The sequence below is a fragment of the Medicago truncatula genome, chromosome 1 (assembly GCF_003473485.1).
Source record: "Medicago truncatula cultivar Jemalong A17 chromosome 1, MtrunA17r5.0-ANR, whole genome shotgun sequence".
NCBI lineage: Eukaryota > Viridiplantae > Streptophyta > Magnoliopsida > Fabales > Fabaceae > Medicago > Medicago truncatula.
Genome location: NC_053042.1, coordinates 48,656,856 through 48,797,070, shown reverse-complemented (window position 1 = coordinate 48,797,070; position 140,215 = coordinate 48,656,856). Strand labels below are relative to the sequence as shown.

At 33.7% G+C, this 140,215-nt stretch overlaps 19 protein-coding genes, 2 non-coding genes and 2 pseudogenes across 28 annotated transcripts; 15 read left to right on the top strand and 8 right to left on the bottom strand.

The window, feature by feature from the left end:
- Positions 1-1,036: 1,036 nt before the first annotated feature.
- On the bottom strand, positions 1,037-2,789 carry LOC11421135 (UPF0496 protein At3g49070). 2 transcript variants are annotated; one of them, XM_013614187.3, is made up of 2 exons: positions 2,442-2,789; positions 1,037-2,108 (listed from the first exon to the last, which is right to left on the bottom strand). In XM_013614187.3, exons 1-2 carry the CDS (start codon positions 2,500-2,502, stop codon positions 1,075-1,077), a joined length of 1,095 nt encoding a protein of 364 aa, XP_013469641.1. In that variant the 5' UTR covers positions 2,503-2,789; the 3' UTR covers positions 1,037-1,074. The 2 variants fall into 2 exon arrangements, with proteins under 2 accessions (XP_013469641.1, XP_013469640.1); XM_013614186.3 differs by having other exon boundaries at positions 1,037-2,101.
- A 2,164-nt stretch (positions 2,790-4,953) lies between these two features.
- On the bottom strand, positions 4,954-5,070 carry LOC112418843 (U5 spliceosomal RNA). The gene has a single exon (XR_003008920.1). It is a non-coding gene; the product is annotated as a U5 spliceosomal RNA (small nuclear RNA).
- Positions 5,071-8,822: 3,752 nt separating this feature from the next.
- LOC11418788 (protein DETOXIFICATION 35) lies at positions 8,823-12,642 on the bottom strand. The gene is made up of 7 exons (XM_003592167.4): positions 12,346-12,642; positions 10,853-11,478; positions 10,623-10,679; positions 10,155-10,393; positions 9,933-10,051; positions 9,329-9,415; positions 8,823-9,168 (listed from the first exon to the last, which is right to left on the bottom strand). Exons 1-7 carry the CDS (start codon positions 12,640-12,642, stop codon positions 9,088-9,090), a joined length of 1,506 nt encoding a protein of 501 aa, XP_003592215.2. The 3' UTR covers positions 8,823-9,087.
- Positions 12,643-22,413: 9,771 nt separating this feature from the next.
- On the top strand, positions 22,414-24,751 carry LOC112422864 (uncharacterized). The gene is made up of 5 exons (XM_024786593.2): positions 22,414-22,551; positions 23,253-23,345; positions 23,438-23,953; positions 24,047-24,102; positions 24,181-24,751. Exons 2-5 carry the CDS (start codon positions 23,288-23,290, stop codon positions 24,367-24,369), a joined length of 819 nt encoding a protein of 272 aa, XP_024642361.1. The 5' UTR covers positions 22,414-22,551; positions 23,253-23,287; the 3' UTR covers positions 24,370-24,751.
- Positions 24,752-25,621: 870 nt separating this feature from the next.
- Positions 25,622-31,452, bottom strand: LOC11419739 (ferric reduction oxidase 4). Its single transcript, XM_003592164.4, has 8 exons — positions 31,235-31,452; positions 31,017-31,125; positions 30,741-30,929; positions 30,165-30,399; positions 27,873-28,200; positions 27,360-27,600; positions 26,233-26,942; positions 25,622-26,075 (listed from the first exon to the last, which is right to left on the bottom strand). Exons 1-8 carry the CDS (start codon positions 31,389-31,391, stop codon positions 25,936-25,938), a joined length of 2,109 nt encoding a protein of 702 aa, XP_003592212.2. The 5' UTR covers positions 31,392-31,452; the 3' UTR covers positions 25,622-25,935.
- Positions 31,453-42,688: 11,236 nt separating this feature from the next.
- Positions 42,689-48,985, bottom strand: LOC11429188 (ferric reduction oxidase 4). Of its 4 annotated transcripts, XM_003592162.4 has the most exons (9): positions 48,565-48,984; positions 48,252-48,469; positions 48,041-48,149; positions 47,725-47,913; positions 47,360-47,594; positions 45,097-45,424; positions 44,575-44,815; positions 43,137-43,846; positions 42,689-42,976 (listed from the first exon to the last, which is right to left on the bottom strand). In XM_003592162.4, exons 2-9 carry the CDS (start codon positions 48,421-48,423, stop codon positions 42,837-42,839), a joined length of 2,124 nt encoding a protein of 707 aa, XP_003592210.2. In that variant the 5' UTR covers positions 48,424-48,469; positions 48,565-48,984; the 3' UTR covers positions 42,689-42,836. The 4 variants fall into 4 exon arrangements, with proteins under 4 accessions (XP_003592210.2, XP_039685854.1, XP_039685853.1 ...); XM_039829920.1 differs by having other exon boundaries at positions 47,725-47,910; positions 48,252-48,985; XM_039829919.1 differs by having other exon boundaries at positions 48,252-48,984.
- A 726-nt stretch (positions 48,986-49,711) lies between these two features.
- LOC11428143 (uncharacterized membrane protein YjcL) lies at positions 49,712-52,650 on the bottom strand. The gene is made up of 5 exons (XM_003592161.4): positions 52,081-52,650; positions 51,113-51,223; positions 50,847-51,002; positions 50,471-50,712; positions 49,712-50,160 (listed from the first exon to the last, which is right to left on the bottom strand). Exons 1-5 carry the CDS (start codon positions 52,589-52,591, stop codon positions 49,837-49,839), a joined length of 1,344 nt encoding a protein of 447 aa, XP_003592209.2. The 5' UTR covers positions 52,592-52,650; the 3' UTR covers positions 49,712-49,836.
- Positions 52,651-56,775: 4,125 nt separating this feature from the next.
- On the top strand, positions 56,776-60,017 carry LOC11428142 (probable receptor-like protein kinase At5g24010). Its single transcript, XM_024786561.2, has one exon. The coding sequence runs from the start codon at positions 57,019-57,021 to the stop codon at positions 59,515-59,517; it is 2,499 nt and encodes an 832-aa protein (XP_024642329.1). The 5' UTR covers positions 56,776-57,018; the 3' UTR covers positions 59,518-60,017.
- Positions 60,018-61,649: 1,632 nt separating this feature from the next.
- On the top strand, positions 61,650-62,923 carry LOC11428141 (deubiquitinase DESI2). The gene is made up of 3 exons (XM_024786567.2): positions 61,650-61,818; positions 62,069-62,330; positions 62,435-62,923. Exons 1-3 carry the CDS (start codon positions 61,687-61,689, stop codon positions 62,731-62,733), a joined length of 693 nt encoding a protein of 230 aa, XP_024642335.1. The 5' UTR covers positions 61,650-61,686; the 3' UTR covers positions 62,734-62,923.
- Positions 62,924-63,858: 935 nt separating this feature from the next.
- On the bottom strand, positions 63,859-66,299 carry LOC11424868 (uncharacterized). 2 transcript variants are annotated; one of them, XM_039829918.1, is made up of 2 exons: positions 66,098-66,299; positions 63,859-65,094 (listed from the first exon to the last, which is right to left on the bottom strand). In XM_039829918.1, exon 2 carries the CDS (start codon positions 64,756-64,758, stop codon positions 64,186-64,188), a length of 573 nt encoding a protein of 190 aa, XP_039685852.1. In that variant the 5' UTR covers positions 64,759-65,094; positions 66,098-66,299; the 3' UTR covers positions 63,859-64,185. The 2 variants fall into 2 exon arrangements, with proteins under 2 accessions (XP_039685852.1, XP_039685851.1); XM_039829917.1 differs by having other exon boundaries at positions 63,859-65,158; positions 66,098-66,298.
- A 2,166-nt stretch (positions 66,300-68,465) lies between these two features.
- LOC11424160 (beta-carotene hydroxylase 2, chloroplastic) lies at positions 68,466-70,553 on the bottom strand. Of its 2 annotated transcripts, none has more exons than XM_039829916.1 (7): positions 70,016-70,553; positions 69,878-69,940; positions 69,734-69,805; positions 69,519-69,653; positions 69,263-69,388; positions 69,059-69,126; positions 68,466-68,746 (listed from the first exon to the last, which is right to left on the bottom strand). In XM_039829916.1, the coding sequence occupies exons 1-6, from the start codon at positions 70,373-70,375 to the stop codon at positions 69,067-69,069; spliced, it is 816 nt and encodes a 271-aa protein (XP_039685850.1). In that variant the 5' UTR covers positions 70,376-70,553; the 3' UTR covers positions 68,466-68,746; positions 69,059-69,066. The 2 variants fall into 2 exon arrangements, with proteins under 2 accessions (XP_039685850.1, XP_003592203.1); XM_003592155.4 differs by having other exon boundaries at positions 69,059-69,115; positions 70,016-70,527.
- A 593-nt stretch (positions 70,554-71,146) lies between these two features.
- On the top strand, positions 71,147-75,123 carry LOC11421560 (probable polygalacturonase). Its single transcript, XM_039831290.1, has 6 exons — positions 71,147-71,200; positions 73,150-73,500; positions 73,575-73,695; positions 73,785-73,959; positions 74,062-74,132; positions 74,256-75,123. Exons 1-6 carry the CDS (start codon positions 71,147-71,149, stop codon positions 74,951-74,953), a joined length of 1,470 nt encoding a protein of 489 aa, XP_039687224.1. The 3' UTR covers positions 74,954-75,123.
- Positions 75,124-77,267: 2,144 nt separating this feature from the next.
- Positions 77,268-79,315, top strand: LOC11420475 (probable polygalacturonase). Its single transcript, XM_003592153.4, has 6 exons — positions 77,268-77,304; positions 77,465-77,791; positions 77,894-78,014; positions 78,110-78,284; positions 78,367-78,437; positions 78,552-79,315. Exons 1-6 carry the CDS (start codon positions 77,275-77,277, stop codon positions 79,247-79,249), a joined length of 1,422 nt encoding a protein of 473 aa, XP_003592201.2. The 5' UTR covers positions 77,268-77,274; the 3' UTR covers positions 79,250-79,315.
- A 1,048-nt stretch (positions 79,316-80,363) lies between these two features.
- On the top strand, positions 80,364-82,543 carry LOC11414847 (probable polygalacturonase). Its single transcript, XM_003592152.3, has 6 exons — positions 80,364-80,457; positions 80,589-80,915; positions 81,005-81,125; positions 81,215-81,389; positions 81,486-81,556; positions 81,782-82,543. The coding sequence occupies exons 1-6, from the start codon at positions 80,410-80,412 to the stop codon at positions 82,483-82,485; spliced, it is 1,446 nt and encodes a 481-aa protein (XP_003592200.1). The 5' UTR covers positions 80,364-80,409; the 3' UTR covers positions 82,486-82,543.
- A 23-nt stretch (positions 82,544-82,566) lies between these two features.
- On the top strand, positions 82,567-83,875 carry LOC11414846 (plastid-lipid-associated protein, chloroplastic-like; annotated as a pseudogene).
- A 1,304-nt stretch (positions 83,876-85,179) lies between these two features.
- LOC11418787 (SKP1-like protein 1) lies at positions 85,180-85,511 on the top strand. Its single transcript, XM_003592150.2, has one exon. It carries the CDS (start codon positions 85,180-85,182, stop codon positions 85,489-85,491), a length of 312 nt encoding a protein of 103 aa, XP_003592198.1. The 3' UTR covers positions 85,492-85,511.
- Positions 85,512-88,081: 2,570 nt separating this feature from the next.
- LOC11440780 (probable polygalacturonase) lies at positions 88,082-90,065 on the top strand. The gene is made up of 6 exons (XM_024773937.2): positions 88,082-88,118; positions 88,226-88,552; positions 88,630-88,750; positions 88,832-89,006; positions 89,084-89,154; positions 89,342-90,065. Exons 1-6 carry the CDS (start codon positions 88,089-88,091, stop codon positions 90,028-90,030), a joined length of 1,413 nt encoding a protein of 470 aa, XP_024629705.2. The 5' UTR covers positions 88,082-88,088; the 3' UTR covers positions 90,031-90,065.
- A 3,298-nt stretch (positions 90,066-93,363) lies between these two features.
- On the top strand, positions 93,364-93,435 carry TRNAC-GCA (transfer RNA cysteine (anticodon GCA)). Its single transcript has one exon. It is a non-coding gene; the product is annotated as a tRNA-Cys (tRNA).
- Positions 93,436-93,657: 222 nt separating this feature from the next.
- On the top strand, positions 93,658-96,917 carry LOC11424159 (heat shock protein 83-like; annotated as a pseudogene). Its single transcript, XR_005643857.1, has 5 exons — positions 93,658-93,839; positions 93,928-94,069; positions 94,199-94,479; positions 95,090-96,702; positions 96,784-96,917. The product of XR_005643857.1 is annotated as a heat shock protein 83-like (transcript).
- Positions 96,918-99,844: 2,927 nt separating this feature from the next.
- Positions 99,845-103,101, top strand: LOC25485054 (uncharacterized). Its single transcript, XM_024773772.2, has 6 exons — positions 99,845-100,421; positions 100,925-101,032; positions 101,122-101,171; positions 101,302-101,597; positions 101,845-102,691; positions 102,794-103,101. The coding sequence occupies exons 1-6, from the start codon at positions 100,357-100,359 to the stop codon at positions 102,892-102,894; spliced, it is 1,467 nt and encodes a 488-aa protein (XP_024629540.2). The 5' UTR covers positions 99,845-100,356; the 3' UTR covers positions 102,895-103,101.
- Positions 103,102-113,024: 9,923 nt separating this feature from the next.
- On the top strand, positions 113,025-114,329 carry LOC25485053 (heavy metal-associated isoprenylated plant protein 12). Its single transcript, XM_013614180.2, has 3 exons — positions 113,025-113,183; positions 113,385-113,460; positions 113,739-114,329. Exons 1-3 carry the CDS (start codon positions 113,178-113,180, stop codon positions 114,053-114,055), a joined length of 399 nt encoding a protein of 132 aa, XP_013469634.1. The 5' UTR covers positions 113,025-113,177; the 3' UTR covers positions 114,056-114,329.
- A 659-nt stretch (positions 114,330-114,988) lies between these two features.
- LOC11434293 (heavy metal-associated isoprenylated plant protein 39) lies at positions 114,989-116,295 on the top strand. Its single transcript, XM_003592144.4, has 3 exons — positions 114,989-115,153; positions 115,459-115,534; positions 115,797-116,295. The coding sequence occupies exons 1-3, from the start codon at positions 115,148-115,150 to the stop codon at positions 116,132-116,134; spliced, it is 420 nt and encodes a 139-aa protein (XP_003592192.1). The 5' UTR covers positions 114,989-115,147; the 3' UTR covers positions 116,135-116,295.
- A 4,110-nt stretch (positions 116,296-120,405) lies between these two features.
- On the top strand, positions 120,406-121,577 carry LOC120575727 (heavy metal-associated isoprenylated plant protein 39). The gene is made up of 3 exons (XM_003592143.4): positions 120,406-120,582; positions 120,745-120,820; positions 121,060-121,577. Exons 1-3 carry the CDS (start codon positions 120,577-120,579, stop codon positions 121,386-121,388), a joined length of 411 nt encoding a protein of 136 aa, XP_003592191.1. The 5' UTR covers positions 120,406-120,576; the 3' UTR covers positions 121,389-121,577.
- The last annotated feature ends 18,638 nt before the right edge of the window (positions 121,578-140,215 follow it).

Genomic DNA, 140,215 nt, shown 5'->3' with positions numbered 1-140,215 from the left:
AAAATAATTTTTTCCTTCCTCATCATTTTCTTCCTTCATTTCTCACGCTGCTACTCAAGAAAAAAACATACAAAACGTCGTCGTATGTAACATAATCATTAGCACCGTATTTCTAATTTCACCAGCATCGTCGGAGTCTGTTCTAGAAATTTCGAAACAACCAACCATCTTCCACCACCGTTGATATTTCCGCTCTCCGTTTCACCTTACGTCTCTCGCCGCAAATCTGATTATGCCGCCGTCGGAGACCGTTGTGAAAGACTTGTAACCTGAATTCTAACTCCAGGTCGTTGAAGAAGCGTTTGAGCAAGTTTTGGAAATTCTCAAATCTGTATAGGACTAGATCGGAGAAATTGGAATTGTGAAATATTATGATTGTTCCAATTTATTTATTTTTAAATCTTTCAATTTGAGCAATTTAAGGTGATTATGGTTTTGATGAATTTGTGCTCCTACCCTTCTCTTCTCTGCATCATTTCTTGTTAATATTTTTTTTTGGTTGGATTGGGATTGAGAGGAAAAGTGAAGATGAAGAAGAAATAAAAGATTGAGAGAAAGAAGCTATGTGCTTCAGCTGCTGTGTTGGTTGCGGCGGAGAGAGAAAAAAGTTCAGCAAAATGGAACAGGTGCAAGAGAGGTCGTGGCCTCATCAAGATCAATTGTTATGCATCCTTCGGAAAAAACAAGATCAATTGCTATGCACTTTTTTAAATTCAGTTTTGGTGGATTTTCAATGGAATTATAAAAGGTTTTTGTTAAAAAAAAATATTTTCAATATTTTCCTTAATTTTTTATTTAATTTTTCATTTATTTAATTAAAAAAATTATTATATGATTTTTTTAAATATTTTTTAATTTAATAATTACACATGTGGTAGACATTGACTGGTCAAAATTGACCAAAAAGACCAAAGATACAAAGAGGTTAAATCTTAGAGGGTTAAAATTGTAGTTTTTGTACATAGAAGGTCAAAATTGTAAGTTTTTGAAACTTAAGGGAGGAAAAGTGAACTTTAATCTAATTTAAATCAACATGAGCAATCAAATGTGAATAATTTATTAGTTAATGGTTAATCAAGCAGAAGCATCGATTTGGTTCAACACAAGATCTCTAGCCCTATTAATAGTCATAAAACACAAATACACATGTTCCTCCAACTCATCTAATAGATCACTAAAATTACACTGGTTCTTCTTTAATAGGCGCCCCACTTCCCCATCAACTTGAATTTTATCCTCTTTCCTTTCAAGCCAAAACTTTACCATTGTCCTTATATGCTCAAACTCATCATTTAACCGAGCCACAAGTCGACTAGTTGTCTCCAAATCTTTGTTCAATATATAAGTTCCCTTTGCGGCTGCATCAAGCTGAGCCGTTACCTTAGTCAGCTTCCTTTTTGAACCCAAATTCATCAAAGCTAGTCCTGGCATAGCCACAAGCAATGCAAATCCATGAGCCATAACAAGCACAACAAGTGAAGCTGTTATAACCACCACAACACAAGTTGAGCAATGTTCAAACATAGTAACCATTTTAAGCTTGGCTCGAGCGTTGTCACGGCTCGACTCAAGCTGCTTTTGTAATTCGGAGCATTGACATAAGGTGGACCGGACCCGACACGGAGATGGACCGGAAGTAGAAAATGGGTTTAAAGAGTTGGAAAATTCAATCAAATGAGCCACTACCTTAGGAGAAGGTATTTGATTAGTTGTAACACATTGAAGAATGGTATTAAGTGATCTATATTTTACACGCACACCATCAATGTCTTTTAACAAATGACTACAAAGTACAGATGCATTAGAAGTGTAGGCAAAGTAGTCTAATAGAAGAGATTGAATTTCGGGTTGAAGTTTGGTTTGGGTTAGGATCTGAGTAACCGTGGGTTGATCTGGATCCAAGAGATGCTCTGCAAATAAACGGTAAGAGGGAAGTCGGGTTGATGTGGTGGACTCTTCTCTTGATAAACAAGAACGACGTTGTGGACCATTGGAATATGAAACCACGCGTGTCCAAAACTCTACGTATGATTCAGTACGAAATGCATTGGCATATTCTTCACGTACGTCTACATGTGTTTGATGATTTGGAGAACTAGACCTGCACACTGTTGCATGTCACTCATTGCCATTAAATTATACAATGTCACTAAATCAAATTAATCTTAGTCACAATTATGAGTACATACATTAAACATAAGTAACGATTATGAATATATTTGAATCCTTGAAACGTAAGTTTATATGAATTATGCATATTTAAAGATTTAATCTAATATACAAGTTTTATTTTAAAATTATTTTTCTTTCGTGAAAATTACTCCAACTCCGTCGCTGATTTCTCTGATAGTTTTATCTTTTTGACAATCATAAAATCTATGCTTAAAAGCTCAACATGGAAAAAGCAAAAGAATACATGGAGAGGGAGAAAACGTGATTACCAGAACATGGAAGCATTTTCTTTATACGTCTAACCAATTTGTTCTTCATCTCCGTTTTCATAACCTAAACTTGATACTGTAAATCAGCAAATGAGAGAGAAAATACAGAAGATATGTAGTGACTAGTTGTCAAAAGGATTAACATGGATGAGAAAGACGCAACGATATGAGTTTTCCAATTGAAATTCAATATAGATGCCAACTTTTTTAATGAATGAAGCTTTTGCTCTTCAAAATTTTTGCAAATAAAGTTGTTAGCAGGTGTGGTTCTTTGTGCAAGAGATTTTTTCGATCTTTAATAATGGCATAGCCATTTTTTTTTGGCTCTTGCTTATAAGTAAGACTTTGTGAAATTAATGTGATCGATTGATATGTAGTGTGCGTGAAGGGTAATGATCTTGGTTAGGCGTGTTCGAAGAAAGTTCTAGAAACTATATTCAATACTACACCCTCCGGTCACTGATATAAGCAAAAAACTATATTTTAGGTTTATTCATTTAATGATGCACATGGTCTTTATTAAAGACCATGTGCATCATTAAATGAATGAACCTAAAATGTAGTTTTTTTACTTATATTAGTGCCGGAGGGTGTATGTTTTTTCAAGACAAAAGTAAAGAAAGAAAGAAAAAATTGCAAAATTACGATGGAAGGAAAATAAGGAGACTAAACTAGGATATGATATATTTTTTTGGCTGCCCTGCCATACAAATATAGTTTGAAACAAATAAAATAACGGAAATATTGAGTTGTGTCTTTAAAACATAAGTTAAAGAAATTATTGTAAAAACTTTTTCTTAGAAGTTGTTTTAAAAGTTATCCTTTCAATTAAAATTTATTTTTTAATTCTATTTTAAGGGCACAAGATAGCATGATCCATAAAATAAAATGAAACAATAGTGGTCGAATTTCATTGGTTAGGTTTAGACCAAAATACGAAAAAGAATCAAATAAATTTAATTGGTTTGAATTGAATATTCGAGTTTATAATATCAATGGTTAGATTCGTACACCTCTACCTTTTAAGTTCTTATGACTTAAAGATTGTCAATAGTACAGTATTTGAGTTATCAAACTCTATCATATAATAAACTCTATCACGCAGCCATTAGCACATGCGTGAGTTAACTCACGTCCAGTTTGTGCAGCAAGCCAGAACTGGCAGAACATCTATTTTTCCTAAATTTTTCATTCATACATTCATTCAGTCAATTGTATACATTTTCATCATTCATTCAAGCATTCACTCATAATTAAATTACAAAAAATAACGGAATAAAATAACAAAAAATTTCATAAAAACGTCAAAAAGCGCAAATGTAATAGGATTACAACAAAATGTCATAAAAAAAACTACAAAGTCATAATGCTCCATCCCGTGGACTCCTACTCCTCCTCCACGGAGCCGGCATCTGCTCTAACATGCTCCACTCAGACTGTAAGCCCTGCATCAAGTGAAGAACCTCCTCTGAATTACGAAACACACCAGGATGCCTCATTGCACAGTCCACTCTGGCTCTGATGTTGTTGATGATTTGATATGGGTCAGGAGGATGTCTGACTCATTGCTGCTCAACAATAACCTCCTCGTAGGGAGGGACGGGACGAGGATGGGCATTAGCTGTGTAGTCAGGAATGGCCGCAGGGGGTTCACAATAGGATGTGATACTCTAACAAACCATCTCATGTACCCCCTATAATGAGCCAACAGCTCGTTATCCGGAACCAGATCACCCATCTCCAGTTGGCTGAGAACATGTAGAGCAAACTCCATGAAGGCCATAGCCACATCCGCTGTCGCAAGAGGCCCAATGTCTGTAGGATGCCTAGGAACAGTCTGGACATACCCGAACTGCCTAAGAACCCGCTCTAGCAAGTAATGAACCCGCATGTCTTTGCCGGCCATGATCCATCTGGAGTACCAACATATGTCCTGAAAGGGCGTGATGTGTCATCGTCTCTCATACGACATCCAGATGACATGAAAATGGTCCAACGAATCAATGACATGTCTGTAGTGTCCGGGATCAGTAAAACCTCTGGTAGGTTTCCATTGACTCACAAGCGGGGTAAGAGCAGGGTCGTACTCATCATTATGAATCCTCGAAAGGAGGATCCTGAAGTGCGCAAAAACACATCCCTGCAACACACAAAGAAACAAATTTATATCAGCACAAGTATTATACAAACAACTATACATTTACCACAAGCAAGGCAACCACCACGGCCACAGGTGAGTCGGAGGTAAGAGATAGCTACTCTAAAGTTTAAACTAGCTAATTAAATTTAAGTAAATTCGTTTAAGACATAGGAGAACAAGTTAATTATAAATACATTAAACAAGTTAATTATAAATACATTAAAAGTAGTAAGAATATAGATATAATGGGTTTCTAAGATATGTCAAGAATAAATTAATATAATATATGCCAAGAATAAATCAATATAATTAATTAATTTGCTAATTAGTATTAACAATTAAAAAATAGCAAAATTTTAACTAATATTGCAGAGCCCTCCGTAAAGAGGACTCTTCCAAAAACTAGCGTATGCCGCTAAATGTGACACTGACACGGTATTCTTTAGTAAAAGGCGAAAGAATAGTTCGCTATGTCATTATCACACGGCTCCGTAATTAAGAAGTGGTGAGGTCCTTTCTTTTTATATGCGAGAAACTCAGCCTTGCTTTTGGATTAGACGATGTGGGACTTGAGTGACAATATAGACACCCACTCACTTAGCTAGTTTTTAGCACCCTCGACAATAGACAAACTGTCGTCAAAATTTTCTCCCTATTCACTCATCCACACACCTGATTGGAATGTTTAATATTTTCTCTTCACTTTCATATGTTTAAAATCACTTTAGCTTTCCTCATTATCTCAATTCTTGAAGATTAAACATGTAATTGAAGCTTTCCTTCTACAGAAAGAGACCAAGATAGGAGGAGTACTATATAACCGCATGATGCCTATGCTTCAAATATTGCTAACGGGTTGCTTCCCCTATGTGAAGTCACATTAAAATACTTCTTTCTTCTCAAGCTTCAGAAGCCTCCTACTTCCTTAGCATGATGTCTTTCATTTCTCTGGAATATTCTCTAATCATTTTTTTTGTCTGCAACAGTAGTACAAGAATACAAATGACTATTTCTATGCCTGAAAAACTAGAAGAATTAAGTATACTACGTACCACCAGTCAGTTTGTCATCCTTTCTTCCATTTTCATTTAATTTTTGGTTAATATGTCTTTACCTCTGTAATTTAGGCGAGTTTCAATTTACCCTTGTAAAAAAAAAAATTAGATTCCAACTCTTTAATTTAAGATTCTTTCGTTTTAGACCCTGAGGCCATCTGACTGGACAAAATGCTGATATGATGCACTGACTGTGCAAATCTAATTACGTGGCACGCTGACTATATAATTAATTTTGTTTATTATTTTTTTAAGGGCACACGTGGCATTTTGCATATTTTTTAAAATGAAAAATAATATAAATGAAATTATATTAATTTAAAAAATCTGAAAATTGATTTTCAAAAATAAAAAAATCGTAAAAAACAATATATTTTCGAAAAAAAATTAAAAATTCTGGATTTTAATTTAAAAAAAAACAAATATGAAATTTAAAAAAAGTTCAGATTAAAATATGAAATAAAATTTTGAAAATTAAATAATCTTAAAAAAAATCGATTTTATTTTAATTTTCAAAATCTTAATTTCATATTATATTTTTTTTAAAAAATAAACCTGAATTTGTTTCTGATTTTTTTAATTTAAAAAAAATCTTATTTTTTTTCTTCTGATCTTTCAATTTTTTTTTCTATTTTTAAAATTAATTTTCAGTTTTTTAATTATTTTAAAATTAATATAAATGAAAAGAAAAAAATTTAAAACAAAATTAATTATACAGTCAGTGCGCCACATCATCCAAAAATGCTGACTCAGCATGTCACGTCATCATGTTTGCACAGTCAGATGACCTCAGGGTCTAAAACGAAAGAATCTTCAAATTACAGGGTCTATTTCAAAAGAATCTTCAAATTATAGTGTTGGAATCTAATTTTTTTTTTTTACAAGGGTAAATCGAAACTCGTCCAAATTACAGGGGATAAACATGTGTTAACCCTTTAATTTTTTACCAAACTTTTAATATGGGTTTATTCATTTCATTTATATAGGTTGTTTGGCCTACATTAAGCGGCTAATATAAGTTTCAATAGTTGTTGGTCAATTAGTTGATGTGTTCAATTAGTTGATGTGTTTAGTTGTTGTATGTCAATGCCCTTACAAAACTCCTAATTATTATTAGGGTTAAATATGTTTTGGTCCCTATAAATTATATTAATTTTTCGTTTTAGTTCTTCTAAAATTTTCTTTCAACTTTTAGTCCCTAAATTTTTTTCCATATTCACTTTTGGTCCCTCTTTTAAAGTAAACTCATGTAGATTTCATATTTTTGAATAATATTCTACACTTTTTTGCACAATTTCATTAAAAAAAATACAAAAATTAACTTAAAAATGGGGACCAAAAGTAGTGATTGAAAATTTTAGGTTAAAGTGCACTTTTCCCCCCTAACTTTCAAAAACTTGCAATTTTGGCCCCTTAAGTACAAAAACAACAATTTTGCCCCCCCTAAGATTTAGCCCCTTTGCATCTTTGATCCTTTTGGCCAATTTTGACCGGTCAAAGCCTACGTGGAATGCCACGTGTGTAATTATTAAATTAAAAAAATCATATAATCATTTTTTAAATTAAAAATTAAATTAAAAAATCAAAAAAAATTAAAAATAAAATTCAAATCTCAATCTTTTGTTTCTTCTTCTTCATTTTTGCCTCTCAATCCCAATCCAACCAAGAAATCTGTGATTATGTGGATTGACCATATTCCATGCCCCTCTCAATCCCAATCCAACCAAGAGATCTGTGATTATGTGGATTGACCATATTTCATGCCCAACATCTCAGTTACTAAACTAACATACAATAGTTCCAAATCCTAAACTCATGAAAATTGAATAAAAACGCAAAGCAAGAATAGTTACATACTGCCTTTAGAAAAATATAGATTCACACTCACAGAGTTCAGAAATTTTAGTTTCAATTGTTATGGTTCGATTCACATTCACAGTCACCATTAACCTTGAAGGAACTTTCTTAGATTCGAATTTGGTTCCAAAATTTCTTCAAATTAGACCTGAATTTCTCTCTCTGTTTTAGATGTATCTCACAAACCCTTTTAGATTTTTTTTAGGGATCTTATTTAAGTGAACCTGCAAATTCATTCAATTATACAATCCAGAAAAAGAAGAAAATAAGCAGTGACTAGAAATTGATAAGCTGTTTATGTGTTCTTCTTTCTCAGCACACAATAACCTGCAACCCAAAACCATACCAAAAGCAAAATACTCCAGGTCGTAAGAAAACACAAACAGAAGGAAGGAAGAAGAATTGAAGATGAGACTTCTCCATGAATTGCACAAAACTGAGCATCAAACCTATTATTCCACTTTGAATCCAATCGATTTGAATGGCGATTCGAAGTGGCAGTGCTATTATCGGAATCGCGACGGTAGGTTTCGATAATGGATCTGAATTGTCGGAGAAAACGGATTTGAAGAAATTCATGAGAGAGAAAAGGAATAAGGAGAGATTAGAGAGTGATGATGGTGATAAGGTTGATCATGATGAAATTGAGAGTGGAGGATTAGAGTTGTTTATTTTTTTTTCTTCTGAATTGGATTTGGAATGATGATAAGATGAAGAATGAGATTTTAATTTCTTTTTAATTTTTTTTCTTCTGATTTTTTTGATTTTTTAATTTTATTTTTCATTTATTTAATTTAAAAAACAATTATATGGTTTTTTTAATTTAATAATTACACATGTGGCATGCCACGTAGGCTTTGACCGGTCAAAATTGGCCAAAAGGACCAAAGATGCAAAGGGGTTAAATCTTAGGGGGGCAAAATTGTAGTTTTTTACTTAGGGGGCCAAAATTGCAAGTTTTTGAAAGTTAAGCGGGAAAAAGTGCACTTTAGCCAAAATTTTAGAGACTAAAAGTTGAAGGAAAATTTTAGAGGGACTAAAACGAAAAGTTGATATATTTACATAGAACAAAAACATATTTAATCATTGTTATTACTACATTCTTTTCTTATCTACTTACTTTCACAAGTGCTAGTTGAAAAATTCATTAAAATTTACTCTTACTTTTCATACTTAATGTGATAAATCATTATATTATTATACAGCTCTCTATCATTTCACAACTAATCTGTCATGATGCATATTCCTCTCACCAGAGGTCGGTCTCTTGGCATCCCCCTCTCAATGGGTTCGCTAGGACGTGCAAGAGTAAACGAAAAACACTGATGGTTCGCTAAGATGCTATATAATTAAAAGATGGAACAGAAAAATTGGCAAATTTTTTAAAGCTTTTCTGTCCTCAACATTTCTCAGCAGCAACACAACACATAGACAGATTATGTCATGAACCTAATTGAAAGAAACAAACTACTACATTACAATGCAAAATGGTCAGAAAGGATTTTTGAGACCATTATCCCTAATTTTACAAGAGAACAGGTAGGAAGTGGGAGATACGTGCAACTTTATGCGGAATACAATGTCTCGTCAACTTCTATGGCTTGTCCACCCCATTGCTGTCAACTTCTACGGTTTGTCCACCCCATTGCTGCACCCGTGCAGATGTATTATCCACCTACAATTGAGAAGAGTCAAATGATTGAAAGCAGTGAGAATCTCTAAATTCATTCAAGCTAGTTATATCATAGGATAGAAAAAGGGTGATCAATACATTTTTCTGTTGTAGTCAAGCGAGAAAATCCAACATGAGTCTTAGAATGAGAAGTATTGCCTACCTCTTTGTTCCAATTGGTTTTGTAAAGTATCCCCGAGAGCAGCAAGGTCTGGAGGAGAATTCCACATATCATACCTCCCCAAAGTCCCTAAAAAAATTCAGAATCATTAGAAAGAGTTGTTCGCTTCTTTTCTTTTTTCCGTTTTTACTTTTTATCTTCTACCTATAAAACGGTCAATGAGTCTTTGGATAGAAATGTTTATCAAAAAGAGGCATTAAAGCAGGAACCATTCATGACATTAACATTTTTCACTCAACAGCAAACAAGTAAGGACACATTTACTTTCTAACAACATTTTCAGTGTACGTGGGTAGATAATATGACATATGATTATGAATTTTCTTTCTTAATTGTGATAGAGAAAAGATTCAAGCAAACTCGAGAAAATACATTTTCAGAATTTTCATTAAAATGCATTTTCAAAAAATTCCGTAATACTTTCTGTAGCGTTTATTTTATCACTAGAACAAAAAGGGCTCTAATATTTTCCTTTCTTCTCAATTTTGCAGATCAAAATGTAAAAGTTTATGTTTGACTAAATTTATGAAGTTCTTCAAGGTTAAGAAACGAACAGAAATAGAATAGTGAATAGCAAATACATTACCTTAACCCCCAATTCTGCAACATTACCAAGAATGTACCCTAGTGGAAGCCCAAACAAGTAATAACAACCTACATTGATGTAAGCCACCAAGGCCTGCCACCCACCTCCAACAGCAACACCTGTAAGAATAATTTCAAGTGGGTGAATAGAAGATAAACTAAGGCGATGATCTGTTAGTTACCCTTCATGAAGTAGACAAGGAAAATGCTAACAAACTCATACCCGAAATCACTGGTTGAACGCTGTTTAGAACCATTGTCACGGCAAGGAGGTTTCCCAGATCTGCAACCGCCACTTGCAAAGTCTTACTATTGGTAAAAACAATGGCAAAATAGTCTTTAGTTACCAAAATTACACCCATGAAGAATATTCCCATGAAAAGAGATTGAAAGACTGTCACATAGACAGAGTATTTGGCAGCTCTTGGATGTCGAAGTCCGAGTTCGTTGGAAACTCTGACACTGAAAACAAGGAAAATACAAAGGTGAAAATGAAACAAAATGACAATAGAAAAACCTATATCAATATGCTTCAAATGCTAATAATGCAAAGTTGTTATACATATTTAACAAGTGAAACATAACATGATCAGACTCATAACAAGGAACTTAGCATCTAGGTACCTTGGAATTTCATCAATCATAAATTGGAACAACTAACAACAGTAAGACATAACTTTCGGCTGCATACCTTATAGCTGCATTTACTCCAATGAAGATCATGCCTTCCCATCCATTGAAATTCATACTACAAAACATCATTGAATGTATTAGCAAAAGGTTACAAAACATCCATAATCTCAACAATTGATTACTAATATCAAACTACAATCTGCTTGATAGAAACTTTTGTCTTGGTTTATGTAATCATATCGTATTTCATTTAGAGCAACACGAGTGGAACTGCAACCATGAGCTTACCATATAGAGATGGAATCAACAGCAATCACTGCATTATCAAGGTGGCCAGCCAGAACTATGAGGCTCATCATATACCAAATTTCAAGGCAAAGCATAACAGCTGACGCAACCGATAGCCTAACAAAAGCCCATATATCCTTAAGAGCCAACCAGGACAATCCATTCCAGCAGTCCTTACACCAAATCACCACATAAACAAGTTGAGCCAATGTAATTCCCCAACTTGTGACATCGAATGCAATCGCTGCACCGGTTAAGCCTAAATCTAATACATAAATCAAGAGCCAGAGCAACCCAATATGCACAATTAGAGCCACTAACCCAATCCAAGCAATGACATTGACCTTACTTTGAGACTGAAGGAACTTTTGGGTCGGAAAGTTAAAGGAAAGTGAGAGAAATTGAGGAATTACTAGAAGAGCAAAACTTCCAGCAAGATCAGCCATATCTTCCTGTTGGCCAAGAAGTTTCAAAATTGGAGCAGCGAATATGTATATTGGCAATAGGATAATACTTGTCACAAATAAAATTATCCACGACCGTTGCATGTAAACACCAAGCATATGAACCTGTCCAGCTCCAAAAGCTTGACCGCAGAGCGTCTCGGTCGCACTCCCCATACCTAACTACAGGTTAATAGAGTACCATCAAAATTTGTCCTTAAAAAACAACATTCAGTTAACAAGACATACAGTATCTATACAACTTGGTTTCTGTTTTGAAGCCAAATTTTCATGCCAAAATAACAATCAATAAATACACAACACATAACAGAAGTCAAATAAATAAAAAATCAATCAGAACTTGCATTTGACACTGAAAAAATGTATTTTACCCACAAGATAACATGAAAACATTACAAATGCTCTGCATCTTCATAATAATAATAGGGGCTGTTTGGATTGAGCTTATCTACCTAAGTTTTGTGAAACTATTTGGGAGAATTGTGAAAAGCTTATGACAAAAGCTTTTTTCAACTTATTTTCATAAGCATATACAAAAACAATTTAATATTATTTTATCTTTTGCTATAAAAATAGCTTATACATAATAAGCTGCAAATAAGTAGTTTATCCAATCAGGCCCATATTAAAACCATTAAATGCTTAATTTTGTACTAAAAAACTCTTCTTCCTAGTTTCTTTTTCAGGAAGGTAAAACTCAACAAGGACAATGAGAGAATAAAGAAAATCAAACCCAACAAAAAAAAAAAAAAACTAAATTTTAGTTGCAATGAATTAAAGGAAAACGTTTTCTTAGTTTCAAAGACTAATAAAACAGTAAGAAAATAGAAATCAGCATAAAAAAAAAAAAAAATTAAAAAATTCAGCAATTCAGCAAAAATCCCTGATTTTCTTTCCCATTCATGAAACTAAGCAACCCAAAATAAAATAAAAATATAATCATCAAATACGAGGTTTAAAGAAAAACTCAAATGGGGTGGGTAGAAAGAAAAAAAAAAAAAAAAAAACTTTTGATTGAAAGAGACTAACCATGAAGCCAAAAGCGAAAGTGCCAATGACAGAGTTAATAAGAGAAATAGCAGAAAGTTGAATGTCGCCAAGATGACCAACGAAGATATTGGTGATAGAGTTAACACCATATTGACACAATATGTTGAAAACTATTGGCAATGCAATTTTCCATATTCTCAATGTTTCAATGGCGAATACTTTCCTTGCTTGTTTGAACCCTTTCACTTCCAAGTAGTCGCCACCGTCTAACTCCAATAACTCAGACGAAGATGACGTCGCCGCCGTGGTGTTGAGAAGAGGAGTGTGAGAGTCCATGTTGTCTGTCAATCACCGTACACGTGTATGGCGGTGATCGACGTGTTGTTGAATTTGAGGAGTGAGATTGTTTAGTTCAGTTGAGTTGCAGCATTTTTGTAGGAACAAAGACTTAACACTTCTTAAATTCGTGCCGAACTTGTTGGAGGAGTACTAGTAAGGGTAAAGATGCATTTATAGTGCACTTCATTCTAGGAAGGTGATGCTATTTATGATTATTTTCTGGTTAAATTATTCATTACATCCTCTTATATACTTTTCTAAAATAATTCAAGTTTCTCTAAAAAAAATATATTCAAGTTGATTTTTCTAATCTATTTTTTTCGGTTAAAATACTCAATAAATGCAACAACATATGTTTGTGATAAATACTTTCTTGGAGGAGAAGGAAAGCTTAATTGGTTTAGTCAAGTGATTTAAGAAGTTGATCAATTAAAAAGTTTTAGTCTCTATAAAATTTTCAATCACTACTTTTGATCTCTATTTTTAAGTTAATTTTTGTATTTTTTAACGAAATTGTGCGTAAATGTGTAGAATATTGTAAAAAATATTAACCCAAAAAATTAGAATTTTTTAACAAAACATAAATTAATTATGAATTTTTAACCGTCAAACATATAAAAATTCATATTAAATTCATGTTTTGTTAAAAAATTCTAATTTTTTTTTTTAGAGTTTCTTATAATAATATGCATTTTTATGCACAATTTTATTCAAAAATATGTATTCTACATATGAGTTTACTTTAAGAGAGGGACTAAAAGTGAAGATGGAAAATTTTTGAGGGACAAGGAAAATTTTAGAGGGACTAAAACAAAAAGTTGGTATATTTATAGGGACCAAAAACATATTTAACCCAAAAAAAAAATAGTGATTTTTTCGTTTTAATACAATATTGTTTTGTTCATTGTCTTGATGTAATATTATTTAATTCCTTATAATGCTTTTTTTTTCTTCAGTAAATTAATTTCTTATATTGTTGTGATGTTTATTTATTCAAATTGATAGATTAATTTCAATCCATTATAGATCACTCACTATTTGAACATCCATGTTACAAAACATAAGATATTAGTATTTCGGTCATTGTAATTTTATCACATTTATAAACATTTTGTCATTTTAATTAATCTTGATTTATGTGTTGTAAATTTATTCACGATATTCTATCGATTTAAATGATTCGGTCATTGTTATTTTATCACATTTATAGAAATTTTATCATTTTATACTAATCTCGATTTACGTGTTGTAAATTTATTCATGATATTCTATTGATTTAAATGATTGAATATTTTTTTACAATCATAAAAGCTTTTTTTTTTTTTTTTGGTGGTGAAAGCTTATTCATTGTTGTGGACTGTGGCCATGAAAAGTATTTATTGGAGGTTTTATTTGACTTTTAAGAAAATAGAAAAATTAGAGTTCCCTTCAAAAAAAAATATAAATAGAAAAATTAGAGTACGAGAGAGTATGCGCAATGAGAAAATGTTCAAAAGCTTGCCTTTTCATTCTGATAGTGATTTTAAAAGTGCACATGATTTTTGCTTTAATTGTGATTTTATTCAATTGCTATGCCAGGGTGTGCTATTTTTTTGTGTCGTTCTAAAATAAGGTGACAACTATTATTTTTTTATAAAGATGGGTGACAACTATATTGCCCATATTTTATCAATGAATGGATATAAATTTACCATTACATCGTATCTTTTTTTTTTTAGGGAACATTACATCATATCTATAATGGGGTGGTTTTTATTTTAAATATTTAGTATCTAACAAGTACTTCTATTCTATTCTTGAAGAAAAAAAAGGTATCTATTGGAGAGAGGTGTTTTTCCGTTAATTATCCCCCTGAAATTATAAGTTTCGTCAATTATCCTTCTGAAACTAACAAAACTTTAATTACCCCCTGAAATTGTACAACGTTAATCAATTTACCCTCTCCGTCAAATTTTTCTATTAGTCAACATGACGTTTTGCAAATACCCCCGAAGTTTTACAGTTATGTGCAAAATGCCCCCTAACTTGAAAATTCATTTTTTTTTCTTATCCTAAAATTCATATTTTTTTTTCTTATCCAAAACATGCAAATTTGAACTTAGTAATTGGCCAATGAAAATTGATATATTATCCAACAACCTGAGTGACTATAGAATGGTGAAAGCTGAACAAAAAAGGATCAAAAGGGTCTTGTGCAAAGCGTTAAAAATGTAATCAAATGTGTTAATTTAATAGTTGAAAGTGAACTTAACAAAAGAATGGTACACCATTCAAAATCATGCCAAAAAAACTAAAATTCAATCGTTGAAAGTTTAAAGCTAATGCAATCGAAGCTGCTCAAATAAAATGGTTCATTATGATTCACATTTAGGGATTCATAAACACATGTAGTCGATCATATAACAGAATAAAAAAGATGAGCAATAGTCACTCCTTTTCTAAACTAAGACAAGACAATAATACAATATGTCACCACTTATAACCATATATGGAGTAATTGCCTATTTAATCCATATATATCCTAAAATTTATATTTACTCCATATATATCCTAAAATTTATATGGAGTAACGCAGCCATATATTTTGACATCTTGGTTATGCCATTTATGTGTTTCACCATGTATGTCATGCATTAGTTTGATCGTTTCAGGGAACATATATGGTTGTATACCGACAAAACTTAGCTAATATGCTTTACAATCAGTGACAATGCAGTCACTTTTAAGGATAAGAAAAAAAATATAAATTTTCCAAGTTCAGGGGGCATTTTGCACATAAGTGCAAAACTCCAGGGGGTATTTGCAAAACGTCATGTTGACTAACAGAAAAATTTGACGGAGGGGGTAAATTGATTAATGTTGTGCAATTTCAGGGGGGGTAATTGAAGTTTTGTTAATTTTATGGGGATAATTGACGAAACTTACAATTTCACGGGGGTAATTGCCTATTTACTCGTTTTATGTAACACTCTCTCTTTCGGTGAGACCCGCGTCTTTTTAATATTAAAATATTAAAATGTAATTATGTAAAGTTATTGATTGATGATTAATGAGGTAGGTTACGAAATTTGTGTGAGATTCTAAATTTGAGGTAAAATGAAACGTAAATTCTGAGTTCAAGATCATAAAGTGGTATTTTAATTTTAACAAGGTAAAATGAAATATAGTAAACCAACCAAACATTCTCCTTAGGACAAGACGTGCCAAAAAGATGCTGAAAATACACAAAACATGTTGACAACTTTTGCCTTTAGCCACCGATAAAAAGGCATCTTTACTTTGTCGAGAAGTTGAAGGATTGATTTTTCCTTATTATTAAAAATTATATCATTCATTTCCTTCCAAATAACTCAAACATACGTGAACCAAAATAAGTGCATAAAAGAGTGTTGTACTTTCGAACCACCTGTAAAGTAAGCAAACTGAACAAAACAATTTGTGATCCCGAGGGGGTCAGCAAAAGAAAACCCCAGTCAATCACAAAGCATACACCACAAAGAAAAAAAATGGAACAATGAAAAAACAAATCGTTTGTCGTTTCTACTTTCCCACGCCCACTCACACAATGTTGAGCATCATGAGAGATCACACCATGCTGAAACAAGTTATCTCTAGTAGGTAACTTATTGCGCATAAGACGTCAAGTAAAAACTGAAACTCTCAGAGGAACATATGTATGTCAAACCAAGTCTGAAATCGCGTTATGATGATGTGCTTGCAGACCAATGAGATTATGCCAAATCAAGTATGAAATCGCGTTATGCTGATGTGCACGCGGACCAATGAAAAAATGATACACGCCTCGGACTAGAATAACCATCGTCCTGATCTAACTGTCACCTCCATTGGTCCTCATAATCAACCTGCAAATGCACATATGAAAGTAAATCCTCTAGTATTTTTTTAACTTAACAATTTTTGTTTGAAGATCCCTTAAAAAAAATCGTTTTTAAGGCATAGTTAATATTTGTGATTCTTTGAGACACAAGTTAATATGTCACTTTCTTTTAAAAATCTTGCTAACGTATTCTAAAGACATTGATTAAGAATTTCATAAAAGAAATATTTATTGAACATACAAGTTGTTACTTTGTCATGGTAAAAAATAAATTACTTTTTCATATAGACTTACTTTGTGTTAACTTTCTCTAATTAAACATTTGGATTCAAGTGACTAATAAACTTAACTAATGATGAATTGTTTAAAGACTTTGAGTTTAATTTATGGGTGAAACAATTCTTTTCGGTTACACGCTTTCCCGAACGATTCAGCCTTTAATAGTGCTGGTTATTGATTTGAATTTTATTATTTGATTCATATAAGCTTATTTTAACTAGTGTATTGATTGTCCCCGTGAGCTTAGCTCAGTTGGTATGGACAATGCATAATATATGCAAGGTCCAGAGTTTAAACCCCGGCCACCACAAAAAAAACCAGTATATTGATTCCACTTATTAGCATTTCCTATTTTTAATTCCTAAACTCGTCATTTGATTATTTTGCACATCTCATTTTTTAGGAGATTTTGCTCATCTCTTCTTTGTTTTTTTTTGAAACAATTTGCACATCTCATTTAATGATAATATATACACACACTTAGATAAATCGTGTATAAGTATCAAACAAACAAAGTAATTTTAGATTTATAGATATTTATTGAAAATATATATAAATATTTTTTATTTGTAAAAAAAAAAAAAAGATATAAATATTTTTACAGAATATACTTTCGTGCGAGTTTGGTAAAATATATGGTGCAAGATCAACCACATATCTCTTATATTTACTGCAAAGTCTGAAATGATCAAATGGAAAGGTGGGTGTAGACTTTCTAATTTTTGGGGGGTTGCATTGTGCTGTTGTGTGTGTTGTCTCAAAAAGAAAAAATCGATAACAATGCTTTATTTCTTTGGTGCCACCCTGACGTAGGATGCTAGCAAGGTTAAACCAACTCCCGACCCCCAAATCGTCTCCCTCACGTAGGCTAATGAGATTGTTCCACCAAATCGATCCCACCATTCTTCTATGTAAAACATGGCCCCCTTCCTCCCCATATGCACCCTCAACACCTTATACCATAACCTTCTGCATTCCTCATTCTCCTTCCAATACCATTTACCAAGTAATGCCACATTAAACTCCCTTATCCTTCTAACCCCAAACCCTTCTTATCATTCTTCAAAGAAATAGATTCTGTTAACATGGGCCGCCCTAAGAGAACTACACAACAGCCCATATGGATGAGTGACTACCAGCCCAAGTAATAGGACCCATCAGCATCACTAGAGGACACTGTCCTTAGGACTTAGTGGAATTAATCTGCAGTAATAATGCACTGGCAGTACCTCTACCAGCTAGCAGATAAATCCAAATATTGTTATTGCTGTCTTTTTTATCCTTGAATTCAGGAGTGCCGTTGATGGCCTATATGAGCTCCTTGTATTCCCCTATAAAAGGGTCTTGAATCATCAATAAACAACAAGAAAATTTTCAATATTTGTTTTCTTTTCTTAGATAGCTTAGTGATAATAGTAGTAACCTAACATATTCAATAGAATAATAAATGATACATGTATGAGTCTTGAAGAATGAAAGAAAGTAGATCGGTAGAGAAAATACACACTTCAGAAGGTAATACTCTCATTATTCCAACCTGAGAATCTTGTTTCAATGCGACCAATCATGGACACCAAAATTTCAATTTTCACAAGTCTCCTCCAATAGACAATCGCAAATATATCTACATAGTACTGATTATTGAATTAAAATAATAATTTTGATGCATTAAAAAATGGTTCATTGGACGGCCGTCCCTCCCGCCATGACCAGTACACCCATTGACATGTTCCATCATCCAATCAAATTGTCATATCATAATTAGATATTAATTTGCTTTAACATAAATAAATTTAAATATAAACAAATCTTGCTATACGTCCAACCAAACTCCAAGGTAATTAAAACTTTACCAAAAAATAATATAAAAATATGATAAAACTTGATTACAAATATGTATCTATTGTTGTTATTTTAGGGAATACCAATGGTTCTTACAAATATGTATCTATAGTTATTTTAGGGAATTATCGGTTTGTCATGATAAAACTTGGTCCAAATATAAACCCTAAATTTCACCCGCTATAAGAGGTTAGATGCATGGGTTTACTGTTTACGTATTTTAGAGACTCGTGTACACCTCTAGTGTCTAGTCCCCACATCAATGATTTCTTCTTCTTTTTCTTTGGGAGATCGAGTAGGTCAAATGGAAGGTTTGATATGACGATGCCACGATTTTGTTTTGATTTTGAAGTTGGTAATTTTACCCTCTTCCCTTCTTAAATTCAACTGTCGTTTGAGAAGCTAAACAAAAGTGTTGAGAAGTGAGTGAGATCACACACTGCTTTATTGACTAGTAGCAACAACTACAAAGAGATCACATTTATTGCACTTGTCAATTGGCAATTTTGCATGTCACTTCTCCACACGGAAAGTACACCAACCACCATTCCCATGGTTCGTTCAAAGATCTCCAAGAATGAAAATGAATAACCAAACCAAACATAGGTACGTAGACTTTAATTTGGATGCAGGTACTAACTAGTACTAGGACAATTTAACACGTAGAGTTGTACACCAACAATCGAAAATTATCTATAACAGAGATACGCCAATAAGAAAAATCAACTACAAACCGTGTAATTGGTTTTGTTTTGATCATATGATTCCGACGTGCTGATTATGTGTAGTCGAATTGCCCCAATCCAAATCTCATCTATAATTGTTTGAGTTTAAGTGGAAGTGATTAGTTTCACATTAACTATGAATAGATAAAATATTGAATATATAAAGATGTGACTTAATTATATATCTAACGACTTAAATATAATTGTTGTTTCTGGCATCGGGGGCGGAGCCAGCCATGTGTGAGGGTGTGCACCTGCATACCTTGGATTTTGAAATTATCTCTATGTAATCATAGTTTATATGTATTTTGCATACCCTGACACTTTAATTTTGCACCTTGTTTACTAGTAAGTAGTATAGTTGAATGATTAATTTGATATTACATTAGATAAAAATTATCAGAAAGACCAAATCACTCAATATAATTCAAAATCAAGGATTTTCCTTCCGTACTCACATATTTAAAGGGTATAGATACCCGATCCCTACAATTTCAAGGGGTGAATTGCTAATTTACTCTCAAACAATACTAATTTTTTTAATAAACTCTCAAATAATATTGATTGACAAAAATATAACTTTATTACATAGTGACATCTACCAACATCTATCATTGTTGGTATTTTTACATCAGAAAATTAAAAACTTTCTAAACTACCAAGTCCTCAAAACGCCAAAAAGACTAGAGATGTTGTGGTGAAAAAAAAAATCAAACAAACTATATATATTTATACTAATTTTTTACTTCTTTTTTCTTTTCACTACTCGATGTATGACTTAAATGTATATCAATTTTACAAACCCTATCTTACTTAGTTAGTTCCCTATATATAGCATGGTTAGTAAGGGGAAGGTATTATAAACACGGTTTTTTTTACACTATCCCTCGATGAATTGAGGAAAATTTACCCCTATCAAAGAAAAATCTCATTTTCTTCATCTTTATTCTTACAATCAGTTATTATTTTCATCGCAAGAAGTATTAAGGATATCACCAATTGAAAACAAGAAACATGAAGATGTCGCACCGTCTGACAAAACATTAGATGAAACTCCAACCAACAAAAATATAAATGTTGAGAAAAGGAAGAAGAGAAAGAGTATGATGAAGGGGGAGCTTTTGTTCGTGAGGGATCAAACTAAGTTCTAAACAACAAAGGTCAAGCAAGAGACCTTAAACAAGCACTTTACTAGAGACAACCCACACATCTCATTTACTAATAAATTTACTTTGCAGTGTTTTATTTGAAGTTTGAGGAAGGTAATAACGAAAGTAAGCAAAAAGGAAGAAGGGCAACCCACCAAAACATCAAGAAAACAAAACAACCAAAAAGATCCTCTCTGACTTGGACAAACTCCAAAAAATTTCGATCATGCAAAGATCCATCATGCACCAAACGAAAATGAAAGACAAGTTATGAGCAAATCATGACGAATTTAAAAATAGAGGCACCAAAAGCACCTTTAAACAAGGAATAATTTTAAAAATAATATATATAGTCTGGATTAGATTGATAGATCTCCCTCAAGAATATTGGAGACATACAACTTTGTTTGAAATTGCCAATGGGGTTGGAACCCCTATAGCTTTAGATAATGCGACTAAGAATCGCACTTTTGGCCATTATGCGAGGATCTTGATTGATCTTGACCTTTCCAAAAGAATTTTTAATGAGATTATGGTTGAACGTGAAGGGTTTTCCTTTTATGTTGAAGTTCAATACGAACAACTTCCTGAATACTGTAACAATTGTGCTACAATCGGTCATTCTATTGGTCAATGTAAGTGGTTGCATAACAATTATATCGCCTCGAAGGAGGTTGCTAAGAAACAAAAAGAGAATGCTCACAAGGGTGAGGTATCTGAAACTGTGAAGCACCCCATGGCTAGACAACATGAGGTTGAAAAAACTGATGTTATTGCGCAACACTCAGGATGTAACAAAATCGTTGTAGATGAGGACCCACTTATTATTGATATTATAAGGTCTAGAGAGATGACAACCACAATGAACGTAGGAGATGCTATTAAGTTAGTGGAAGAGGCATCTTCTACTATTGAAACTCTTCCTGTGCAAGTGGAAGACACCTTAGCTCAGGTTGAGATTCATAATGGGAATCAACAGAGCAATTCTTTTGCTGATATGCTTATCACTGGCCCTTGGTGTGATGCGGTGACTGATATGGATTACGGTAATGATCATACTCTGAATGACTTTGAGCAGGAATTAGGAATGAATGATTCCATAGTTGGGACCGACCCTAACTTGTCTAATTTTAGTGCCAATGTTATTCACGATATGCAAGTTTTAGGACTCGTCCCTTCTGTGGCCCAGCAAACTATGGATTTTTTGAGTGATTCTTGGGCTAACATGGGTCAAAAAAATGAAACTACTGATTTAGCAAGAGATACTGGCCAACCATTTCAACTTGTGGTCCCAAGAAAGAAGAAAAGCAAGAAGCAACAGTCCGAAGCATGCAAAGGTTTCAAGGTGGGTACCTCTAGCCGTTCGCCTCACTATCTCTTTTGCGGGTCTTTTCTCTCTTGTTTTTGTTTTGGGTTTTTATTTTTTCTGTTACCTATTAATTTTCTCGAGGGTTTTGGTTTTGTCCCCCTCACTTTTTGTACTTCTTTCTTATTATATATAATTAGGGTTCTGCAGCAGGAGATCCCTCTGCATCCCTTCTTTTGCTTAAAAAAAAAAAAGGAAATGGAGTAAACCTAAATCTGTTGACCAAAATATTATTTTACATCATACAATTATTATTTTTAAGAATAGAAGTGCATTATTTTATCATAAATTTCATTTCTTTTATATACAAATATGAAATTTCTGGTAAAATAAGATGATAATTTTTTTTATTCGATAATTTAGACAAATGAATAAATAAATAAATAAATTTTTTTTTTTTTTTTTACGGTCATATTTTGGTTTCCTTTTTTCTCAAAAAAAAGAAAATCTTTAGTTTTCTAAATCCCCAAAACACTTTTTATTTGCAACGGTAAGAAACAATACTATTCAATAGGTCATAAATGTAATTTGAATTATTGAAAAGGGACACAAATGTAAATGGAAGTGAAAGCAAGTTACCGTTGAACTCTCGTTACGTTGCATAAAAGGTTTTCTCTCCGCCAAAACACACTTCAAAAAAACAAATTAAGAGGAAAAGAAAGTGATAAACGCGATTTTCAGAAATTAACAAGAGAGAAGCGATTATTTGTAAGTTTTCGATTACATTCTGAATTCTTTTTCAATTCAATTCTTTCTTTAATGTTGATTGGTAGGATAATCTTGATTGCATGAATTTTTTCTTCTTCCACTGTTTGTTAATTGCCGGAAAGTTTTCAGAAAAAAATTCGATTATGATTGCATGAATCAAAGAAATGTATTGATTGTTGGGTTCGATTATGGTTGTTATGTTTCGAATTTGAAAGAAATGTATGATTTTTGTGTTTACATTGGAATTTGATGAAGGAAAATCGAAACCCTAAGTTTTCATTTGGGGCTTCACAATTGGGATTTTGGGGTTTCTTTTGAGAGCGGAAAATTAACCCTTTTACAATGTATGACTTTTGTGTTTACATTCAAGTTAGATGAGGAAAAATTGAAACCGTAAGTTTTCTTTTGGGGTTTCAAAATTGAGATTTTGGGTTTCTTTTGAAGGTCAGGAAGTTTAAATGAAAAATTAAGCATGTTTATTATTCTTTCCCAAGAATCAGGAGAAATTTCTCCTTCCTGCATTGTAAGTCCATAAACATTGTTATTCAATTTATTAAGATGAAGTAATTGGTGAAAGATGACAAATGATGATTTAGCCGTCATTGATATTTTTCTTTTTAAATGAATGAAGATGACATTATGACACTGGATTGTATGTGATAGATTTCTAAGATGGCTTAACCCTTTTACAATATTTGCAGGGTGTTCATTTGAGATTAGCTACTTTAACCACAAAATGGCTGCACGAACTGTTCGTTTGTTTCAAGACCAAAATGTCATTGACCATGTTAATGGTATTAATCTAGTTCATTATGTTTAAACATGTTTTTGCCATTAATTGTTTATGTGTGTAGAATGGCTAGGCTGATTCTTAATGCTGGTGCAGATGCAGGAACTATGTCTATAAAGACAGATTTTGCAGGAAAGTTGAAATCTAGGGCTGGAGGAAGAAAACCACTTGGTGATCTATCCAATGCAGTGAAGCCTATTGACATAGCAGATGGAAAGAAGACCTTCAATGGCAGCACAGTTAAACCCTCTGTTAATCAAACACCAAACCTACTCAAGTCCAAGAACAACCCCACTATTGTACTACATAAAGATAAGGAAGTTGTTTCTGCCAAGGGAAAAAATCTTGAGATCAACAAAAGAACTGGCAGCAAAGCTTCTAAGAAGTCAAATACTGGCAGCAGGAGAGCACTTACTGACATCTCAAACTCGCTGCATGTTCCTGATATGAAAAATAAGGACAGCCTGGAGACTAGTTCTTTTAAAGGGAAATATCTTCATCCTGATGCAATTGCCGAAGAGCGGATGTTTCATAATCATGAAGAATGTATAAAATCACAAAGTCATGCATTGGATATGCATCATTTTTTCAAGACTGCTATACTTGGGGATGGTAATTAGTTATTTACTGATTCTAGATTTTCTGTTGTGGTAATTTTGGCTGATCACTTTTACTTATTAATTGATTTATACATAACTTGATCAGATTTGGATGATGACATGAAAATTTCACTTGAACAGCCTGCTTTTAGCAAACTGAAGGTTTGTCTAAAACTACTTTCGTTTCTCATGTGTGTTTCTCATGTTTTGATTTTTTAACAATTTGGCCCTGCTTTTCAGTCTGATGATGCATTCCTGGAATTGAAGGAGATGCCTGAAGAGTTGCCTGATATGCCGTCTCCATCTGCTAAGCACGGTTCCCCAGTATACTGCAAGAGTCCAGAATTTTCAAGGATTTCAATGTGGGATGACCCAGCTTTCGATTTCAATTTCACTCTGATAGAATCACCAAAATCGTCTAAAAACTGATTCTCTCCTGCAACAGTATGAAGTACACAATACAGTAGATATTGTGCCACTCTTGTGATGGCAATTATTACTGTATTCTTTTGGAGATGTCGTTAATGGTTGTTTAGCTATTATCTTAGATTGATGATCTATTATCAATCTTAGATTGATAATATTGCTTAGAATATTGGTGTAGTAGATAGATATTTTGTGCCACTCTTGTGTTGGCATCTATTGCTGTAGTTTTTTTGGAGATGACCTTGTTTAGCCATTACCTTAAACTGATAATATTGTTGAGAAGGTTTGTTTGTTTTGCCCAAATTATGTGAATGAGTGCTTAGCCTTTTCTTGATAGTATTTCGTGCCACTCTTGTGATTGCAATTATTGCTGGATTCTTGTGAAGATGACCTTACTGTTTGTTTTAGATATTATCTTAGATTGACAATATTGCTTAGAATCTTTGGTTTATTTTACCAAATTGTTTCAATGAATAGTGCTTATCCTTTTCCATGCTGGTTTTAGAGTTAGGAGAAGCACATTAAGGATGTGACAAATTTTATCTCTCGTGATGGTTTTTTTCCCTCTCTTTTTGCTCCCAAGAAATATTGATCTGAATAGTGGTGGGGAGATCAATTGACTCCATTAATGTTATATTTGGTTTAGTTTGGTTGTTTTCCCTTGAGGTAAAGTTGAACGTACTTTAGACTGGAATGCTCGGAAAGGCATTTGTTATTCTGTCCACCAAATGTTATTCAATTAAAAAATCAAACATAATTTTCTACAGTTTTGATCTAAACTTAATTTTGCATTCATCGTAACCTCACACATAATATGAACATGTAAATGAATCACTAGTATATGTTGTAAGTAGAACTAATAAATGGTGTATATACGGAGTCCATGCTAGTTGACTTCAAGTTTTGTTTGGAAACAATCCGTGTTGTTTGAAAAAACTGGCAACCCTTATGGGTTGGGTACTACTAATGGGATGCATATACTGAAGTGAGGCACAACCCTTATTTAAGTATTTTTAAACAGATAATTGTTTAACCTTTCTTGAAACTTGTTATAAATATTATATTTCAAATGAATCATACTGTAGGATGATAATATTATAAATGTTTAACCTTTCTTTAATCTCAACACCATTTTCTGTCAAAGTTAAAATCCATAGTTCCTGTACCAATTTGTGTCGTTTTACGGACTAAATATAATATAAAAAGAAAACTTGTTCCCATAGAATAGAAAGCTAGCTTGTCCTTCCAAAAAAAATGAGGCAGAATGTATAAGAGTTTTGTCCACTCTCCTTTTATTATTAAATGTAGTAATGTACTCTTTCTTTGGTCATCACAGTTAATTCATGCAAAACATAGAGGAAAGAAAGACATTAATTCATGCACACATGTGCAATTGCACTTCTTCACAATGGCCTAATAATGAAAAAGACATTAATTCATGTACAAGCACACATGTGCAATTGCACTTCTTCACATTGCCTAATTATAATATAGAAGAATCAACACGTACATTTTAGAGATGGTAGAAGGCATATATATACGACATGTACATTGATGCAACATTGTAGGTCACCAATTAAAACTGATGGACTCAAAGTGAAGATTATCAGCCAAACCAGAAGCACAAATTTTAGCAACTTCATGTCTCAATTTTCTTGGACCACAAACCATAACTCCAACATCTTTGTCTTTACACTCAAACAGAATTTCTGCAAAATTAACAAATTTTATATATCATTGTCCCGTTGATACAATCGACATGGTAAAAGATATTAGTCTCTGCAGCTGCGTATGGAGGATACCCAATTTACACACAACAATAAAAAAAACTCAATAATATATATAAAATTACCCCGCCTCACTTACTCTTGAGATCAGGTCTTGCACCAAAATGTACATTGGTAGCTTGCAGCAAAGATTGATGAGGAAGGCTTTCAAGCTCTCTTTCTGAACCATAAATCCATGACCCTGGTGATCTTGTTGGTGTTGGAACTTCTACATTCATTATTTGCTTATTTTCTATAGTGTTCTGTCTCTTACACCAAAGAAATACAACACTAGAACATATACATACACACGCACATAGTAGAAACATGTACCACATAACCTTGGAAGTCCAGTTATACACTTCACCTGTGTTATTTTCAATTGGATAAATATAGTAACGAGTAACAATTCCTAAAAGGAGGAGAAACATGATGAACGATGATGTGATTATAGCACCAAGCCATAACCAGTTATTTGGGCCTAATACAGCTGAGATAGGAGAATCTGAGAGGTTTGTTTTAAACCATATAGTTTGGATTTGTTTTTGAGTATCTCTTGAAGGCTCTTCTTTTTCTCTTGTGATGTAAGCTTCAATTTGTAACGGAAGCTGTGAAATTTGAGTTGTTGAACCAGAAACAGGAAGCATAAGATCTAACATGGCTAGATCAACATAGTTTTTGAAAATACAAACAAGTAGGAGTTTTGGAGGTTGAAATTCTTGTTGTTGGCTTTGAAATATGAGATCACGGATTATAGATATAAATGGAGTTATGCCACTTCCACCACTCACCATTGCAATCTGCTCATGCCTGTTTTAGAGATATAATGATGATAAATTATCTTTCAATTGAAAACTGATTTGTTGCAAAAATAGAAACCGAAATCTAAAGAAAGACAGTAAAATGTAAAACAAAAACAGCCTAGATTTATGAACAATGTGACTACATTCCTAGGAGCAGAGCGGCTAGGTTTTACTTTTCACTACTCCGCCTGCTCCAGTAGTTTTAAATTGCAATCCGCAACCATAATTTTCCCTTATTTTACCATGTATAAATGTTTGCAGCATAAACACAACCAGCGTTTTAACTATGAACGTCTATCCGGATTTCACAGATATGACTATGAGCCATGCACTCAACACAACATGATTCATAAGATAGAACTATAAAACAATAGACTCAAACCCTTCATATACACAGTATATATACGAGTACTGCCAAATTTACCTTAGAAACTGAGCAGAATGTGGTCCATAGGGTCCTTCAACTGAGACATTAAGATGATCCAAAGATGAAGAAGAAAGTTCTTGATAAAGCTTGTTTGACCAGCTGCCCACATTTTTAATTGTAACACTAAGGCAGTTCGTCTCCAAATTACAACTAGAAGACACCGTAAAAGGGTGCCATTGCAGCTTGGAAACCTTTGGAACATTTATGAACACCAAACTTGTGGGGTTATAGTATAAACCTGAAGTTAGGAAAAGTAAACAAAAAATGATAACTTTGTTAGCAAACTTGGTTAAGTTAATGAAATAGAAGTTGTGTTTTATATGTGAAACACTGACACATACACAATATTGACATTGACACGCTGATAATAATTTAAAAAATGGAAGTGGTTGAATGTGACGACATGTGTTAGAGTCGTGTCAATGTCCGGATACTAGACATGCCTCAATCCAAAGTGTCGGTGTTGCATATAACAATTATATATTAGAAATAAATTTTGTATTGTCTTACTAGGATCCTTGGAGAAGTTGAGCTCAAGGGCATCACAAGGTAAAAGGCGAGCTGATAGTAACCGAGCATGTTGGCGAGATTGTAAGAATCTAAGGTGTCTATCAATGAGGAATAGGAAAATCCCAGGAGCAATCATACACATGTATTCAACTCCAACATGGATGGCATAGAATAAGATATAGAGAATGTAGAGATGGTGAGTGTAGAAGAATACTTCATACATCTTGCGCCTTATTTGTGGAATGCTTGTTATCCACATAGCTAATGCTATTAAACTTGCAATCTCTCCAGCTACATTGGATACATATGTCTTGCTCCACTCTAACGCCTGGGAAATCAAATTATATTTTTAGATATATATATGCATGATTGGAACTAACACATTAATTCATATGTTTAATTTTCGTGTAATGTAAAAAGTTTTACACTATCAACGCATTACAATCAATCATATGTGTGACTTTAGAGATGGTTAAGATAAAAAAACTAGAATGTTTATGATGATTTAACATTTGGCGGTTATGGTTAAACAACGATGTAAATATTTTAACAATGACGTACCACTGAAAAAAGAATGTGCCATCAGAAAAACGAAAATATAATAAGATATACATTACATGATGTCATTGACAAGAATCGAAGCGTAGGCTGTTTGTGTATGAGCCGAGAAGTTATGAAAAAGTTCATATTATTTTGAGAGCTCCTTTCTATAAATTTTTCAGTGTAATTCTTAAGTTCCTTTTCATTTTAAGAGCTTCTATAAAAATGTGTTAGAACCAACTTCTACTTTTTGGGAGAAGACAAACTTAAAAGTTGGGCCACACACTAGTGTCTCATAAGTGCAACTCAAATGTAAAGTTATGTGGCGACATTTTTGGTTGCTAAGGTGCATCTTCAAAGCCACAATATACCTCTTCTCCCCACTTAGTGTGTCTTAGTTTGTAACGTGACGGCTCTTTGGAAAAAGAAAAAAGAAATCTTCTCGCTACTTAAATAAGTTTTTGGTCTCTAAAAATATAACGAATTTTGTTTTTAATTCTCCTAAAAAAAAGTGACATATTTTGGTCCCTATAAATTTTTTTAGCACACAATTTTAGTCTATGTTAAACTAAAATTTGGTTTATGCCTAAACTTTTAAATTTTTGAATGATTTTTTACAGGCATATTAAAAACATTATAAGAAACTTTATTATAAAAAATAATATTTTTTTTAACATGTAATGAATTAAATATGAATTTTTCTAAACACAAAAATTTCAAGATTAAAGTAATGAAAATTAGACATAAAAATCAAATTTTGAGCTAATTTTTTGTAGATAAACTTTATATAATGTTCTAAATAAGTATGCAAAAAATCATTAAAAATTTAAAAGTTTAAGCATAATTATACAAATATTAATTTCACAACAACTAAAATCATGTATTTAATTTTTTTTTATAAGAACGGAAACATATCACTTTCTTTTTACGAGAACCAAAAACAACATAGGGACCGAATCTATTTAACCCTAATCTTAATTATTGGGTCCCTAAAATGAATGAATACTTTGAAGAATTTTTGAGGGAGAATTCTTTGAAGATTATTTTGGTGTTTCCACTCAAGCCATCCCTTTATTGTTAACTATGAACTAATGAGCCATTAATTAAGCCCGTTTTCTTTGTGAATGCGCATTTTCTATTTTTATTTCTGAAAATTTGTGTTATTTTTAATTGTTAATAATGAGAAAATAGACTTGTAAAAATGAGTCATTTTGACGGAGAGAAGATAAATTTCTAATAGTGTTGAGAGATTTTTACATTGGCCTTTTGACAATTTTATTATTTTTGGAAATACAAGACAATAATTGATCACTTTTAGGGCCGTGGTAAGAGATTGATTTTTTTTTATTTTTTTTTGTTATTAAGTTATTAATGCATGTGAAATTTTGAGAGACAACAGATATGGAAATGAGTCCTATAATTATAATTAGCGACAAATATAATTTATGTTAAAGATCTAGACTAGATATACTACCTCTAAAAAAAAAAAAAAAAACTAGCTTAGATAATAACGAACTTCATCAATGTTGTCCAAATGAAGGGACAGTATATATCATGCTCAATTCCAATCAGAAAGAGACGGTTGATTCCTTGCCATTATGGGACCTCAAATGCATAGCATAAACAAAGGGCCTATTTATAAGAACCTTAATTTCTTTTTCCTCGATCTATTTGCGGGTAATTAAATTAAGATTGCACATTAAAAACACACACATATATATTTTATAAAGAAACATATATATATATATATACCTCAACCATTTGATTGGTGATGCCCCAATATATGAAAAAACCTATGGTGTGCGCAGCAAAAAGAACCATAGATAATTGTCCAAGCCAGATATGATATTTGATGCTTGACTCAGATGTGAGTCCAACAAGACGCAGAATGGAAGACCCTCTTGTAACCGGAAAGAACAAAAATGCCCAACATATGTTTCCTATGTAACCTAGTCTCAAAAATACACTCCTGAACTTCGCTTCCCATCTACAAACACCAATAATCATCAATATATAGTTAGTATTTTTTTCCATTCAGGTTAATTAATTGTTAACAAAGCAATTTATTTTAACCCCCAATTCTCCTCTAAGTGAAATGGTTTTCGTAATCTAGGATTCCATCGGAAAGTAAATTAAGTTTGATCAATAATCATTTTAATTTAGCTATATGTAAAAGTTCATTAATTAAGAACGTTTGGAAAAATCCAAATTCCAATTTAATAGAATAATTTACTTTATTTACTTCCTTGTCTTTGACGAACTCCAGACTCTAAGAATCGGATGGTTAAGAAAAAAATTAACATGAAGTTAAAAGAAAAGTTTATTTACACTTTTTCGCCTTCTTTGTGCATATGGAGGTGAGCAAAACTGATACTTAAGTAATTGTAAAGGGACCATATCAAAAGTGCAACAAACATGATTGCAAAAATAAGCTCCATAGCTGAAACAATTCCAATTGTAGGCATCACCAGGAATGGACGTCTCAGGAAACATAAACATTTTTTTAGAGCGCCAGTACTGAAACAAAAACATATATAGTTTAGGTAATTAATTAAAGATTCAAAGTAGTTAATTAAAGGCTAGCTAGGGTAACATATATATAACCTTGTGGAGGGTAACTTTTGTGTTGTTTTCTCACGATGAAGATGGAGATATATACAACCCAGAGCTCCAATGAACATGATAGGGAATGTGAAAAGCAGAATATTTACCCCTTAAACAAAATAATAAATCAATAATCTTATATATGGAAGTATATAGGTTGAATAATTATATATTTTTTTTCTTCATAATAATTAGAAAATTATAAAATAAGCCCTAACCTTGCTCTCTAAAGTATGTAGAATTGAGCTTGATTTCTAGCTTGGGAGTCCATGTGTTTTTGTAGACCTTTGTGGGCAACAAGATCCAAACTGTTAGCCATCCAAGAAACATAAAAAGAAAAATGATCCTTAGGAATGTGTGGCTCTTCATCATCATACACTTTTGTGTGAAGAGAGAGAGAGAGTTTCAAACTGCACTATGATCTGCATCCTGTATGTATATATAGAAAAGTCAGACATTTAGGGCTGGCTATGGTGATGCTAACAGCAGTTACCATATTACTATATAGTATATATAATATAATAATAAATAATTTAAGCATTTTTCTTACAAGTGGCTCCCAGCAAATTTTCATATTATTAGTTATAGCTCATTTCACGTCTTTTGTTATATAGGAAAATGCTTAGCACTGCTGAGTCCATGTGTTTTTCTTGTTGGAGAAAAAAACCATCCGATCCAGGTACATTTTTCTTTTCAATTTTTACCAAAGCAAAAAGAACGTACACTTTTCCATTTTAACCTAGAAGAACGTACACTTGCCTCTCGTAAAAGAGAAAGAAAGAAATAAGAACGTATTTGGTGTGTGCACATATATAATAAGATCGATGTTATATATGCGATAGATTTATGATGTAATGAGAAGATATAGAGGGGAAAAAAATGAGATATTGAATGAATATTGGTGTACAAAATATTATCTACATCCCCTTTAAAAAAAATTATATACATCCATAAGTATACCAATAAGAGTTTTGTTCTGCCAAAATAATACCAATAAGTTTGTAACATGTATGGTAATAATTATACACGAAATCTTCTCAGGACAACGTAACATGTGTGTAGCTGCATTTGAGACAACGAACGACAAATTTCATAATGAGTTAGAGCCTTTATTGTGCCAAATTGGCTTAAGGTGGTAGGTTAAATTAATCAAATATTTGTCTTGTCTTGATTTATAATAAGTAAGGAATTGGAGGAAACTCTGGTTTGGTTTTTTTCTGTTTGGTGTAATTCTCTTTCTTGCTTTACAAAGAATTTGAGGTTGAATATGTCATAATTGGTTTGAGACTTCTTAGAGAACTCCTTCACTTTGATAAAATTATGTTTATAAAAATATAGAATAGGTAATGTTTATTTTTCTACCATGGTAAAGAAGATGCTCAAACTTCATCATTGATTGATTAACCATCTTTAATGGATTTTTCGTTTCAAATACATTTTTTTTTATACAATTAATACTCAAACTTGAAACTTTTTACTATTAGATAAACTCTTAATTTCTATTAAAAAATATATTCAAATGTGAACATATTGAATATTCAAACACGAACTTTTTCTGTAAATAGGTATTGAATTTTCTAAAAAATAAAGGAAGAAATTCAATCTTTTATTAAAATTTACTACTTAAAACGGTAAATGTCCACCTTTAAACCTTTTTAGGAAGTTCACATTAGACAATCTATTGAATATTAATATTTAAACTAGTTTATAAAATCTCTTTATTTTTTTTTCTTCCGTTTACAAAACTACTAATACCAAATTGTTTACACTTCAAAAGCATAGTTAGTTGTTTCGAAAAAAAAACAGTTGATAAATATATAGTTGACCTTCTCTAATTAGCTGGGTAGATAGTAGTACAATTGAGATAAGATTACGTACTGTACTACTTTGTTGTAGTACATATTACATAGAGTACTTACTTACGATAAGTTTTTTTTTTTTATATGTAAGTACTTACGATAACACCATTATTGTTCATTTGCCCAGACGGATTATATTTTATAATGTGAATGTATGCCATGATAATCCATAAAGGAATGAAAATACTGTCATAAAAAAAAAAGATGGAAATATTTTAACGCGAACAAAAAACTTCAAGAATGTCAACTCTTTTTGTCAAAAAATAATATAATAATAAGGTCAGCTGATCATAAATCATATGAATATTTTGTGAGAAAAAATAAGTTGCAATTTGATTACGTCTGATATTGATATTACTTACTTTGATTATATTTTTTAATTAATACATAAATACAATGTTAATATAAAATATGTTGTTCGATGACTCAATAATTTTTTTATAATTTTGTATTTTAGATAAATAAAAATATTAATGGTCAAAGTATTTATTGACATACGTGAAGTGGTTATGAGACGAGAACTATTAGTTTCTCACGGTGCACATTATCACACGTGGAGTTAGATAATTGTCATCTTTTTACACTGTCAAATATTGTACTATTCTCTCTGAGATGAAGACCGTTAAAAATACATTTAATCAATACATCATCACTAATATTCATAATATTTTGTAATAGACATTCATAGAAGGATATATTTGAGAAACATTTTTCATAGTTGAAGACAAAATTGTGTTGGAAAAGATCAACATAGAGAAAATAAAGAAACACAATCACAACATAGGTAGAAACTTCAAAAAGCGGAGACGAAACTATGATCATTGTCCAATGACAACTAGAAAATAATACTATATGCAAACTTTTACAACACATAGACTAGTCAAACACTCCATTGACCCCGATACACCCACAATCTCCAAAGCAATACCAAACTATATCTACAACACTCTACCGCAAGAGTATAATAGAAAAGATAAAATTCAGATATATACTTAAAATATTTCTGATTGATGTATCTTGAAATACAGAAATCGAGCTTATATATAGGTATCACTTTGTTTGTCTTGCACTTCAAGAAACAATATTGTCACCTACAAGACTTGTCAAGCAATAAAGTAAACAAGTGGAGGAATCATCTTGTTCTTCTTACAAAGATCACGAAACAACCTTGTTTATCTTGTTCTACCTCTTCTTTTATAATTTAAGTAGTTAATGTAGGACTTCTCCAACATGTATTTTTTCAGTCAACAACAACAAATTGAAATTTTCATATTCCTAGAGATAAAATTTTGAGCTTACTACCAAATCGGAGATCATTTTCGTTGCCAAAACATTATACTAGTACCAAACACTAACAAGAACTTGAAAAAGGTTTATTGAGAGTGCCTTACAACAAATTCAGGGATCATTTTAAAAGTTTACTCAAATGTATTTAAAAACTTGATCATTCTTATATACTTTGCATGTTTTATGACATTGCAATTAAATGTATTGAAATTCTTATATACATCGCATGTTATATGACAATGCAATTAAATGTATTGAAATATAAAAGATAATAAGTCCAATATATTTTAAAGCTAATTTCATGTCTCAATTATCTTGGACAACAAACCATAACTTCAACATCTTTGCCTTCACACTCAAAAAGAAATTTTGCACAGAAGCTCGAGCTCACCGAGAATGAAGAGAAAATGTGCTTTGCGTCACTTTAAAGAAATACAGACTTCAAATCACTAGTGAATGGGTTGTAATCAAGTTTAGCGCACCCCAAACTATCCAACAATTCATAATTCCTAATCGTTGCCTTTTAATTTTGTTGATTATTTAATGTTTCCTTGTTTGTGCAGATATTGGGGAAAAGAATTTAGTAGTGTTGCCATTTATCTTAAAGGAAACATCAGTGATAATACGCTAGTGAGAAGAACTTAGCATTGATTTATAATATCAACACTCGGCCACTTGAATATTGCTCAAAAAGAATGTTAGTGTAGAGATTTTATTACTGAGTAAAAAATATGTATACATTACCTTTGAATGTAAAAAGTATGTAAATTTTATTTTATTTTTATAATTGTTTAAATGTATATTTTTTTTATAATATGTAAAAAATATGTATTCAGTGTCTGATGCAAAAACTATTTATACTATATTTTTTATAATTGTTTAAATGTATTGAAATATAAAAGATTATAAGCCCAACATTTTTTACCCTTGATCATTCTTATATACATTGCATGTTATATGACATTGTAATTAAACGTATTAAAATATAAAAGATAATAAACCCGACATATTTCAAGAACAATTGAATTAAATTACATAACTGCTTCTCATACCATAAAGAAGAATCAAGAACCGAAGCCGCCCAGTTCACATAGCCTTTGATGGCTAAGAAACCCTCAACATCCTTAATGTCAAACTTCATTTTCAGTGATCTACAATCTTCAAAAACCCGAGAGCCATCCGATATAGGTATGAATTTCAAATTTTCAGATATCACAAAGTTTTATATCATCATTAAACACTTCAATTGAACCAAAAATCTGCACAACTTTTGACTTTTCTTGACCAATGAATACTGAAAATATCTCAACAACAGTAGATGACCATGGTTTATTTTTAGAGAAATGATATTTGAACAACCATTTTTTATAGTAACTTTTTAGAGCTATTTTCTCTCTCTCTCTCTCTCTCTCTCTCTCTCTCTCTCTCTCTCTCTCTCTATTGCTTTGGTTTTTGTGCCACTACTCATTTCCTTTGTAAAATTTTGGTTGTCACAAAAGTTGTCACATATATGGATGTTCAAATAACACAACTCTTATTTTTATGAGAGCGAAGACACCTAACAAGCATTTCAAACAATATTAATTTCATATTCAAACAACTTATTAATTCACAGACCTTAGACAATCACATCATGTTATTATAAATTATAATTCCTATGAAATCAAGTTCTTCTCCGTCATTCGCTGCTTCTCAGTTACCGTTTTTCCGGCGATTCCACCATCTTCTAGCGAGGCCTTGGTGAGTAGTTTTCTGGTATTAAGTTGTTTTAATGGTTTGCCCATGGCCTTTCTTGGCTCCGCCGGAGACGGCGGTGGTGGAGAAAATAAGTTCCACCAAAAAGTTCGCGCAAGCTCTATCTGCGTCTTGTGACATTCATTTGAACAATTTACCACCCAAAGTCTACATTGGTGACACTGTCAGTGTGAAGATATCTCAGGATGAATATGAATCTGGACTTGAAGCTTGTAGGAGTAATCTTCATGGGAGATTGACTTTACACAAAGGGGATCCGCCATTGACGACTAAAGCTTTGAAGCTCAAGCTGTGTGATTTGTGGCCAAGTCTCAAAAACTGGTCGGTTATTCCCTTGGGAAAAGGATTTTTCGAATTCAAGTTCCACTCTGTTGAAGACATGCGCAAAATTTTGGCCCTTAGAGTTGTAAATCTGCAGCCTGGCATACTGAGATTTTACTACTGGACCAAGGATTTCACCCCACAACACCAAGTTCAGACACATGCTCAGGTATGGGTTAGATTGATGCATCTCCCTCAGGAGTATTGGAGGAAGAAAACCCTCTATGAGATTGCTTCTGGAATAGGTACTCCTTTGACCATTGATGAAGCTACACAAGCTAGGTTATTTGGATTGTATGCTAGAGTCTTAGTGGACGTGGATATGTCAGGGAGGTTGTTTGAATCAGTGTTAGTGGAGAGGGAGGGTCATGCTTTTCCAATTGCTATTGAATATGAAAAACAACCACCCTATTGTGGTCATTGTAAGATGTTAGGCCATACTCTTCAAAATTGCAAGAAACTAAGTCCTATGAATATCAAAGAAGGCATTGATAAGGCTAAGGTGCACAAGAAAGCTCAAACTGTTATAACATAAATAGGACCCACTGCAGCAGGTAGATTGGGAGGCAAGCAATCTGAGACATCTCATGAGATTCACCACATTGAGGATGTTGATGTTGCTAACATCACCACCACTACTACTGAGAATATAGACAAGGAATTTGAAGGCAGCTTGTCTCATAATGATAGCATAGAGAAGGAAGGAGTCAATGGGAATGCTTGTGCTTCACATGACATTATTCAAGATCAGAATGAGGATCCTTCATTGGCTCTTCATAATTCATTTTCTCTACTGAAGGATGTTTGTGATAGCTCCCATGCAGCAGAAACTGTTAATGGTGATTGGGAAATTAGGCCTTTGCCACAACCTATCACTACCAATCATATCTCTCTAACAAGTGATAAATTTCCTGTTTTTCCTGTCTTAGAACCTGTGAAAATTGGATTGGAAACTGCAATTACTTCTTATGCTGCAGTTCTGAACAGTGTGGGCATTCTGCCAAAGTCTTGGGGAGACCTTGCTGATGAAGAATCTGATAATTCCTTAGAGAATGATTTCACTTTCCACCCAATGGAGAACTCATCCATTGTCCTGTTAAAAATGTTCACCATAGTAATCTGAAGGATAGGAATGCTGAGATGTTGGTAACAATACCAAAAGACACCAAAATTGCACCTATCTATAGTGATGCTGCTTTAAGAAGTGTTGCAATTTTAAAAACGTTTTGGGGGGGACACCTCCTCTATTGATCATGCTCAGATAGACAAGGAGGATCAAACTGATGTGGATGATGGTCATGCAGATACGGAGTTTACTCCTTTTGTTTCAAATAAACAGAAGAAGAAGAACAAATCACAACAGTCAAAAGGGCTGAAAGATGATTGCATTCACACCCGTGCTAAGAGTGGAATTTCCAAAGCCTATAAAAAATGAAATTGCTGTTGTTGGCTAGAATTCTATTTTGATATGTTTCTTTTGCTATAGTTTCTGTGAGCTTTTACTTTGCCTTGCCTTAGTTTGGATCTGTTGTAATGATTTTATGTACATGGGTTCAGGTCCCTAATCCTGCCTTTTAGTGTTTTTGTGCCTTATCAAAAAAAAAAAGTTCAAGAATCCATGTACAATCAAATAAGTTCAGGAATCAAGTTCAAGAATCCATGAACAAACCACTCAACTACCAGACCACAAAATCAATCAAAAGTGAGATTGATTTCATTTCAAAAGTCAACCCATAGAACAGTTATTTGATCATTAAAAAAAATTAAAACTAAAACTTGTAAAAAAAAGTAGCTCTACACTTAAAACACTAAAAACTCAGCAGAGTAGTTCCACAACCGAAAACATCTGATGCAAGTTAAACCAACCAGCAGTCCTTGGTCAAGATAGAAAGCTATACAAACTGACCAGTCAACATAAATTAACTAACAACTTATTCCACCACAAAAGCTCAAAAAGGCACAAGGTGAGAGATCATGGTAAAAACATTGATGGCCAAAAATATTAACTTTTTCCATGTAAAATGCCACCATGAATGTAATGTATCCAAACACAAATTATTTTTAGTCAGAATCACTTAACCAAAATCAATTCTGCCTCCCCACCACATGACCAAAATCAATTCTACATAATCAATTCTCACTCATACTCTTATTCATACTCTTATTTATTGAATTTCACTCTATTGTTAATAAAAGAAATAAGTAAACAATACTAATATTTAAAAAAAAAACCGTGTGCACAATTCAAATGTTACATCCTTTATATCTAATGGTTGCAAACATGCTTACCCTAATTCCAAACCCTAAACCTAAAAATTTTGGCTCCAAATATTTGAAATTTAAATCCCACATTTTCATTATGAGCTTGCGTATTCCCAATGATGCATTCCACTATCTTCTAACATTGAAAAAATAAAGCATTGTAACACAGATCGTAAAATGCTCCTTTCCTTCAAACCCTTTCCATCATTCATCCTTCCTTTTTCTTCCTCAAAAAAAAAAAAAACTCAATCCTTCTCTATTGTCACTTTTTTCCCCTTCTCAATTTCCCAATCCACGTTTCCTTCCCATCTACTTTATCTGATACCCAAATGCGAATGTGAAACCGAATGTGAATTCGGAGAAGCTTTCTAATCTTCTGAACATTGCGGAGGTGGAGACAGATGTGGAGGCGGAGGAGAAGCTTTCACTCTCTTCCATGTCTTCTCTACTTTCACAATCGTATTTCTCCTCTCATCCCTCGCCTTCGTCGACTCGACCTCCACCGTCAGCGGTGAATTTTCTCCTGCAGCCTCCTCTCTAGGTCTCTTCATCCCGTTGCCTCTTTCGCTTCCCGTTCATTCAACACCAACACCATGCGCCAGTACGAGGAACACTCAGACAAGTCCAATGTTTCCGATCGTCGTTGATGGCTCTTTTCCTCTCAAGTAGTTGTTATCGCTCTTTTACTCAATTTCTCTATTTTATTTAATTCATACACCAACGCCATGTTGTTCTTATGGGTTTTGGCTGTTTTGGTGTATAGGCGATTGTGTTTTGGCCTAGCAGCAGTGCCCTGTTTTTGCTGTTCAAAAAGTATTTAGTTAGGTCTTTAATTTTTCTTCTAAAAATTGGTTTCTTAAATTACAAATGAAAGTAATTTGTTGTTCTGATTGAGTTTTTAGTTTTCATCCTTTTCAATTTCCAAATGTTATAGTGAATTTATATATAGGATTAGATCAATAATATATAAATTTTAGTAAGTTTGGGTTTATTTTGTGTGTGAAGATTCACTTTGTTTTTTTGGTACAGTACAATATGAATTGAAAGGTTAAAAGTTCAGTAATTTTTTTTTTTTGAAGAAGTAAAAGTTCAGTAATTGATTTTTTTTTTTTCAGCGTTTTCAGTTTTCAATTTCCAAATCGACACTATTATGGTGAGATAATAATTTTCTGTATCATTATATTAATAATGTAATATGAGTTTTTAGCAATTTTTGGGTGAAGATATTCAAATTTGATTCCATAAAGTATTAATGTATTATCACTTTTTGTTAATCTTTTTTAGATAAATTTAATTGCACCCATCATTATAGCATTATTGTGATGAAACGAGGTAGAAAAAAATGAACCAAGAGGAGAGGATTTCAGTTAGATTCACGACGACAGAGGATTTCATAGACGAAGGATGAAAGGTGTTGTCGCTGCCATCCTTTCAAGGAATGTAAGAGGCTCATCACTCTCTTTTTAAGAGCATGCTCCCAAAGTGATTGGGAACATCAAATTCACTTTTTTTTATCTCATTCTCTTCTTACTTTTAATTTCATTTTATTCTGTAATAATGATAATGAGATTGTTTCTATCTACACTTTATAGGTTCTGCAAATATGGTTCAAAGAAGAAAAACCATGAGCCTTGGATTATGATTTGAGAAAATGGTTTAAGACTCTATTTGTTGTGTAATTTCCATCAATGCTCTCACTACTCAAAGACAAAACTCCAATTCTCATAATCACGAAACCAAAAGGCATCATTCCTTCTCAAATTAATTTTTTCTTCTCACTCAGAATAATCATGCATCTTCTCATTCAATCTTATTCATTATTCTCATGTGAATCAGTTCATCTTCATCTTTTCGTAATCTGTAAATGCATGTTACTTTTTGGTTTCTTCTCAATTGAAATTTTCAGTTTCTGAGTAGCTATTGATTTCAATTATTTCATTTCTTTATCTTGCAGAAAAATTGCCAAATCCAGGAGGAAATTCATGTTAGTAAGTCATTCTTTTATAATATTGTACATGCAGTTGTGTATCTAGGCTTGAAAGAGTGGTACAAGTTGCATAAAATGTTATATTTTTGAGTCGACTATGTTGTGAATTTTGGTTTAGGTATTTCTATTTAGAGTATCGAGACTATCTATTTTGTTACTAGACTTCAGGAAAAGTATAGTTTTGAGTCGATTATGTTGTCAATTTTGGTTTAGAAGTTTCTATTTCGAGTATCAGAAACTATCTATTTTATTAAAGCATTCTGCCAATGTTTGTCGTGATCAATATGTTTGAACTCAATGAAGAATTTTGATTTCTTTTTATTTTATTCATTATTCAAGTGTCTTTCAATATGTCTGTAATGATTTTCATTCATTCTATTGAAATCAGAGTTATATTAACATTCATATATTCGATAACCTATCAATTTGTTTGAGAACAACTAATATGCATGTTAACACTGTTTGAAAAAGAAAACTAATATGTATGCTAAGAATCAAACATAATGCTAAGAAACATAGTAAATCTGTCATATATGTTTGATCAAATTCAAACTTAAACATTTTATTCTGATGTATTATTTGAATCAAGTTATCAAGCTTTTCCAATTGATAAATAAGTGATTGGATGGTCAATATTTTTTATTATCAAATTGGATGGTTAATATAACTCTATCAAATATGTAATCAAAGGTCTATCTGCGCATGTCAGTCCTATATGGTGATTTCCTAAAGTTTAGTTTCAAAGCATACAATAACATCTTTCTATCATATGCTTGATCATGGAAGATGCAGTTACATCATAAGAAAGGAATTTGAGATTTTAGTTTTATCTATTATTTAAAAAGTTTATCTATTATTTAGCTATATTTCAATCAAAGATTTAATCCTATGTATAATATGCATATTCTATATACAAAGCCATAATACATGATCTATAGGAAATGCTCAGTAATCACGGTTGCATTGACATATATTTTAATTTTATCTTTTCATGTACGAGGCATACTAACAACATTCTCTTAAATTATTGTTGTCTTTAAAGTTACTGACATTTTAATATTGAGTTGCGACTGTGCGATATAATTTTGTTTTTGTCTATTGTTTTTGCATTGTATATGACCTGTGCGACATCACGGGTGAAAAGTCTAGTTTAAATTGAGACGGAGAAAATGTGTTTCAATGAAGGGTTTTTGAAGTCCCATTAATTTCCGTATAGGATATTAATGTGCCCTATACGGAAACAGACCTAAAACGAATTGATATACACCCTCCGGTCACTATTATAAGCAAAAATCTACATTTTAGATTCATTCATTTAATGATGCACATGGTCTTTATTATAGACCACATATATCATTAAATGAATAAACCTAAAATATAGATTTTTGCTTATATTAGTGATCGGAGGGTGTAGTTCACAATTATGTCATGATTACTTGATGAAGAATATTTACTTCACCTGTGTTTATAGAATCATAAAAACAATACTAATTTGATTTTTAAAATGTAATTGTTTTTATTAAATAATTGTTAATTGATAAAAAAACAGTTGGAAAAAAATTAAAAGAAAAAGAAATATAAAAGCCAATTCAGCGTGTCACATCATCAAAATTACACTGTCAACGTGTCACATCGTCAAAATTATATGAGGGTTTAAAACGAAAGAATCTTAATATTACAGGGTTGAAATTTAAACTTTTTTTTACAGGGAGTAAACCAAAACTCGCCTATATGTAAAGACATAGTAACCCTTTAAATTAAAAAGCATAATAATAAAATCCCTCACGACGCCGTGGATAATTTGCAGGTTCTGAGATATGATTTTGAATCCATTTATATGGAGGAGTTTAGGAGTAATAATATTATCAAGAGAGGACTTATATAACATTATAGTGAAATGTGGAAGAAAATAGACATTGACTAATGAGCAGAAAAAGCGATTGGCAACAAGGAAGGTAGGTTTTTCTTGTTGGCATCTTCATTTAACTGATTCTAGTGTCCATTGAGCCTTAAAGTTCTTGGCAGTTCATTTGATCATTGTGAGTGTTTGAAGTGAAGTGAATAGTTGTTTTTCTTCAAACTGGTTGCAAAACGGAGGGTTCGCTGATCAGTGGCCTTGCTTCACCAACAAACATTAAAAAACCAAGTGGATTAGGAAAATTAAATCATTCATCCATCAAAACATATAAACATGAAAAACATAGAGGAAAATATACATTAATTCATGTACAGGCACACTTGTGCAATTGCACTTGTTCACGATTGCCTAATTATAATAACATAGAGGAATCAACATGAACGTTTTAGAGGATAGTAAAAGGCATATATATGCGACATGTACATTGTAGATCACCAATTAAAGCTGATTGATTCGAAGTGAAGATTATCAGCCAAACCAGAAGCACATATTCTAGCAACTTCATGTCTCATTTTTCTTGGACCACAAGTCATAACTCCAACATCTTTGCCTTCACACTCAAACAGAATTTCTGCAAAATTAACAAATTCTGAATATCATCAATTGCCATCTCATTGATACAAGATACATAGCAAGAGATAAGTCTCTGCAGTTGTGTGCGGAAGATACTCAATTTACACAAAACAAAAAAAAACTTAATAAAATTTACAAAATTACCCTGCCTCACTTACTCTTGAGATCAGGTCTTGAGCCAAAATGTACATTGGTAGCTTGCACTAAAGATTGATGAGGAAGGCTCTCAAGCTCTCTTTCTGAACCATAAATCCATGACCCTGGTGATCTTGCTGGTGTTGAAACTTCTACATTCATTATATGCTTATTTTCTAATTTGTTTAATCTCTTCAACCAAAGAAAAACAACACTAGAACATATACATATACATGAACAAAATGAAAACATGTACCACATAACCCCGTAGGTCCAGTTATATACTTCACCTGAGTTATTTTCAATCGGATAAATATAGTAACGAGTAACAATTCCTAAAAAGAGGAGAAACATGACGAACGATGATGTGATTATAGCACCAAGCCATAACCAGTTATTTGGGCCTAATACAGCTGAGATAGGACAATCAGAGAGGTTTGTTTTAAACCATATCGTTTGGATTTGTTTTTGAGTATCTTTTGAAGGTTCTTGTTTTTCTCTTGTGATGTAAGCTTCAATTTGTAACTGAAGCTGAGAGATTCGAGTTTTTAAACCAGAAATAGGAAGCATAAGATCTAACATGGTTAGATCAGCGTAGTTTTTGAAAATACAAACAAGTAGGAGTTTTGGAGGTTGGAATTCTTGTTGTTGGCTTTGAAATATGAGATCTCGGATTATAGATATGAAGGGAGTTACGCCACTTCCGCCACTCACCATCACAATCTGCTCATGCCTGTTTTAGAGATAGAATGATGATAAATTAGCTTTCAATTGAAAATTGTTTTGTTGTGAAAATAGAAACCGAAATCTGAAGAAAGACCGAGTAAAATGTAAAACAAAAACAGGCTAGATTTATAAAGGTCGGACAGTGTGATTACATTCCTAGGAGCAGAGCGGCTAGGTTTTACTTTTCACTACTCCGCCTGCTCCAATAGTTTTAAATTGCAGTCCGCAACCATAATTTATCCTTATTTTACCACAGTATAAACGTTTGCAGCATAAACAGAACCAGCGGTTTAACTATGAACGTCAACATAGTTTTTGAAAATACAAACAAGTAGGAGTTTTGGAGGTTGAAATTCTTGTTGTTAGCTTTGAAATATGAGATCACGGATTATAGATATGAAGGGAGTTATGCGACTTCCACGACTCACCATCACAATCTGTTCATGCCTGTTTAGAGACACAACAATGATGATAAATTTATTTGTTGTAAATATAGAAATCGGAATCTAAAGAAAGATCGAGTAAAACACATAAAAAACAACCTAGGTTTAACGAGGTCCGACAATGTGACTACAATTACAGTCTGCAACCGCAAATTGCGGCCGCAGCATAACACATTTAAACACTTAACCTCAATATAAAGGTTTGCAGCGTGAACGCAACCGTGATTTACAGTACTATATATCAAGAAGAAGCATTTTGCTATTTGATGTTTGCTACGAGTACCAAACTAACCTTAGAAATTGTGCAGTATGGGGTCCGTAAGGTCCTTCAACTGAAATATTAAGATGATCCAAAGATGAAGAAGAAAGTTCCTGATACAGCTTGTTTGACCAGCTACCCACATTTTTTATGGCAACACTCAGATAGTTAGTCTCCATATTACAACTAGAAGTCACTGTAAAAGGGTGCCATTGCAGCTTGGAAACCTTTGGAACATTTATGAACACCAAGCTTGTGGGGTTATAGTATAAACCTGAAGTTAGGAATTAAACAAAAAAAATGATAAATTTGTTAACAAAACTTGGTTAGGTAACGGTAGAAATATTTTTTTATTACTTGGTATAAACTTTTTACAGTGTCAACAAATCACAACCGATCATATGTATAACTTTAAAAATAGTTATAATTAAAGTCAAACATTTTAAACAATCTCATGATTATGATTTATTGAAAATGTAAAAAAACTTTACACTAACCATCTATATGAATTAAATACCAAACCTATTCTTCCATATTAAGTTTTGATTTTCTTACTAGGATTCTTGGAGAAGTTGAGCTCAAGGGCATCACAAGGTAAAAGGCGAGCAGATAGTAACCGAGCATGTTGGCGAGATTGTAAGAATCTAAGGTGTCTATCAATGAGGAATAGGAAAACCCCAGGAGCAATTACGCACATGGATCCAACTCCAGCATGGATGGCAAAGAATAAGATATAGAGAATGTAGAGATGGTGAGTGTAGAAGAATACTTCATACATCTTGCGCCTTATTTGTGGAATGCTTGTTATCCACATAGCTAATGCTATTAAACTTGCAATCTCTCCAGCTACATTGGATACATATGTCTTGCTCCACTCTAGCATCTGAGAAATCATCAAATTATATTTTTAGATGTATATATATATATATATATATATATATATATATATATGCATGACTGGAACAAACATGTTAATTCATATTAATGATCTTTCTGATGGACCAATCTCTCTCTTTATAGTATGTGACCAATCTCTTTGACTCTCTCTTTATATAGTATGTTAATAAACTATTTTGGGTTTCTGGTTTTATTTTCTAGGCTAAATACATATTTTCGTCCTTTGACAAAAATATAAGGTTAGTTTTTAAGTTTTTTAAGTTTCAAATATGTCCAATTACTTAAAAGGATATATTTGAAACTTAAAAACTTGAAAAATTTCAAATAGATGCACTAAATTAATAACTTAAAGGACCTCTTTTTTTTTTAAAGAACTTAAAGGACTTATTTAAAACTTAAAAGACATAATGGAAGCTTAAAAAAACTTAAAGCACTTATTTGAAACTTAACAAACTTAAAGAACTACCCTGCTATTTTTGTCAAACTTAAAGGATTAAAAGAGGTACGCTCCGTGTTGACGGTAGTTGTTGTTTATCGTACCTTAAGGATATTATCTGTCGCGGTTGTTTGCATCGTTGGTGGATTGTGATAACAAGACCTATGCGTGCTTTGGTTCGTAAATGGTTGGTTTAGCCTGAAAGAGCTTTTAGCTTGCTTCGTTCAGAAGGGAGTAGTTGGAACTTGGGTCATTTCTATGTTGGCAGTCAATCCATATGCCTTTCAGAAGCTCTGAATGCTCACTCTACTTTTTTTTTTTTTTTGCAATTTGGTTTCGTGCCCACACGTGAGTTCACTGGATTGCCCGTGGTAATGATTGTTTAGAGATGTGTCCTTTTTATACCACTTATGTGCTGATTTGTTGTATCCCCGTTATGGGTCGTTTTTGTGGTTTATTGGGTCAGGTATATGCCCCCTAGTCTTGTACTTCCTAATTTTTTTTTTAATTTTATTTCTTATTTTGGCTTTAAAAAAAAAAAGAGGTATTTTCTCTATTTTCTAATAAAACTAGCAATTATCACCTGAAAATAATGAAAATGTTATGGCTTTGGATAAGTAATTTACTTAGTATTATACTATAAGGTTTCAATCAAATGACAACATCCTTCTAGAAGTTTGATTTATTAATTTCAAGGGACAAAGTTCAAATATCATTAACAAATGACAAGATCCTTTAAGTTTGATGCAATTAATAATTTTTGCAAATAGAAATCAAAAGCTAGTGTATATTCTTTTATTTTCAGAAAATAGAAATCAAAAGCTATTTTCAGAAACTCAAATATAAGCAAAAGAACAAGCTATATTTAGTGGACTCAAATATAATCAAATTCCAACTAATTTCATGATATTTAATGTTATCATTTAAAAAAAAACATCATTTAATTAATATTCTCATCACAACAAATTTTCATAAAAAAAAGTTTGAGAATAAATATATTACAACAATAAAAATTAAATGATGATGTTAACTAGCATTCTTGATTGGTTTATAAATTGTTTTTTCCTTTGTTTTTCCTCATAATTTTGAAATTCAATATATTAAAAAATTGTTATATTGTCCAAGAGGCGTCAACTACAAGTGGTAACAATTTGACTTTGTAACCTTGAAGAGTTGTGAAATGGTCACCATTATTAATAATAATTGTTTCCCTTTACCCATTTATGTTTGAAAATAAAAATTAAATGTTTAAAATCTAGCTACTAACTAACTTCATAATTGGCGTCCAAATGAAGAAGAGACAATATATTCTATTCAATTCCAAACAGAAAGAGACAATAGATTCCTTGCCACATATATTATGGATCTCAAATGCATACCATATAACCTTATCCTATACAGAATTTCAATTGTCTGTTTTTTTTTTTTTTTTTGGAGGTAATTAAGATTGGACATCAAAAAAACATGTACAGTATATATACCTACCTCAATCATTTGGTTAGTGATGGCCCAATAAATGATAAAACCAATGGAATGAGCAGCAAAGAGAACCATAGATAATTGTCCAAGCCAGATATGATACTTGATGCTTGACTCAGATGTGAGTCCAACAAGAGGCAGAATAGAAGACATTCTTGTGACTGGAAAGAACAAAAATGCCAAACATATGTTTCCTATGTAAGCAAGTCTCAAAGATACACTCCTCAACTTTGCTTCCCATCTATTACCAAGACCAATAATCAATACACCAAATTATACAATAATCTTTATTTCATGTAGTTTAACGTATTGTTGTTAACAAAACAAATTTAATCTAATATAATGTGCTAAGAAAAGTTTAGATTATTTACATTTTCTCATCTTGTTTGTGCATGCGGAGGTGATCGAAACCGGTATGTAAGTAATTGGAAAGGGACCATATCAAGAGTGCAGCAAACATGAGTACAAAAATAAGCTCCATAGCTGAAACAATTCCAATTGGAGACATAACCAGGAATGGACGTCTCAGGAAGCCTAAACATCTCTTTAGAGCGCCGCCGCTGGAACCAAAACTTATATATCTATGACTTCTAAAGGGAAACTAAAGAATACTCCATGTCTAGATAATTAATTAAAAATTCGAGTAATTAAGGATATCTAGGATAGCATAATTTAGAATTAACTAACCTTCTGGAAGGCAACTTTTCTGTTATTTTTTCTTGATGAAAATGGAGATAAATACAACTCAGAGCTCCAATGAACATCATAGGGAATGTGAAAAACAGGAGATTTATCCCTAATAAAGTTAAGAACTACTGTAATAATAATCTTCAAAATTTAGATTGAATAATTTGATATAATTATAAAATAAAAACGAAATACACAAACACGTAATTACCTTGCCCTCTGAAGTATGTAGAATTGAACTTGTTTTGTAGCATGGGAGCCCAGATCTTTTTGTAAATCTTAGTAGGCAACAAGATCCAAACAGATAGCCACCCAAGAAACATCACAAGAAAAATGATTCTTAGGAATATTATTGTGTGTCTCTTCATCATCATACTGCACATTCGTGTGTAGAGAGTCTCAATTTCAGTTCACTACATAATCTGCATCCTGTAGAATATGAAAGGTTTATATATAGATAAATCAAGACACCACTATGGCTATATATGGTGATTGCTAAGGCTAATAACAGTTACAGATATTACTATTATTATTGGTGCGCCTCACGTCTAATTACTCGGTATACTTGGCCTCACAGCTAACAGAATACAACAACGGCTTCTCACTAACATAGCACATGAATTATCAAGGGCACAAACCCCATAAAATATGCTCACAGCCAAACCATAGGCCGTAACAACAGGGGACCTTATCTGTATAATTCGTTTTCAGATAAATCAACAATGCCAACGTTCAAGAAAAGAAAGAAAAATCAGAATTGTGATCCTAAGCAATAATGGAATATAAGATATGTGGAGGTAGTGAAAAGAGTGAAGAGTGAAGACTTCTGTTGGTTACTATGGAGTCAAAATAGCAAACCCCACTTGCTTTCACAAAAGAAAAGAAAACGAAATGTGTGAGAGTTGTCTTCTAAAACCACAAGCACTAGCTATATATAATACCACCAAAAGATTTGCTACACCCTATCCAATGTGGTGCACGTTTCTAACTAACTTCCTGTGCTTAATATGTAGTGGAGCAAAACCCAGTCAAAGTAAAGACTAATATATTTATCTTCTAAAATAAATATAACATGATTTTCGCTTCAAACTTGTCTAAAGCTAGAAATAGGAGCCGATCTTAGAGAACATCTGTTTGCATATAAGTAACATGGGGTTTTTACATCTGTTTGAAGATTATTAGGCTAAATCCAATACCAAGAAAAGTGGCAATGGCAATTCCAAATATATCCGCAACAATGGCAAAATTTTGAGTAAAAAAAACCTGTCATGCACAATTAACATTTGTGAGACAATTTGAGAGAGCATGTAAAAACAGCTTCTGACTTCTCTATAAGTTGCTTTTAAGTTATAACTTACTTTCATAAGCTCTCCGTGATAGCTTATGAAAACGACTAATTATAACTTATATGAAAATAGTTTGACTTTATTTTATTTTTCTTATAGAAATAGCTTATAGATAAGCACTTATATGATAGATGTTTATGCTATATAAGCGCCTAATTAAGCCGTTTGCCCAAACAAGGCCTTACTTATAGAAATTTTGTATTTATTTGATCTTACTTTGATTCACAAAATTGCACTAGGCTATTAATCACCGCCAGCACACACATATACAACGAAGTGGAGGGGATACAGAATTCTAGTTGGATACGATACCACTATTAATACTATTAATCTGTGAATCAATCTTTATAGCAGATAAAAAAATCAGTTTGGCATTCAAAACCTTTGTCCGAAACTAGAAATGGAATCAATAGTACATAGATTGTTAGGATATAAAGAACATGGGGATATTTACATGTATTTCAAGACTTTTACACCAAATCCGATTCCAAGAAAAGTAGCAATGGCAATTCCAAATATACCAGCAAGAATACCAGGCAAAATGAGGGATTTCCACCCTTTTGCTGTTGCCATTCCACATGCTGTTGTTGGGCCTCCAACATTAGCATTTGATGCTATGAGTAACAACTTCAAGTCAAAGCGAACAAGTCTTCCCAGTCCAAGTATCAAAGCAAGATGAATTGTTATCTGAACAAAAGAAAATAGAAAAATACTTGGTGCTGTGTCCATCACACTCCTTATGCTCCCACTTGCACCTATCACCCCAAAGAATACCTATTCCTCACAGCAAGTGACATAAACCGTTAACTAGTCAGTTTATGAGATATTGAAATTGCATATTGATGCTGTTATTACTGTCATTATGTTTTTAGGAACTACCCAATAACATAATTTCTTTGAGAGTCTAAGTGTATGTTTGGGTTGAAGGTGAATTGAACATAATCACAGGAGACCACCATGATTTTGACAAAATCTACACTTTGGAGTTTCAGCAAAATGACGGTGCCACCGTAAGTTCGCCAAACTAACCGGCAATCCAAACATATTAAGTGCAAAAACCTGTCCACGATGAATAACAACCAACCTGTATGAGAATCACGGCCATAGCTTCACCAGAGGGTGCAAGAGAAGCAAATGGTTTGGGAAATACAGTTGCAAATATTACAGCAATTGCTGTTACCAATGGCAGATTACCCCCTTGGATTCCAAAATGCCCTGTAAGAATATTGGCAACCTTGCACATGGCAAAGGACACAGCAAGTGAAGTAGCCATTTGTAGCACTGGAAGTTTATCACCAGACCCAGACATGGTAGTCATTGTATCATCTAACAACAACAACAAAATCAGTGTCAGGGAAATAATTAAATACTACATTATAATAGAAAGTTAACTTCAAGTGACTGGAAAATATAAAATAAATAATCATAGTGATATTATAATCAAATAGAATTTGAACTACCATTTACTGAAGCTGAGGACTCCGGAGGTACTTTAGAGGCCAATAGAAACAATGTTGAAAAATACACTGCACAAATAACATTATCCGCAGCTAAGCCAGCAGCTAAAATTGAGGGGGGAACACCAAGAGCATCAGATATGGCAACATAATTGACAGCTGCACAATAAGGAAAACAGTAATATGTAAGGTAAGCCAAGTCTAGGTTGAAGATACAAATGTTTCCGGCAATATTGATGAGCGTGCTAAAAAAATAAAATAAGAGTTACCTCCACCAATATGTCTACCCATGAGAGCAGCTGCTATCTTCCAACTATCCTGACCAAGTGATCGCATTGGAACAAGTAGATATGCTACTACTGTCCCGACTGTAGTTGCAACTGTTATGATAATGTAGGTTAAAAAATCAGGTTCAATGGGTCACTAACGTTCAGACAATGAACAATAATGTTCAGACAGATTGCTTTCTAAAATAACATTTTTAATGAGATGAATTGATATGAGATGTAAAAAGGATAGAGTAAAATAGCAACATAAAGAAAATGTCTTTATTTGATAAATAAATTTTGTGATCCTTTCATAAAAAATACCTGAAGTTAACTTGTGTGATGCTGAGTGACTTTTAATTTTCTTTTTAAGATTCTGTTGTTACATACTGATAATATTTTTACAAGGAATGTCATTTGAACAATTTATAACTGCTAATGTGACTGAAAGAGAGGGAAAAAAAGGCCAAAATGTATTTCATCCACACATATATATATATATACCAAATAATATTGAGTCAACTACTAAATTGGTCCTTCATGGTCTCAAATTAGTCCCTGAAAATACAACAATTCAGAAAAACTCTACCAGTCTATAAAACGTTGTCAAATTAGTCCCTCAGATAGACTTTGTGAACCCAGCTGCTAACATGGGCGTTAAACAATCAGTTTGACCATATGTGTACGTGTTGACTGAGCTGCAATGTCATATGTCTAATCTCAAAAACTAAAATAAAACTCTCTTCTTTCAATAGTAAAATTAAAGTCATTTCCTTCCAATGGGTGGGAGAAACTCTCATTTTAGTTTCTGAGATTGAGAATAACATGACAGCAAGCTTATATCAATATAGCTTAGAAACAACTTATATTATAGCACATACAAAAAACAATTTAATGTTATTTTATCTTGTGCTATATTTATAGCTTATACATAAGCGCTTCTGAAAAGAAAAAGGAGAGAAGTGAGTTACCAGAACCAAGCAAGAAAGGCAAGAGAAGTGTGCCAGTGGAACTTATAACTCGTCGAAGATCAGCCCTAAAGAGAAGCAAGGGAATGGCGAGAGGAAGAAGAAACTTCAGAACCAAGTCATAAGCAGGAGCATTAACAGAAAGAATCCCCAAATTACTAGCAGCAAGACACACCAAAATACTCACAATAGCTCCACTCACTGTTTTCCCAATCTCCGTCTTCTCCGACCAGATTCCGAAAGCCGCAGCTGCGAATAAAGCCGTCCAGTTTCCCCATTCGTCGTTGGGAGAAATCAGAGGGAAATTCAAGTTCAACTTCCCACCGATCGCTTCTGTAGAAACCAAATTACGTTTAATTCCGAGATTATGGCTCTTGAATTTGGTTAATGTTGAAGAAGATGATGAACGGGAATTGAATTTAGGTTTCGGAAGTAACGGTTTTACGCGGGAAAATGAATGTGAAGAAGAGGAAGAAGAAGGAGAAGATCTCAGTGTTAAAATGCAAGAAGCCATTAATCACGTCTAAGCTTTCAGATTAGTTATTTTTGTTTTAATACTGTGTTCATTTTTTTAGTGAATCTGGAATTTCTTAAATTCAAAGATCAAAACCATTCATTCAAGGTACCGTTTGGCCAGACTTTTTTTCGATCTAAAAGCTACTTTTAAACAAAGTTAAAATAAAGCTCTTTAAGAAAAAGGTTAAAGTTGTTTGGTTTCTTTATTTTTTTTTAGTTCTAAAGTTATTTTTGAGTTAAAAGCTGTTTGGCAAAATATTGTACAAAACTTTGAATTTATTATTTTTTGGTGGTGTCTGGGGTTCGAACCCGGGACCTTGCATATATTTATGCATTGTCTATAAATAAAAAAACTTTGAATTCATTATGAATTAACATAATAAATAAAAAAATGTCAAAAATATTTTTTGAAGGGAAAAAATGTTTAAAATATAAAAGATATATTTTTACCAATACTATATTTACTCAATGACGTTTATTTTGTGTAACATGAATACAAATTTGTATCATCATATAAACGACTTGTTAAATATTTGAATAGGATAAATAATTTAAGGAGGCTCAAATAATAACATAAATAATATCAAAGTAGTTTGAAAAATTAAAAACAATAATCATTTTTTTTTAAAGACATAAATCATCACAAACTCAAATATTTCTACTCTCCATCAACGCAACTCTTATTTGATTTCTAACTTTATTCATGTAGCCTCCATCTTGCACTCTTCCTGGATTATATGAACTGATTTCTTCATTTATATTGCTTTCTTCGTCACGCTCAATCATATCTATAATATGTATATGTGTGTATATATAATGAGAATAATTGGTTTTTTCTTTTCCAATTATACTCCATAACAAATTTTGTTATAAGAATACCATATTTTTAGTGTTGGTCAAAAAGATAAGAATTTATATATATAATATTATATTTGTTACATTGCTGGTGTCATTGAAAAAGATATGTTTAGTTTTTTTAATAAGAAAAAGATATGCATAGTTTGTTACAATACAAATGTGTAAATTATATATAAATATATTTTTTTTAGGCAACTACACTTGTACTTTTAATTAAAATCAAAATTTTATAAAAATAATTATACGCATTACACAACACTAACAAAAATTATACGCATTAGCATAGCAAAAAAAAAACAAAAAGAGGAACATAAAGTATTACTCTAAACACTAATGTGTGTGTATTTCCGTGGTTGAAGAAAGGGAATAAAAATATTAAGTGTCATTCATTGACAGCATGAATACAAATATTTGCGTGGTTGTGATGATCAAAAGATATTGAAATTAATATATAAGTGATAAAAAGATAATAAAATTCCTTAAAAAAATAGATAATAAACTTAAATGGAACCTCATTAAAAAAATTAAATGGACCGGTTAAAAAAAATAAAAAAAATAAAATGGATGAAAAAAGCGTATTGAAAAAATAAAACAAAAGGTTGCCGGCGGGAGTTGAAGAGAGGTGCTTGTGAAATAAATTGGGGAGAAATAGTTTTTTGAAGTAGCATTCAACAACTTTTGGTTAAAGCTCATTCCATTCAATTTTATGCATTCTAAAAAAAGTACTCTTTTTTGAAGGTACTTTATTGATATTATGTTTGGCCTAACTTCTCTTTAAAAACGTAGAAAAGCTGAAAAAAAGCCGGACCAAACGGTATCCAAGACTTACTTGACTTTTTTTTGTTGCTGGTCAATTTTGTATTTATCCGTAAAATTGTGACAATCTAATTATTTCAACGATTAATTAATGCTTCTTCTGATGCATATGGATCTGAATTATTATTATTTTGACAATCTTATGGATCTGAATCTCATCGATGATTTTTCTAATGTTTGTTGCTTTGTACTTCCTCCCTCCTTAATTCTAAACACTAAAAAAAAATTGTCTTTAAATATAACTTCTCTTTCAATTTTCTAAATGCATTTATTATTTCCAAAAATAACTCTAATTAATACTACTAATTTATCTTGGAATATGAAAAAATCAAATTTTAATACACTATAAACAAGGACAATTTCGTAATATCCTTACACAAAATGATCATATTAATTACACTTTCACCTTTTATTAATCTTTGTAAAATTTGCAATGAAGGCTTAGATTAAGGGAGGGATGGAGTATATTTTAGTAGTCTTTGCTCTTTAGCATCAACTTACTTTTTGTCAAGTTACTCTTTGCCAAACATCAGGTAAACTTGACTAGTTTGCTACTCTTTAAGATTTGATTAAGCTTTAAGATTAAACTTAAAACTAACTTAAAAAATTGAATTTGTTGAGAAATCAATACCTAGATTCTATGGTCTACTGCATAAAATCTGGAAATAAACATTAAAAAGGTGAGCACGTGAATTCCATATAATTTTACGTTCACATGAGAAACAATTAAAGGGCAAAAATAAATACTAAGTTTGTTACGAATTGTTTGGTATTTTTTGGGGTTTGCTAGTAGTCTATGTCAAGTAACAAACATTACATATATACAACAACAAAATGGTCCATGCATAAACCTCCAACTATAGCCTTGGTATTGACATATTGAAAAATAGTCCAATTATAGCATGGACCGCCATGATATACTATATTGTTTTGGTCGTACTATGTTCCATTGAACATAAAATCAACTTACCTTTAAAACTATTTTAAGTTGTTATAGAGTGAGTCAAGTCTAGTTAGCTAAATTCGTGTGTAAGCAAAGCAAGAACAACTGAAGTTGATTAAGTCGAATCTTTCTCAATTTTATAAGGTCGTAAGAATGTTAAAATTGGTCAAAGTCATTAACAACATATAATTGAGAACCACGAAAGTTCATCTCTTGTTTTCGAACAACTCAACAATAAACACGATTAGAATTTAGGAAGCATGATCAGATAGAATATTTGTATGGATGTAGTGCCAAAAAAGAGTTATATAACATGGAGGAGTATCTTATGACATGGAGCGTCAAATAATAATGCAAGACAACAATCATATTTTACACACGTTAGTTTCGAAAAGTAACAACAATCGGATCATTATCTTTGTTAACCACATTCATGACTAATAGGATTTTAGGTTCCGTACTTTTGTCTATAAATATCACTTATAAATTTCATTTTATACACACTTAATCGATCAAATAATTTTTTACTCACATTTTAGCTCTGTTTTTATGCTTATGGCTTTTACTTATGTTTTTCAAAGCATTTTAGTCTCAAATGTCTTTTTGCCACATACAACACTATGAAGGAGTTGAGAAACCCACATATGAAGTATAAAGTTTCTAATTTAGCGTACTCGTTTGAAGAAGTAGGAACTATTGTTGAGAGTTATTAATCATTATGAATTTATGTGTTTATAAAGCATATAATTCGAGGATGAGAAAGAGGGATGATATGGTTTCTACCACACACAAAAAAGAGATGGAGCCATTGAGGGACTACGCAAATGCCATGTGGCAACAATACTAAAAATTCCACCAAGCACTAAGCAGAATTAGAGTATATACTACTATACTATAGTGCAAGAAATACCCAAAGAATAAATTAATCAGGCACTGCCTTATGTGAAGCTGGCATGCACCAGATAATGAGAATTAATAACAGTACCCTACTATTTCCCCAGATAAGGATTGAGCGACACATACACTATATATGCTTTGCCAATTGGTGGCTTTAGTTACAAAGGTCCATCATCTTATCTAAGCTCAGGAAATTGATGCTAACATCAACCTCTGAGTGTGATCTGCAAACTACTATCATAGTGGGATGTCTGGTTGGCAAATACTTTGATATATATATATTACTTATGCAATTTTTCCATGTATAACAAATAATAAGATACGAGCAATAAAACATAGACATAGACACAAACATTAAAATAACAATAACAATGACAATGTTATATCATTGTCATATACCAACACATGTCGGATACTAAACATATTTTTTAATTCAAAGTGTAGGTCCCACATAGTATAAGACAGCATATATGCAAAAAGAGCTTTCTTAAGCAAAAAATAAAATAAAAATACTAATGTATGGTCTTATTTCCTTCTTTGGCCCCTCTAATATTAAAATTATAATTCCTCTCCAAGAAAAGAGTGATTCACCTAAAGTCATTTTACTTTCTTTCACATTCATAGTTCTCCTACCATTATTTATGTCATAGACTCATAGCATAGTAAAGCAAACTATTGTAGGATAGTGTGAAATGTCCAAAAATGATGATTTTTTTCAAAACAAAAATTACCAACAAAAGCAAATGAAAAAACATGAGTAGTAGTACTAGTACCTTTGACTTCTGTAACCAAATCCATTTATGTACTATATTTTATTTTATATCTTCTTCTAAAATCTAGTCACTGTCTCTCTTGTCCTTTTTTGTTGCAGTTTTGTTCACTCTTCTCTTAAGTATCCTCTCACACTTCTCATGAGTCACATGAGTTTTCCTCACAAACTTCAACAACTCAAAAGACCAAACCCTTCTTTCATGGAGACACAAAACCTTATCCTTTTCATCCTTCTCTTCTTTCTACCTTGTTCATTTTCCTTTGTTCCTATAGACAACTACTTAATTAACTGTGGATCACACAGCAATGCTTCTCTTTTCAATAGACTCTTCATGAGTGATTCAACTAATCCAGGCTCAAATTTTCTCTCTTCTGATGATTCCATTTCTCTCACAAACAAAAACCCATCTCCAAATTTACAAACTTTGTATCACACAGCAAGAGTTTTCATTACCACTGGGAGATACAGGTTCAACATGAAGAAAAATGGTACCCATTTGATTCGTTTTCATTTCTTTCCATTTAAAGATCAAAGTTTTGACTTGAAATCTGCAAAATTTAGTGTCTTGGTTAATGGAATTTCAATTCTAAGTCAATTTAAGCCTCCTGATGATGTGATGGTTAAAGAGTTTATTTTGAAGATTGAATCAAATTTGCTTCAAGTTTTGTTTAGACCCTTTAAATCAGGTTTTGGATATGTAAATGCTGTGGAAGTGTTTACTGCTCCTGAAGATTTTGTTATAGATTATGGAACAAGGTTGGTTGGTCCTTCTGGTGTGGAAGAGTATAGAAATCTTTCATCTCAGGTTTTGGAAACTGTTCATAGGATTAATGTAGGAGGTATGAAAATAACTCCTTTTAATGACACCCTTTGGAGAACTTGGATTCCTGATGAGGATTATTTGGTTTTTAAGGAAGCAGCTAAACATGCAGTAAGCACTCATACACCTGATTACCAGAAGGGAGGTGCTACTCCAGAGATCGCGCCTGAAAATGTTTACATGACTGCTCAACAGATGAATAGGGAAAACTCAAGTTTAGCTTCAAGGTTTAATATAACATGGAATTTTCCTGTGGCTCGTGATGGCGTTTCACATTTGATTCGGTTGCATTTTTGTGATATTGTTAGTACTTCGCTCAACTTGCTTTACTTTGATGTGTATATCAATGGTTACATTGCATATAAGGATCTTGATTTGTCAGCACTAACATTCCACACTCTTGCATCACCGGTCTATGTGGATTTTGTTGCTAATTCAGACGATTCAAGTGTTATTCAAATAAGTGTTGGTCCTTCTGACCTGAGTAGTTCTATTAGGATTAATGCCATATTGAATGGTGCAGAGATAATGAAGATGGTCAACGATGTTGATAATACTAATATTTTCCACAGGAGGAAGCATTTATGGGAGTTGATAGGTTCAATTGCTGGAGGAATTGTCATCGCATTTTTTGTTGTGACTATTTTTCTACTTGCTACCAGATGCAGGAAGAGAAAATCAAAAGAAAGTACAGTGGAAAGTGTTGGATGGACGCCTTTGCGAATGTTTGGAGGGAGTTCCCTTAGTAGAACATCCGAACATGGTTCATATGGATATCTTGGAATGAAGATTCCTTTTGCTGAAATACAATCAGCAACAAACAATTTTGATAGAAATTTGATTATAGGCTCTGGTGGATTTGGTATGGTCTACAAAGGAGTACTCAGAGACAATGTAAAAGTTGCTGTCAAGAGAGGTATGCCAGGTTCAAGACAAGGCCTTCCAGAATTCCACACTGAAATAACAATTTTATCAAAAATTCGCCATCGACATCTTGTTTCACTGGTTGGTTTCTGTGAAGAAAATTCAGAAATGATACTTGTTTATGAGTATGTAGAAAAGGGTCCATTGAAAAAGCATTTATATGGTTCGTCACGGCAATCCCCTCTCTCTTGGAAGCAGCGGCTTGAGATATGCATTGGTTCAGCTAGAGGTCTGCACTATCTTCACACCGGTTTTGCTCAAGGAATCATCCACCGCGACATTAAATCGACAAACATATTGATCGATGAAGATAATGTAGCCAAGGTTGCTGATTTCGGTCTATCGAGATCAGGGCCGAGCCTCGATGAAACACATGTGAGTACCGGTGTGAAAGGTAGTTTTGGTTATCTTGATCCTGAGTATTACCGAAGGCAACAGCTTACGGATAAATCAGATGTGTATTCATTTGGTGTTGTGCTTTTTGAAGTTCTTTGTGGCAGACCTGCTGTTGATCCACAACTGACTAGGGAACAGGTGAATTTAGCTGAATGGGCGATTGAATGGCTGCAGAAGGGAATGCTGGATCATATTGTTGATCCTCATCTTGTTGGAGATATTAAACCAAGGTCATTGAAGAAATTTGGTGAGACAGCAGAGAAATGTTTGGCTGAATATGGTGTTGATAGACCAACTATGGGTGATGTCTTGTGGAATTTGGAATATGCACTTCAGCTCCAAGAAAGTGATCGCAGTGCTAGTGAAGCAGTTAATGAAACAACAACGATTGTTCCTGAAAATTCTACCAGTAGAATAGAGAGAAATTATGATAATGATTATTCAGACATAAGTACTAGCCGAGTGTTTTCACAGCTAATGAATAATGATGGCAGATGAATCCTGACTGAAATAATCATTGGCCACGCTTTATTTATCTCACGGTCGATATTCGGATTACCAGGGTCCCTTTCCCTCGAAACCGGAGATGAAAGAAGATAGAGAGAGGTGCATAGTGCAAATATAACCAGTTCATTCTGATGTAATAAAAATTCATTGATTATAAGGTATAACACCATTGCCTAGGCTTTGATTTTTTTTTTTCTATATATTTTTATATACATGTAATTCATCTTTTCATCTAACATTTTCTGCAAAAGGCTGCTTTAGGCTCCTTATACAACATAACTTCGCCGAGAGTTTCTTAGAAATGTTTGAATATTATTGTAGTTTGGCATTGGAGAGATGCTTCAAATTTGTTTTAGTATGATACTTTCATGTTATGCAGAAACTATTAAATTCTAGAGCTGATTCAGTCATAGACTCAAAATTGTGTTCAGCTGTAGGTTTCTTTAAGGTCTGTTTGGATGATATAAATGGAATTAATATTTCAGCTAAAATGTCTTATTTCAATTCCAATCCCTAGTGTTCCAGTAGATAAAATATGTCATCAATTAAATAGATGTTTAATGGTTTTCTCTTAGAAATTTCATGACACTTGCTGAAAGGTTTTTTAACATAATTTTTCACCATGGAGCACTTGCTGAACAAGTGATCATTGTTTAATACTCTAATTGAAAATGCATGTGACAAAGTAGTAAGTATATAACAAGTTGTAAAAAATTATTTATAAATTTATAATAAACAGCTCAATGATAAGGTTTGAATTTAGGGAATATATCATGTAATCACTGAGCATTACAGTATAAAACATGTGGTCAAGTAGGACCGGATGAAGAAAATGGAGATGCCTTTTGCCGCCAATAGTGATATGAATATATTGGGATCCAACCAAAAAGAAGGTGCGTGCAAATATAAAACATGTGTGGGACAAATGGAATAATAAGTCAATTAGGCGTGTAGTTTCCACTCAAAATAGCACTTTTTAGGGAGAAGTTGTTTACAACTTTTTTCTCTTTCTCAACAATGTTTTAAAAACTAAATCAGAGATAGAACTTGTGAGACTGAAACATCTAAATCACTCGAATTAAGACGACATTGTGATCAAACTATTCAAATAACTGAGTTGTAGATAGTACTGAATCACAGTAATTGAACTATTCAGTTCGGTGCGGTTTTTAAAACATTGCTTGTGAGTATTGACATACTTCTAGGTATATTTCACCAAACACTCAAATTAAGTATTGTGACTTGGGTCCATAGATTTGGACTTTACAGCAAACAGACAACAGTAATCGTTTTTTTCTTTATTAAAATAGAAATTCTCACCTACACCAAATAATGGTAGCAAAAAGAACACATCTGAAGTGGCTGGCTAATAAAGAAAAAATACATTTAATTAATCAAATTAAGTTAAAAGGGCTGTGCATGAAATAAAGTGTAAAGAAATGAAGCTCAGTGGAGTGAAAGAGAACATAGGTCTTATTCCTTAGTTTGAATATTTGATGATGGAATAGAACAAAATTTGGATAGATAGTAAGATATACCATGGAATTGATCTCATCATTTTCCATTATAAACCATCATTTTTTAAAATATCAAAACAATAGAATATTATATTATTTCACTATATTCTACCTATCCAAACAATATGTCACTATGAGAAAAAGTGCATTTTGCAGTATTCTCAAACTTTCTATTATGGTATTAGTATTTCTATAAGTTGGCAGTTAGTTAGTAATTCTGTTATAACAGCTACCAATGTGTTAGTTAGTTAGTTAGTTACACTATTCATAGTTTTTAATTGCTCTCTATAAATCAATACTAGTAATGTATTATACACTGTTTCAATCAATTGCATATTCATAAAAAGTTTTTTCCTTTCAATTTTATCTCAAATTCTCTCAACCATTAAACTCTTTCAGCCTGAAAAAGACACATGTCCAAGGAATTAAGCAGCAATAGCAATAAATTAAAATGATCAGCGCCAAAGTTGATGCCACAGTTTTATGTGTTCCCTCTCAAATACAAATTCAAGAAGATTTTTCACTTTTGATAATGGCAGGGATAGAAATTAAGTTCAAGGATTCTTTCAGAAGAATCTAACTCTGATTCAAACCCCAGATACATAGATAGAGTTTAAGAATCTCACTCTAATTTTTGTTGAAGATGGCAAAAGTGACACTTCACGTGTATGACTTGACCAATGGTTCGGAGAAGACGAACAACACCGTTGTTCACATCAACAAGATCTTCAAGAATGGTATTGGTCTCGGTGGTATATTCCACGGCGCAGTTCAGGTCTTAATCCACTGCCTCTCTTTTCTTTCTTTTTGTTCACTTCAGGTGTAGAATATAGAAATGTGCCATTGTTTTTGTTGTTTGATAATTGTAACTGTGAATAGAGTCTTGAATCTTGAGTTTCCCTTAAAATGTTAAACTAGTAGTAAAGATTATGTGCAAGAACACAATAAGTAGGTAGATTATGTGCAACATTTGATATTGATAGGTCTATGACATACTAAGATGATTGTTTGTGATACTGTGACAGGTTTATGGAGATGATGAATGGTCATTTGGATCCTGTGAGGAGGGTACTGGAGTTTTTAGTTGTCCTTCAAGGAAAAATGCAAGGTATACATATCGACAATCCCTTGTTCTAGGGAAAACAAACTACAATATTTTCATGGTAAATCAAATATTAAGGGAGCTTAGTAAAGAGTGGCCTGGAAATTCTTATGATCTCTTCTCCAAAAATTGCAATCACTTCTGTGATGAATTTTGTGCAAGACTAGGTGTGCCAAACCCTCCAGGTAAATAACTACTTTTATTTAATGTTGCTTTTGTTACCTATGTTTACAAATGTTGGTGAATTTTGTGATGAATTATTGCTTTTTTATTACATTTTTCATGACAGGTTGGGTTAACAGGTTTGCTAATGTTGGTGATATTACTATGGAAGTGGCTGGATGCACAGCATCACGATTCCGGCAAGCGAAAACAGAGATTGTATCAGCAAGCAAATCAGCATGTCGATTCCTTTTTTGTGTTACAAATAATGTTAAAACTGATATGGATGATTCCCCTAGAGGAGAATCTCTTGGTGTTCAAGCTGTTTGGATGAAAAAGGTTATTACCAATGGTGTAAAACCGTCTACTTCTACTAGTTCAGAAGCTGGGACTTCAAGTGAAATTGAGCCTCAACAACAAATATGAAAAATAACATGACAAGGCAATGTTACCACAGTTTACATAGGTTTACAACAAGTACATACATTTTAAATTGGAAAGTAAGTGCAACTTTTTACATTTTATTTCACTGGTTATAAAAACAATGTACAGTTATTATGTCTTGTTTAACTCTTTTTTTTGTTGGTGCTATGTTTTTTAGACTGTTCACTGAAAATGTGAGTGTATTGTTTATTCTTTTTTTTTTTGAAAAGGGAGTGTATTGTTTATTCTTAATCTGACTTGATTTTAAGCAGATTGGAGTCAAATCCCAGAGTGATTGAATTTGGTGGTTTGCAGTTAACAAAGCACACTATATAAATGCTTTTTTATCAAAAATTATGAAAGGTCAAATATGAAAAAGAGTTCATGACAAAGTAATATTTAAGCTTGCTGCAAACCACCATCCCTGGAACAGAGAAATAAAGATCATAGGCATATGATAGGGTATTAGGTAGAGAGCTTACTCTAAAGGTAGCATATTGACTTGACTAAAAGAAGATAACTGAAATACATATGCTTTTATTTATGGAAAATGTTAACCCGTGCCTCGGAGGCACCGGTTAAGGAAACCAATTGTAGCATAAGGACCTTGAAACTTGTTTGGTCAAAGTTAAAAAAGTGTAAAAAATTATGTTTTCAATGCAAATATTTCCTCTTTTGTTTCCTTAACTAGTGCCCGGAGTCACTAGTTAACAAAACCTTTTATTTATATAGCTTGTTGTTCAGTGACCTTGCACAAACCTGTATTTGAATTGAGATGTCTAATAAGATAATGATGTATGACTTTGGAGTACAATACTTTTGCTTTGGTAGAAAAAGATACTTATCACTTAGTAGCTTATGCAACGCTATCTATTTGGCCACTTTGACCCTGCCTCTAATCACACGGCAATACAAAAACAGCAAATCTCAGAATTTATCCAATCACGTAAGCCATGATGTAATCTGGATCACTTTGCTGAGCAACAAAATTGCTTAAGTCACAAGGCGTGATGTCATGAACTCCATTTGCAAAAATAATAAATTTGTTTAGCATAGCAAAATGAATGAATTCAACAGTGAAAGTACTATCAGTACTTAGAAAATACATACAAGATTCAACAGTGCAAGTATATAAATCATGAGGCCTCCACTTATATTATTGTCATTAATAATCAGCTCAAAAAAAAGTATAGTTCCCTACAAATATTCGAGTATGAAAGTCATCACTCCACGTAGAAAATTAGCAGGCACAGGTAAATAAAATCAGAATAAAACATGGTGACACTGCCAAATTGTTCAAATCACAGCTCAAGCAGAATGTGTTGTTTGACAAACACAAGACTCACAATATATAATATAAAATATAGTTATATACACATGAAAGACCTCCAGTGAAGTAACAAAAGACTCAAGTCACCAGCAAATAGACGACTAATCCGACATTCAAGCATTCCATCAGAAGAGAATCCTATCATCATCAGCATTCTCTGCAATGTGGAGCGATCTAACTGCTTGTGCTGCTATAAGATCAACAGAGAATCTTGTAGGATCCCATCCTGCTTCGTAAAGTGGTTCGTGTGCATTGTTTTCGAACGGTCCGGAAGAGATAGACCACTTGCCGTTTTGGGAAGTGACGGACCATGTGCTACCATCTAGATTAGGAAAGCAAGCTCTTTTCCCACTCATGAAGAAATCAAGATTATTATTATAATCATCCCAGGTCTTGCACTCAACCTTATATGAATCATCTGAGTCTTCATCAAGTAGAACATGCAGAGCGACGGCTTCCGCAATTGCAGCACCCTCTTCATCAAGTCTCTGTTGCTCTTCTTTCTTTTTCTGTTTCTTTTTTTCCAGTTCCGATATGATGGCAGCAGAAGTAGCCAGAGCCTTTTCCAACCGTCTCTTTTTCTTTTCAGCTTGTTTGAGACGATCCAACTCATCTTTCACCTGCTTCTTCTTTGTCTTTCTCGCATGTTGTTGCCCTTTATTACATGCCATGTTATCCATTGAACTTAATAACGACATAAATACTTAAAATGATTGTTCTGAAACCCTATTCTTCAAGCAAACTCCTATAGAGTTGTATACATTTTCTATAACTTTAATCCCCTAAACTATTATGCTAATAATAAATTCTAATTAGTTGAAGTATCAAGACTAGTACTAATGAAAATTACCAACCACTACACCCACTCAGGTCTGTAGGAATACCTCATTTTACGAACTATGCAATCCCAGAAAGAAACGACAGGAGACAACATCAAAGAAAATTCATAAGCACTCTTAGATCCATCCCTTGGCCCCATTCTTCCTAACTTACCACAACACTTGCACTCTCCCATCCTGAAAAGGCCAACAGGTCTGCAATACTGTTAATAAATTTGCGACCAAAACCAACACTCCGACTCCAGTACACCCTTCCCAACTGCAGTTTAAGGGGAAAAACTGAAAGTTGTCACAAACATAAAATATACATCTCATGATATTTAAGCGTATACATATAAACACAGTCACAATAACAGACAATACTTAGGAATTCAAATGATATACATGCATAAATTGTGATAAATAATTTCCTTTATATATCTGTGCATTATTATTTGATATACCTACTTAACATGTATATTATTGTAATAGGATCTGCTTGCAGTGGTAACTAATCATTATAAAAACTTAACAAACCAAATTAAGTATTGATCAATATGAGAAACAGTTAAGATATGTACATGTCAGATCAACCTGGTTTAACCAACCAAGTGTATAATAGACTAGTACTTAACATAAAATGTTAACAGGTTAATACAACAGACACTTAAATTGTATACCAACATCTAACTCACCTAACAAATGTCAAAATTGAACAACAAACATTTAAAATTGAAGTCATTGATGTATAAACACAATGAATTACCATTGCTTGAACAGAACACGCAGCAAAATTTAAGCCAATTATATTCAGTAAGCTTGATTTAATGATTATTCGATAAACAAAATAACATAACACCCAATTTTCATTCCCACAAATCTATTTGCAACAAAAGAAACCCTAAAAATAACAAAAACATCGAAACCCTAATCAGATCCACTGAATTCATAAAAAATAAAAAAAAAAAAAATCAATAAACTCAATTCAAGTAAAATTCATACACCCCAAATTACAAAAATCACAAGATCTACGACCCAAAAAATAAAATTTTCAAATTTCGTCAAATTGAATCACTTCAATTATGAATCAAAACCAGATCCAAATACAATCAAATCAAAATTCAACAAAAAAAACAACAATCCATCAAACAAAGTTAAAAAACAAAACAAAAAAAAAAAAAAGCAGAATTTGAAGGAGAAAAAGATGAATGAAAGAAACCTGAGGGAATGGCATAGAGAGAGAAATTGGAGACAAGACCTGATGAGAGTGGTGATTTGAGAGATAGATTGAATAAACGAGAAGTGATTGTTGGTGGTTGGATCTAGAGGAAGAGAAAACGTAGTTGGGTAGGAAAAGAAAGTGAAAAACTGAAGAGAGAGAAAGAGAGAATGTGAGAGAAACGAGAAGAGAGATATAAGAAGAAACCAAACCGATAACATATGAGAGAGGAAAAAACAACATAACGGTGTCACTGTCGAATGATGTTTGAACACGTGTAAGATGAATGATAAAGGACATTCCAGAAATATAAAAAAATCTGACTTTTCTTTTTTCCGCAGTGATATATCGTGTTTGTTTGGGTTTACGTAGACACGTGGCCCCGTTTTTGTTTGATATAGGACCCATCTAAAAGAGTTGTGGGGGCATTGGGTCTCACCCTGCCCGGGTTATCGGGCCTTTTTTCTGAATGGATAAAGGGGACGGTTCAGATTTTGTTCTTCAATTTTTCCTTTCCTTTTCATTTAATATTGAGTGAATATCATTTACAGTACCAATTTAGAACCAAATCATTGTTTCTATTTTTTTTACTGGCTTAATTTCGGTTTGTATGAAAATATCATTTCCATTGTTAGTCCACTTATTTTAAAATTTCGGTGTTTTTATATCTCAATCATATTTTTGAATTAAAATATAATGATGTGATATGTTTTAAATGATTTAGCTTAAGGGAATGGATTCATTTCGGGGTACTTTTCATTGAAGGCTAGGATTTTACTGGAGGAACTCTCACGGAAGAGAATACACTCTCATGATTTGATGATGAGAAAAGATCAACATCAACGAAATTGGAAGAAAATTCTTTTAGAAAACTTCATTCGCAACATGTCATATCATATTTTATGCCAAATATTTGATGGAGGAACTAAAACTGTAAAATTTTAAAACAGGAGAACCAATTCCATAAAATGGTGAAAATATGAGGATTAAACTGCAATTAGCCTAAATTTTTTACATAGTGTGGGTTGCACCTCATATGCTGGTCCATGATGGAAAACTATGGGAATGTTGCTCATCTCACCAACAAAATTGCTCTCCCACGCCTCAACTTCAATACCACCAACGACAAATAATTTCCTTTCGCTCCTTAACATTCAGTTTATGAGCAAACGGCGGTTAACTGTCGTTGGGGGTATTTAGTTCATTTTGACTGTGGAGAGTATATTCTTTAAGGCGTGGGAGAGTATTTTCTAAAGTGTAAAGAGCAATTTTCAAGCTATGGGCGTATGCTTTTCATAAAGAATGGACTGTTACTATGGGCTTGCGACAAGTCATTTTTGTTCTAAATTTCAAAGGAAAATCCTACCTCATACCTCCTCCAGCTGGGCTTTCAACCTCCAAGAAGTATGTGAAAACCTCATATTATCCTTAATCAATTTATATTGTTTTTACTTATACTTATCGTGGGAAACTTGACAAGTTCATGCACGCTAATAGGCACCTTATGTTAATAAGAAGTCTGCAAAAACAAGCTTAAAAACATCTCAAAACTTCTCTATAGTCATGATGCGGATTGGAGAGAGAATGGGGATTGGAGAGATATCTGCACGGCATAATGTCATTGTTTATGAACGTGGAGGAATAAGGAGTTGCATGAATGCAATTTTGTTAGATGAATTAATCTTGTCAATCATGATTTGAAGCTATCAGAAGATTATTATCATTAGCAAGAATGGCTAAACAAATGACTACTTCCAACAGCCAAAATGTGATAGATTTCATTAGGTGGAGTTAAATAGCGATGGCACGTGCAACGGTGGAATATAGCTGGTTGTAGTGGTATATTAGAGAGAATGATGGAGAATGGATTGACGGTTTTGCTAAATTCATTCGAGATTGTAGTGCGTTTGTGGCTGAGCTTTTGGAAAGTGTTGGGGGGTTTGAGTTATGTGTGAGGATGGGATTTAGAGAAATGTAGATTCTGTTAGTATGGAGCAGATTATAAAGGAAGGCATGACATATAGTCGTTTGTGTAGAGTATTGGTTAAAAGAATTCTTTGCTTATTGAAAATAGATTGGAATGTTGAAGTTTCTCATTCATATCAAAAGACTAATCGGTTGTTTAGATGCTTTAACAAATATTGCATGTTCTTTAAATTATAATCTAAAGATTTACGAGACATGTCTGACTCGTATTAGACAATTAGACATTCACTGTTGATTGATGAAGATTGCTACCCATCAATTGATCGATTTCTTTGTAGTTTTTCCTTGTTTCTGGCCTTAGGCGCTCATTTTATAAAAAAAAATATTAAAAACATCTCAACTCAACAAAATTTACTTAACTATTTGTAACCTGTTTTCCATCTAAGATTAACTACTCTTTTAAACAAAATGACACTCACTGTTTCATGTATTAAAATAACCTGCTGTGATGTAATAAAAAGAACATCCTGCTGTATCTTATTACTAAAAGTCTAAATCTGTACAAACACATTCAAATCATTTCATGCATTAATCGAATCTCCACACTCAAAATTCTTTCAAACATCTCTAGTACTAGTTGATTTGTCATGAGCCAGTATATGATCTTGTTCTCCTACTTATCTCTTTCTCTAGCTCTTCTATCCCTCCCACTTCTTCAACTTCCTGCACCATATGTTGCCATGCAATGTGTTAAAATAAATCCAAATTTGGCTACGAGCACATTAAAATTTTGAAGTAATTAACACATATATAGCGAGTAAAATTATATAATCTCACGAAAGTTCAATGAAATGAACATTTTAGTTATATAGTAGAATTTTGTCCCAAGTACTACTCAGCTAGTAATACAAGATTACCAGTTGACAAAAAAAATAATTACTATTCATCTAAACTACTTAATTTTATTTTTTTACAAGTCTAAAATACTTCAATGAACCAAAAAAACCAGGAAGAGGGAATGTGAATGTGGCTGACCTTTGGTCCTAAAAAGAGTCCATATGGCACCCCTTTAAATTTGTCCGAATGGTGGAGCTGCAAACAAACAACAAAACCAAAGGCACCAAATTAGATCCCATTTCCACAAAAAAAATAAAAAAAAATAAACACAAACACATGGCACTTATATTTTCCTTTGTTTATTTTGCTAAAAAAAAAATGTAAAAATATATTGAGCACTACTTGGTGAGCAGCAGCAACTCTTGTGAAGTAGGGCACGTTGGCAATAGGACCCACAGGGAATCTCTTATGAACCAATCCATCATGGACAAACATGTAGGCAATCCCAAACACCGTAATTCCAAGACCCTGGTCATAAGATGAGGATGTCATTTGAGGGTATTATCGTAAATTCGGTTCTATGATTAAACAAATCCCAATGAAACCGTTAATTAAGGGATTTACTAATAAAAAAGTAGATTATGAAAGATACACTTACTGCACCAAAACAGAGACCAGGCAGCAATCCCTTGTTAAAAAAACCATATGAGAGAAGAGCAATTGCAGGAACAGCGTTGATTATTGCAAAAACATCATTAAGCTCAAATGCTCCTTCTCTTGGTCGATGATGTGACTGCAACAATTCAAATTCATATTTGAATAATGTATTTATGGATTCAGAAAAAAGAAGAGAGAAAATGGGAAGCAGAGCACCTGATGCATGTGCCACAGGGAAGCATGCCATAGAATCTCATGAGCCCATCTAGCCCAAAATTCCATACCTACCTGAAAATGAATCATACCCAATTGAATTTTATCTCCAAAATTACCCAATTGAGAAATAGTCACAAGACTTACAGCAGCACCGACTGAGAGAGCAAATGTGCCAAACATTTCAGACCAAGGAACCTCTCCACTACCCTATCATATAAACAACCAAAACATAATTCAAAAGACAATCTTTAAGCTTGACAGAATCAAACAATATATATATACCTCCATTTGCCATGAGAATCTATAATAAACAGCTAAGATTGCCATAGAAGTGACACCAAAGCTAGACATTACAGCTGCAACTAGGTAAGTGAATCTTTGAGACTTCTTTCTAGCCAATTTTTGTGCAACTATTTCTTCCTCAGTTTTCAACTGGGATGTATGTTTTGGATCTTCCGTTAGAACACAAACGGTGAAGCATGTTGATTTTCTTGTTCTTTGGGTTTCAAGGATTTTGCTATGAGGGAAACTTCTTAAAGGGGTGAAGAACAGTGTTTTAGGGGAAGGGGAAGGGGAAGAAGTTGAGGGTTGGAGGAGATTGTAGGGCTTTAAGGTTGTGGCGGTGTAAAGTTCTGCCGCCATAGAGAAAGAGAATGAAGGTTACGATGGTAGTGTTGTTAGAGATGCGTGTGGAATGAAGAAGGTTGGTGTGAGATAGTGAAAGAAGAGAAGGGATTGATTATAAACCACAATTTTGCGGTGTTGTGTTGTGTTGCTGAGTGTGAAACAATCAATATATATACAAAAAGAAATGAAATTGAGGAGGTGGTGTTGTGGTCGGTTTATTACAAAAACAAAAACAAAATAGAAAAACTAGTGGAACAATTTAAGATCTTTCATGTCTTTTAGAAGGAATGCTTATTTAACATATCACCCCAAAAAAAGAACAATTTCAAGGTTCGGTTTATTTCAATCAAATAAATCATTTTTACTAACAAGCTGCTCATAGCTACTTAATTCAATTAGCTTTGTTTTCTGATTGATTTAGTTTTGAGCTTATCCAAATTTTTACGTATTATTTTTCTTTAGGAAATTTTATATAACTTTGTTAAGGTAATGTATGAAAAAACAGCTTATAACCTATAAAAAAATGTTCAATAGTGAAAATTTTAAAAAGATTCACAATACTTAGTGGTAGAGAAGTTAGAAATAATCTATGGGAGGTTATGTGCAGAGTAAATGGACATAGTACAAATTATGGATAACACTTATGTGATTTATGATTGACGATATTGGCCAACCACAAAGTCACAAGTGTATAAAAAATAAAAATAAAAACTTGTGAAATGTGACATTGTGGTTGTGAATGTCACCAACCACAATGTCAATCAAGTGCTATCCACGAACTATGAGATGAGTTTGAAGAGTAAGAGTCGAGCTCAAAGATTACGAGCTAAGTTAAATCAGGTAATCGACCAAGGACAATTTGGCGGCGCGTGGTATCATTTCTCAAGACATGCAATGACGCATAACGAAAGCAGGGAATAACAAAAGCTAAACCTAAAAGATAAACAGACAAGTTGCAAGCGACAAATATTGACAATAAGAGTTTTCGAAATCCACCAGAATTGAGAGAAAAGTTCTCAATAAGTTTATTGAATGAAAAACTGCCTCTTAGGCTACCACCATTTAGGTTAAATACCAGAGAAATAACAAACCCTACTGAACCGAAAATAACAAACTGAAACGAAATAGAAAATTAATAAATTTGTTGAAATAATAAAAATGTGGTTTTGGGCCTTCAGATTACTTCAAATGGCTAAATTCACCCTACAACAAGGCGAAGCGATGAGTTATGCTCGTGAGCTCTAAGGCTCTCCGAAAAGATATAATTTGAGTCAATCTCTAACACCGGATACCAAATATGCATTATTCTCATTGAGCCTTTCTTGCGCGACACTTCATCTTCGGTATGTGCAGCCAATTTGCCTACATCATGCAATTCGCTAACAATTGTGGAGACGTTGAATCAGTTAGACATTTGTTCCTCTCTTGCAATTGATTCAGGGCTCTTTGGTCTCTAGTCCGAGCTTGGATTGGGGTCTCTACGGCAGAGCCAAATTCTATTTCTGACCATTTTGTCCAGTTTACTTTTTTCAGCTAGAGGCTTAATGGCGAGACGTTCGTTTATGCATCTTATTTAGTTTGCTTCTATTTGGGTTATGTAGAGGGAAATAAATAATAGACTCTTCAACCAAAACGAAAAATCACTAAAACCATTGTTAGATAGCGTAAAATTTCATTCCTTCTGATTGTTAAAGGCATATAATGTCACTTTTGTTATTGCAATCAGAGATGGTGGTCGTGCCCACTTGTTTGTGTGTGCATTGGTTAATCTTGCATTTTGTTTTCTTCTTATGCATGATTTGTTTATAAACTTTGGTCGTCTTCTTTGACACATCTTGTGTGATTGAGGCGCCTTGATGGTGTTAATATATCTCATTTTTTATTCTAAAAAAATAAAATAAAAAGTCAAACATCATTTGAATGTTTTTATTAAACGACTTTTTTTTTTTTAGGGAATTTATTAAACTACTTGAAAGTGCATTTTTTTAAGGGGGAAAACGACACTTGAAGAGTCCAAGATGAATGTTGGGTCATGAGGGAAGCCTGGGGGACCGTCCACATCGAGAAGAGTCCAAGATGCGAATGTTGGGTCATGAGGGAAGCCTAGGGGACCGTCCACATCGAGAAGAGTCCAAGATGCGAATGTTGGGTCATGAGGGAAGCCTGGGGGACCGTCCGCATCGAGGTTAGAACAACCGCACAAGCAAGAGAGACACCACTCTCTTACCCAAAACCTTAAGACGTTATGGGTCCTCTTACTTATAAGGTGTTCAACCTTTACTGTTTTATCCGATGTGGGAGATATAACTCACACTTGCACACATGACACAACAATAGCGAAATGCATTTTTAATTGAAATCAATGTATTTGAATCACATTTACAATTTACTTTTTTTTTTTTTTTGACAAAGATTTATTATTACGTAGAATGGATCAAATTGAACTCAGTAAACTATAATAAAATTCTATAGTACTCCGTTGAAAAATAACTGTTCTTTGAAAAATACAGTAACCGCAAAGACTTTAATATGCATTATGTAGTCATAATCCTCTCTCTCTATACATCCATCATATACCTGTGATTTATCTACACAAGTTCCATGTCTCATAAAATCATGAAGAGTCCAAGATTCCAAAATTCCTACGTAATTTCCTTTCCTTTCCTTTGTGTATACTGTAGTTTTTATCCATCGTTCAGTCATATACCTGTTTTATGCCACTGTTTCAATGGTTTTCGTTGTTTTTTTTTGTCTAAGAACTTGCGGTTATTTTATTTTTTTGTACATAGATTTATCACTATTGTTTTGTGCAGGTTATACGTGTGATCTCTGTAGTTGTGATATTGGGAACACTAGCAGAATGCAGAATACCAAGTATTAGTAAATTGAATAACTTTGATTATCCAGCTATCAATTGCAGAAAACACAGTGCAGTTTTGACAGATTTTGGTGGTGTTGGTGATGGAAAAACCCTTAACACAAAGGCATTTAATTCAGCAATAACCAATCTTAGCCAATATGCAAATGATGGTGGTGCACAACTTATTGTTCCACCAGGTAAATGGCTAACTGGAAGCTTCAATCTCACAAGCCATTTCACTCTTTTTCTCCAAAAAGATGCTGTCATTCTTGCATCTCAGGTATATATAATTACTAATGATTATTTTTTTTGGTAGCATTTGGAAAATTTTAAAGGGTCATTTTAATTACACAGTATGAATCCGATTGGCCTCAACTTCCTGCTTTACCATCTTATGGAAGAGGAAGAGAAAAGCCTGGTGGAAGGTTTAGCAGTCTCATTTTTGGAACTAACCTCATTGATGTTATTATTACTGGTAACTATTTAGATAAAGTAATAGCTAAGCCATTATTAAAATGTGTTAATGTTATATTAAAATTTGATCTATTGAATTTTCTACATAAGGTAACAATGGGACAATTGATGGACAAGGATCTACTTGGTGGGACAAGTTCCAAAAGAAACAATTGAAAATCACTAGGCCATATATGATTGAGATTATGTATTCTGATCAAATCCAAATATCAAATCTCACTTTGGTCAATTCCCCTTCTTGGTTTGTACATCCAGTTTACAGCAGGTTTGACGAGTCACAATTTTTAAATTTCTCAACTTTATTTAAAGCATTATTTTCTATATGTGTGTGTTATTTCATTCTTCTGATTAAACTTTATATCTTCAGTAACATAATTATAAACGGACTTACAATTCTTGCACCAGTGGACGTTCCAAACACAGATGGCATAGACCCAGGTAATGTGTATATATGAACCAACTCTATGGAACTTATGGCATTCATATTCATATTGAATAAAAGGTTCAATAACAAGGACTAAAATAATAACTACTTGTTTTCCCACTCTTTCTTTCATACAGATTCATCTACAAATGTTCTGATTGAAGACAACTACATTGTTTCTGGTGATGATTGTATTGCAATTAAAAGTGGATGGGATGAGTATGGAATCAAAGTTGGCAAGCCATCACAAAATATAATCGTAAGAAGGCTAACATGTATATCCCCTAAAAGTGCTTTGGTTGCATTAGGCAGTGAAATGTCAGGTGGAATCCAAGATGTAAGAATTGAAGACGTCACGGCAATCAATACAGAATCAGCTGTTAGGATCAAATCTGCCGTCGGTAGAGGTGCTTTTGTGAAGGACATTTTTGTCAAAGGAATGGATTTGAATACATTGAAATATGTGTTTTGGATGACAGGTTCTTATGGAGATCATCCTGATAACGGATTTGATCCAAACGCATTGCCTAAAATTAGTGGAATAAATTATAGAGATGTCACCGCTAAGAATGTGACTATTGCGGGCAAAGTTGAAGGAATTTCTAACGACCCTTTTACTGGAATATGTGTTTCTAATGTGACTATTGAAATGAGTGCACATAAGAAGAAACTTCCATGGAATTGCACTGATATTTCTGGAGTTACAAGTAATGTGGTTCCTAAACCATGTGAACTGCTGAAAGAGAAGGAAATTGAATGTCCTTTTCCAAGAGATAAACTACCCATTGAAAATGTTCAATTCAAGACTTGCAACTTCCAAAGTAGTGTCTTCTGATAATGTGGATGTAAAAATTGAAATTTAATGCTATTGTTTTTTTTTTTTTTTTTGAGGGAGCTTTAATGCTATTGTTGTTAGGACATCAAATGCTATTTTCTTCCATAAGGATATAGTATATGGAATCTAAGTTTTGAAAAGTAATGAATAATACCACTATTTTACTGATCCATTTTATATGCACGCCATTGGTTCATTTCAGGATTTGCAAGCATAACTCAACTTTATAGTCCATAAATGTCAGTTTACTAAGGGAGAAGTTAAAACGGACCCTTGTTTGTTGGTCAGTGTACACGTTTAGTTTTCTTTCTTTATTTTTTCATTTATAGTTCCTAAATACATAATGAACACTTGAAGACTTAATTTAGTGGAGTATTACTTCTCGTAAGTAAATTGAGTCAATATTTTTGTAGGGTGTTTTCTTATATACTTTGTTCTCTTAAACCTTTAATGGTTATTGTTATTGCACAAGGACTAAGCCCGAAACAACAACTTGTTAAAAAACACCCAAGACAACAAAATTTGAATACAACGAAAATACAAGAGCTTTCCTATTTTTCTTCATTCTCACACATTCGTCTCCTTTCCACCGTCTGCTCAAGCATCGTGCTCCAATGACGATCGAGCACTCCGTTAATACATGAATTAATGCATTTCTTTAAATATCTGATATTAATCAGCAACATTTCCAAGTTTGAATTGATGTCGAACAATGAATATGCATTACAGAAAATGTCTTGGTGATTCAAAATGCTCCTTCCTATTTAGGTGACCATTTCCCATACTCTCGCCAGGATTTGTCTTTGTGTAGAATGACTTTCAACACAAAATCCCCAACTTAATTCGATTATTATTAAACATGACAATCTTTTCTTTCTTTTTTCCAAACCAAATGGACTTTCATTCTTGGTTATCCAAGAATTTTTGCCACTCTTCGAGAATCCAGAGATATCAAGCCCTAATTTTTGGAATTACTATGGAGGTCCTTTGGCCTACAAGAAATGAATTCATTTTTGAGAACTGTTATTCACTTTCTAAGTCATGTTTATTAAGTGAATCACCCTCCCTAGTTATCCCATTGTACCTCACATTTTAGCCTTATCTAGATGAATCATATCTTTAGAGAAACATGCCAAGTTGCATATGCTTTGCCAAGTCTTTTATGCTGTTATTCATGCTTACGTGCAAGCTTCATTCCCAAGCTAACCTTTTCAGTTTGGATGTCTGCCCTATTTTATTCATAAAAAAAAGGCGTAGAAGCCTATTATGTGCCCATAACTTTTGGTTACAAAGCTAATAAAAAACCAACAGAAAAAAATAGAAAGAAAAACAAGAACAAACTAAGTACTCTCTAGAAGAAGAAAAAAAAGTATACATGCCCATGACTAACAATTTATATTCCTCAACAAAACATAATTTTTTTTCATTTATCAACCAAAACAATTTGATATTTAATACTTATATATTAAGTAAAAATCTCAATATAGTATAGAATAATTTTATCAGTCATGACAATTTGACATTTAATTACTCGTATCTATCTCTCATTAAATAACACTTTCTATTTGTTTTATGCAAATGGAGAAGATCTTTGGATGACATGGATAAATTAAGAAGAAGATAAAAAAAGTTTTTAAGTGTCCGCTCGGTCAATTAATGTCCAAATAAGTATCAAATATTACAAATTCATCTTAATCTTTTTTTTTTGTCAAACCGTCAAGCAATCAGAATTTCACATCTTATTTGATGAATAAAATCAGTAATTCATAGTTCAAACTTTGACCTATTATATATCTACCTTCATACCAATTGAGTTATGCTCTAATCGTCTTTTATATCACACACAAATCTTTTTCTTGTGAAATTTCTTTGGTGGGGTCCACTCACAAATCTTAATGTTTAGTGATTTTTGAATCAAATATTAAAAAAAAAAAAAAAAAATTCCAAGTTGGTTTTGAGTCAAACATAAATAAACATTTGAATTCTACTTAAAAGGGCATTGTTAATTGAATTCAACGTTGCAGTCAAAAAAAATTGAAATCAACGTGTTTGATTCACTTTTACTATTACATACTTATATTTATCGGTACAATTACTATTACATACATCGGTACAATGAATCAATTTTTTTGACTTGTGGTACAATGAATCAAATTCATCTCGGTAAACTATGAAATTGTATAACCATAGAATAATAACGTTCTTTGAAAAATACAGTAACCGCGAAGATTTTAATATGCATTTTTTATTCATGATCCTCTCTATATATATCTACCATATACCTGTTATTTATCTACACAAGTGCCATGTCTCATCAAAATATGAAGAGTGCAAGATTCGAAAATTCCTATGTAATTTTCTTTCTGCATAGTTTTTATGTATTGTTCATATTGTTCTATGACAATGTCTCAAAAGTTTTTTATGTTGCCTATTTATATCCAAGAATATAAACGTTACATGTGATTATTTATATTTTCTGCGTGCTAGACTTATAACCATTGTTTTGTGCAGGTTATTGGTGTGATATCTGTAGTTCTGATATTGGGATCACTAGCAGAATGCAGAGTACCAAGTAGTATTAAATTGAACAACTTTGATTATCCTGCAATCAATTGCAGAAAACACAGTGCAGTTTTAACAGATTTTGGTGCTGTTGGTGATGGCAAAACCCTTAACACAAAAGCTTTTAATGCAGCAATAACCAACCTTAGCCAATATGCAAATGATGGTGGTGCACAACTTATTGTTCCACCAGGTAAATGGCTAACCGGAAGCTTCAATCTCACAAGCCATTTCACTCTTTTTCTCCAAAAAGATGCTGTTATTCTTGGATCTCAGGTATATATTATATAGTCACTACTTATATGATAACTTTTATTTTGTAGCATTTGGAAAATTTTAGAATTAGTTAATAAAGTGTCATTTATATATATGATATAGGATGAATCAGAATGGCCTCAACTTCTTGTTTTACCATCTTATGGAAGGGGAAGAGATGCACCTGCTGGAAGGTTTAGTAGTCTCATTTTTGGAACTAACCTCACTGACGTGATTATTACCGGTAATTATTAAATATTGTTAAATTTATTATATTAAAATTTAAATGGGGAAGTAGTTTTTAATTTTGACCTATTTAAATATATGTTCATTCAAAAGGTGACAATGGGACAATTGATGGACAAGGATCATATTGGTGGGACAAATTCCACAAGAAACAATTGACACTCACTAGACCATACATGATTGAGATTATGTATTCTGATCAAATCCAAATATCAAATCTCACTTTGATCAACTCTCCAACATGGTTTGTTCATCCAATTTACAGCAGGTTTGATAATGCACTCTTTTTAAATTTTCTCAACCTTAATACAATATTTCATTCTTCTTCTGATCAAGCTTCATTTCTGCAGTAACATAATTATAAATGGACTTACCATTCTTGCACCAGTAGACTCTCCAAACACAGATGGAATAAACCCAGGTATTGTTAATGATTATGTTTATTCATCTTTAAGTAATGGAAATTATGGCATTCATTCATATTAAAAAAAGTTCAACTACTTGTTTTTTTTCCCATTTTTCCCCTTCTTAACAGACTCATGTACAAACGTTAGAATTGAAGACAACTTCATTGTCTCTGGCGATGATTGCATTGCAATAAAAAGTGGATGGGATGAGTATGGAATTAAAGTTGGAATGCCATCACAACAAATAATCATAAGAAGGTTAACTTGTATATCCCCTGATAGTGCTATGGTTGCATTAGGCAGTGAAATGTCAGGTGGAATCCAAGATGTTAGAATTGAAGATGTCACAGCAATCAACACAGAATCCGCTATTAGAATAAAATCTGCTGTCGGTAGAGGTGCTTTTGTGAAGGACATTTTCGTCAAAGGAATGGATTTGAATACAATGAAATATGTGTTTTGGATGACAGGTTCTTATGGAGATCATCCTGATAACGGATTTGATCCAAACGCATTGCCTAAAATTAGTGGAATAAATTATAGAGATGTCACCGCTAAGAATGTGACTATTGCGGGCAAACTTGAAGGAATTTCTAACGACCCTTTTACTGGAATATGTGTTTCTAATGTGACTATTGAAATGAGTGCACATAAGAAGAAACTTCCATGGAATTGCACTGATATTTCTGGAGTTACAAGTAATGTGGTTCCTAAACCATGTGAATTGCTGCAAGAGAAGGAAATTGAATGTCCTTTTCCAACAGATAAACTAGCCATCGAAAATGTTCAATTCAAGACTTGTAACTTCCAAAGTAGTGTCTTCTGATAACATGGATGTAAAATTTTAATTTTAATGCTATAATTGAAAAGGAATGAATAATACTATATATTTAGTTTAACATAAAACTATCATTTTACGGTTGTTTTGTGGTTGGTGTTTGAGGATGTTAAATCTATATGGGTATCTTTGTTCTTTTATCATCACCTCAAAGCGTCTTGTTAGAATTTGAAATCAATAAATTTTGTTGGTTCAAAAAAAAAAACTATTTATTACTCTCTATCTTCTTTCAATTGTTTAATTTATTATTACCAAACCATAAATGAAAGATAATTTTGAAAAAAACTCATAATTTCTTTCGTATAAAAAAAATAATTATCTTTCTTAATTTATGTAAAACAACCAATTTTTTTTTTGAGAGTATTGGAAAAACAGAAACGTTGTTTTCTGTGTATTACTTAGATGTACAGGTACAGTCTATATATCATTGTACAATACTATAATCTAAGAACTAAATAGAGAAGGATGTTTAAGACTATTAAAGATCATGATTATCACAATTATGTTGTGAGTAATAACCATGATGCTACAATTAGTTTGTGATCCTACGGTTATTGTGTAATAATCCTATAATATCAGTATTAATAATGTTCCAATAGAGAGAAAACCAAAACATCTTATAATTTGAAGAGGAAGGAATATACCGTTGAATGTAGATATTTTTCCTTTGACAAGCATTTGACTTACAATTAAAATATAATAGTATCAAATATTACTAATTAATCTTGATTTATTTTCTTCTAATTTTATGATTCACAAAGCTTAACATTTAAATTTTAATCCAAGCTGCACAATTTTGTCAAAAGTTAAATAAGATGGACATTTAAATACTTGTTAGTATTTCAATAAAACTTTCTTCAAAAAAAAAAAAAAACGCATTTCAATAAAGTTAACGTATTTTCTTTTTGAATATTAAAATTAACGTATTTGAACAACCTTTATTTTATTTCTTTTTGAACGGCATAAAGTAAAAAATTGAATTACCTTTATTACTTTTCTCTTTACAATGAATCAAAATTAACCATAGGAAAAATTGTATAGCCAAATAATAATAACTTTTGATTTGATTTTGATATGCATTTTGTAGTCATATAATCCTCTCTCTATATATAAGACCATATGCTTGTGGTTTCTCTACAACAATTGCCATGTCTCATAAAAACATGATGAAGAGTCCAGTATTCGAAAATTCCTATGTACTGTAATTTTCTCTGTGCATAGTTTTTATGTATTGTTCATTTTACTCTTCAATTCCATGTCACCTTGTCAATGGTTCAAGTTTTTATGTTGCTTATTTATTTTTGTCTAAGAAAATTGTTTTGTGCAGGTTATTGGTGTGATCTCTGTACTTCTGATATTTGGTTCATTAGCAGAATGCAAAGAACCAAGTAGTAGTAAATTGAAGAACTTTGATTATCCAGCTATCAATTGCAGAAAACACAGTGCAGTTTTGACAGATTTTGGTGGTGTTGGTGATGGAAAAACCCTTAACACAAAGGCATTTAATTCAGCAATAACCAATCTTAGCCAATATGCAAATGATGGTGGTGCACAACTTATTGTTCCACCAGGTAAATGGCTAACCGGAAGCTTCAATCTCACAAGCCATTTCACTCTTTTTCTCCAAAAAGATTCTGTCATTCTTGCATCTCAGGTATATATAATCATTATACAAAAGGACTTTTGTTTTGAGGAATTTTTAAAAAGTCTATAATCAATTAAAGGGACGTTTATATGATTCAGGATGAATCAGAATGGCCTCAATTCCCTGTTTTACCTTCTTATGGAAGTGGAAGGAATGCATCTGATGGAAGGTTTAGCAGTCTCGTTTTTGGAACTAACCTCACTGATGTTATAATTACTGGTAACTATTTAGATAAATTGATAGCTATGCCATTATTAAAATTTGTCAAGCTTATATTAAAATTTGATCTATTGAATTTTGTTCATAAGGTAACAATGGGACAATTGATGGACAAGGATCTTATTGGTGGGACAAGTTCCACAAGGGACAAATGAAAATCACTAGGCCATACATGATTGAGATTATGTATTCTGATCAAATCCAAATATCCAATCTCACTTTGATCAATTCCCCTTCTTGGTTTGTCCATCCAGTTTACAGCAGGTTTGATTAGTCACCATCTTCAAATTTTTCAACCTTATTTTTCTAAGTATATATTATTTCGTTCATCTGACTAAACTTTATATCTTCATTCTTCAGTAACATAATTATAAATGGACTTACAATTCTTGCACCAGTCGACATTCCTAACACGGATGGCATAGACCCAGGTAAATGTATTTTTGGTCAGTTTGATATACAATCATTTAGAAATTAGTTTAGATTTTTTTGTTTCAAGTTCTTTTTTGTCTTAGAAAATCTGTAACAAACGAGTCAAAAATTCAATTTTTTTTCCAACTAAATGGAACTTATGACCTTCATACTGAACAAGAGGCTCAATTGCAAGGAGTAAATTACCGACCACTTCTTGTTTTTCCATTTTTTTTACTTACCAGATTCATGTACAAACGTCAGAATTGAAGACAACTATATAGTTTCTGGTGATGATTGTATTGCAATAAAAAGTGGATGGGATGAGTATGGAATCAAATTTGGAAAGCCATCTCAACAAATAATCATAAGAAGGCTAACATGTATATCCCCTAAAAGTGCAATGGTTGCATTAGGCAGTGAAATGTCAGGTGGAATCCAAGATGTTAGAGTTGAAGACGTCACGGCAATCAAGACAGAATCGGCTGTTAGAATCAAAACAGCCATCGGTAGAGGCGCATATGTGAAGGACATTTTTGTCAAAGGAATGAATTTGGACACAATGAAATATGTTTTTTGGATGACAGGGTCTTATAAGTCACACCCTGATAATGGATTTGATCCAAACGCATTGCCTAAAATTAGTGAAATAAATTATAGAGATGTTACTGCCAAGAATGTGACTATTGCAGGCAAACTTGATGGAATTTCTAATGACCCTTTTACTGGAATTTGTGTTTCTAATGCGACTATTGAAATGAGTGCACATAAGAAGAAACTTCCATGGAATTGCACTGATGTTTCTGGAGTTACAAGTAATGTGAGTCCTACACCCTGTGAATTGCTGGCAGAGAAAGAAAAATTTGAATGTCCTTTTCCAACTGATAAACTTACCATTGAAAATGTTCAGTTCAAGACTTGTAACTTCAAAAGTAGTGTCATTAGATAAAATGGATGTAACTTTTTTTTTCTTTTTAATGAAATAATATGGATGATTTTGAACTTTATATTATCAGATTATATAATGGTAGCAAAGGTTATTTTCTTGCATGATAGTATGTACTAGACTAAACCAAAGCTTCTTGCATAGGCCTGCAACGGATGTGTCATGGCTGCCCAGATTTCGCTGCGAGATTTAACCTTATCCAACTATTCTGACAATGCTAGTTAACAAAACTATGTTCCACAGCTAACAAATTCGTGGTTGGATTCATGGTTTGGTAAGTATACATCCTTAATTCTCAAAAGAGATATCTACCGTTTTGTTTCTTATGACAATCAAATCTCAATAAATCCACAGCATCCATGTTTCACTCCATCCATTACTCTCAATAAACCTCTCTTTTCCTCTCTCTTCAATCTTCATTCTCTCTGAATTCAAGAAAGAAAATGGCCTCTCTATCAAACCTCAACTAACTTCTCCACATAAACACACTTCCAGTAACCTCTCTCAACTCCACACCTTCAATTTCTCCATTGACCATCACATTCGGTTTTCTGAGCAAACATGCCAGAAGACCGATTGTGTTGGCCGATGGTTTTAGGCGGATGGCGTATGTTCAAGAGAATGCGAATGATGATGAGTGGGGTTCAGAGCCTTCTGCCGATGTGGCAGTTGCGGAGGTGATAGTGACAGATATTGAGACGGAGAAGCTGAAGAAGGACTTGGTTGGTTTGTTTTATGGGACTGATCATGGATCGAAAGCCGCGAGTGAGACAAGAGCGGAGATTTTTGAGCTTATTAGTCAGCTCGAGGCTAAGTTTCCCACCCCTGCTTCCACTGATGCCTTGAGTTTGCTCGATGGAAAATGGATTCTCGCGTAAGCAAATTCGTTTTACTAACTTTCATCTTTTGTTAACAAGTTGTTTTACTATTTGATTTGATTCTAGTGTGTTTTAGTTATTAATTTTTTTGTTAGACAATGATTTGTGTTTGGAAGGGAACTTATCATGTTCTGCTTATTATTGACGTTAACTTAGTTTGTGTTCTGCAGCTAACAAACTCATGGTTGGATTTATTCCGCAGGTATACATCCTATGCAGGTTTATTTCCATTGCTGTCAAGTGGGCTACTGCCATTTCTTGAGGTTGAAGAATTATCTCAGACAATTGATTCTGTTCTGTTTGCTGGTCCATTGACTACCACCTCCATTGACTACTGCCATTACTCGTGGTTCTCCTTTTTGTTTATTTGTTTCCTTGACACTCTCTCTAGTTACGAGAGAAATCGATATATAATTAGGATTCCAATTGAGGTAAGTAAAGTCCGACAAATTATTCCAATCAAGGATCGAACTCATATTCTACCAAATAATTTGAGCTTAACTGAAGTGTATTAAATGTACTAATTGCTTTTAGGAAATTTTAAATTTCAGTTTAATTAGTATTATGGACACTAATCAACTGACATTAAATTTCTGAAGATTAAGTTAGTAGTTATTCACTCTAAATGCTTAATATTCTAGAATTCAATTAAGATAAACAAGTGAGGAAGGTATCATAGGCACTCCACAATTCACAGACTCATTTGATTGGAATTGAATTCGAACATCTCTTAATATGAATTCTGACTCCCAGTTGAATAAATTATGCCTCCAATTCCGACTCCAACCAATGAATCTTATGGATTATAGAGTAACTGTCATGAATCTTATTTTGATACTTGTTAACCAAGAATCAATTATTAATTTGTTTTTTCTGAGTAAAAAATCAATTAACAATTATAATATTATATTAGCGTTCAACGGATAGTCTGTGAGTATTTTTTTTTATTGTGTTAATGCGTATAAATTAGTTTTTTTATAAATTTTGATTTTTACTTCCTTAAAAAAAATTGATTTTTTTTTCTTTTTTAAAAAATAAAATTTTGATTTTGAATAAAATTATTTTTGTTTTTGATTAAAATTATATGTATAGATATTTTTCACTTTCATGTTGTAACTAGAGGTGTCAAATGGGCTGGGTCGACGCAGCCCGGCCCGAAAGGCCCGACCGTATAAATGGGCCAGCCCGGGCCAACCCATTTAAAATTGGACCGTAAATTCTAGAGCCCAGCTCGGCCCACGTGGTCCATCATGGGCCGACCCGACCTGACCCGTTTATGTTTTATTTTTTAAATTTATTCACTTTTTTTTATGTATTTTTTATGTATTAGTTACTCACCACTATTTTTTTGCTAAAATATGATTGGATGGACATAAAAATGTAAATATTTTTTAATTAACATTGAATAATAATTAAACTCTAGTTATTCCTTCAATCAAATCAAATTAATAATTTAAACTTTAAAATTTTAAAACTTTAAGTTAAATTCATTCGTATTTATTAAATTTATTTATTTAAATATTTTTTATTAATAAATTTTAAAATTGTTTTTAAAAAAAAAAAATTGTTTTTATAACAAAAGTCAAATGAAATATGGGCTAATGGGCCGTCCCAAAGCTCGATGGACTAGCCCGGCCCGACCCCATTTTTGTATGGGCAAAAAAAAAACCTGAGTGCATTTATGGGCTAGCTTTTTAGGCCACCCAGCCCAAAATATGGGCTAATGGGCCGGCCCATTATCCCGACCCATTTTTTTATAGCTCTAGTTGTAACGAACTATATTTATCTTTTTTCAATGACACCATAACATTTATGGGCTATGGTGATTGATTACTGTAAGAAGCATGTCGATGCTACTGCTGCGAGTTCTGATGAAAAACCTTCAGAAGATGATCTTAAGAATTGGGATGCTGAATTCGTGAAGGTTGATCAGGCTACGCTTTTTGACCTCATTCTTGCTGCAAACTACTTGGATATCAAGGGCTTGCTGGATCTTACCTGCCAGATTGTGGCGGACATGATCAAAGGGAAGACACCGGAGGAAATTCGAAAGACTTTTAACATCAAGAATGATTTCACTCCGAAGGAAGAAGAAGAAGTTCGCTGGGAAAATCAATGGGCATTTGAATGAATCAAATTTGGCTGCAACGTGGATTTATCAAGCTTTTAGGTTTCTTTTCTTTTCGCTGGGAAAATTAATGCTGATTGAGTGTGTGCACTGTGAAGGTGAGAAAAACATAAGAAGGGGGGGTTGAATTGTGTTTTCTTTTTCTCAGAAAATTCTTCTTCTGATATCACTTCAGAAGCTGGATGAGAGTGCTTCTGATGTGATGTTCAGAATCGGATACGCAGCGGAATAAAAACAGAGTAGAGAAAAGAAAGAGAGACACAAACAATTATCCTGGTTCCTTCCACAAACCGGAAGTAGTCCAGTCCCCCTTGCACTTCCAAGGAGATTTCCACTAAGAAATAATCACACATATTACAACTGCTCAATACTACGTAGTATGAGACTTCCCAAATGCTCAAGCACGCAGGCTAGAGACTTCCTATGCTCAAGCACTAAAGCAAGAGACTTCTAATCAAACAGAATTACACAGAAAATTGTTTGACTCTGAACACTTGATATACAATCAGTGGTGTTCACAATACAATGCAATAAAAGACTCTAGACTTAAGAATTTCTAAGATATATCAAATCAGTGCAGAAATTCAAAGTGCTTTTGAGAAACAAATTTGGCAGAGTTTTGGCGCTTTTAACTTGTGATAATGTCTCTACTGATCTTCAAGTCTTCACTTCGTTGAGATCTTAAGCACGTCTAAAGAATCGTTGAGTTCCTTTGATCATTCACCACTAATCTTTTGCCTGATTTGGATGTAGTCCTATGAAGGATCAACTTCAAATTCATTCCTATCTTGAGGGAACAATTCTGCAGGCAGAGCTGTTATCTTGTCTTGTAGCGAGGACACACTCAGGGTCGTGGAGGTAGTGGTTGTACATTTGTATTTTGTCAACTCTTCAATGAAGGACAGGCACCCAGTGCTTTTCAAATGAACGTTGGCACCTCCCATTTGATCTTTCGCTCTCTTAGACGAGGTTAACTTCAAGAGACAGCTCTTTTGAGATTTCAGATTGAATCTTCTGAACAACTTTAACTTCTGGTGATGATATAGCTTCTGATGAAATTTTGCTTCTTATGAACTTTGCTTCTGATGTCTTCTGCTTCTGATGACGTCATCACTTCAGAGGCACTTGAAACTTCAGAAACACTTCATAGCTTCAGACGCAGTTTTCTTCAGATGCTTTAGGTTCCTCTTCTTGATGGTTCCTTTGCTCTCTTTTGTTCTTCCAAGACCTATTGAATTGATTAACGTTGCCTATGGTCCTGTACACTTGAACAAATATTAGCAATAACCAATTGACAATTTTTAATACTTTGTTATCATCAAAACTCATTAGGGTTTATTGTAAAACACATTTTATTCCAACAGATTGTGTTCATTACATGGATCATAGATGACACTAAGCTATGATGTATTGTTCTCTTCCACCGGTAGTTTTTGATTTTGTTTTTTCAGTGACTTTCTAGTTTGACACATGATGTGTGTTTTTATTGTTATTATTTTGTTATGGGGTCATGTTGGGTCATATTAGCTTGTGCCCTAAGGGTATGTTAAGCAATTCTAAAATAGAAATATTCCATTAATATTTGTGCATTCAACTAATTAAAAGTTAATAAATAAAATGCAATACATTAATTCCAACAAAAAAGTTTCTACATTTAACTCCTTAACTTATGTTTTAATGGCACAAGTTAACATTTCCCTTTTGTTATATATTCGTATTCGTTTGTCAAAAAATTGTTACATCTTTGACTTTCACACTTCCCTTCATTTTGATTTAGTAGTATTTGATTAAGGAATAAGGGTCTTGCTAACTTTTGGCAACAAACTTTCTATCCGATGACATGTTTGCCTTTGAATTCTAATAGTAGGTGGTCTCCTTCCATTGTTAAATCGATTATCCAATTTGGCTCCAGTGGGAAGTAAATGCAAGCATCACGTTATAGACTCTTGCGTGTTGTTGGATAGTTTTTGATATCTGATGCAAACATCAGTTTTTGTTGAAAGTAAAAATAGAATACAATTCTATTATACATCCAAATCATCATGAGTGAAAAATAAAAGCAAGATGACTCTGACCCATTGGTGCCGAAGGGACTTGTATGAGAAAGAAGAAAAGGGAAGAGAAAGAGTCGATTTCGTTTTGTCCCATATCTTCTTGCATGAATGAGAATTGAGGATTGGAATGGGAGGATAAGAAGGGTTTGCATTGAGATAGGAACAGAAGCGATGCAAAACAGCGAGGGAATACGCATGCATAGTCCAACGTTGATTGACATTTTTTGAAAGAAATATATTGAATAATTAAGAAGATAAAATAAAATCAAAGACAAGAGGAAATAATTCTAATAATAGCAATTTTTTAAAATAACAAAGACTCTTGATAGTTGACAAATGTCACACTTTGCCATAGAACTAAGTTTGCTTTGTTTTATTCTATGATAACCGTTCGTTGAAAAAAAGAGCAAACGCTAAGAATAGTCAACGTGTTCGATTTACATTTATATTACTTAATATGCATTTTGTAGTCATAATCCTCTCTCTCTATATATATCCATCACATACCTGTGGTAAATCTACCCATGTGCCATGTCTCATCAGAACATGAAGAGTGCAATATTCGGAAATTCCTATGTAATTCTCTTTGTGCATACTCCTGTTCTATGTCTAAGAAAATAAATGTTACAGGTGGTTGTTTTTATTTTCTGTATGCATAGATTAATTACTGTTGTTTTATGCAGGTTATTTGTGTGATTTCTATAGTTTTGATATTGGTATCACTAGCAGAATGCAGAGAACCAAGTAGTATTAAATTGAACAGCTTTGACTACCATGCAATCAATTGCCGAAAACACAATGCAGTTTTAACAGATTTTGGTGCTGTTGGTGACGGCAAAACCCTTAACACAAAGGCATTTAATTCAGCAATAACCAATCTTAGCCAATATGCAAATGATGGTGGTGCACAACTTATTGTTCCACCAGGTAAATGGCTAACTGGAAGCTTCAATCTCACAAGCCATTTCACTCTTTTTCTCCAAAAGGGTGCTGTCATTCTTGCATCTCAGGTATAATATAAAGACTTTTGTTTTGTAGTATTTTTTAAAATTTTATAATCAATTAAAGGGTCATTTATATGATACAGGATGAATCAGAATGGCCTAAATTATCTTTTTTACCATCTTATGGAAGAGAAAAAGATGCACCTGATGGAAGGTTTAGTAGTCTCATTTTTGGAACTAACCTCACTGATGTTGTAATTACCGGTAACTATTTGCATAAATTAATAGCTATTAAAATTTATCAAACTTCAATTAAAATTTGATCTATTGAATTTTCTACATAAGGTAACAATGGGACAATTGATGGACAAGGATCTACTTGGTGGGACAAGTTCCAAAAGAAACAATTGAAAATCACTAGGCCATATATGATTGAGATTATGTATTCTGATCAAATCCAAATATCAAATCTCACTTTGATCAACTCTCCTAATTGGTTTGTCCATCCAATTTACAGCAGGTTTGATGAGTCGCCATTTTCAAATTTCTCAACCTTACACATTATTTTATTCATCTGACTAAACTTTATATCTTCAGTAACATAATTATAAATAGACTTACTATTCTTGCACCAGTGGACGTTCCAAACACAGATGGCATAGACCCTGGTAATGTATTCATGGTCCATTAGACATTCAATCATTTAGAAATTAGTTTAGACTTTTTTGTCCAAATTCTAATTATTATTTTTCAACTTAATGGAGTTTATGTCATTCATATTGAATAAAAGGTTCAGTTGCAAGGACTAAATTGCTAACCACTTCTTGTTTTTCCCATTTTTGCCCTTCTTAACAGACTCGTGTACAAACGTTCTAATTGAAGACAACTACATTGTCTCTGGTGATGATTGTATTGCGATTAAAAGTGGATTGGATGGGTATGGAATCAAAGTTGGAAAGCCATCACAAAAGATAATCGTAAGAAGGCTAACATGTATATCCCCTAAAAGTGCGATGGTTGCATTAGGCAGTGAAATGTCAGGTGGAATCCAAGATATTAGAATTGAAGACATCACAGCAATCAACACAGAATCAGCTGTTAGAATCAAAACAGCCGTTGGTAGAGGCGCATATGTGAAGGATATATTCGTCAAAGGAATGAATTTGAACACAATGAAATATGTTTTTTGGATGACAGGGGCTTATAAGTCACACGCTGAAAATGGATTTGATCCAAAAGCATTGCCTAAAATTAGTGGAATAAACTATAGAGATATTATTGCTAAGAATGTGACAATTGCAGGACAACTTGACGGAATTTCTAATGACCCTTTCACAGGGATATGCATTTCTAATGTGACTATTGAAATGAGTGCACAGAAGAATAATCTTCCATGGAATTGCACTGATGTTTCTGGAGTTGCAAGTAATGCGGTTCCTAAACCATGTGATATGCTGCCAGAGAAGAAAATCGAATGTCCTTTTCCAACAGATAAACTACCCATTGAAAATGTTCAGTTCAAGACTTGTAACTTTCAAAGTTAATGTCTTATGATAATATGGATGTCAATTTTGTTCTTTTTTTTGTTTTTCTTAATGAGATAATATGGATAAATATGAACTTTAAATTATATTGATATGATAGCAAAGGTTATTTTCTTCCATAATGTAGAATTAGTCCATCATACACTACGTATCACAGATCCTTGATATGCATTGAAACATAATTGAACTTTATACATGTATGTTTTCCTTTTCCCGGATAGACAGGTACTAGGTAAGTAGTTGGACAAAATGGTGTTTATTTTAATTACAGATTTCTGATTTTATATAAGTCTGATAGTTGTGAATCTCTTGATGCATTGATAATCTACATATTACTAGTGAATCAATCTAACATTTTCAATCATCCAATTCCTTTTCTAATGCAAGCAAGAGTTATTCCAATTATCCAATTCCTTTTGTACATCAAGAAAGACTTATTTTATGATTTTCAATGTTTACAACAATATTGAGATAAGATACGAGCTTCATATAGATGACATTATTGTTATTTAGATTACGAATAAACCGTAAAAGTTTACAGCTTATAGCTATTCTCATAACCAATTCACTAGCTTATCATTGAAAAAGAATTTACTATTTATATTATCCCTCATGTAGTACTCTATTTGATATGTACAAAGCAGCAACACTTTGACGCGGCTTGGCGCACCACATGTCATGGAGCGGATCACACTTCAGTGTCTTTTGGGCGCGAACTGCACCTGACATTCACCAAAAATTAGTAAAGTGTCTGTTAGGATAATTAAAATAAGGAACATTTATGTGGTGACTCGCCTAGTTCTAGAAGCAAAATTACTCATCTTAATCTAGAAGGATCTAATGTAGAAAGTGATATTGAGTATGTTAGGGTGCACTTGTCTTATTGTGAATGTGCATTTACCTATATAAGTATTGTATAACCTTATATTGAATCAATGAAGAATTTCAATATTATTTTAGTTTCTTAGATATGAGTAGTTAGAGTAATTTAGTAGTGAGTGATATTCATCACCTAACAGTGCCACATGCCACGTCTAAATTTAAAATAGAAAAACTGAATAAATTATAAAGAAATGATATTTGAACATCCATTTTGTGACAACTTTCTCTCTCATACTCACATCATATTCTCATTTTCTCTCTCTATTGCTTTGGTTTTTGTGTCAAGATTCACATTTCTTTCTATATTTTGATTGTCCCACAAGTTGTCTTACAAAATGATTGTTCAAATAACACTACTCTAAATTATATGGAGAGAGAAACAAAACAAAAACATTTTTGTTCAGCTTTACCTCATGCTGATGGGGGTGGTGGGTTGAAGCTTCACGTTCGTAGAAGAAATGCATAGGAAAGAACGAACGTGTTCCTATTCTTGAGAAGAAACTGAAACTTACCGTGACGGATGAGTCCCCGTTGTGTTGCTTTAACAACCTCAAAAAGGGGTTTTGAAGGTGGTATTTTTAAGTTGAAATTGGAACGTGGAAAATATTAAAGTAAAGACTTTATATTTAGATTCCCAAAACAATTCCAATGTTTGAAGGGATAAATTAAAATGGGATCAATGATTCAATCTAGTAGAACGGACTCTCAAACAAGGTGCCATTTAATTTGGAAAAAGCTTGTTTTTTCCCACCATGGGAAAGTTAGTTTTTAACTTGGAACACAATTTTATCATGGTCTTTCAACACACTATTTTTTTCTTCATCATCTTCCACCATCATCCTTTACCCGTTTTTCCTCTTCTCATTTCTTCAACTAAGATCCAAGCAGTATCGAAATAGTTAAACTCAAAATGAAGAGGAAAATGGAAAATAATTACTTATTCGAGAGATTGAAGATGAAAATGGAATAAATTAGAGAAGTATGGTTGCTGGCTGAAATTTGCCTCTATTTTTTACCAAGATAACCTATTATTGTTTGAAGTGGAAGCACTTCTTCTTCATAAAAAATTGTCTCTAATTTTTTTTTCATCTCTTTTAAATTTGAAATTCGTTTCCGGTTGAATCGTTGGAAGCTCATTTAGTAAGAAAGCAGGAATTTTATAGATTGCTTTTGACGGCAAAAAAAAAACTAATACAACAATGGAGTTTTTAGATCTGGAATATTAATCATGGCAATACTCATACCCATTCATGAAGAGAGAGAAAGGAGAGGAGAGGAGGAGGACGTAGAGAGAGAAAGTGAGTAATTTGGTTGATGTTTGTGTGGTTGAAGAGGGAGAGAGGGAGAAAAATTGAGTGTTGAGGGAGTATGATAAGAGTATATTCTTTATTAGATCTAATGGTTAAAACTTACTTTCCCATGATGGGAAAAAACTAATCTTTCCCAAATTAAATGGCACCTTCAAACAAGTGTCTTCCATGATATGAAAAATCTATGTTCCAATTTTGATTGAGAGAAATGTACTTTTCCGAATTGTGTCTCGAACAACATGAGAAAATTCACATGAAGCTAACTTGAGAATGAAAACAAAATATGTAAAAAGAGATGTTTAAATATGTAGAAAACTAACCTTTGTAAGTGTATACACATAATAATTTTAATAAAATCACAAAGCGGTCTGTAAAAAAATTTATGAGGTTGGATAGTTCAACTAATTTGAACTAAGAATTAAAAAAGTTCAAGTAAAAAAACTACTCCTTCCGTCTCAAAATAACAGACGTTTAAAGTTAGTGCATGATTTTTTTAAAAATGATTAATTGTATTAAAATTAAACATGATATAACGATTTTTTTTTTTTTGAAAGGAAACATGATACAACGACAACTATTAAAAACTAGCACATTAGAGAAAAACATTATAAGAATAATTTTATAATAAATCAGAAAAACAATAATATCTATACTTCTACACTATATATAAAAAAATGATTTTTGACTAACTTTTTCACTATCAATTATATCTTTAAACAAATTTAACTATAAGAATATTATTTTATTGGTGTCATTCAAAAAATCAGAATTTATATTTGTTATATTGTTATAAGATAAGTATTGTTTGTTAAAATATAAAATACAAACTATGTATTATCTATATTATCATTTTAATCAAAATCAACATGATTTTAATCAAAATTTTATAAAAACAATTTTTTTGTAATTTATACATATTAGTACAATAAAAAAAAAAGTAGATAAAAGGTTAGAGAGTGTCTCTCTAAATTCTAGTACCTTATAATAATAATTTTATAATAAATCAGAAAAAATTCTTAAAGAAATAATAATACTAGCAATGATTCCTAAAAAAAAATAAAAATACTAGCAATGTAACAACAAAAAACAATGGAACAGTGATACCAAAAATAAAATGTAAAATCGAATTAATCAACATGTGGGGTCCATAGCTCAGTGGTAGAGCATTTGACTGCAGATCAAGAGGTCACCGGTTCGAACCCGGTTGGGCCCTGTTATATGGATTTTTCCTTCCAAAATGTTTTTTTTTTTTTTAAACAAAGTATCTAAAAATAGTTTTAATGGCCTTAAGAAAGAAGAAACTTTGAGCAGGTTCGAGAATCACTAAGTTCGCGACTTCTGGACGACGTTGCTAGAACAATCTCGACGCTCCCGCTCCTCGCTATTTAATACTCAACTTCGAAGATAAACAAACTACAATAACGTCGATTAATCTTCTGTGATATTATTATCAAACTAACTCAAACACGCTATTCATCAATGGCAGAATTCGAAATGTGTGACACCGAAACCTTTGCATTCCAGGCTGAGATCAACCAACTTCTCAGTCTCATCATCAACACTTTTTACAGCAACAAAGAGATTTTCCTTCGTGAGCTCATCAGCAATGCCTCCGACGTCAGTTTTTCTTATTCTTCATTTTCTATTTCTTTTGGTCGCATTACATTACTTTAGAATAATTGATTCTGAATTTTTTTCATTACAGGCTTTGGATAAAATTCGATTTGAAAGCTTAACGGACAAGAGCAAGCTCGATGCTCAGCCAGAGCTTTTCATCAGACTTGTTCCTGATAAGGCTAACAAAACACTATCAATCATTGATAGTGGCATTGGCATGACTAAAGCAGGTAAATTAATTAAAACACCTTTTTCATACATTAATCTGAAACACTAACACTTCTGATCAAAGATGTGTCAATGTCAGTGTCGTGTGCTTGTTAATTCATATTTAATGGGTGTGTTGTTGATTGTTTCAGATTTGGTCAACAATTTGGGTACAATTGCGAGGTCTGGTACAAAGGAATTCATGGAGGCATTGCAAGCTGGGGCTGATGTTAGCATGATTGGTCAATTTGGTGTTGGTTTTTACTCTGCTTATCTTGTTGCGGAGAAAGTTATTGTTACTACTAAGCACAATGATGATGAACAATACATTTGGGAATCACAAGCTGGTGGATCTTTCACTGTTACTAGGGATGTTAATGGTGAACAACTTGGTAGAGGAACTAAGATTACCTTGTTCCTCAAGGAAGATCAGGTAAACACATTAAACTACAACTATATTCCTAGAGCTTTCTAATTTCTAGACAGTTTGAGAAATTAAATGGACATATAATTATGATCAAAGACTTTCAATATGAACGATAATTTGAAAATATTATTATTAATCTAGAGGCTAAATTGATAGCATTCATGGTTATTAGTATTTAACAATTTTATTATGATTCAATACTAGCCTCTTGAAAAAAATTATTTTATGCTTCAATATTGAATTCAACTCAATCAATAAGAATCTCTAGTGTGCATCTATTTTGGACATAATTTTACCTTAAATTTTGATACATACATATAATGAGTCACTTTAAATTTGCCAGCTACACTTTTTGACAATTTTGCATAACAAACCAATTTTCTTTTGTTGTTTGTTTATGATTTGAATTATTTATAGGTTCATTAAGATGTATGAGCTTATATGATGTTGCTATGGCACAGAAGATTTGAAGCGAAATTTGAAAATGAGTCTTTGGATAAACAGCTAATTTGAATCATGATTGTACTCTATAATGTTGATCTTAGGCCTCTTTGTTTTCCTTCTTGTGTCAATAGACTAATGATATATTGAATTTTGTATTGGTTATTTGTTACAGTTGGAGTATTTAGAAGAGAGAAGGATTAAGGATCTTGTGAAGAAACATTCTGAGTTCATTAGCTACCCAATCTACCTCTGGACTGAGAAGACAACTGAGAAAGAGATTAGTGATGATGAGGATGATGAACCCAAGAAGGAAGAGGAAGGAGATGTTGAGGATGTAGATGAAGGGAAGGAGAAAGATTCAAAGAAGAAAAAGAAGATTAAGGAGGTTTCTCATGAGTGGCAACAAATCAACAAACAGAAACCAATTTGGTTGCGTAAGCCAGAAGAGATTACAAAGGATGAGTATGCTTCATTCTACAAGAGCATTACTAATGATTGGGAAGAACACTTGGCTGTTAAGCACTTTTCTGTGGAGGGTCAACTTGAGTTCAAAGCTATTATCTTTGTTCCCAAACGGGCACCGTTTGATTTGTTTGACACTAGGAAGAAGATGAACAATATAAAGCTGTATGTGAGGAGGGTTTTCATTATGGACAACTGTGAAGAGCTCATTCCTGAGTACCTTGGATTTGTCAAGGGTGTAGTTGACTCTGATGATTTGCCACTCAACATCTCTCGTGAGATGCTGCAGCAGAATAAGATTTTGAAGGTGATTAGGAAGAACCTTGTGAAGAAGTGCATTGAGATGTTCAATGAGATTGCTGAAAATAAGGAAGATTACAACAAATTCTATGATGCTTTCTCCAAGAATTTGAAATTGGGTATCCATGAGGATAGTCAGAACAGAGCTAAATTAGCTGATTTGCTCAGATACCACTCTACAAAAAGTGGAGATGAGATGACAAGTTTGAAGGACTATGTTACCAGAATGAAGGAGGGTCAAAAGGATATTTACTATATCACTGGTGAGAGTAAGAAGGCTGTGGAGAATTCTCCATTCCTGGAGAAACTTAAGAAGAAGGGCTATGAGGTGCTTTTCATGGTGGATGCTATTGATGAGTATGCTGTTGGCCAACTGAAGGAGTATGATGGAAAGAAATTGGTATCTGCTACAAAGGAAGGGTTGAAGTTGGATGAGGAAAGTGAGGAAGAGAAAAAGAAGAGAGAGGAGAAGAAGAAATCGTTTGAGGATCTGTGCAGGACAATGAAGGAGGTATTGGAGACAAAGTTGAAAAGGTAGTTGTCTCTGATAGGATTGTGGATTCTCCATGCTGTTTGGTGACTGGTGAATATGGATGGAGTGCAAACATGGAAAGGATCATGAAGGCTCAAGCACTGAGAGATAGCAGCATGAGTGGTTACATGTCTAGCAAGAAGACAATGGAGATCAACCCTGACAATGGCATTATGGAGGAGCTGAGAAAGAGGGCTGAAGCTGATAAGAATGATAAGTCTGTGAAGGACCTTGTGTTGCTTCTCTTTGAGACAGCACTCTTAACTTCTGGATTTAGCCTGGATGATCCAAACATGTTTGCTGGTAGAATTCACAGAATGTTGAAGCTGGGTCTCAGCATTGATGAGGAAGAGACTGGTGGAGATGAAGACATGCCTCCAATGGAGGAGGAAGTAGGCGCTGAAGAGAGCAAGATGGAGGAGGTTGATTAAGGAGTCACCACTCACCAATGGTCTTTATGTTTGTGTCAGTTGTTTATTGCAGGAAAAAACTTATGGTGTCATCTTATTATGTTTAAATGTTTAGCGTGATGGATGATGCATGCATATCGGTCTACACGTTTTATTTTTTACTGTCTTTGGCATGTTATCAAGTGGTATCAAATGTGCTTTTGGTGTGCATCACCTAATTTTGTAGTATAAATAAATTTTGACTTTCTTATTTCTTTTTATTAGCAAACAAATTAGAAATTTGTTGGGATGGTAGGTTTCAAAATGTTATGTAGATTAGTGAGATCATGATCTCACAAAGAAGTAGTTTTACTTTTAACAATGCATTGATGTTGAGTTAGACTTGGTTCTTCATCCTTAAGAATCCTTCAAGCAATTCAAATACGACAAAGAAGTAATTAAACGGTTCATATGAAACAATGTGTTCCCACAATTCAAGAAAGACAAACGATGGGGTTCATCTAAGGGACTGAAAATTTGGTTGTGATTGAATGCTTGGATGGTTAAAGAAATGAGGGACTAAAGTAACTAGGAGCAAATACAAGGGTAATTCATCGTATTTAGCATAAAATGCACAGGTCCCCTCGTATTGAGCATAATACAATTTTGTATTGTATTATGGTCGGCATTGATCTATCTATCTATACTTACCAAAGAGAAATGATATACAGCATGACGGCCAATTCGTTGGTATTGCACTACTATATGCGCGCTGGTTAGGTTTTTCCCAACAAAGTAAAAAAAAAAAAAAACTACACAACAAATAAAAAACTTGTATAACTTATTATTTTTCAAAATGATTAATAAAAATAATCTCTCCAAACAATATTCTAATTAATCTCTTCAAACAATTACTGTCGAGAGAAAAAGGTCAATAAAACCATCACTAAATATAGTTTTTTTTTAGGTAAAGGTTTGGGAAGACAACAATTATGTTGTTAATTATGAATTGTTCATAAGTAAAGGTTTATTTATCCATAGGTAAAAGTCATGTTTGTATATTTAACTACAACTTAATTGTCTATCACTATAAATAATGTTGGATAAACAAAGAAAAAGATAGGTTTTGATTTTTTTTTTCCTTCTATAAAGTGCATTGTGTTATGGTTTAAAGTAAAATTGATTTTGACATTGAATAATTTAGATATTATTTTGTAAATATTTTATTAAAAAATTTAGAATTTATTTAGCTTTTGTTTATAGTAATAAAAATTACTTTTTAAAAAAAATACTAATTGAATTTGTTTGGATTTAAATATATATAATTTTTTGTTTTTTTTTTTAAATTATCTCAATTTCTTGTTTCAAAATGATGTCATGTTATAGGGAAAATAATCATTTTCATATCTGAATGTATAACTAATAAACACAATAGTACATCAATGAAGTAAGTACAAAATAATCTTTGACTGTGTAATTTGTTAGTCAAAGTAGTTGATGTGATAAAATGTTTTCTTTAACCCCATGACCTTAGAGCTCTTGGAGGGTTGAAGTGTAGTGGGTTAACGCGCAGAGGGTTAAAACGAATAGTAGGTATGAAAAATATAAGCATGTATTGATCATAAATACGAGCATTTGTTCTCGTCATGGACTATTTCGATAAACGAGTGCTTAATCAGAAATTATTTTGCAAGTTCCCTACAATGAAGGACCATTGTGACTACTCGCTACACATTCAGAAACAAATTACTATTTGTCTTATGAGATGACGTAATTAAAAAATTTGTGTGTGAATAAAGTATCATCTATACGCAACAATAAAAATTAATCTTTTGAGTTGGATAGCATTATAATGGATAAAAAAAAACTCTCCCTCGGGATGTTTTTTATTAATATATTTTTTTTAATTAAGATATTGATTAAAAAAAAAGAGAGAGATAAATGATATGTTGCAGCCTAAGGCAGCATATAAGAAAATGCTACTATAAACTAATAAAATTGAGCGTATCAAATAGGTAAACACAAACTCCACTGAAAAAAAAAATTAAACAAGTTTATTCGCTTTGTAAAAAAAAAAAAAAAAAAAAAAACGCTTTAAGTTAGTAGTTTGCCTTGTCAAGAAAAAGTTAGTTAGTAGTTTGACCTTGTCAACAATATCTAATATCATATTAAAAAAATTCAAAATTGAAATGAACACGAGTTTAAATTAGATAATCTCATCGTAAATTACTAAAAAAGTTGTTACCGAATGGACCCTAAGAATTTTTTTTTTTTTGAGCAATCCCTAAGAAAAGTTGTTACTGAAAGATAATGTCAGATTTATATAACAGAGGGAGGGGTTAACTTGTGTTTAATTAAAGAAGCACATAAGCATCGCAAAGTGAAGCAAAGAAGAGGTGGAGTAAGTTTAAAGAAAAGCACTTGGCATTGAAGAACATTGACATTAGAGGTAAGGTTTTTAATTCTTAATTAATGCCAGCGTTTACGTATCTGATTACATGTCTACATAAAAAATCTTAACTAACCTTTTTTGTGAAGTGTTTAATAAACTTTTTTTTTTGACAAATTGTGAAGTGTAGTGTTTAATAAACTTGATATCCGAACTGTTCTTGACATGCCAATTCCCACAAATTGCATACTCAGTTCTAATAAAAAAGAAATTCAATAATAATTTTATTAGGTATTGTTTCTAGTAGGATAGATATCTCTAATAGTTGTGTCAAACAAATGGTCAGACTGAGAAAATATGTTCTAACAATCGGCATGCTTTTATAACATTTGTTTTAGATATTTTTGGCTTCTTAAAATAAGAGGTTATTGAACTTCTACATAAATGTTGTGTTTATAATGATTGATTTTGTCATCCAAAAATTTATGGACATAGATGTTATTCGCTTGTTTCTATTCATGTGTAGTTAATCTTTTGATATATAAAAATTCTATGCTTATTTTATTGTTGGTTGAGTTATTGATCAATTCGTACTTTAATCAATTTGATTGAGTGTATGTTAGATTTCACTTTTAAGAGTCTCAAAATCAATATTAGAAGTATAAAATTAATTTTAATATCGTCTATAATTGACTCTACTTGATTTATATTCGAGAATTGATTTTAACGCTTGTTCAACTACATGAACATGTACGGACAAAAGTTGTTTTCCATTCAATTTACTTTAAACTAAAATAATTTTTTCCGAATCAATTCGTTGAGAATCAATTATCCTGGATTAAGAATCAAAAACTGATTATGTTTTCTTCTCCATAATAAGTGAGAGCTAGTGACAAACAAGTGAGTGAAGCTCAAGCGCGTGGCGTCGCGTGATAGTGAAGCTCAAGCTCAGTAGTCTCTTACTTCCTTTTGGTTCTTGGTTTTGTTTTACTTCTTACGCAAGTTTTTCCCTCTTTCTCCTAATTTTCTCTCTCAAAAATATTTTCTCGAGAAAACCTCACACGTGAGAGAATGTCTCGTTTGTCTTTTCCTTCACTTCCTCCACCACCGCCTCGTCCCCCAAACGCTATTATCGTTGCTCTTGTACTCGCCATTCTCCTTTTCAACGAAAATCGTAAATGATATAATATACATTTTCAGTACATTTTAGGTTTTTCGGTTTAGGAACTTTTCTTCTTAATCTTGATCTCGATTTTTCTATAATCGTTCTTCTTCTTGTACAGCTAGTCTAACTGATTCTTGAAAAGATTCTTGCATTTTGAGTCAAATACTCTTTGACTTGTGTGATTGAGGATTTTCCCGAGAAAATGGGCCAGGAAAATCGATATGCAGCACTTTCTACTTACGATGTTTACTTCAATGATTCTTCCAAGTAAATTTCAACTTGTGATTATTATTATTTTATTTTATTTTTTATTTATTTTTATCATTATTTTTGACAAATTGTTATTGTGTTTAACCGTTTTGTTTTAAGCTTGTTCCGTTTTAAGTTTGTTATTATTTTATTAATTAATTATTTTGTTATTCCGTACAAATTATCTGTTTTGTTGTACGGCGTGTTATAAGGTATTCTGTTTAAGTTCGTTACTATTTTATAATTATTATTAATTCATTATTAGTTGTAAAGCAAATATATTAATTCTAAATTATCTTTTGAAGCTCAGAGAAACTAACTACGTTTGTTTTGTTATAAACTATTTAGCTATATTTCCGCCTAATTAAATTGTAAATCAGTTTCAACTTGGTTCAATCTATAAGGACCAATTAGGCTCTATTAAGTAACTTGCATTTGTGATCACTTAGTTAAGTAATGCATTATCACTTATCCTGTATCATCAAATATTAATCAAGATTCTTTTAATTTTGATGTTGCAGAAGGTCAAGAATTTCATACACAAGAAGCTTTCTTCTCTCTTTAGCCAAAGATTGTGATCGTAGAGCAACAGTGAAATTACTAAAGGAGATTCAGCTAGCAATGGCTTGGTAACAAAAAACCTTCTTTTACATTGTGTTTTTCTTATAAGAGATTGTGTGTTATTCTGCTGCTTAATTTGTAACTCTTTCTTGAACAGTGCGTTTGAAAATTCACCTGGCCTTCTACCCTCGCCTTATTGTGATTATGGTATGTCGCGTTTGCTACTGTTTTTGATTATCTTCTTATTAATGTGTACATATTAATTAATTATGGACTATCTTTGGATATTTTGATTTGTTTAACAAAAGCATTTAAGAACATTTATGCTTTGACACAGATTCTGTTTATCAGCATCAGCAACAAGTGAAAAAAGATTTTGTTCTGAAGGATCTGGATAAGGTCAATCTACTGCATATGAGTACGGTGAATAAAGATTCTGTTCCGAAGGCTCTGGATAAGGTCAATCTACTGCGTATGAGTACGGTGAATAAAGATTCTGTTCCAAAGGCTCTGGATAAGGTCAATCTACTGCGTATGAGTACGGTGAATAAAGATTCTGCTCCGAAGGCTCTGGATAAGGTCAATCTGCTGCATAAGAGTAGTGCACCATATCTGCCTCCGTGTCGCAACAGGGTATGATTTTAGCTTTATTTAGAATACTTAGATTAGATTATGCATCTACAAATATGGTTTAATTTCTTGATAAAGTAAGATAGATTTAGGCATTTGAATATGATTTAGTTTATTTGATGATAGATAGATAGATTTAGGCATAAAAAAAATGGTTTAGTTTCTTGATGAAACAAGACAGATTTAGTCATTCAAATATGGTTTAGTTTCTTGATGAAGTAAGTAAGGTCCATAATATTCTGTTTTTCAGGCACTATCTTCTTCAACTGGAGACAGCAATGGCTCGCCAAATGGTGACATATCTGGATCATTTGAGTGTACAACTCAGAAGCAAGCAGAACCCGGAAAATGTGGAATTGTTTCTCCTAGAACATTTGCAAAGAGGGACAATCTTTGGGAGTGTTATAAGCAGGATCGGTTTGCTCCAATTATCCCTGATGACCAAATTCACCAGGAGTCGGAACTAAAATCTTCCAATGTGAGAATAGAAGACTGTTCAACTGTTATCCCTGGTCTATGTTTGCCAGATGAGGACAGTTTAATTGCATATGATGGACCTTTCTTGAACCATGAAATGGAGATTTCACTTGGTATTGATAGTTTCATGTCTGCCCCTGAAAGCAATCTGACTGAAGATGATGATTTAGATAGTCAAAGCTCAACTTTTGATATGATTATGAATCTAGTGGAATTTGTACTCGATGATAGTGATGATGATTATGATTCTAATTTTGAATGTGATGATTCCCTTATGGATCGCATTAGGGCAGTGCTGGTGCAGCATGGATATGATGTTTCCCTTATGGATCGTATTATGGCAGAGCTGGTGCAGCATGAAGCTAGACTTGGTCAGTCAAAGCTTTCTAACCCGTGGTTATCTTCTAATCAGTTGAATCCAGGAAGCGATCAACAAGATGATCATAACTGTTTTCTGAGAAGCTCAACTGATCCAGCTGTATTCTCTCAGTCAAAGCTTTCTTGCCCATGCCGCAAAATTTATGAAATTTTCCTTTCTCTTGGAGCTGGTGTCCAACAGGGGATAATGCCACCACAGTTGCCTTCACTTCATAAGGTGCCTTATGTAAGGGGAGTTCCTGGTAAGAAATTGCTTGCATAATGTTTTGTTTGAGTCATGTGCATGCATAAATGAAAACTAAAATGTTGTTTTAGTTGCTGATGTTTATCCTAAACATGGTTAGATTCTCATGGTGATGATGATCGCAATAGCAAGCAGGCAGTAGTTAACAGTTTCAAGAACATGAATTTAGGAGCAAGTCAGTTCCTGGAAGTACTCTACTAGTAGCAGACTTTCCACCGCCATCAGCAGTCAGTCAGTAGCAAGACAATCGTTTGCTTTAATTTTTCAAATTTTCTAGTGCAGCAGAAGTGTAGTTTGATAGTCTCTGAAGGCACGTTTTAATAGATTCTCCTAGTTACAGTTCTATGTCTGTTTGTTTTAAACTTTTTGTAGATAATGTCTTTGTTTTAGACTTTGATTGGTTGATTATTTTTATTTTTTATTTTTTAAATTTGAATTTGATTAACTACTTGTTTGGACCCACGGTGGGAGAGGGCCCAAAAACACACAATGAGTTGATTTTGAAAGAACTGTGTTAAAATGAGATAAACTTATGGTTGGTACTTGCTATATTTTATAATACAAATGTTCGAATTAAGACTGTTTTGATGCATATCCGAGTTTAAGCGTCATTCTCCAATCCTGCATGTGAACAAAATTGATGATTAGAGAATTAATCCGTATCAACTTTGCTAATTTACACTCACCTTTATTTATATATACTCAAGAGACGATGATTTAGAGAAAAAGACAACAGAGGCGGTCACTTTATAAACGAGAAAAAACTTCCATGGTTTTATAAGAAAGAAAAAACAAGTACAATTTTATGATTTATGAAGTTATTGTGTTTGAAAAAAAAAAATGATAGAAGACAACATGATAGCATAAAGCATTGGTAAAAAAAAACGACAACATAGTAGGCAGTAGCAAAAGTAAGAATTTTGCTCTTCCCCCCGCATATTTTTGGACCAAATAAAACTATTGATTGGTTTTTACACTTTTTTTTTTTTTTTTGAAGTTTTCACACGTTTTTGGACCTTATTAAGTGTTATCTACATTATACCACCTATAAAAACTCTCACATACTTCCTCTTTTCCTCACATTTTCTCCTCCCACTCTCTTCTTCTTCTTCTTCTTCTTTGTTTCTATAGTCTCTAGGGTCTTTACATCCCTTTAGATAAATACCGGTGGCTTTTGGGGAAGTAGTGGTCCGTTAGGTTGGGGAAAAAGACATTATCCCTTAAGGTAAAATTAGGTTTGCTTCCTTTTACTCCCAAAATCTTTTTACCGTGGGTAAAAAGAAGGCTAAATTACTTTTTTGGTCCTCTAACTATTTAATTGGTATCAGATTGGTCCTCTAACTAAAAATTGATTTATTTCGGTCATCTAAGTTTCTCAGTGTTACTACATTTAGTCCTTTCTGTTAGTTTTATTCAAATAAACGTTAGAGTTTGTGTTATGTGGGTCCTCTAACTTTATTTATTAGTATCATTTTGGTCCTATGCCTTGTTAAGGTATTATGATTAAATAGTGACTGATATTATTGGTAACTGTTATGGTTTATATGTATGTGTGAAACAAGAGGTCAAATATCCACATAACAAAACCTTAACGTTTATTTGAATAAAACTAACAGAAATGATTAAATGTAGTAACAGTGAGAAACTTATAGGACCGAAATAAATCAATTTTTAGTTAGAGGATCAATCTGATACCAATTAAATAGTTTGAAGATCAAAAAGATAATTAAGCCTAAAAAGAATCATCATGGGGGTATAAAAGGAACCAAATTTAATTTTAACTCAATGAGTCTTGATGCCGTTTTCCCCAACATAACGGATCACTATTTTCCCCAAGAGCTATTGGTATATACCGAAGAGGGTAAAATATATCTATTAATTATTGTAATGTTAGAATCATATTAATAAAATAAGAGTTATATTTATTAATTTTTTTTATTTGTATTTATTTTTGCATTTATTTTATGTTTATGATTATGTATTGAATCAATAAAAATTGAATTAGAATAAAATCGAATTTATTTTAAGTGCATAAATAAATTAGAATAAAGTGACCAAATAATTTAGAATAAAGTAAATAAAATATTTTAGAATAAATAAATAAAAAAGTAGTCATTTTGCGCCACTTAACGTGCGCAATGTAACAGCCCGATTTTTAGCTAGATTTATTTTAATTACTTTTATTATGTGTTTGTGTGTGATTATTTGTGCTTGTGTGTATTTAATTGTCATCGGGTGCATTTACGTGGATTACCGTATTAGAAGGGTATTTTGGTAATTTTGTGAGGATGGGTAAAATTATAATTTTTAGTGGGAATTGCTTTTAGTAATTAGTGAGAATGGTTATTTCATTAAGTACTAGAGAAAGTCGAGATTTTACCGTTAGTGACATTTTACCGTTATTAATTAAAATATCGTTTGGAGTGTAGTAATATTTTTGGTTTGAATAGAAATGGGTTAAGCCCACTAGAAACTAAGTTAAGCCCATTAGTAGAGATAACACTAGGGTAGTGTTAGAATAACCAAATCATTTTCATTTCACAAAACATTTCTAGAGAGAGAAAGTGGGAAGAGAAGATAAGGGTTTGGAGAGAAGAACTTGAAGAATCCAATTGGGAAAGCTTAGGAGCTAAATTGAAGCCTAGGTTTGGTCTAATCTTCATTTAAGGTAAGGGGGTTAGTCTTTATCATAATCATGTGATTTTGCATTTTCTCATGTTGTATGAAAATGGGTTGATGAACAATTCATGCTAGATTCGTGTTCTTACTGTGATGTTACGTTTGTATGCATGAATTGATGATAATTGTATGATTGTTGGTGAAATTACATGTTCAAATATGTAAAAATGATAAGTTGTGAAAATTGTGCTCAATTGGTGAATTTTGCTAAGTTATGGTTAATTTGAGATTTGATTCTTGCTCAATTGATGTTATTGTTGATGAATCACTGCTTGGGTATGCATATTCATGAATTGATTATGAGAATTTGAATTGTTGTTGGTGTTTTATGTAAATGGGTTGATTTGGTGAATTGGCTAAAAGTGAGATTGATTTTCATGTTCAATGTGTTTTCGAGTACCCTTGTGAGTTATATGACCTATAAACATTCTTTGGAAACATGTTTGGGTATTGGGAGATCAAAATTGGGAGTTTTGGGTGAAAAATGGGTGAAACCCGTAACTTTTGTTCTGTAGAATTTTGAATGGTCGCTTAAGCGACGCTAGTTGCTGTCTGATGAATGCACGCTTAAGGGTGCTGTAACTGAGCTGGTAAGCGTGCAGTCACAGTAGCTACTGGAAGTTGGACGCTTAAGCGTGCTGGTGGACGCTTAAGCGTGCAGAACTTTTTCCAGCACTTTTAAAACTTTGTTCCGAGCTTCCGAGGGCCAATCCGAACTTCTTAAAACAGTTCTTTTAACTTATATAATCACTGTTTGTACAATTAATCCTACTGGAACACTTCCTTGAATGAAATTTGGACTTGGTTTGTAAAATCAAAACTTAACTTTGAAAATTGTTCAAGAACGTTGATTTTTCTGGAAAATGGAATCTTCAAGGAAATGAAATGGGATTAAGATAGAATAGAGATTATATGATTACTGAAAATGGTAGTGATTGGTTTCCTTGAGTTTTATTTGTTTTGGTTTTGAAAATGGAAGATTCTTGTAAAATGTTAAAGAGAGACGAACATTGATGAAAATATCCTTTTAAGCCAATCACCTTATAAATCTTTCATATTTAGTGTTGTATGACTATATGAAAGTTTTTGATTGCTAGTTGAGTATTGAATATGATGTTCATCATGAGATGTGTATGCTATCTTACTAGAATGTAAGGAATGTTTGAAGTGGTGAAACTAAATGTGGTAGTTGATGTTGAATGACATTGATGATTATTGATAATCATGTTGATATGTGATGATGAATACTATGATTTAATTGTGTGTGGACATGTTTCCTTGGTAATGCAATGTTGTGGAGATGATCAATATAATTGGGTGTTGTCCTATATATTGAGTTGAGATTGTGATTTGTTGTCGCATTATCGAGTCCTTACACATGTCCATGCATCATAGTCGAGTTGTTGTAAAAGAGTCCGGCTCTTTTACTTCGGAGATTATGTAAGGAGTGACCCCTTACATGCGATGTTGACTTGTCCATCGGAGGTGATGACCTTTTGGAGATTTGGTACCACATGCATTTATGTGTCAACAAGTGCATATCATAACATGAGTCTTATGTGAAATTCGTGATTGGTGATGGAATGAGATGAATGATTATTGATGATGTTGTGATCGATGCTTGTGAATGAATAACTATGAGTGGATAATTGTTCAATAATTGATGTTTGTGAATGAATATTTATGATTGGATAATTTTTCATGTGATTGATATATGTTGATATGAGTTATCAAGTTGCAATGTAAGTATCTATGCATGAATAATATTATTCAAATACATGATATTATTGAATTTGATTATTATCTGGATTATGATAATGTAATGCTTACCCCAGTGATTTTAACCGCCTACTTGCCTGTATGGGTGAGTAGACGTTGTGCAGGAGCAGTCTCGGTGAGTCTTTGCTTGGGATATCGGGAGCTTCCTCCGATATCGGTGTCGTGTCGGCTCTGATCTAGGCTTGTCGTGTCGGTCTAGATTAGGTTGTTTATATTTTCATTTGGATTATTATTGTGTTGTTGACTATCCGTATGTTTGGGTTTTGAGATTTATCTTTGGGATATGATTTATTTGCTCATGGCATGTATATATTTGATCACTTTGATTTATATTCCGTTGTAACTGTTGAGGTTTACATACATGTCTATCGGTTTTTGAATTTTGAATAAGACGTAATCTCTATTTCTTGAATAAATGTATTATTCGCATGTTTAATTGCTTTAATAGAAATAGGAGTGTTACACGCAACGCTACTTAACTTGCGCACTAGGTTTACACTTGCGCTAGTTAACTAATGCATGAACATTTTGGATAACTGCAGGGTGCGAGTGTTTTGTGCTGGCTGAAGAGCAAAATTTCAAAAGCCACATTGAAACATTTACAGTATTGCTTTTGGTTTGAAAATAAAATTTACATAATCCATTATTTTAAAAGTGATCTAAAATAGTGGTAATTTTATTTTTTTTTTCAAATGAAAAGGTTTACCGTTGTTAACTTCTACTTTAATGTTTTTAGGTTGCTTTAAGTTAGCAACCTCCATGATATATATGATAAAAGTGTCTTATACTCCTTCTGTCCCAATTTAACTGAACTAATTTTTCATTTCACACAAATTAAGAAAAGTGTATAAAGGAAAGAGAGAAAAATAGTTTTGAGTATCTTTTTCAAATATTGAATTAGGAGTTGTGAAAGTAGTATTAATTAAAGCTATATTTGGAAAAAAGTAATTAATGTTGTATTGAAAATTGAAATGAGTCAAAATTCTTGGGACAATATTTTTTTTACAAATGAGTCAGTTAAACTGGGACGGAAGGAGTATATTCTACTATTGATAAAAAATTACTTTATAAAAAAAAATATTCTACTAAAATTAATAAAATATTATTGAAAATTAATATTGTCTCGACAAAGATTAAATTGATTGATTTTATCATCAATAGAAAAAGAAATATCAAATGAATTTGATTAAATTAGTTTTATATATGATTTTGTGCATAAAACGTATGAAAAATTTAAGTAAAATTAAAATAAAGTAATTTTACTAAAGTACTATTATGAATTAGGTTTAATTACACTTTTGGTCCTCGCATTTTGACCAGTTCACGAAAATGGTCATACCTCTTTCCAATCGAACAAAACCGTCCTAAACTATCATGTTTTTTGCAGTTTTAGTCCTACCTCCTATTTTCAACTCCAGAAACGCAGAGAAATAGCCGTTTATGCAGTTTTAGACCTACCCCCTATGCTTAACCACGAAATAAATAACGAATAAAGCATGTGGGTACAAGAAATCGACTCTATTCAACACACTAACCAAAAAACCTTAATTTAAAACATATCTCAGAAGTTAGTGTGTTGAATACAGTGGATTCTTTGTACCCGCATGCTTTATTCATTGTTTATTTCATGGTTGAGCATAGAGGGTAAGTCTAAAACTGTTATTTCTATGCGTTTCTGGAGTTGAAAATATGAGGTAGGACTAAAACTGCAAAAAACATATAGTTTATGGACGATTTTGTTCAATTTAAAAGAGGTAGAACCATTTTCGTAAGTTGGTCAAAATGCAAGGACCAAAAGTGTAATTAAATCTATGAATTATGATCTTCAAAAGAGCATCATCATAAAATTTAGCATTATGCCTCAATATCTCTGGGGCCAATCATGCAACCATTCATATTATCTTCTAGTCTTCTAGTAAAAGATAGACGCTGATGTGTATGGCTACCCGCCTTTTCTAATTGTATGATAATTGTTTAACAAAACAATTGAGTAAAATTACATTAGTACTTAGTTTTCTAGTTCCTTAAAATATGGTATAAAATTAAATTTGGGATTATAAGAGGAGAGCGAACGAAGACATATTTTTAGCTACGAGTTCACCCAGCTTTCTTAAAGTTGAGTCAGCCAACAATTGCAATTCAAACACCCCTCTCCCTCCCCTTCATATTCTCTTAAATTTTCATGATATCCCTAGCAGTCACATTTTGATGTCTCAACTTTTTAGCACCTTGAGATTCCGATCATTCAACCATAAGTGTTATCAAACTGATTTTTTTTAGGAAACTGATACCTTAAGGACAATCAAATATCAAAGTTTCACCATAAGCGATACACTAAGCTCGACAGGAAATAAAAGTGATATGTAAATCAGACACTTACATAAATTTAAAATAAAGTAGAGAAAGGACCTAGGTTGCCTCCTAAGAAGCACATGTTTAATGTCCCGAACATGACATACAAACACCACCAAGTCAAAGTGGATTATTCAAGTTTGAATCAATAATGCTTTTCTTTTTCTTCATTGCAGTAAGAGTGTGAATATGTTTTGCACTAGTGTCGTTCCTTTGTAATTGGAGGCTCGATTCTTATATTAAAATAGGCCTTTAATAAAATATAAGATAATTTTTCTAATATCTAAATCAAAACTCATTCATACTAAAAATATTAATTAAAGAAGAAAAAAGGAAGAAAAAAAAAACAAGAAGACCACATTCAACCTAAAAGAAGAAAAAAGGAAAAGAAAAAAAAAATGTGCAACCTGGGTGTTAAACCCAAGACGGGGTAATGTTAGCTTACATTCAAACCACTAGGCCGCTTCAGCAAATCTGTTATAGAGCATTACTTTTCCCACCCTATGTCTTTCCTCGCGCGTCCTATTTTTTTTTCAAAATTATCCTCGGAGCATTCCAGATTATATAATCCGAAAAAATGAGTAACGGATTTTTCCGGATTTTGTAATCCGAAAACTTCAAAAAAGAGGGCCATTACATGATGTTTCCGAATTACATAATCCGGAAACCCCCTAAACACCCCCTTTTCAATGTAAAATAGTTCGGATTGTATAATCCGAACTGTATCAGCACAAATTCTAAACATGTTTGTAACATGGATAGTCATTTCAGGGACAATATTAATCTTCCTAACTCTCATCCTTCTGTTTTGGGTCATTGTTACCTGTTCTTAGTTAAAAACCGGGTTTTCGGGCTACTTGATCGGATTGCTCCGAAACTTGCCCAAAAAATCAGAAAAAATTCAAGGACCATGACTCCCTTAGAAGGGACTTCTTATGAGACTCCGCCCCTCAAAATCCAAAATTCCATCGTTTAGATCCATTTTTTATATTCTCAGAAAAATATGAAAAAATTTGCATTAGTTTTATTTAATTTTTAGAATTTTTTGGTGCTATTTTTATATTTTTATGATTTTATTTGACAGATTTTTAGCATTTTTTACTTAATTTTTTTGTTGTTTTTAAAAACAAAACTCAAAACTGCTGAAATGTGAGAGTCTGATGGCTGATTATACATAAAAATTGTCCGGATTATAAAATTTGAAATAGTAAACATGAATCTGGATTTTAAAATCTGGAATACACAAGGGCATTTTTGGAAATTTTACAGGGCGCGGGAGAAGACCGTAGGGTGGGAAAAGTAATAGTCTCTGTTATATTAGTCACACTATATGTATTTGTTACTTATTTAATGGCTATAATAGTCTCTGGATTTTATTTGCAGAGAATGAGTACAAGGAGATATGGCATGAGAGGACCAATGATTTCAAATGACATGCATAAACAAACACCACTGAGGGGTCCTGCTCCACAAAATCCAACTGCTCCTGGAGTTATTAGAGTTTCAAATCTAAATTACGGGTCATCCGCTTCTACTCAACTCCAATACACGGAGTTTATCCCAACTCCAGGATTTCCAAAGCATTGATGCATGTTTAAATTATGATTTTGGACTAGTTTAATTAATGCTTTTTGGACTTGTTTAGTTTATGCGTTTTTGGATATGTAATCACTTAAGAACATCAAATAATTTGATGACTTGATGACTATGTAATGTTATTTTTTTTGGCTATGTAATGGCTTATGAACATCAAATATATGACTTATGATGGTATACAAAATGTCTATCTTTTACTTTTTACTTTGTTCAACAAATGTATGCACCAAGGATCACAGTGATATCTATTGTGAAAATTCAAGGACCTATTTGATGATATTTTCACTAATTTGAAGATCGATATGATGGATATGCATATAATTGAAGGACCAATTTGATTGAATTTTTTTGACATAAGGGTTTGGTTCATTCATTGACAACTTCTTTTCATTACAACATTACATGGACTTGACACAATACAATAGCATTTTAAACAACTCAATCAAACAAAATACTCCTATCAATATCTTAATCAACCTAAGCTCACTTCCTACACAATCAACTTTATCCATCAAGCTTGCCCTCCAAACCTCTTCTTTGCCCCTATCCTTTGGCTTCTCCATCAACCTTGCATTTCTTCCACCCATCATTTCTGAACACCGAATCTTCAACAATGACCACTGATTTTTGAATTTCGAATTAAATAAAAAAATTAGGGTTTTAAGTTTTTTGAATTGGGGAAGAACATTGACATCAATTCATGGAAGAAATTTGGGGGATTTTGAACTCTATGTGATAAATTATAACATTAGGGTTCCAAATTTATATATTTGGGGAAGAAAGAGTTGTTAATGAGGAAGAGGGGAAAGAGCCGTTAATGATAAAGAGTCGTTGGTAATTTTCTGAAAATCCATCAATTTGGTTCTTGGCAATTTTCTGTAAATCAATCAATTTGGTCCCTGCTTGCGTGGCATCTGACGTGGTAAGCCTTGTAAGAGGTTAACGTTACACGTCACCTCCGTTAACAGACCAACTTAACGGAGAGACTAATTTGATTGACATTTTGTAAATTCAGGGACGAATTGGACCAATTTTTTAAAATTCAAGGACGAATTTGAGGTATTAGTCAAATATAGTAGTTGGTAATTTAGATATACTATTTTAAGAGTCAAAAACTAAATATTAAAATTATATGAAAAATAAACTTGGACAAGTATTATGGGACCATCTTAATAGATGGATTGGATTATCTTCGCATTTGTGGTCAAAATTAGTCATCTAAACTCTAACAGCGACTTCACTGTCGCTGGCTTCGGAAGTAGAAAGTTGCAATAGTATTTTTCTAAATTCATGAAATGAAACAATGACATGAACAAGGTTATTTTGACACAAAATAGTTTTCCTATTTTTTTTTAAGAGTTATGATACATACATTTCCTTAGGTGGCAATACACCATTTGACACCCATACAAAAATCTGACATGTAGCCACATGGACCCCGCACAAACACATTTTCTCTTTTCTCTTCTCTTCTCTCTTCCTAATGTATGGGGTGTACAAGGGTGTATGAGAATAAATGATGTCTACGTAACATTTTCCTTTTTTTAAATTGATATCAATTAAATTTTTCTTTTATTGTGATTACAAAGACGACCATAAACTTCTACTTTTAAAAAATAACGTCAATTGTCGTTGATGTTTTAGACAATTTACAAATAGTACTCTATCTATTAGTACAATATAAACAAAAATGAATCAAAGAAAATTAATGTATTTGATTTAAATACATCAATTTTGTTTCACTCGTTTAATTTATATTTTGTAGGTGATGAAACATGAAATTTGGAAATAAGACAAACTAGTAGGTTATAAAAAGTCTTTTATTTCTGCTGCTTAAATTTCGAGGAAAACCACGAATTTGTACTATTTTGGGTTGACCCCTGCTTCGATCATCAAGTCTTCCTTACCTTACTATAAATAAGTCTCAAATTATCATCTTCACTTCATAACTTAACTTCAAATTGAAAATTATCTCTTCCTATTACCACTTCAATCCCCCTAGTTCTTCATTCTTTCCCTTCTATTACAATTTACATCAAGAGTTTCTTCTACCTTGGCTTATAAGCTTCCATATCAATATGAAGGTTAGTTAATACTTTACCCTGATTAAAACCACTCTTTTATCTTCTTGATCATATCTAATGCACGATTGGTAAATTTTCCTTTTCTTATGCACAATTTCAAGCCTAAAGTTGAAGTACTTCTTTGGTAATCTTAGTTTGAGACTTAGAATTTAGAAAGATAGTGAGTGTACAGTTCTAACAACTAGATTTTTTCTTTAACAGAAAATTGTGCTAAAGTTGGAGATTCATGAAGACAAAATCAAACAAAAAGCTATGAAGGCAGTCTCTGGCCTTTCCGGTACAGAAAAAAAAATTCTATTGATCATATACCATCAATATCAATGTCATGTGCAGTCAAAATCTCATGACTGCACGCAGTTAGCCATATACTAGATTAAGTTCGGTATTTTAGAATTAAAAAATAAAATCACTATTAAAATTTGAATCGTTTGATTTCAATTGGACAATTCATATGTGACAACAATCCAATTCGTAGAATCAATGATTTCTCGATTTTTATTTTAGTGATATATATATATATATATATACTTAGATTGTATTTTAATAATTTTGCAGGGGTTGAGTCAGTTGAAGTAGACAAAGACAAGAAAATGACCTTAGTAGGAGATACCGACCCAGTACTTGTAGTGGCTAAGCTAAGAAAGTTATGTCATGCTGAAATACTTTCAGTTGGACCAGCTAAAGAGGAAAAGAAAGAAGAACCTAAAAAAGATGATAAAAAGAATGAAGATGATAAGAAAGATCCACCAATGATAATTAATCCTTTCATGTACTATAGTACACCTACCTCTACCTATTATCATCAGATGCAACCACAATACTGCTGTGCCATAAGCGTTGAAGAGGATCCTAATGGCTGTGTCATCCTCTAAATTTTATATACTATGTTTGATAAAAAAAAAAAAAAAAAAATCAGAAAAAAAATCATTTTTTGAGGAATCAGAAAAATAATCATTATATACTTTTTTGAGAGGGAAAATAATCATTGTATTTGTCTATCGTTTTGGTTTTGATTTTTTGTTTTTTGTTTTATGATTTGTAAAAGTAGCATGATGTATAGTGTGTCGATTATCGTATGAGGCTTGTATGAAGATGAAGATGAGGAAGAAGATGAATAATAGTAAAATAAATTAGATGTTGATGATACACGGTTAGATCTGATATACCTCATTTATCCAACGGTCTCCTTTTTAAATGAGTTAAAATTAACAAAATATGACCAAATTTACTAACAAAACATAGATAAAAGACCAATTTGAAACATTTAACAGTTAAGGGATCAAACTGAGAAAATAAAATAAATTAAAGGACCAACGGATGTATTAAACTTAAAATATGTCTTCTAGCAAAACCATATATATATATACTCAACAATATCCACAAGGACGAAATGTAAAATTTGAAAATTTTATAACAACCCAAAATAACTTATACAACCACAACCAAGATAATAAATTAAAATCTTCCCTTTACGTAGTAATTCCCCTAAAGAATAGTGTTATTTGAACAACCAAATGAGACAACTTATGTGATAACCTTTTTTTTTCTCTTTTCATTGGTCAAAAACAATGGAGAGAAAAAAAGGAAGAGAGAGAATAAGAGTATAATGTGAGTATGAGAGAAAAAATTGTCAAAAAATTGTTAGAAAATAGTTGTACAAATATCATTTCTCTTCCCCTAAAATAAAATCTTCACTTTATGTAGGTTCAACGAAGGAACGAGGAACCAAACAAACTAGAGTAGAAAAGGTCTTTTATTTCTGCTGCTTAAGTTTCGTAGAAGACCACACACTACCACTAGTACTTGTCTTGACTTGTTTCGGTTGACCTTCCTCTATCATCAACTCTTCCTTACCTTACTATAAATAAGCCTCAAATAATCTCTTCCTCATCAAATTACCACTTCAATCTCCTTAAAGTTTGCATCAAGAGTTCTTCTACCTTAGCTCTAAAGCTTCCATAACAATGAAGGTTAGCACTTTACCCTGGTTAAAAGTTTAAATCACTCTTTTATTTTCTTTACCATTGCTAAAGTATGTTTGATGAATTTTCCTTATCTTATGTAAAATTTCAAGGCTGAATTTTAAGTACTTATTTGGTAGTCTTAATTTGAGAGTTAATTAAGACCTATATATGTTTTAAATTTTTGTTTTAATTATTAGTATTCCAATTTTTCAACCTTTGCTTTGTCTTTTTTGGTAATTTCATTGCATAATATCGTAGTAGAAAGAAAGTGAGTGTTCAGTGCTAACAAATACTTGATTTTTCCATGACAGAAAGTTGTGTTAAAGTTGGAAATAAATGAAGATAGAATCAAGCAAAAGGCTATGAAGGCAGTCTCTGGCCTTTCAGGTATTGAATTGATTGCAATTCTGCTTTTTTGTTTCATGAAGAAAAAAAAATCATTGATCATATAGCATCAATGTCTGGGCCGTGTGCGGTCACAATCCAAAGACTCCTAAAGAAGTTAAATCTGCATTGAAATCTGATTAGACGGTTTAGATGTAATTTACTGTGTACAGTCACACTGGACACAATTCTAATTTGTAGTATCAATTGTTCATTGATCTTATTTTTGTGATATATTGAGATTGTATTTGTAATATTGTTGCAGGGGTTGAGTCAGTTTCAATAGACATGAAAGACAAGAAAATGACCTTAATAGGAGATATTGATCCAGTACGTGTAGTGGCTAAGCTAAGGAAGATTTGTTATGCTGAAATACTTTCAGTTGGACCAGCTAAAGAGGAAAAGAAAGAAGAACCTAAAAAAGATGATAAAAAGAAGGAAGATGATAAGAAAGATACAAAAAAAGAAAATGTGATAATTGATCCTTTCATTTTCTATGGTGCACCTGCTTATTATAATCATCGGATGAAACCACAGTACAATCCTTATTACAACAGTGCCGTAAGCGTTGAAGAGGATCCTAATGGCTGTGTCATCATCTAAATTTTTTATATTATTTTTGGTAAAAATTAATCAGAAAAATAATCATGGTAGTTGCCTATTGTTTTGTTTTTTTTGTTTTTTGTTTTATTATCTGTAAAAGTAGCTTGATGTATATCGTGTTGATTATATAATATGAGGCTATTTTCATTATGTACGTAATACATTCTTGACTAATATGTTACTCTAAACTTTCCTTCAAAAAATTGTTACTCTAAACTTACATTTCAATTCTCTAGAATTATTTCTCCCCTAACAAAAATTCTATAGAATTATTTCTTTTACAGAAATTCCCGAGAAAATTGAGTGGTTGAATTTACTATTAACAACAGTTTTTGGACACGGAAGTGTTGAAAGTAGTGTGGACTAAAGTAATATGAATGATGCCCAAATTTTGATACTTAGTGCTGATAAATTCGACCTCTCTTAACAAAATAACCACCAACATTTTGCCTATATAAAATAAGAAACTTGGTCCATGCGTTTTTATATATACAGAGACATGCATTCTTATATATATATATGTAAGGGTTGGGATTCTGTTAACTGAAAATTCTCTTAGTTAACAGTTGTAAGTTTCATAATTTATAGTAGTTGTTAAATATATAATTATTTAAGTATCCGTCCTAACCTTTTAGTCAAACTTCGTCATTTCAACTTCTTACTTAATGTTTTTATTACAACTTTAATTTATGTTTATATATTATAATTAATTTTAGTGATCCATCTGAACTAGAGCTGTCAAAATGGGCTATCCGGCCCATTTCGGGTCGGGCCGAGCGGGTTGCGGACTTTTCAGGGTCGGACTAAAAAACCCTATTTAAATACAGGCTGGAATCATAGAGCCCGAGTCCGGCCTTATACGGGCTCCCGGGCTAACGGGCCAGCCCGCATGTACCTTTTTTTTAAAAAAAAATAATCCTTTAATGATCTCAACATAACTTGTACAAGCTAACAAAAAAAACACAATTAGTGAACAAAATAATAGCATATAGAAATTAAATATTTATATAATTATAATAACAATATGTTCGGGTGAGTAAAGAAACTAAACGAAGACAAGAGATATTACTGAAGATCAGAGGTATCAGTGTAAGCTTTGTGCAGGTTGTGTTTTAGTAGCCTACAGAGTGTGAAAAATTAGTAGTAGCACCAATAATACCTAATCATTCTAATAAATGTATCCTTTGGCTTTAATTTGTTAAACAAATATAGACAATTTAAACAAATTTGTATTAAGTTTATAAGAATTGTTATAACATATAAACAATTTATTACTTCCTCCGTCCCTAATTATAAGACCCTTTTGCTAAAATCACGGGAATTAAGAAAGCGGATATTAGTATTAAAGTTGTTTGTAATCACTATTGTTTTTACAATTTTATCCTTAAGAGAGAGAGTTAGTTTATGTTTTCCATATGCTACTTATTGCTGATTGAAGAAAAAGATGTATAATAAATAAGGGTATGTATGTAAAGAAATAATTAATGTAGTTGGAAATAACAAAGGGGTCTTATAAAAAGGGACAAAAAAAATTCTCAAAAGGGTCTTATAATTAGGGACGGAGGGAGTATCTATTATATTGGAAAGCTTATAATGTTATAACAAATACACCCGTATTAAAAGTAATTGCAGGGAGAGAAATTAAGGTGTGAAAAACTGATCTCTTCGCTAAATATTACTGCAGATGTTTAAAAAATCCATTAAGTCTTTCAATTTCTACACTTGATCGAATACACATAATGGTTTCAACTCAGAATGAAAAATATAGACATTACTTAAAGTTGGTTGGAAGCTTATTCCTTGGTCTGCACTTGATCCTTCATTCACTCCACACCAAAACTGAACCAACTTATATTTTTTTTGCGGGCTGCCCTTAGCCCGAGCGGGCCAGCCCAAACGGGTTGCGGGCTTTTTCGGGTCGGGCTAAAAAACCCTGGAAAAATTCGGGCTAGAATTTTTGTGCCCAAACCCTAAGTTTTACTCGGGCTAACGGGCCGCCCTATTCGGACTAGCCCGTTTTGACAGCTCTAATCCGAACTATTTTTTTGGCTCCGCCACTGCTATCACATAATGTTATACACTTACATTAAAATTAATGTGAAATATTATTCATAAGGATCGAGAAGGAAAAACAAACAATAATATACTTTACTTACTACTGTTATCTATAAAATGTAGTAATTAACAAGAATATTTTGAACTCATTATTGTGAGAGGAAAAGCAACAACAGTTTTATTTAAAAAATAAAGTTTTGGTGAATCTTAAATCCTAATCAAATCATATTAAACATTATGACAATAGATTCAAATCAAAACATGATTTTGATGTGGTTTTTTTTTCCTTTTTCATTTTTACTTGTCATTTAAATTATTTTATTTACTTTATCCTTTATATAATATAATTAAGTTAAAAAAAATAGTTAAACTCAATTAGAATATAAACTACTCCGCAACAATAAGAACAATATGAAACACTATAGAAAGAGCTTATTTTAATTTTATTTACTAAATATTTAATCATAATAGATGTTACAATTGATAGTTCTTATAAAATTAGGTAAGTTGGTAGAGATAGTTTATAATACTACATCCGTCGCTAATTATAAGACCCTTTTGAGAAAATTTTTTGTCCCTTTCTATAAGACCCCTATTCTATTTTCAACTATATTAATTATTTCTTTACATACATGCCCCTATTTATTATACATTTTTTTTTCAATCAGCAATAAATAGAATGTTGAAAACATTAGCCAACTCTCTTTCTTAAATGATAAAATTGTAAAAACAATAGTAATTACAAACATATTTAATACAAATATTCACTATCTTAATTCCCGTTATTTTTTCAAAAGGGCATTATAATTATGGACGAATGTAGTATATACAAGCTCATGGTTCAAACCTCAACCACCACCAAAATATGTTACAGCTATAAATATACTTTTACATTTAATTATTAATTAATTAATAAAAACAAATAAACAAGTGTTTATCTTCGGCTAGCATTGAGTAATGTCCTTTGTTTCAAATGATTAATATTTTTTTTTGTTTCAAATGATTAATATATCGTTGAATATGTTTCATCATCTCAAGCGTAAGCATCATACTCTAGTCTATTTGAGTACGGCGGCGAATTTAATACAACGACATTTTAACTTTATTAAGGGACCTAGAACCGGCTAGAAGTGTCTGGTAATTGTCCTTGGTGGACCAATAATTAGATAATTGTTTATGGTAATTGTTTCATTCAAAAATGAAACTGAAATTCTCTAGAAAAATTGTTTTTTAGTGGCAACTTTTTAGGTGGTGGTCGAGATTTGAACTCCGATTCTTATTAAATTGGGATTCACCAAACGCATATCAGAATTCAGAACAAGGAGTTTATGTGAAGTGTTCAAATAAGCAAAATCAGATTATTCTGTACTTATATGTAGATGATTTGTTGATCACACGTTTAAATGAGGATGAACTAATGAAGTCCAAAGCTAGCATGATGCATGCGTTTGAAATGTCAGACTCAGGGAACCTTTGTTTTTTCACGGGAATGGAATTTAATTTTTTTTTTGAAATAAAAACATGAAATGGAGTATTATTGCATCAAAAATATGCTGCCATTTTGAAGAGACTCAAAATGAATAGCTGCAATCCAGCAATTACTCCAATGGAAACTCGGTCAAAGCTAAGAAAGGATGCAAATGATGAGCTTGTAGATGCAACATTCTACATTAAACACTTTTAATACATGGTTTGTCATTAACAATTATTTGAAAATAGTTAAAAACACCAACAACTACAAACATCATCTTTTTTAAGATAAGGTTCATGTTTCTTCTTATCTCACAACTAAGACGATAAGAATGATGACAACAAAAACAAGAAAAAACAAACATGTGTGCCACAACAACTCTTTGATTTTTTTTTTTTATACTTTTGTTGAATCTAACATGGATCAAGTTATTGCCTCAGCTGTAAAAGATTAAGACAACAGTGAACTTCTAATTCTATGACGTATGTTAAAGTTTTAAGTACTAATCAACCGTAGGTCCACGATAGAACCCACCATAACTAAAATAATAAATTTATCACCTTAACCATTACTTTTTGATTTGATTTTTGTAGGTTCCGTTGTTCCACGAAGGAACGGTATATTGGAATTTGGAAATCAAACAAACTATAGATTAGAAAAAGTCTTTTATTTCTCCTACTAGCTTCGAAGAAGACCACACACTACACCAGTACTTGTCTTGACTAGTTTCGGTTGACCCAGCCAACCTCTATCATCAACTCTTCCATACCTTATACTATAAATAATCATCAAATTATCATCTTCATTTCATAACTTAATTTCAAATTCAAAAATTATCTCCTTAACTTTTCTTTCCCTTCTATTACAATTTGCATCAAGAGTTCTTCTACCTCAGCTCAGTAGCTTCCATAACAATATGAAGGTTAGTTAATACTTTACCTTCATTAAAACCACTTTTTATCTCCTTCATCATAGCTAAAGTATGATTGGTGAATTTTCAACTAGTTCTTTGGTAATCTTAGTTTTAGAGTTAGAAGGAAAGTAAGTGTTCTGTTCTAACAACTACTTGATATTTTTGTTACAGAAAGTTGTGTTAAAGTTGGAAATAAATGAAGACAAAATCAAGCAAAAAGCTATGAAAGCAGTCTCTGGCCTTTCAGGTATTGAATTAACTAAAATTCTGCTTTTTTAATTCATGAAAAAAATAAATTCTATTGATAGTGAGTTATAAGTTCGATATTTTAGATTAATAAAGTGTATTGGAAATTGAAAATCTGATTGGACAGTTTAGATATGGACGATTGTGTACGGTCACACTACACAATCCAAATCTATCGAATCAATACTTCATTAAATTTTTTAATGATATGCTAAGATTGTATTTGTAATATTGTTGCAGGGGTTGAATCAGTTTCAATAGACATGAAAGACAAGAAAATGACCTTAATAGGAGATATTGATCCAATACGTGTAGTGGCTAAGTTAAGGAAGTTATGTCATGCAGAAATACTTTCAGTTGGACCAGCTAAAGAGGAAAAGAAAGAAGAACCTAAAAAAGATGATAAAAAGAAGGAAGATGATAAGAAAGATTCAACAATGATAATTAATCCTTTCATGCTCTATGGTACACCTACTACCTATTATAATCATCAGATGAATCCACAATACAATTCATACTACCGTGCCGTAAGCGTTGAAGAGGATCCTAATGGCTGTGTCATCATCTAAATTTTTTATATCAAGTTTGATAAGAAAAAATTAATTCAATTTTTTGGTTGTATTTTCTTTCTTTTTTCTGTGTTTTATGAGTTGTAAAAGTAGTCTGATGTACAGTGTTGGTTATAATACGAGGTTTGTGAGTCTATTCTTCATATAGCACATTCCTGACCAATATGATATTCTAAACTTACACTTCAATTCTCTCGAATAATTTCTTTTGACAATAGTACTCCAGAAAATTTGAGTGATTGAATTTACTCCTAAGTATTAACAATTGTGTTATGTGCGGATACAAATGTGTAGTCCAAGATTCGATCCCTGGTATTATCGGATTCTCTATATCAATCAAGAGTAAAATTTTTGGGTGGAAAGTTAACTCATATGGCCGACCAAATCACTCTAGCTCAAAGTTGTATTATGAGTTTTCCGAATTATGCGATGTAATCTTCAAATAATCCTAAATCTATTTGTGATGATGTGGAGGGGCTTTGTAGAAACTTTAATTTGCACTCTACTTCTAATGTAAGGAAATGTCATTCAATACGTTTGTGGATACTATTTGCAAACCTAAGGAGGATGGAGGGGTTTGATTTTGTAATATGAGAGGCGTTGGTATAAATTACATGATGAAGTTGGATTTGTAAGATAACAAAATGCTTGCCTTTCTCATTGATCTGAATAGAATATATACAACTGTTGTGTAACGTCTGGTCAACTTACTAATTATGATACAGCCTATTTACAGGGAACTAATAATAGCCAATAATGACCGAATATTCTATTCTATTAATTTTATTAAATATAATATTCTATCAGACCCCCACAGTCGAAGCGGGAGGTTCACGGACGCTGAGACTGGTCCGAAAATCATCAAAGAGAATGCGAGGAAGCCCTTTGGTGAAGATATCTGCAATCTGATGTCGAGATGGAACATGGAGGACGCGTGCCTGACCACGAGCTACTTTTTCCCGTACAAAGTGTATGTCCATTTCAATGTGTTTGGTACGTTGATGCTGCACAGGGTTGCCGGATAGGTAGATGGCACTAACATTGTCACAATACACCAAAGTAGCCTGAGGAATAGGAAAGTGGAGCTCCAGTAAGAGATTACGAAGCCAACATGACTCAGACACAACATTAGCAACACCTCTATATTCCGCTTCAGCACTAGACCGAGAGAGAGTGGGTTGTCTCTTGGAGGACCAAGCGATGAGGTTGTCACCGAGAAAGACACAGTATCCAGAAGTGGAACGTCGGGTGTCAGGACATCCACCCCGATCGGTGTCAGTGTAGGAAAGGAGTTTGGTGATGGGAGATGGTGATAAATGTAGTCCAAAATGTACGGTACCCTGAACATAACGAAGAATGCGCTTTAGAGCAAGCATGTGTTCTGTACTTGGTGCATGCATGTGAAGACAAACTTGCTAAACTGCGTAAGAGATGTCGGGTCTAGTGAATGTGAGGTATTGTAAAGCTCCTGCAAGACTACGATAGAGAGATGGATCTTCATAAGGTGTGCCTGATGAAGTGCTGAGTTTTTGTTTAGTGTCAACAGGGGTGACAGATGATTTGCAAGATTGCATCCCAGCACGGTCAATGATTTCAGAGGCATAGGTGCTTTGACTGAGAAAGAGACCACCAGGATGACGAGAGACGGCAATACCCAAAAAATAGCTCAGAGGACCCAAATCCTTCATTGCAAACTCGGATGCCAAGAGGGACATAATGGATTGGCGAAGGGCATGAGTGGAAGTAATAAGGATGATGTCGTCCACAGCAGAATGTAGGCCATGTCGGATTGCTGTCGGTATATGAAGAGAGAATGATCTGATGTGCTATGTCGAAAACCAATGGTAGTTACATAGTCAGCAAAGCGTTGGTACCATGCTCGAGGCGCTTGCTTGAGACCATAAAGCGACTTCTTCAAACGACAAACGTAATCCGGATGACAAGAGTCGCGAAAACCCAATGGTTGATGCATGTAGACAGTTTCGTGAAGATCACCATGCAAAAAAAGCATTCTGAACATCCAGCTGATGAATGGGCCATGAGTGAGAGAGAGCAATGGTGAGTACTGTTCGAATGGTAGCGGGTTTTACCACCGGGCTGAAAGTCTCATCACAATCCACACCTGCAACCTGTGACCTGCCATCACAAACAAGGCGAGCCTTATAGCGTTCAAAAGACCCATCAGAATTTTTCTTATGTTTAAAAATCCACATACATCGAATAAGATTAGCATCTCTAGGGCGAGGAACTAAATCCCACGTCTTATTTCTAATAAGTGCATCAAACTCAGATTGCATTGCGGATTTCCAATTCGGGTTCGATAAGGCTAGTTTGTGATTTTTAGGTATGGGAGAGATGGTGTGGTTTGAGTGTGAAAGGGATAAGTTAAACATTGTGCGGGGTTTAGTAATACCTTTCATGCTACGGGTGATGATGGTGCGGGTAGGTGGTGGAGGATGTGGTTGAATTGGTGAGGTTAAGGTAGGGGAGATTGTAGTATGTGAATTTAGTGGAGTTGGGTCGATTGGTTTGGCCATTGTGGTTGTTGCTGGTTGTTGGTTAGGAGTATCCGGTGGTGGATGTTGAGTTTGCCACTGTTGTATGAGGTAGGGGTGTAGGTCATTGTCTAGAAAGTCATAGGAGTGAGGGGAAGGGTAGTGTACTTTGGTGAAGGGAAATTGAGTTTCATCAAAGATAACATGCCTCGAAATTATTAACTTTCTGTTAGACAAATCAAAACACTTGTAACCTCTATGATTCAGGGGATAACCTAAGAAGACACACGGAGTAGAACGGGGTTGTAATTTATGAATGGTAGGTGATGGGAGTAATGGATAACACAAACAACCAAAGACTCGTAAATGTGTGTAGCTGGGATCACGGTGGTAAAGGAGCTGTGTTGGTGATTGATTTTGAAGTGTTTTACAGGGAAGAATATTTAGCAAATAAGTTGCCATGTGAAGTGCATGATGCCAAAATTGTGGGGGAACAGAAGAGTGAGCTAGCATAGTGCGAATCATATTATTAATGGTTCTTATTTTTCGTTCCGCTTTTCCATTTTGGGAGGATGTGTGAGGGCAAGAGAAGCGAAAAATAAGGCCATTAGTAATACAATATTGTTGAAATAGCTCATTATTATATTCACCGCCATTGTCACATTGGAAGGATTTTACATTTTGCAAAAATTGAGTGTGAATAAGAGAAGTAAGTGACTTGAACATTTCAAAAACCTGAGATTTTCTACTAATAGGAAAAGTCCACAAGAAATTTGTGAAGTCGTCTAAAAATAAAACATAATATTTATGGCCAGCAGAACTTAAAACAGGAGAAGTCCACAAGTCACTATGTAAAATATCAAAAGGCATGAGAGTAGCAGTTTGAGAATTAAAAAATGGCAATTTAACTTGTTTGCCTAAAACACACGAGTCACAGATGACAGAATTATGAGAAGTTTCACAACATATGAATTTATTCTTGTGTAGGGAATTTAAAACAGACACGCCAGGATGACCAAGACGATCATGCCATAGACTGGACGTGAGACCGACAAAATTGTTGGGAGGGGTGACTGGATATAGGTCGCCACGACTATTACATCTGAGAAGAGGAATCCCCGTCTGAAAATCAGAGACAGTAAAACCAAAGGGGTCAAAAGAAACAGATACATTGTTGTCAGTGGTGAGTTGTCTTACGGAAATTAAATTTTTAATAATTTTCGGGGCATGAAGGACATGTTTTAAGTGAATGGGTTGGTTAGAGGTTGTGAGTTGTGTGTGTCCGGTGCCGTGAATTGGAATTCCATGGCCACTGCCAACAATAATTTTCTGATTTAAATGACTTATAGGAGAATAAGACGAGAGATTACCTCGTGATGTTGTCGTGTGAGATGTTGCGCCGGTATCCATGTACCACTGAGTATCAGGAGGATGTAGAGACATGGTGTGCATAGCTGCCTCAATGTCAATTGGTGTAGGAGATGAAGTAGAAGCTGCATACGCCTGAGGACGCTGTCCTAGGATGCCCGGCTGTCTCGGAGGAGCGGTAGGGCCAGTAGGGTGTGTCCACTGAGATGTGGGATACGGACACGGAGGTATGGCCCATGGTGGTGGGATCCAACCCCATGATTGCCAGGCAGGGTATTGTTGTTGCTGCGCCCAAGGAGGAGAAGACCAGGATGGGGAGGTGTTGGGAGCTCCGGATTGAGGTCTGCTACGGTTACCACGCCCCCCTCCGCGACCCTGATTGCCACGAGAACGAGACCGGTTGTTGTGGTTGTTGGGACGACGGTTGCCACGTTGAGAGGTGTCCTCAGGAGGTCGCTGCTGAGTGGTGTGTAAGGCAGCAGGAGAGCCGGTGTTAGCCATTTTAGCCATGCCAGATTCTTCCAAGGTGAGCATGGAGCGAGCCTGATAAAATGCAGGAAGAGGATTACTCTGGCGAATCAGGGTGGCCACACTGCGATAAGCTTCAGGGAGTCCAGATATCAGTTGGAGTACCAGACGGTGATTGTTGACGGGAGAGCCGACATTCCTCAATTGGTCAGAGAGCATCTTGAGACGCTGGCAGTATGCAGAGACGTTGGGAAAGTCTTCCATGCGGGTGTTGGAGAACTCTTGCTCGAGAGTGACAGCACGGGCGTTTTGATTGTCTTGAAAGATGTCTGCCAAACGATTCCATGCGGCTACCGCAGTGGAGTTTGGTTCCAAAATAGTCATCAGTAAGTAAGTGGAAATTGTGGAATAAATCCACTGAAGCACGGTGGCATCTAGAGTAGTCCATTGCTCATATTCGACGTTTGCAGGTAGTGGCGGTGTTTTGTCTGCAGAGGGAACAATGTGATGCAATACTCGATGAGAACGAGCATGAATGCAGAAGAGTTCCGCCCAAGTTCCATATTGGTCCTTTTCCATCTCAAGAATAATAGGAATGTGATTCCTAATATTGGAGACAGCAAGAGCGGGATGAAAGCCATTTTTGAAAATGGTCGAATTGACAGCGGCGGAGGCAGCGGCAGCAGCGGAGGCAGAGGCAGCGGCGGCGCTGCTCTGGTCATCATTGAGGTCGGAATCGGACATGATGAGTGATGGTTAAGGTAGAACAGCACGGAAAGAAGAGAAACGGAGGTGATCGGAGGTGAAACACAACCAGATTGAGAAAGGGGGCGACGACGGCGCGGTGGGCACGGTCGAAGTGGAGGAAGTGACGCACGAGCACTGCTGGTCAAGGATCGGAGGTCGATCGGATTACAGGGCAACAGAGGCGGCGGCGGCGCAAGGTAAGAGGGAGGGGTGCGGCGGCGCTGCGCGTGCGTGAGAAGAAGGAGAACAGAGTTCTACGACTTCTGTTTTTCTTTCTTTCTCTCTTTTTTTTTTTTTTTTTTATATATATATATATTTAGAGAGAGGGATCGGTTAGGAGTGATACCATGTAAGATAACAAAATGCTTGCCTTTCTCATTGATCTAAATAGAATATATACAACTGTTGTGTAACGTCTGATCAACTTACTAATTATGATACAGCCTATTTACAGGGAACTAATAATAGCCAATAATGACCGAATATTCTATTCTATTAATTTTATTAAATATAATATTCTATCAGGATTAAGTGAGTAGAAAGAGCTGCGAAATGTGCTCCTTTGGAAAAGTTGTCCACAATTACAAGAATGACAGTGAAACCATGGGAAGGGGGTAGGCCGGTGATGAAGTCTAGGGAAAGATCTTTCCATATGGCTGTAGGTAAAGGTAAGGGTTGTAGGAGGCCAGCGGGGCGTTTTGTTTCGTATTTGGTGGTTTGGCAAGGGAGGCATTGGGACACAAAATTTTTGCAATCTTCACACATACCGGTCCAATAGAAATTGTCTCGGAGGCGTATGTATGTCTTTTGAAAACCCATGTGACCGCTGATGGGGGAGTTGTGGAATTCGTTGAGGAGTTTGATTTTGTATGGGTTTGAAGTGTTAAGCCAAATTTTGTTTTTGTAAAATATTATACCCTGGTGAATTTTGTGGTCAGGAAAATTGGTGGGATTTTGTTGAATTTGGGTTAGGAGGGATGTGAAATCTGGTGTGTTGTTGAGTTGTGTGCGTAAGTCGTCAAGGAAAACAAAGTGGGGCATTGTAAGGGTGAGACATTGATTCTCATTTTCAATTCGTGACAAAGCATCAGCAACAACATTTGTTTTCCCAGTTTTGTACAGAATTTTAAAATCAAAATCAAGGAGTTTAGAGAGATATACTTGCTGCTCCGGAGTCTGAAAGACTTGTGAGATAAGTTCTTTGAGGCTTTTTGTGGTCTGTATGTATGTTGAAGGGGTGTCCTAAAAGGTATTGTCGCCATTTTTTAACAGCCGTAGTGATAGCATGTAATTCTCTTACATAGGTGGAGGAACGGATGAGGCGGGGGCAGAATTGTTTGCTGAAAAAAGCGATGGGTTTGTTGTTTTGCATCAGGAGCGCGCCCATTGCTTTTCCGGATGCGTTTGTTTTGAGGTCAAATGGGATGGAGAATTGGGAGTGGATAGGATGGGGGCTGTTGTCATAACTTGTTTGAGTGTATCAAATGCGGTTTGAGCTTCGGGGTTCCATGTGAAAGCGTCTTTTTTGAGGAGTGAGGTGAGGGGTGTGGCTATTGTGGCATATCCTTTGATAAATTTTCGGTAGAATCCAGTAAGGCCGAGGAAACCACGAAGGTTTGTGGTAGAGGAAGAATTTCGCCAATCGATCATAGCTTGGATTTTGGTTGGGTCAACCTGTATGCCCTATTGGGATATGATATGGCGTAGATACTCTAAGCGGCGTTGTGCGAACAAACATTTGGAACGTTTTAGGACGAATTTGGCTATGGCTAGTGTGGAGAGAACGTTATCAAGGTGTATGATGTGTTCATGGAGGGTTGTGTTGTAGACAAGTATGTCATCAAAGAAAACAACGATGTTTTTGCGGAGGAATGGTGCTAAGAGTTTGTTCATGGTGTCTTGCAATGTAGATGGAGCATTAGAAAGGCCAAAGGGCATTACCTTAAACTCGTAGTGACCATGGTGTGTCCGGAAAGCGGTTTTGGGAATGTCATCTATATGTATTGATAAGTGCTAGAAAGTTGTATTTTAAGTGATATATTTTAGGCACTTTTGTTACTTATTATGCAAGTTATTAAGGGAAAAGCCGAGAGATAAGTGATTATTGCCCTTTTACGCTTTATTTATCTTACTTCGCCCATTTGTGCAGGATTTGAACTCAAGACATCAAGCAAAGAGCAAAAATGAAGAAAAGTACAAAAAGGCTGAAAAATGAAGGTTACTCGCCCCCAACTCGCCATGGCCAGTAGAAGGCGAGCAATTCCAGTAGCCAACAGAGATTACACGCCACCAGCTCGCAATGGCGAGTGGAAGGCGAGCCCACTCGCCATGGCGAATGATTTTACTCGCGAGGCGAGTTAGGGCGGTTTAGCCTCTCACAGCTGACGTGGCACAAACCCAATGGCGAAGGAACCTCAACTCGCCATGGCGAATGAAGGAGCTCGCGAGGCGAGTAGATGCAGAATCAGAATTCTATAAATAGCCCACTCAACCATTTCATTCAGATACTTAGTTTTTCTCTGAGTTTTTCATACTTTTCACTTGTAATATTCTTAGAGAGAGAGATAGGGCTTGTTCTTCATAGAGTGAGAGTGATAGAAAGTGGATTCTTCATTCTTTGTTGAGAAATCACAAGTTGTAAATGAATCTTTCTCCTTCAATTCATTCTTGCAAGGCTTCCATGACAATGAGTAGCTAAATCTCCTTTGTTGGGATTAGAGGTACTTGATCTTAGCTTAACATGTAATCTTTTGATCTATAAATATATGGTTCTAGCATTTGATTTGATATTGATGTTATTCTTGCACTTTAATCTTTATCTTTGAATTAATGTGTGATGCTAGTGATTATGTTGTTGGTGCCGTACTAGGTCAACGAAAGAACAAAGTTTTCCATGCTGTACATTATGCGAGTAAAGTTTTAAATGAAGCACAAATTAATTATGCTACCACTGAGAAAGAGTTACTCGCAATAGTATATGCATTGGAAAAGTTTCGTTCATACCTCGCAGGTTCAAGAATTGTTGTGTACACTGACCATGCAGCTATCAAGTATCTTCTCACTAAGTCCGACTCAAAACCAAGGCTCATCCGATGGATGTTGCTACTACAAGAGTTTGACTTAGAGATAAAAGATAAAAAAGGAACAGAGAATCTTGTAGCTGATCATCTTTCAAGGCTCATGAACAAAGAGGTAACAAAGAATGAACCGGAAGTTCTCGAAGAATTCCCGGATGAAAAGTTGCTAGCTATTAAAGAAAGACCATGGTTTGCCGACATGGCAAACTATAAAGCAACCGAATTCATTCCTGAAGATTACACTTGGCAACAACGCAAGAGGTTCCTCCATGAAGCGAATCACTATGTATGGGACGAACCATACTTGTTTAAAATTGGAGCAGATAACCTCTTGCGTAGGTGTGTTGATAATGAAGAAGCAAAGAAAATATTGTGGCAATGCCACAATTCTCCTTATGGAGGACACTTCAATGGGGAAAGGACCGCCACAAAAGTGCTTCAATCCGGTTTCTATTGGCCGACACTCTTCAAGGATGCCTACACTCATTGCAAGTTTTGCGATGAATGTCAAAGAACCGGATCAATATCAAAGCGAAATGAGATGCCCTTACAAAGTATTCTTGAAGTGGAGGTATTTGATTGTTGGGGTATTGATTTTGTTGGCCCGTTCCCATCATCATACTCAAATGAATACATCTTGGTAGCCGTAGACTATGTCTCCAAGTGGGTGGAAGCCGTCGCATCGCCAAAAGCCGACAGCAAGACGGTGGTAAAGTTCCTTAAAAAGAATATCTTCACCCGATTCGGAACACCAAGAGTTTTAATAAGTGATGGAGGGTCCCATTTCTGCAACACACCGCTTGCTAAGGCATTAGACCACTATGGTGTGAAACACAAGGTAGCATCGCCATACCATCCTCAAACCAACGGCCAAGCCGAGGTTTCAAACCGAGAAGTGAAAAGAATTCTTGAAAAAACAGTCTCAACATCTCGGAAAGATTGGTCGACGAAGCTTGATGAAGCCTTGTGGGCTTATAGGACAGCATACAAGTCTCCTATAGGTCTCACACCATTTCAAATGGTCTACGGCAAAGCATGTCATTTACCGGTAGAGCTCGAACACAAAGCTTTTTGGGCACTCAAATTTCTGAACTTCGATCAAGAGAAAGCCGGTGAAAGACGGAAGATTCAAATGCATCAACTTGAGGAAATGAGGAACCAAGCCTATGAATCCTCAAGATTGTATAAAGAAAAAATCAAGAAATACCATGACAAAAGGATTATGCAGAGAAACTTTATGCCTGGACAGATGGTGCTGCTGTTCAATTCAAGATTACGACTCTTTCCGGGCAAGTTAAAGTCTAAATGGTCTGGACCTTTCATGGTTAAAGAAGTAAAACCATATGGTGCAGTAGAGCTTGAAGATCCAGTTACCAAAGCTAGCTGGACTGTGAATGGGCAGAGACTCAAGCCCTATTTTGGAGGTGAGATTGATCGGCTTACGTCGACAATTTCACTTGACAATCCGTGAACTTAATGAGAAAAGCGTCGAGCTAATGACGATAAACAAGCGCTTGTTGGGAGGCACCCCAATTTTGTAAGTATATTTACAGTTTTAATGCATATTAGGTGTAGGAGTCATGTGCATACCAAAATCATTCAAAAATCAGAAGCCAAAAGAAAGCAATTTGTGAACTGTCACAGCTCGCGAGGCGAGTAAAACAACTCGCCATGGCGAGTAAACTGGTCATTGACTGCGTTGACTACCAAATCACTCGCCACTGCGAGTAAATCCGCTCGCGAGGCGAGCAGTAGCAGTTCTGACAGTTACGGAGTCCAAGACCACTAACTCCTTCATTTATTTCTCTTAACTACCCATTACCAACAATTTTCTTTTCATTTTCGGTTTTCATTTCTCTCTCATCAAAATCTCTCAAACATTTCTTCTCCAAACACAAACAACAAACCCTATAGATTTTTTCTTTTCCAATTCATCAAGTCAATTTAAGTCAAGTTCATTGCATAATCTTTCCTGCACTTGCATTACTTCAAATCAGGTTTGTTCATCTCTTCTCTGTTACCATTTAATTTCATAATGTTCAAAACCCTAGGTTAGAAGATTTTGCTATGGATTCTAAATCTGTAAAAATGGTACCCACATGACTGAGATGAAACAAAATCATGCATAAATTCGTAATGTCCTTCATTCAAATCCACATCTTTTGATAACCCTTTTGTAAATAGTTCAAATAAAATGGGTTTTGTGGAACAAATTTGATTTTTTTTTATCAAATGCATGATTTAGTTCATCTTACTGTCATCATAAGGGTCACAATGGTCATATTTAGGGTTAGGAATCATGAAACTGAAGAAATTTTGAAAAAGGTTCGATTTTTGCCAATTTCTGGGCAACTCGCCATGGCGAGCTCCATCACTCGCCTAGCGAGTTTTCATCTGGAAACCCAGAAATTCATATCAACTCGCCATGGCGAGTACAATAGCTCGCGAGGCGAGTTGCATCAGAACCTGAAACAATTTTTGTGAAACAAGCCTCTGACACTCCAATTGCTCTTTATTGCTTCCATACTGATGTTTAATTATTTATTCTGTTGTGTATGGTATTTCCTGGTTGTGTTTGCAGGTATGGCTCCTAAGAAACCTGTGAATACCGGAAAAAGGAAGAAAGGTGAAACATCCACATCTCAACCCCCACCTAGAAACCAACCATTTGATCATGAGAGATTTAAATCTCGTTACCACCAAGACAGATACAGGGAGTTGCTTAAACAGAGCATGTGGCCCGAGAAAGTGTTTAACATAAACCCTCAAGGACCCTACCAAGACCTCTTGAAGCTTTTAACTGACCAAGGGTGGGGAAGACTGCTCCAACCTATCACCGCAATCAATGCTGAGCTCGTGCGTGAATTTTACGCCAATGCTCTTCCCGCAAACCTCACCGAGCCATTTGTCTTTGAAACCTTTGTGAGAGGTTGCACCATCCGCTTCGATCGCAAAGCTATTAATACCTATCTCGGTGACACTTTCCCACTAAGTGATGAGGATAAGATGGATGACTTCCACGATAACCAAAATCGAGGCACCTTTAACATTGAGCCAATGAGAGAAACAATCAAAAGGGCTATCTTACTAGAGGGTGAAACTTATGACGTGAGTAAAGCTGGAAGACAGCACAGAGCACAATATAAACTCATGAACAAAACTTGCAAATTCATCCTGAAATTTATCCTTCACAATGTCAGACCTAACAGCCACTTGTCCGATTGCACCGTGGATGTATGCCCACTAATCTATTACATTCTCAAGGGCATCAAGGTTGACATAGCCCGCACAATAGCATGGGAATTAAGGCTGGTCACCCTTCAAGGAAAAAGTGAGCCACAAACCCGCCTAGCTTTTCCTGGACTCATCATGGGCTTAATTAAAGATTCACGAATGAAGATGCCCACCGCTGTGCATGAGGAAATCCGGAACCCCGTTGATGATGACTTCATCAGACGTTACATCATGAGTGACCCAAAGAAGGAAAAAGGAAAACAAGCCTCATCTTCTCAGGCACATCATCCACAATCAGGGTCTGAACCATTTCAGATGCCAACCACAACTGCCTTCGACTTTGCCAGCTACACACAATGGCAATACCAGTGCCATACCCATACTTGGAACATGCTGGAGGCTACAAACCGTGCTAATACTTATCTTCAGCAGTCTCAGTATTTAGTGCAGCAGCAGGCAGAGTACCCTCCGGAGGTGATGTCACAATTTATGACACCAGAGGCCTTTCAAGCTCATGTTTCTTGGCCTGAGGGCAGGCCAGATCCTTACGGAGGGGGTGGCTCATCGTTCGGGACGCTTTCTGACGATATATTGATGGGAGATTCTGACAGAGACGATCCAGACAGAGTCCCAAGTGCAACTGGTGGTTCAGATGATGATGACATGCAGGGTTGAGGAGGAAGAGAAGAGACGTGAAAGTTCACCTTTATTGAGTGACATTTTATAAGCTTTCAGTCGATTCTTTCCTTCTCTTTCATTTCCTTTATTTGCTTTCGATTCCATTTATTTTGACAATTATTTGCTTCTGTTGTTTTATCTTGGCACTTATGACTCATAACTTTGTTTAATTATTATTTTGTTCACTTATTGTAGGATATTATGTTTAAAACAATTGCTTTAATTAGTATTGTGATGTTCACATTGTTCAAAGTTGTATTGTGTTGTTTTATATTAGCACTTTTGGTTTATATCAAGTACTTTGTTTTGAAAATTGTGGAAGTTTCTTTAGTTTATCACTCTTGCTTATTGAAAAGAAAATGCTCAAAGCTTCAAATTTCAAAGCGCTTGAAAGATAGCCAAAACTTGAGCAAAAAATTCTCAGATGATTGATTATGATAGATAGTTTGTGATAAAGCGCAAAGCCAAGGTACAAGTTTCCAGTTTTTCTAGGTTTTACTTGAATAGGAAATGAGTACTTTGCACAAATTTCAGTTCATCTAGTTCTCCGCGATAATGTGTTTGTTTGTGAACCACTTAGTACTAGCCAAAAAGTGAGGAAACCTCAAATATTTGTACTATATGCAAGGAGACCGGCATTCATGGTTTTAACTCGGTCATTTTATGTTAAATCTAATATTTGTTTTAAATTGTGTAAAGACATGGAAAGGATCAAGGCATATTTTGTTTAATGAGAGAAACATACTTGACCACAAATAGCCTACCTTGTGAGAAGAGCGAGTATTTGCTAACCCACTTGAGCCAAATGAATCAATGTCCTCAATCATGAACTGTCAATTCATAAGCACAATGCTTGATGAATTCGCCCTATATTTTTCAAAATCCAGTTCATTTTTGTTGCACTATCGGACCTTGATATGTTTTAATTGTTGAACCCTAAACCTTCATTATTATTTGTCCCTTTTTGCCATAGATTAAGGGAACATTCAAATAGGGTATGTTTTATTCAAGTTGGGGAGAAAGAGGTAGATGTCATCATTTATCAAGTAAATTGGTGTAATCAGAAATTTTGATCAAGACAACATTGTTTGTATTTGCAAAAAGAAAAAGAAAAAGAAAAATGTGTACATAAAAGTGAGAAAAGAAGAAAAAGAAAAAAAAGAAAAAAAAAGAAAAATCCAAAAATAGACTAAGTTGTCAAGATCAAGGAGTATCATGTTTAAACACCAAGGGTTTGTTTAGGGAATTCTAGTAAATTTGTCTTTTGAATGTAAATAGAAGGAATGCTCCCTTATGCTTGGCCATTTGAATTCAATTGTCCCACAAATGTCAATTCTTTTGTAGCCTAGCCAAGTTACAACCCTCAAAGACCTTTTGATCCATGTTTTTATGCTTTTTGAAATGATAATTGGATGGACATATAACTTGATGTGGACGTTAACTTGATTGCCGGATGTGTGTTCATAACCCTCACTCATTTGATTTCAATTGAATATCTACTTACAAAAAAATGTGTTAGGTGTGGTTCGTGAATAAATATTTTATTGACTTGAACTATTTGACATGAATTTTGTGCATAGGACTCATTTCATATTTGTGGTAGAATTCTAGATTAGTTGGAAACTCAGACTTGCTCGCGCATTCACTTTGAATCATTCATCTGAAAATGTTTTCAAACCTTTTGTACTTGTGTCTTGTCATATTAACTTGTTTGATTTTCAATCTTTTGTTTGAGGACAAACAAAGAGTTAAGTTGGGGAGAGTTTGATAAGTGCTAGAAAGTTGTATTTTAAGTGATATATTTTAGGCACTTTTGTTACTTATTATGCAAGTTATTAAGGGAAAAGCCGAGAGATAAGTGATTATTGCCCTTTTACGCTTTATTTATCTTACTTCGCCCATTTGTGCAGGATTTGAACTCAAGACATCAAGCAAAGAGCAAAAATGAAGAAAAGTACAAAAAGGCTGAAAAATGAAGGTTACTCGCCCCCAACTCGCCATGGCCACTAGAAGGCGAGCAATTCCAGTAGCCAACAGAGATTACACGCCACCAGCTCGCAATGGCGAGTGGAAGGCGAGCCCACTCGCCATGGCGAATGATTTTACTCGCGAGGCGAGTTAGGGCGGTTTAGCCTCTCACAGCTGACGTGGCACAAACCCAATGGCGAAGGAACCTCAACTCGCCATGGCGAATGAAGGAGCTCGCGAGGCGAGTAGATGCAGAATCAGAATTCTATAAATAGCCCACTCAACCATTTCATTCAGATACTTAGTTTTTCTCTGAGTTTTTCATACTTTTCACTTGTAATATTCTTAGAGAGAGAGATAGGGCTTGTTCTTCATAAAGTGAGAGTGATAGAAAGTGGATTCTTCATTCTTTGTTGAGAAATCACAAGTTGTAAATGAATCTTTCTCCTTCAATTCATTCTTGCAAGGCTTCCATGACAATGAGTAGCTAAATCTCCTTTGTTGGGATTAGAGGTACTTGATCTTAGCTTAACATGTAATCTTTTGATCTATAAATATATGGTTCTAGCATTTGATTTGATATTGATGTTATTCTTGCACTTTAATCTTTATCTTTGATTTAATTGTGATTGAGAAATACTTTTGAATCTAGGTTTAGAATAACCATCTATCAAAACATAGGTTCTAGACATGGAATCGATGTTTTGATAATCACTTTGTGTATCCAAACCTAAAGCTTTCTTATCATTTTATAGATTGAGAAATCATCGATTGAACGATAAGATCGACTCTTGAATCATTCAATAGTTTGAGACATCGACGATTGAATGATACAATTGATTTCACAATATTGTTTGGACACGAATAGTGTTGTCGAGGGATACGTGATAATATCAAAGAAAAGCTAGAATCTATGTGTGATCATTAGGTTACGTGTGACTTGATCAAGGAACTCTAATCCTAACAAGTTTCACGCCCTATTAATCTCAATTTTATCGTTTGGAATTGAGTTACTAAAACAAACAACCAATTATCTTTTTAACTTGGAATGATATTTGGTGTCGAACGGTCCGCGATATCGCACTAGTCCCTGAGGAGACGATATAAATACTTACAATTGTTTGATGCAAAAATACTACATCATGCATCCGGATCTGGTGGAAGCCCTGCTGAAGGTCCAGTTTAGAAAACCATGATGCTTGGCCTAGATCGTTTAGAAGTTCGTCAATTGTAGGCATAGAGAAACGATCATTGATGGTGATAGCGTTGATAGCGTGGTAGTCCATGCAGCATCACCATGAGCCATCCTTCTTTTTAACAAGTAATACAGGTGAAGAAAAAGGGATGCGACTAGGTTGGATGAGGCCGGAAGACAACAAGTTACTAACTTGTTTTTCGATTTCAAATTCCTGGGAATAGGGATTACATTAAGGGCGGATGTTGACAGGGGCGGAGTTGGGTCGAAGATGTATGTGGTGATCGGTGTTGCGAGACGGTGATAGGGTTGGGGATGTGTCAAATAGGTGTTGGAATTTGGTGAGTAATTGTTGGATTTGAGGTGGTTCAGGTGTGGTGATTGTGGAGTTTTTGGAAGATGAAGGTGAAGTGTTTTCACATTGTAACACTTGTAGTTGGAAAAATTATGAGAGGGAGTAGGTTTGGGTGGATCGTTTAATTTGTGGAAATGATAATGGATTTGGTTTGAAGGGAGCGTTCGATTGGAGTGTTTTAGGCCAGCCCAAGTAGTTGAAGGACATGGATAGTTTGACATAGTCCATTAGGATATGGCTTAAACTCTCAAGCCAAGGGGCACCGACAACAACTTATGCACCTCCTAAGGGAAAAACATGTAAATCCATTTCAAATATATGACCTTGGATTGAGATTTTGACATTGGGACTTTTGTGGATGCACTCTAATGTTTCTCCACTTCCAACCATAACACAAAGGGGGTTGGATGTAGGTGTTAGAGGTAGACCCAAAAATTTAGCAATACGGGTTTGGATAAAATTTTGTGAACTGCCTCCGTCGATGAGAATGTTAACCGGTTGGTTGGTGATGGTTCCGGTTAGGCGAATTGTGTTGTGGAGGGGTGTGCCAGACATTGCGTGTAAGCTTAATTGGACCGGCGGTTCAGGTTCGGTCTCAATAGGTGGGTCTGTGTCGAGATTTTCATCTGTGTTGGTGTATTCTTTTGTTGTGTTGGACTCGTCTTCCTCTGAAATGAGAAGAGAGAACTTCCCTTTGCAGCGATGTCCTGGTGTGAATTTCTCATCACAGTTGCAACATAAGTTACGCTCGCGGCGGGAAATGAGTTCTTCTGGTGTGAGTCTTTTGAAGTTGATTTTGGGTTGGGAGTTTATAGATGAATTTGTGGTCTGATTTGTCGGGGGTGTGATTTGTGGGGTTGAGATGGAATTGGATGTGAAGGGAAGAGGTTGTTTAGATCTGAACGTGCTGCGGCGATCGTTGATCTTATCTTCTTGGATCTTGGTCAGGCTATGGCATGAGGTAGAGATATTGGTTGGAAAGCTTGGACCTCTCGTCGGATCTTTGGTGTAAGCCCAGAAACAAAACAACTAAGGAGGAATGGGTGAGGGAGGCCAACGACACGGTTAGCAATTCTTTCGAATTCATGAAGGTAATTATTGACGGAACTGGTTTGGGTGAGCTTACAGAGTGTGCCACGTGGGTCGTCGTAGTATGACGGAGCAAAACGTGTTTCGAGGGTGAGAAGGAAATCGTGCCAAGAGTTGATTAGATGGTTGCGGCTCATCCATTGGTACCAGCTGAGGGCAGGACCTTCCATATAGAAGGAAGCTATGCTGAGGCGGTCGTGTTCCGGTGTGTTGTGGAATTCGAAGAAGTGGTTGATTTTGAATATCCAACCCACTGCATCGTGACCGTCAAATTTGGGAACTTCGAGTTTCATGTGTGGTCTATGTAATGGTGGTGGTGGTGGTGGTGGTGTGTTTGAGTTGGAGGAATTGGAGGTTTGGACGCGAAGGTTGTTAACTTCATCAGTGAGAGTATCTATTTTGGCTGTGAGTGAGGCTACGACGGCTTCTAGAGGGGAGGTGGGGGTGAATGGTTCGGCCATGAGAATAGATGTTCAAAAGGGCAATGAAAGCACTAATTGATAGGTTAAGAGATAAGAGAACTACTGCATAAAATAGTACTAGTGACTCAGCAGTAATCTTGGACAGATTCTAGGAAGTTCCAGCATCGGTGATTAGTGACATAGTCCTTGAAATAAATGGGCCTTTTGGTGATCCTCTTTGATAAGCCCATAGTAGTGTGGTCCTCAGGGGGGATGCTGATAGTAGGATGTGTATCATATAGGGGACACGCTGCCATTTTATATTGTTAACTCTACTTTCTATTGTTTCCATATTTCCGATGTGAGACTATTCTAACTACTATCGTGTAAAACTAAGGCAATGTTATATGCTTGTAACTTTCAACGTTGAACTATTTAGCCATTTTTTTTCCACCACCACTTCCATTTCCTTCCTACCTTCTTAATCTTATAACAATAATTAACCAAGATTGTAGTTAGACTAAATTAATTAATGGCTGATTCAGGGTCTTCGATGAGAAGAATGTTGTGCTTCATGCCGAAACACTTTCAGTTGCAATATACTGTCATGTTGCAATGCCAGTTTCCATGTGGTCTCAAGAGATGCCCTTAACATATTGCTTTTCATTTCCTCCTTCCTTTGGATACGCCACTATTAAGAGGTCCTTTATTCGTAGGTTTGCCAGCAATTTGAATTGTTCTACTTTGGTTATGGTTGAACTTTGGGGTCTTGTATATGGTTTGAGGCTTGAAAGCACCGTGGTTAATGAGCTTCCATTAGAGAGAAACATTCAAGAGAACCCGAGTTCAATTCTTGACGGAAACAATTAATATATATATATATATATATATATATATATATATATATATATATATATATATTTTAACATACTTTGATTAATTCTATTGAAAATTTATTTTTCGAGTATCTTGATTATGAATGAATCTTTTACAACAAAAATGCAAAATGAATGCCAATTTTAAATAGGCTTAATTGCACTTTTGGACCTCACTAATGGACTGGGGGTCCAAAACTGCCAAAGAATCAAAACATAGGGGTCTGTTTTGTATTTAAATTAGTTAGGGGGCTATAACCGCAACTTTTGGAAAGATAGGGGTCCAAAAGTGCAATTAAGCCTTTTAAATAATTAAAAGGACACAATTATCAATTTGTCCATAATAATAAAAAATCTTAAAACCTTCCACCGTCTTGACAAAAATCTAGGCCACCAAGTACCCTCCCCGTCTAATAAATTACACAAACATGAACTCCATACTTCTCCACCAATACTTCTTTCCACAAAGCATTATCATCATGAATCAATCTTCATGTCCGCTTTGCCACCAAACTCAAGTTAATCATTCTAACATCCCTTACTCCCAACCCTCCTTCACATTTTGGTTGACATACTTTCACATTATCAACTGTAGCTTCCCCAATACAAAAAGTATCATTGACATATTAAAGGTGATAAATCTTCAACTAATGGCGCCTAAAAACAAACCCTTAAAACAAATTACGCCTCACCCCGTTCCTCATCAAGCCACCAATCCTCCTCCGCCACCAAAAGGAATAAAAAAGGAGGTAAGGGACCCCCTTGTTTTAATCCTCTTTGTATACTAATTTCTTCTGTAGGGCTTTCATTTACAAGAATGAACATATTTCCACAAAAAACACAAGTATTCATCTACACCACCCACTTTCAACACAAC

Bases quoted from the DNA above. Each gene is read 5' to 3' on its own strand.
- LOC11421135 (XM_013614187.3), bottom strand. From the start codon at position 2,502: ATGAAAACGGAGATGAAGAACAAATTGGTTAGACGTATAAAGAAAATG. The intron at 2,109-2,441 runs GTAATCACGTTT...GACATGCAACAG, and splicing joins GAAAATGCTTCCATGTTCTG to TGTGCAGGTCTAGTTCTCCA.
- LOC11419739 (XM_003592164.4), bottom strand. From the start codon at position 31,391: ATGATGATGAAGAGCCACACATTCCTAAGGATCATTTTTCTTTTTATG. The intron at 30,930-31,016 runs GTTATATATATG...TTTTTGTTTCAG, and splicing joins CAAAAGTTACCCTCCACAAG to TACTGGCGCTCTAAAAAAAT. The intron at 27,601-27,872 runs GTAAGACAATAC...TCCTAACTTCAG, and splicing joins CAACTTCTCCAAGGATCCTA to GTTTATACTATAACCCCACA.
- LOC25485053 (XM_013614180.2), top strand. The intron at 113,461-113,738 runs GTACAGAAAAAA...ATAATTTTGCAG, and splicing joins GGCAGTCTCTGGCCTTTCCG to GGGTTGAGTCAGTTGAAGTA.
- LOC11418787 (XM_003592150.2), top strand. From the start codon at position 85,180: ATGGTGATTGATTACTGTAAGAAGCATGTCGATGCTACTGCTGCGAGT.
- LOC11429188 (XM_039829919.1), bottom strand. From the start codon at position 48,423: ATGTGCAGTATGATGATGAAGAGACACACAATAATATTCCTAAGAATC. The intron at 47,914-48,040 runs GTTAGTTAATTC...TTTTGGTTCCAG, and splicing joins GAAAAGTTGCCTTCCAGAAG to CGGCGGCGCTCTAAAGAGAT. The intron at 43,847-44,574 runs GTTAGTTTGGTA...TCTCTAAAACAG, and splicing joins CATACTGCACAATTTCTAAG to GCATGAGCAGATTGTGATGG.
- LOC11428143 (XM_003592161.4), bottom strand. From the start codon at position 52,591: ATGGCTTCTTGCATTTTAACACTGAGATCTTCTCCTTCTTCTTCCTCT. The intron at 51,003-51,112 runs GTAACTCTTATT...CTTATTGTGCAG, and splicing joins GGGTAGACATATTGGTGGAG to CTGTCAATTATGTTGCCATA. The intron at 50,161-50,470 runs GTTGGTTGTTAT...TGTGAGGAATAG, and splicing joins TGGCCGTGATTCTCATACAG to GTATTCTTTGGGGTGATAGG.
- LOC11421560 (XM_039831290.1), top strand. From the start codon at position 71,147: ATGAGTTTGAAGAGTAAGAGTCGAGCTCAAAGATTACGAGCTAAGTTA. The intron at 71,201-73,149 runs GTAATCGACCAA...TTTTGTACATAG, and splicing joins TACGAGCTAAGTTAAATCAG to ATTTATCACTATTGTTTTGT. The intron at 73,960-74,061 runs GTTTGACGAGTC...TTATATCTTCAG, and splicing joins GTACATCCAGTTTACAGCAG to TAACATAATTATAAACGGAC.
- LOC120575727 (XM_003592143.4), top strand. The intron at 120,821-121,059 runs GTATTGAATTAA...ATATTGTTGCAG, and splicing joins AGCAGTCTCTGGCCTTTCAG to GGGTTGAATCAGTTTCAATA.
- LOC25485054 (XM_024773772.2), top strand. From the start codon at position 100,357: ATGGGCCAGGAAAATCGATATGCAGCACTTTCTACTTACGATGTTTAC. The intron at 101,033-101,121 runs GTAACAAAAAAC...TTTCTTGAACAG, and splicing joins ATTCAGCTAGCAATGGCTTG to TGCGTTTGAAAATTCACCTG. The intron at 102,692-102,793 runs GTAAGAAATTGC...AAACATGGTTAG, and splicing joins TTATGTAAGGGGAGTTCCTG to ATTCTCATGGTGATGATGAT.
- LOC11414847 (XM_003592152.3), top strand. From the start codon at position 80,410: ATGTCTCATAAAAACATGATGAAGAGTCCAGTATTCGAAAATTCCTAT. The intron at 81,390-81,485 runs GTTTGATTAGTC...TTCATTCTTCAG, and splicing joins GTCCATCCAGTTTACAGCAG to TAACATAATTATAAATGGAC. The intron at 81,557-81,781 runs GTAAATGTATTT...TTTACTTACCAG, and splicing joins CACGGATGGCATAGACCCAG to ATTCATGTACAAACGTCAGA.
- LOC11424868 (XM_039829918.1), bottom strand. From the start codon at position 64,758: ATGTCGTTATTAAGTTCAATGGATAACATGGCATGTAATAAAGGGCAA.
- LOC11420475 (XM_003592153.4), top strand. From the start codon at position 77,275: ATGAAGAGTGCAAGATTCGAAAATTCCTAT. The intron at 77,305-77,464 runs GTAATTTTCTTT...TGTTTTGTGCAG, and splicing joins CAAGATTCGAAAATTCCTAT to GTTATTGGTGTGATATCTGT. The intron at 77,792-77,893 runs GTATATATTATA...TATATGATATAG, and splicing joins CTGTTATTCTTGGATCTCAG to GATGAATCAGAATGGCCTCA.
- LOC11428142 (XM_024786561.2), top strand. From the start codon at position 57,019: ATGAGTCACATGAGTTTTCCTCACAAACTTCAACAACTCAAAAGACCA.
- LOC11418788 (XM_003592167.4), bottom strand. From the start codon at position 12,642: ATGGACTCTCACACTCCTCTTCTCAACACCACGGCGGCGACGTCATCT. The intron at 11,479-12,345 runs GTTAGTCTCTTT...ATTAACCTGTAG, and splicing joins CTTTCGCTTTTGGCTTCATG to TTAGGTATGGGGAGTGCGAC. The intron at 9,169-9,328 runs GTAGGCAATACT...TCTCAATTGTAG, and splicing joins AAACCAATTGGAACAAAGAG to GTGGATAATACATCTGCACG.
- LOC112422864 (XM_024786593.2), top strand. From the start codon at position 23,288: ATGGCTGCACGAACTGTTCGTTTGTTTCAAGACCAAAATGTCATTGAC. The intron at 23,346-23,437 runs GTATTAATCTAG...ATGCTGGTGCAG, and splicing joins TGTCATTGACCATGTTAATG to ATGCAGGAACTATGTCTATA. The intron at 23,954-24,046 runs GTAATTAGTTAT...TAACTTGATCAG, and splicing joins GACTGCTATACTTGGGGATG to ATTTGGATGATGACATGAAA.
- LOC11440780 (XM_024773937.2), top strand. From the start codon at position 88,089: ATGAAGAGTGCAATATTCGGAAATTCCTAT. The intron at 88,119-88,225 runs GTAATTCTCTTT...TGTTTTATGCAG, and splicing joins CAATATTCGGAAATTCCTAT to GTTATTTGTGTGATTTCTAT. The intron at 89,007-89,083 runs GTTTGATGAGTC...TTATATCTTCAG, and splicing joins GTCCATCCAATTTACAGCAG to TAACATAATTATAAATAGAC.
- LOC11428141 (XM_024786567.2), top strand. From the start codon at position 61,687: ATGGCAAAAGTGACACTTCACGTGTATGACTTGACCAATGGTTCGGAG. The intron at 61,819-62,068 runs GTCTTAATCCAC...ATACTGTGACAG, and splicing joins TATTCCACGGCGCAGTTCAG to GTTTATGGAGATGATGAATG. The intron at 62,331-62,434 runs GTAAATAACTAC...TTTTCATGACAG, and splicing joins AGGTGTGCCAAACCCTCCAG to GTTGGGTTAACAGGTTTGCT.
- LOC11434293 (XM_003592144.4), top strand. The intron at 115,535-115,796 runs GTATTGAATTGA...ATATTGTTGCAG, and splicing joins GGCAGTCTCTGGCCTTTCAG to GGGTTGAGTCAGTTTCAATA.
- LOC11424160 (XM_003592155.4), bottom strand. From the start codon at position 70,375: ATGGCGGCAGAACTTTACACCGCCACAACCTTAAAGCCCTACAATCTC. The intron at 69,116-69,262 runs GTAGTGCTCAAT...GTTTGTTTGCAG, and splicing joins GAGTTGCTGCTGCTCACCAA to CTCCACCATTCGGACAAATT. The intron at 68,747-69,058 runs GTCAGCCACATT...CATATGGTGCAG, and splicing joins GACTCTTTTTAGGACCAAAG to GAAGTTGAAGAAGTGGGAGG.